The sequence below is a fragment of the Sturnira hondurensis genome, unplaced genomic scaffold (assembly GCF_014824575.4).
Source record: "Sturnira hondurensis isolate 20B ecotype Veracruz unplaced genomic scaffold, ASM1482457v3 Scaffold0014435, whole genome shotgun sequence".
NCBI lineage: Eukaryota > Metazoa > Chordata > Mammalia > Chiroptera > Phyllostomidae > Sturnira > Sturnira hondurensis.
The window spans coordinates 23806-167984 of record NW_028087066.1 but is presented as its reverse complement, the minus strand read 5'-3'; the positions used below and the strand labels follow the sequence as shown (position 1 = coordinate 167984).

Genomic DNA, 144179 nt, shown 5'->3' with positions numbered 1-144179 from the left:
TGTTCACTCAGCCCTCAGTTGCCTTGCAGGAGTAATTTCTCTCTATATACAGGTGTCCATTTGAGTGTGCTCATGGGCAGGGGTGAGTTCACCATCTTGCTATATGGTGACCATCTTGGACATCCCTCCATAATGATTTGATCTTTGTATTTGTTGTGAAGTGATCACCATAATAAGTCTAGTTAACATCTATACCACACATAGTTACAAAATTTGTTCTTGTGATGAGAACCTTTAAGATCTATTCTCTTGGGAGTTCAAGCCAAGATGGAGGCATAGGTAGAAACACTTTGCTTCACTTCACAACCAGAAGAAGTATAATAACCAATTTAAAAACAATTAACAACCAGAAGTGCCAGATAATCAAAGTGCATGGAGCTCTGACAACCAAGGAGTTAAAGAAACATTTGCCCAGACTGGTAGGAGGGGCAGAGATTGGAGACAGGCAGCTGAGCAGAAAGGATGTGTGGCAAGGCACTGGATCATGGGGATAAGATGGGGATGGCTGAACAAAAAATTAAACACTCAAACCTAGCTGTAAAATACTGCAGGCATTGTGAGTGCTGGAGAGACTCCTGCTCTCACAGGAGAGTTCATTGGAAAGTGGGGCTAAAGCAGAGCAAGCAAGCAGCATTGTTCCTTCTCTGATCCCTCCTAGACAGACAGTGCCACAACAAAGCAAAGAGGCTTGCATTGCCCTTGCTAATACCTAAGGCTCCGCCCCCTCACAATGTAACAGGTGTGCTGAAATAGAGAAATATGGCCCAAATGAAAGAACAGATCAAAACTCCAGAAAAAGAGTTAAGTGGCCAGGAGATAGAGAACCTATCTGATGCAGAGTTCAAAATATTAGTAATCAGGATACTCACAGAACTCATTGAGCTTGGTCACAAAATGAAGGAAGAAATTAAGGCTACCCAGAGTGAAATAAAGCAAAATATTCAGGGAACCAACAGTGATGGGAAGGAAACCAGGACTCAGATCAATGATTTGGAACAAAAGGAAGAAATAAACATCCAACCAGAACAGAATGACGTTACAAGAATTCAAAAAATAAGGGGAGGTTGAGAAACCTATGGGACAACTTTAAATGCTCTGTCATCCAAATCATAGGGGTGCCAAAAGGAGAATAACAAGAGCAAGAAATTGAAAACTTATTTGAACAAATAATAAAGGAAAACTTCCCCAATCTGGCAAGGGAAATAGACTTCCAGGAAGTCCAGGAAGCCCAGAGAGTCCCCAAAAAATTGGACCCAAGGAGGAACACACCCAAGGCACATCACTGTTAAGTTACCCAACATTAAAGATAAAGACAGAATCTTAAAAGCAGCAAGAGGGAAAGAGAGAGTTATCTACAGAGAAGTGCCTATAAGACTATCAGCTGATTTCTCAAAAGAAACCTTGCAGGCAAGAAGGGGCTAGAAGAAAGTATTCAAAGTCATGAAAGGCAAGGACCTACAACCAAGGTACTCTATCCAGCAAAGCTATCATTTAGAATGGAAGGGCAGATAAATTGCTTCCCAGATAAGGTAAAATTAAAGCAGTTCATCATTACCAAGCCTTTATTATATGAAATGTTAAAGAAACTTAAATGTTAAATGCTAAATGTTAAAGAAACTTCTCCTATCTAAAAAATATGAGAAGATCACAAGCTATGAACAGTAAATTGACAACAAGCTCATAACTATCAACAACTAAACCTAAAAAACAAAAACAAACTAAGCAAACAACTACAACAGGAACAGAACCAGAGAAATGGAGATCACATGGAGGGTTTTCAGTGTGGAGCAGGAGGGGAAGTATTGGGGGGAAAGGTACAGGGAATAAGAAGCATAATGGTAGTCCTGAAATAGACAGGGAGAGGTTAAGAATGGTACAGGAAACAGAGAAGCCAAAAAACTTATATGTACAACCCATGGACACAAACTAAGAGAGGAATGCTGGATGGCAGTGGGGTGCAGGGTAAAGGAGGGATAAAGGGGAGAAAAAAATGGGAAAACTGTGATGCGAGCACCAGCCTGCAGTGCCCACAGTGTCCTGGATGACATATGAGACAAATTTACACAGACTATTGAGTTCTGTGGGGGAAAAGGAACCACATTGCTACTCCCCCAAGGGGGGGAGCACCTCAGAGCAGCTTGGCCACTCTCTCAAGGGGAGAGTCTACTGACCCTTGCCTAGACAAGCTTTTATTGGGTTTAATTTGGGCAGGAATACTGGTACAGCTCATTAATCATTGTCAGGCAGTAAGGATCAAACAGTAGACACAAAGAACTATTTGAACTATTAGGGCTTCTTCTGAATCAGGGTCTATCAGCTAAAAGGCTACAAAACTTTGGGAAACAAACTCGTTTCCTGCTTGGACCTTTATCATTTAACTAAGAGCATTCTTAGCAAAGCAGGCTTCACAGGATCTTACATATCTTTTCTCAGGCCTGATCACCTAGAGAGCCCACCCTTTCCAGCACAGGGCTGCACCACCCTCTGTCATTGTTTCAGGCTTAAGTCAGGCAGAGGAGGCAGATAGTCAAGGAATTTTCAGAGACTTCTCATGGACTCAAGGGAGTCAGGCTTTGTCAAAGCCAAGGGGCAAGAGTCCATCACCCCCTTTCTCCATAGCCCCCCAAGTCCTTCTCTGGGGCCTCCATGTGATCATGCCTGTCTTAGGTCATTCCCCCCTTGGGGAATCTTACCCATTATTGGCTAACTGATCAAGCATTGGGGGCCAGTTACAAAAAAAGGAGCAGAAGCAACGCCCCTGCCAGGAAGATAGCTTTGTCTCCTTAAAGGCTTGTAGTCCAAAGGTCGCTCACTCAGCCTTAGCCAAGGGGGGGGGGGGGGTTACAGCTCCTAAAACCAGGCAGGGTGGTTCCCAACAAAACTGTAATAGCATAATAACTAAAATATAATTAAAAATAAAAGAAAAAGATCTACTCTTGGATATACGTTGCATCTTCAAGACATTTATTTTATAGCTGGAAGTTCGTACATTTTGGGCATCTTCATCCATTTCATGCACTAAATTGTAGTCATTTTACTGCAGCAAGGTAAATATTCTGTCACTACAAATATGAAGGCAAATGATGAAGAACCACATGTCAGTACTGTCATGGAGTGAGAATTAATGCTGACATTCAGATAGAGAATGATCCTTTAAAGTTCACTTATTATCACACATAATTTCAATATGAGAATTACACTCATATTGAAATTATATGTAATAGTCATATAGGTAGAATATAAGGTAATAGAATAATTATAAAAGTAATAATGTAAAGTAGAATTATACATTTAAAATTATATAATTACATCAAAGGATATAATTTCTAGTTTTTCCACAGCATTCCATTTCCTGAACATTGTATAACAATTTTATTAATAAAGTCTTTTTTAACTTTTCTTAGAAGGAAGCAAGAGTTTAACAAGCAAGGGGGCATGTCTTTAAGAAAATGAAAAATCATAATGGAGACTAAGAGTAAAGCATTGGACATTGTTTTCACATAAAATATTAATTGTTTTAAAGCAGAATTGTGTCATAGGCTGACTTTGAGTCCTTTATAAATCTCTCAACTGCCCCAATACTTTGATTTGGACAGTTGGCCTTATCACATTGTTGGGTTAATGTTATCCAAAGGTGCTATTGAAAGGTACTTCCCCTCCATTCCACATAGATCACTTCCTCTAAGCCCTCTCTCTATGTGTATTCTGAAGTTGCCGCCAAGCTCAGTGAGCACATCAGGAGATGAATCTGAAAAAACTTTTTAATCAGGTTAATTATTGAATAACTTTCAGTTTCTTTCAGTCAGAGACATCTTCCTTATAAAGAGGTACAGATTATATTGTCCAATCAGTGGTTGTAAGTCTGTTATGTCACCAGTTACTAGGAGAAGCTGCTCCTTGAAGTGTCCACAGAATCACAGCAATTTCCAGGATTAAAACACCTGAAAGATCACAGTGACCTTAATTGTGAGAGTTTAAGTAATTTCCCCAAATCTACAACACTAAGCTACAATGCAATGAGGGCAAAATTGAGGGTCTCCTAATTTGTGATCATCTTCTCCATCCCCTAAACTCCTAAAACACACTCATACACACATTTGTCAAAATGGCTCTGCCTGCAAGTCTGAGAAATGAATATAACTCCTAAAAGGCTCCAACTTGTTCACACAGCATTGACCAACACAGAATTGGCTCATAATAGGGGCCCAGTAAAATGTTTCAGAGACAACTGAATCAAACCTTTAAAGCACTAAATTAAAACAATCTTTTCAATGCAGGAAATTCTACCTTTCAGAAGAAGACCTTCATACTGAATCTCTGACCAGCATTTGATGACACTATTCATCTCTCATGCTGATTGGTTCTCAACACTGAAATTACCCAATCCAGGAATAAAGAAATGAGTTCCTTGGTTGGTATTATTTGAGACGTGGGTGGAGAAAGGTCACAGTGCTCACTGAGTGAGACTTGCCTGCTCTCTGCACCCGTCCTCTCCACTCTCCAGCATGGTGCGTCTGTGCTTTCCCGGAGGCTCCTGGATGGCAGCTCTGATGGTGATACTGTTGGTACTGAGCCCTCTCTTGGCTTGGGCCAGGGACACACCACGTAAGTGCACATCTTGGGTGTGGGGGGTGAGAAATTCTGGGGTGAAAGAAGGAAGAGATTCACTTTATCACTGTGTCTAGGCTGTGTCCCTTAGAAAATTGTGACGTTTTCTTCAGCGATGACCTGTCTTTATCGTATGGATCCCCAATTCTTCCCACAACAAAAGGAGCCTGGGTGCTCGCCCTCCACCAGAGCTGTGAAAGGGGCTCCATGTACACAGGTCGTTTCTTCTCAGCTCTCCTCCAGTAAAGCCTCTCCAGCAAAGCCTCTCCAGCCTTGTGTCCCATTCCTTTGGGTCTTGAGAGGATTTAGAAACAATGGTATCAAACTAATTCCCATCCAGTGGTTCCATTAGTTGTACTGAGTTATCTGAAGAAGAGGAAAAGTTTCTCTGAAATTTTATTGGGAGTCAAGACAAATTAGAAGGGTCTCTCCTAGAAAACCCCGTGTTATGTCCTCAACGGAATCTCTGATGTGGGTGCCTCTCTGATATGTGAGCCCCTCCACTCTATCCTTTCCTTTCTCCCTGAACCCCAGTGTTTATAAGGCCTGTGTCCCTGTAATGGAGGTTCTCTGACAGAACCTGGGGTTCTCTGACAGAAGTTGGGGTTGGTGCTCTTTATTCCTCCCATGGAAAGCCCCCTGGAGAAGAAGTAGAGATTCTTGTTGCTTGGAACACCTGGCCAGTTTTGTGTTCATTACGAATCTGTCTTGAACCTTTCTATATTGTTAGTTTCTCCTACATCTTCCTTTGTCTGATCTGAGACCATGGGAGGGATTAAACTAGAAGAGATAAATTGTATGAAGTTCTGTTCCTTAAGTTAAAAAGAGTCAAATATTAGCGATTTCATAGGTTCAAATTATACACCTTGAGCAGGAGTAAAGAGTATGAAGGCTGCTTTCATCCCAGGGGCTGAAAATCAAGAATCAGGTCAAGGAAAATCATTGGCCTCTTGGAGTCTTGGCCCCAAATGTCACAGGTCCATTCCTCAAGCCCTCTGTTTTCCTTGATTAGCCATATTTGGTTACCTCTACTTCCAGGTCTTCTCTACTCTTTTTTTTAAAGATTTTATTTATTTAGTTTTAGAGAAAGGCAGGGAGAAAGAGAAAGAGAGAAACATCCATGTGCTGTTGCCTCTTGCATGACCCCAGTTGAGGACCTGGCCCACAAACCAGGCATGTGCCCTGACTGGGAATTGAACCAGTGACCCTTGAGTTTGCAGGCTGGCACTCAGTCCATTGAGCCATACCAGCCAGGACTCAGTCTCTCCCTATTCTTTCCCCATATCATCAGCATTCCTGAGATCCCAAAGTTGGCACAGATCCTCAGCACTGGAACAGATCCACAGCAAGAGAAAATGTGTGATATTTTCTTTTTTTAAACAAGTCACCCTCTCCTTATTGGTGAAAGTTTCTTCTGAAAATAGAAAAAGGAAAAAAAACTTCATTTAAATTTCTCACAGAATGTAGAAGGGATAGAATGTGTCATCTGAAAAAAAGAGTGCAGAAGCTTGAGCCCCTCTGCTTTCCAGGATCCCTGCAATGATGAAGTCCCAGAACCTGGCTTCATTCACTGAGACCACAGGTATTATCTGATCAACTACTATTCACTGGGCTCTGTTCTAGGCCCAGAGAATCCTATTTGAATATGATAGAAAGTCCCCTATTATCATGTAACTAAGCTAATATCAGGGGAGAAAGACAATAGATAACCCCATAACAGTTAAGAAAAAGATTCAGGGAATAGTAATGGCTCTGAAAATGATATACCAGGGCTATGGGACAGAGAAAATTGAATTTACCTGACTTCAGTTCAGGTGGTTAGGGAGCTCTTCCTGAGAATGTGACATTTTTTCAAGACCTGAATGATGAGGGAAGCCATCATGTGAAGATTTAAGAGACAAGACTTCCAGGGAGAAGAACAGGAAAATGCCAAAGTGTGGGGATGTGTGAAGGCTAGTGTGGCTCAGGCACAGCCGGCAAGTTGTTGAGAGACACTGAGGGTGGAGAAGACAGGAGGTAAATCATACTGGGCCCTAATGGCCATGGTAAGAAATTTGAATTTTATTTGAAGAGACACTCAAACAAGAAGAGTCTACTTATATTTATGAAAAAAATAACACTAGCTACCATGTGGAGACTGGGTTGTAGGGGTTGATGGGTCGAGTTGGTGAGGCCATTAGGAGCATGGACAAGTTCTCCAGGGAAAATATGCTTGGGGCTCCATTTCATGTGGTAGTGACAAGGACAGTGGTAAAGACAAGGTGACCAGATTTGGAGGAGATATTTGCATGACTTTTAATGGATCAAATGAAAGAGGAGTACAAAATCAAGCTTATCCCTAAAAAGTTTGCCTTAAATAATTTGAATAAATTTAGTGGTGCTATTTATTGAGATAAGGAGGACTGTATGAAAATAATTTGAAGTGGGTGATTAGGAATAAATGTTGTGTTTAAGTTTGAAAGGATTTTTTGACATTTATGTGGATCTGTCAAGAGGTCAGTGGAATACAGGAGCCTGGAGTTCGGGGGGCTGGCCAGGGCTGGAGGTGCGTATGCTGGTGTCATTGACACATGTGCTGTGTTAAAGTCCAGGAAAGTGGAGGAGGTCACAAAGTGAGCAAACAAGTGTTTGTGACAGACAAGAAGATAGGAAAGGCTGAGCCCGGAGGACCAAGGGCTAGTGAGGTAGCCAAGGGGACTGAGAGGGGGTGCCAGTGGTCTTGAGGAAAACCAAGAGAGTGTGATGCATAAAGGTGGAGGGCAACCAATTTTCCCAGAGATTGGCCAGGTGTGGAAAGGAGGTGGGGAAGCAAGAACATGCAGAGAAGTAAGCACTGAGTTTGGCAGATGTAACGTGTGCAGTCTGAGAATTGTATGAGATGGAAACTGGAGTGGACTGTTTGAAGAAAGAATTGGAACCGAAGATGTGAACAATGGATTATAGGTGACTCTTTTGAGCAGCTGACCTCAGGGAGAGACTGAGCTCCAGTACCATGGAGTCAGCTGGACCTGAAGCACAAGAATAGTCTGAAAGGAAGCTGGGAGGATTTCAGTCAGGAGCAAGGAATCACGACAGTGATCTTGAATGCAGAAGTTATTGGTTATGCAAAAATCCACTGACTATGCAGCCAGTGTTTATTCATGACCTAAAATAGACCAGTTATCACCCTAGATAATGAGGATGGAGGCATCAGCAAAACAAACCTGGTCTCTATCAGCATGGAGCATCGCAACATTCTGCAGTTACTATGTACCAGGCCTATAAATTTGAGTATGTAATTCTCATAACTACCCTATCTTATCTGCAGTAATTAAAAATGTAATGCTCTATGGAATCTAAAATTCAAAGTTTAAGTAACTCACCCAGAGTCACACAGTCAGTTGTAGAACCCGGAGTACGTAGTTTAACTCTCAGTATCTAGAAGGGACCTCTCTTGTACATCAGTGCGCTCACATGAGGGTTGTGTATGTCCCGTTACTACACACAAACCAAAATTCTGTCCTCATGTGTTCAAAATGCTATTTAGTGATACGACTAATTAAAGACAACTGACAAATTATGATAAAGATATTATTTGCTTTAGAAGTTAAAAAACAAAAAGATCTTGTGAGCTTGCCTTCTTGAGGTTATAAGTATTAAAATAACAAATTATTTATGAAGTATTTTTATGTGAACATTATTTAATTTCACATTTAACATGTTCTATCATGTTAAGTGATATCATTAAATCACTATCACTATCATTAAATCTATTTTAGATATAAAGAAAAAGAGGGACATGGTTATTTGAATATTAGCACTTCTTCATGGGCAGAAGTGCTAATATTCAAAATTAAATTTTCTAATTCTAGAGTTTGGGCTTCTAACCACCACTAGTGAGTGAACAGTGACTTGGCTGAGACTGAGTTACTGATGAAATTTCTGACGTTCACATGTGCCAGTGTGTGTCTGAGGGTTGGGGGTGGACATATGAAAGGGCTGCTGGTTCTGATGTAGAGAAGAAATTAACATTCACTTTGCATTTATGATTTGAAAAGTTCCATATGGGCTCACACTATGTGCAGACTACTGTGAGAAAGAACACAGAAGTATTAAACACACTCCCTTTTCTGAGATTTTATTAGCAAGACAGGCTAGAGTTGACAAATAAAATACTAGATGTCCAATTAAATCTGAATTTCAGAGAACCAACAATTATTTATTTGAAATCCAAATTTAACCAGACACTCTGTATTTTTATTTGTTATATTTGGAAACTTTGAGTTGGGCAGTGAACAGGAACCAACAGTGCTAACCACACAGGCTACAGTGAACAGCAACTTCACAGTTTTATTTTTCAACTTTCTCATGTGCCAGGAAGTACTAGAGAATTTGTGAATAAATGTGGTGTGAGCAAAGCACCCTCCTCTCTGTCCTCATTTCTAAGTGAAGGTCTCTACTCAGAGTCTGGGACCTGCTCATTTTTGTAAACTGTCTCCATGAGAATGTCATCCTAGTTTTTCCCCTTCTGAGGAGAAACAACTGTAAAAAGGAAAGTTCCACGTCTGGCCATGGCTGGTAATTTGATGCCTCTGGTACTATCGGGAGCAGGAGACAGAAAATGAATTAGTTGGGACATTGAACAGGAATCAAATGGCTGTGGCTTTAGTTTTCTACTGTACATAAGTAGTGGACCAGTGGCAGAAAAATTAAGAAAGAAGATGATGTGAAGGATAAATTGTGTGACTTGGTGATTGGATGACAAGACAAGGAAACAGGCAAACTTTGGTCCTGAACAAATTTGTTTTGCTAAAAAAAGTACTCTGTACTGGGAGCAAACTGCTAGAAAACACAAATTTCATATAGGACCAATATTTTCAATAGATATAATATTGATAGAACTTTCTATGTAGGTCTCAGCTGCTCCATAATTAACAGTGGCTTTTTCACCACAGCTTTTTCAGATGGTTCACACCATTGGAGCGCAATTTGTGAAAGTTCACCACCTCTTCACCGCTCTGCCCACCCCTGGAACATCTGGCAACATCTGGAGCCAGTTTGGTCGTTACCCAGGGGTTTCTTCTGATGATGAGTAGGCAGAGAGGCCAGGGATGCTGTGTACAGCCTACCGTGCACGGAACAGCCCACCCACCCCCAACAACAAAGAATTATCTGATCCAAAATGTCAATAAGTGTTGAGGTTGAGAACACTGCTTTACATTGCCTTTTCTAAAAATTCTAGCCTTTATATACGCACCTTCCAATACAGTTCTTCATGGTTTATTTTAGCTCATCACAGAGAAAGAGAGAGAGACAGACAGACATAAATTCACCACTTTCTTACTGAATCCATTCAATCAATTGAAGTTCAAAATCTTCACTTTTACTTTTTGCCTTATGCAATGTTTTTCAAAATTTCATGAGTCATCACATCTTTCAACAACTTGTCTTTTTAAAAATATATATTGATTATGCTATTACAATTGTCCCATTTCTCCCCCTTCTCTCCCCTCCATTCCCCTCCACACTGCATACCACCTCCCACCCCCATTCTCCTCCACTTTAGTTCATATCCACGGGGCATACATATAAGTTCTTTGGCTTCTACATTTCCCATATTATTCTTACCCTCCCCCTGTCTATTTTCTACCTACAATGTATGCTACTTATTTTCTGTACCTTCCCCCTTCTCTGTTCCTCCCACTCCCCTGTTGATAACCCCCCGTGTGATCTCCATTTTTGTGGTTTTGTTCCTGTTCTAGTTGTTTGCTTAGTTTGTTTGTGTTTTAGGTGTGGTTGTTAATAATTGTGAGTTTGCTGTCATTTTACTGTACATATTTTTTCTTCTTTTTCTTAGATAAATCCCTTTAACATTTTATATAGTAAGAGCTTGGTGATGATGAACTCCTTTAACTTGACCTTATCAGAGAAGCACTTTATCTGCCCTTCCATTCTAAATGAAAGTTTTGCTGAATAGAGCAATCTTGGATGTAGGTCCTTACCTTTCATGACTTGGAATACTTCTTTCCAGCCCCTTCTTGCCTGTAAGGTTTCTTTTGAGAAATCAGCTGACAGTCTGATGGGAACTCCTTTGTAGATAACTGCCTCCTTATCTTTTGCTGCTTCTAGGATTCTCTCCTTCATTTTAATCTTGGGTAATGTAATTATGAAGTATCTTGGTGTGTTCCTCCTTGGGTCCAATTTCTTTGGGACTCTCTGAGCTTCCTGAACTTCCTGGAAGTCTATTTCCTTTGCCAGATTGGGGAAGTTCTCCTTTATTATTTGTTCAAATAACTTTCCACTTGTTGCTCTTCCTCTTCCCCTTCTGGTACCCCTGTAATCCAGATGTTGGAATGTTTAAAGATGTCCTGGAGGTTCCTAATCCTCTCCTCATTTTTTTTGAATTCTTGTTTCTTCATTCTTTTCTGATTGGATGTTTCTTTCTTCCGTCTGGTCCATACCATTGATTTGAGTCCCAGTTTCCTTCCCATCACTATTGGTTCCCTATACATTTTCCTTTATTTCACTTAGTGTAGCCTTCATCTTGTCATCTAATTTGTGACCAAATTCAACCAATTCTGTGAGCATCCTGATTACCAGTGTTTTGAACTTTGTATCTGATAGATGGTTACCTGTTCGTCACTTAATTAGGAGCTTTGATCTGTTCTTTCACTTGGGCCATTTTTTTTTCTTGTCGCACCTGTTACATGGTGAAGGATGGAGCCTTAGGTATTCACCCAGCTGGGGTAATCCAGGTCACTGGGTTGTGATGTTGTATTTGGGGCAGGGGTCTGAGAGGGAACAATGGTGCTGTCTTTGTTCTCTGCCAGCTTTCAGTAACTTCCCCCACTTCCCACAAGCAAATTGGGCCCTTCTGATGTTGATTCCCATGTGGGTGGGTTTGTATACATTCTAGGACCCTGTGGGTCTCTCAAACAAACTCTCATGTGTGGCTGGGAGTTTCTCCTGCTGCCACCTCAAGCCTCACAGGTGTTTTCAGTGGGTGGTTTGAGGCTTTATTTCCCTGCTCTGGGACCCTGGTTTGTGCAGTCAGTCCTGCTTCCCAGTTTAGCCTGGTTTATCTGTGCCGGCGAATTTGGGACCACCTGTCCACAGTGTGCGCTGTGCCCTACTTCACAATCTGCCACCTGGCTGGGTCCGCCAGCCACTGCTTTGCCAGGAGCCCTCTCTGCCCCAGCTGCCCAACTTAGGCCCTCCTACCTGTCTGGTTGAATGTTTCTTCTTTAACTCCTTGGTTGTCCGACTTCCATCCAGTTCGGTTTTCTGTCAGTTCTGGTTGTTTTTTGATTTTAAATTGTTATTGTCCTTCTTTTGGTTGTGTGAGGAGGCACGGTGTGCCTACCTATGCCCCCATCTTGGCCAGAAGACCTCAACAACTTGTCTTTTTACGTCAGCAATATTTCCAGTAAAGTGCCTCAAATTTCTGCAGTAATTCTACCTTCCACACTATTGATGAGATCGTAAGTTTCCATTTATTCCTGTCCCTTTTAACCACAGGTTTATTCTGGTTTTATGAGCTTTCTAGGTTGGGACATGCCGAAGAGATGTGGCCCTGCTGGGATTGTGCTTATTTCTCCCTGAAACTCGCCAGTGGTTTCCCGTCACATTCGGCGGAATGAGGAGGCCCCCATCCTCGCTGACCCGCAGGCCCTGGCACAGGCCCCACGACCGTCCAGTCCCACGTCCCCGCCTCCCTCTCCCCGGTCGCTGGCGGAGGTTCGAGGGTTCGGTCCGGCTCTTGCACGTGCTGCTGCCTTTCCCAGGAACGTGCCTCCCCTTCCCCAGACCTCCGCTCACACCGACTCAACCTCCTCGTCTCCTCGTCGGAGTCACTCGGAGGCCACTTCCCGTCACCCTAGTGTCGCTTAGAGCCTGTGACTTTGCCCTGGAACTGCACGCTTTTCTCCGGCCCGACCGGTGAAGCTCCGGGCGGCGGGCAGAGGCCCGTTTCCCTTCTGGATGCCCCGGGGCCGCGGGGCCGGGACGGGGTCCCCGCCGCTGAGGCCCAGGGGTCGCCCCCGCCGCCTCCCTCGGGCCCCGGATGCGGGGCGACCCCGGCGCTGGCAGTCGGGGTGCGGGCGGCCTCGCGTCCCCACCGGCCGGCGCCCGCACTGGGCGGCGTCGCCGTCTGTCTCTGACCCGAGTGACCGGCTCGTTCCTGTCCCCACAGGAGTTTTCTTGGAGGGGGTTAGGCACGAGTGTCATTTCACCAACGGGACGCAGCGGGTGCGGTTCCTGGACAGATACTTTTACAACGGGGAGGAGATCGTGCGCTTCGACAGCGACGTGGGCGAGTTCCGAGCGGTGAACGAGCTGGGGCGGCCGAGCGCCGAGAAGTTGAACCGGGACAAGGACATCCTGGAGGACGAGAGGGGCGCGGTGGACACGTACTGCAGACGCAACTACGGGGTGTTGGACCGATTCCTGCTGCACCGGAAAAGTGAGCGCGGCGGGGGCGGGGGTGTGTGTGCGCGCGTGTGTCTGCGTGTGTGTTCCGGCGTGTGCGTGTGTACGTGTGTGAGTGTGTACGTGTGTGTACGTGCGTGTGTGTCTGTGGGGCTGGGAGCGAGCGCGTGTGAGGCCCCCGCGGGGCCCGCGGTCGGTCGGGGACGCAGGGTGGCGGCGGCCGGTGTGAGGGACGCGGCGGTGCCGTCCGGTTGGGGTGCAGGTTCGGGGAGCAGGGGTCAGGGGTGAAAGGTCGGGGTGGGACGAGGGGAGTCGCCGTCTGTCGCGGCCGAACCCGTCTCCGCCCTGAACCCCTGGGTCCGGTCGTGTATTTGCTGCCCCAGCGTTTCATGCGTTTCATTGGGAAGGAGGATCAGGCCGAGTTTTGCGGGGGTCCCACCGTTTTTTGTCAGGGATTTTATGGGGTCTCCATGCAGTAAGGCGAACAGTTTGCTAATATTTGATTCAGCAGTTTCACCATTTCCTGGTTTGTGCTTTATCTCTGCTTTATTATTTTCCATATTAAGAATTTAAACACTTTCAATGTAATGAAATGGACTGCAAGGTTCTTAGCAATGATTTACTATCAATCTTAAATCTACCAGTTTGTGGTATTGTAAAATGTTTCTCCCCAGGTTTCCTCTCCTCTCCTCTCCTTCCTCTTCCTCTCACTCCCCCTTCTCCATTGTATTTATTGACCTTGGCCTCAGGCAAGAAGCACAGGTATTAATGAGTCCCAGATCCTGCCCTGAGCTCAGTGTCAGCTAAAAAGAGAAACAATTATAAAACGATAGTAATTCCAATAATAGATATGCTTCTTTTGAAAAGGAGAGGGATTGCTCAACTGAGTGTAATTATAAATATTTTTATTTATTTTTTAGAGAAAGGGGAAGGGAGAGAAACATCACTGTGTAGTTGCCCCTCATGCATCCCTAACTGGGGACCTGGCCCTGCAACCCAGGCATATGTCCTGACTGGGAATCAAACTGGTGACCCTTTGGTTCCCATGCTCAGTCCACTGACCTACACCAGCCAGGGCAAGTTATAAGTATTTTTAAATGAGTGATTCCTTGCTCCTTCCCCCCTTCTCCAGGACTCATGCTTTCCTGGGACTGAGCTCACAGAGTTAGAGAATCACCTGTGGCTTTCCCACTCCCGAGGTAGAACCAGTTCTGTGCTGTTCTCCAGTGTGAATGTCGCAGTCCCAGGATTTTATACCCTGTATGCCCATCTTCCCCAATGTTCCCCAATTCATCCTCACTGCTTTGAATTACCTTCTCTTTCCAAGTGAACAAGGATGATAAATAGCTAACATATATTGATGGCTAAGTTCCAGCCATTATTTTACATGTTTTAGGTCCATTGATCCTCATATATCCTTAAGAGCTAAGGTAGTATTATTATCCCCCTTTGTAGGCGAGAAAGTTCGGAATGGAGGAATGTGAAAATTATCTCAGGGTCAACCAGTAAAAGGGAGAGCCTAGATTTGAACTCAGGCAGCCCTGCTCCAGAAATCACACTTTCAATTAATGCACTATATACCTTGCAAAGATTTGTAAACACTTCAGTTTGACAGTGAATAGCTGTTTCAAGATATTAAAAAATACCACAAGTTTTCTCAACCTCTCACAACTGGTGGGCCGTGCTGTAGGGATAGATCCAAGGCTCATGGCACTAACTCCTGTTGGGCCACAGGGCCAGCTCTGAGGGAGGCCTGCCCGAGACTGGAGCCTGGGGTGAGACTGGAGGCTGAAAGACAGCTAGCCCAGGAGCTGCCTCTGCATTCCTCATGTCCCCCCACCTTTTCTCTCCTAGCTGTGCCTGCAGTGACTGTGTACCCTGCAAAGACGCAGCGCCTGCAGCACCACAACCTCCTGGTCTGCTCCGTGAATGGTTTCTACCCCGGCAACGTTGAAGTCCGGTGGCTGCGGAATGGCCAGGAAGAGGAGGCCGGGGTCGTGTCCACTGGCCTGATCAGGAATGGAGACTGGACCTTCCAGATCCTGGTGATGCTGGAAACCGTTCCCCAGAGTGGGGAGGTCTACACCTGCCAAGTGCAGCACCCAAGCCTGACGGACCCTGTCACCATGGAATGGAGTGAGAAGTGTTCCGTCCCCACTCAGGCCTCACCCACCACGGGGGGCTTTGCTCATCTCTGAGTGTCAGGGTTCTCCCCTCACCACACCACGTTCTCATTTGCTCATATTCTCTCCTTCTGCATAGGTCATGGGGGTGGAAGGGTGGTCCTGTGACAATTTCTATAAATACTTAGAGTCCTTGGGGAGGCTAGGGAGTTCCTGGCAGTCAGAAGAGCAGTTGTCTCTGTTACAAACTTTCCCATGATGTCACAAGTCATGTTCCTCCTTGGCCCTGGGCACCAGTCCCCTGCCTTGGCTGGGGCGGCACTTCTGCCCCGTTGCTCTGAGTTGTCCAGTGAGATCTGAGCAAAGCCACATCCTCTGCAGTGTAGGGACCTTCCTGACATGGGGAGAGTTCAGTCTCTGCTCTGCCATCCATTAGCTCTGTCACCCTGGACAAGGACTCCACCTTACTGATCCCCAGGCTCCGCATCCATCAGATACTGAAGTAGTGACCTTATGTCAGGGCTGTGATGTTTCAATGAGTTCAGTGCCTGAACCTTGTGTCTCCTCAGTGTGATTTTAAGCCTCTTTCCAGAAATGGCCGGTTGTTCTGGTTCTCCTAGGGAAGGCTTCTTCCACCCTCAAAGCTCTCAGTCCCAAAGTCTCAATCAGAGAAGTAGGGTTTGGGATAAAAATTGCTAAAACCAGCTTCTTCTCTTAGAGGTACAGTCTGAAGCTACACAGAGCAAGATGCTGAGTGGAGTTGGGGGCTTCGTTCTGGGTCTGCTCTTCCTTGCGGCGGGGCTGTTCGTCTACTTCAGGAATCAGAAAGGTAAGGAACCTGTGGGCAGCTGAAGGTCCCCACAGACTGTACGGGGTAAGAAATACGACTTTGTTCAAGTTAGTTCTCTGTATATCAGTGGCCTGTATAAGGCCTGTCTTTCCCAGGTCAATCTAAAATTTCCTGGAAACTCAGAAATAAATAGTTCATGGGTAGTTACAGTGGAAACATAAGGAAAAATGACCTGTAGAGGTAAGAGAAGGGTTAACATGCTTGGGGATAACATTCCTGGAGTAAATGAAGGAATGTGTGACTAAAGCAAAAATTACACCGGATTTGTGTGACTAAAGTTTTGTGGGTCACCGTTCTCAGTTTCTGCTCTCCTCTCTACTCTGGTGGGTTGTGGCGTTAGGGATATGTCAGGTGGTCTGGGGCTGGTGGCATTGTTTTGGGGGACAGATTTACCTTTATATCTTTTAAGTCTATATCTTCCTTCTCTTTCCCAGGGCACTCTGGAGTTCAGCCAACAGGTAATGATCTTTAATTGCATTTTAGAAACATAGTTGGTTTCCCTACAGAATGTAGAAGTGACAAGAGAGGAGACAGAAATAATGGGAAAGCCTTTGGCTCTCTGGTCAGCCAGTTTACACTAAACTTCTCACCACTTAATAAAAGGCCTGCTCTAAAGCAGCTTTGACTCAGGGTGACCTGGGAACTTTTTTTCTTCTTACTTCAGAGCTGTAACAGGAGGCCCTGAGAGGGAGGGGGAAAGGTTGTTTGTTGGCCAGGCCTGGGAACAGCACTCTCCTTTGTCTGCAGGACTCCTGAACTGAAGTGACAATGGTGACACTGGTGACACTCAGGAAGAAAGAATCTCCTGTTCCCTTCTTCACTTCTTTGCTGCGTGAAAAGGTTTCCTGCTTGCCTCTTATTCTACAAAGAGAGCGCCTCCTCAGGATCTGCTTTGGTCCTGGTTCAGTGACCTTAGGGAACTGATCTGCCTGGCAATGGCAATTGTAGCTCAGCCCTACTGAAAAGCCCAATAGGCTCTTTGTGGCACACAGGAGTCCAACCCACAGATTGGTTCTCCCATGGGAAATCAGGCCTGCATTATACCTAGGTTGCTTTGAGACTTGCTTTTGCTAAAACTCCCTCACCCTGAGTTCAGGCAGAAAATGTTTACTGTGTACCTTTAAAGTAATCTCAAGTCTGTGCTAATTCTCCCAAGGACTGAAGTGTAACCAGACCAGTTATTCTTATCCTTCCCTTGCATTTGCAACATTTTTTCCTAGTTAATCTGTAAGAAGTAATCAGTAACATCCCTCCCATTGCTATCTGTAAAAAGTAATTACCCAAAGCAAACCTAAGTATAATGAATGAAAACCTTTGATGTATGCTATTAGAAAGCCAATAAAAGCTTGTCAAGGCAAAGGTCGGGGTCCTTTCCTCTTGAGAAGGTTGGCTGTGCCATCCCCATTTCTCCACAGGACTCGGTAGTCCATGTGAATTTGTCTTGTATCTCATCCACAACACCTCAGACACTGCAGGCTGGTGTCACATCAAGTGACCTTACAGATCATGTGCTCCCTGCTGGCTTCCTCAGCCCGTACCCTTGACCTGGAAGTTCAAGTAGCGACCAACTGCGGTGCCTTACTTACCTTCCTTCCTTCCCTGGTCCCTCTGTATTCAACCCTTATTGTCTCCAGTGCACCTGACTCCACCTTCTGCCCATGTTTCTTTGTAAAAATTTCCTCAATTAAATATGGAGTGAAAATCATCTACTTCATGTGGCTTCAAGGATAAGAAGTAGAAAGAAAAGGGAAAGAGAGGATTTCATCATAATATAATAATACTTTTCATTTATAGTCCTGAATTTTAGTCACATGGGGATCTGGAAGATTTCCTTGCTCCCGTCCATGCTTTTTCATGAGTTTTTTGCATTCTGTGATTAGGCATGTTTTCCTGAGCTGGGACAAAACCTGCAATACATGGTGGTCTCCCACATCTTGATTCTCAAGGACAAACACTCAAGTCCCTTTGCAGTATGAGACACAAGAAAGGGACAATGAGTATAAGAAATGCAGGTCGCTTGTAAGGATGGGATGCCTTTACAATTTCTATAATCATGTTCTTTGGTCTCTTTTTCTTTGATTTTTTTAAAGAATGTAAATTTGAGTACTTATAATTTTTTTAAATTTATTGAATTGAAAGAGAAACACAGAGATTTGATGTTTCACTTATTTATGCATTCATTGGTTGCTTCTTGTGTGTGCCCTGGCCAGGGATCAAACTGGCAACCTTGGCGTATCAGGTCAACACTCCAGCCAACTCAGCTACATGGCCAAGACAAACCTGGGTACTCTTTTTTTAAAAAAAAAGATTTTACTTACTTATTTGCCTATTTATTTTAGAAATAGAGGAATGGAGGGAAAAAGAGCAATAGAAATGTTGATGTGTAAGAGAAATATTAATTGGTTGCCTGACATTGCCCTGACTGGGAATCGAACTGGTGACCTTTTAGTTTGCATGCCGATGCCCAACCTACTGAGCCACACCAGGGCAAACCTGGGTACTTCCTGAAGTCCCTGTTTGTTAGACTAATGGTGGGCTTCAATACTTCCATCTTTTTCTGTGTCTCAGATAAAAATCAGTGCTGTGCTGACTCTGCCTTGCTATGCACCCTCGCCCATACACAGGTCTTAGAGGCTTCAGGACAAAGCACAATCTAGTGTAAAAGATGCACTTCTGAGGGCCTCCAGGTTGTGTGACCAACTCAGTGTCTGTCACAGGAAACTCCTGTGTGGATCTTATCTTAGCATAGATCAGAGGCAATGCTGGAAAGCAAGGGGATGTATGAATCCACTGATGTACATCCAAACAATGAAATGCTCTGCACTGGAAGGAAAAAAGAGAATAGTCTGCAATGGAATAATTTCCGAATATGTTTGGAGCAAGAAACAGGAGTGTATGCATAGTACACCGCATACATGTTTAATAAAATAGAGGAGAATGGGAATCTATAGCTATAGCTGTTCTCTATCCTTATATTTGTAAACAGAAACAATGGAGAATTTTTAAAAAATGGTTTTCTGTGGAGCAAAATGAGGGTTGAGAGATAAAAGGCAGACTTTTAAAATACATGTCATTGCATAATTTTATCTTGAGGAACATTAGAATATTGTATATAATAGAAAGTTTAAACCACAAGTTTAGAAAGACAATCCATAAAAACTGAAAACAAACTAACAATTGAAATAATCCTGACAAAAATGTATAATGAAAAACAAGCTAGAAAAGTAAATCAAAATATTTTGATCCTAGCCTAAAACATTGTGAAACTGTAACTGTAAATCAGTACTTGGTTCTACACTCCACGGTAATATGAGGGAGCTGGGCAGGTTTCAGAGAAGGACAGCTACTGTGGTTAGAAGACGGTACATTCTGCTCTTGTGTTTCATCTGAACAGTTCAAGTGTGAATCTAAAATCTAAAGAGCAGATGATTGACTCGGAAGTTTATTTCAAATGAACAGTAATTTGAACACAATTTCTCTATTGTCAAAGATGACTGTTTTTTTCCAAGCAAATTTAAAGATTATTTCATGCATATTTTAATTCTCTTGTGCATTAGTTGTATGAAAGGTTATCATCCTGCCGGAATTTAACACACTGATGGTAACATCTGCAATATGCCTGCAGTTGAGATAAATTCTGTTTAAACCCAGTTTGCAACTTTACTCTCACTTTGTTCTCTGACATGAAGAAGTGAGTTGTGTCATTTTATCTGAGACCTATGGTGTGAAATTATAGGTAGAATTAAAGTATATGATATGAATATTTTAATGAAGATGCTTTCTGCTACTAGTAGAAAATACAACCTAATTTGCTCTATTTTTCTTGAACATATTAGCTTACAAAGAAGGTAGACCCTAGGTGGGGCATCTCCAGAGCTGACCAATTCATCAGGTCAGTAGCATCACCAGTGAGCCGGGGACTTTGTACCTCATATCCCTATTGTGCGTGTCGGTGCTCCTAACATGGTACAAGGATGCCCGCAGCAGCTTTAGGCTTCGTATTCTCTCACAACAACTTCTAAAGGTAGAAAAGGAGAACTGTTTTTCCTATAAGGAGTCTTCCCAGTGGACCCACTTTCTGCACATTAGGAGGATCCTCCGATTACAGCTGTTGACCCAGACAAACTGTGACTCACCCTTTGTGGGCTTGGGCCCGCCTCTCCTGGTGCACATGGGAGGAAGGAGCAAATTTATATTTTTTTTGGAAAGAAAGAAATGGTAGATGGGGTAGGGAAGAATGATTTTAGGGTACAGAAGCTATAGCTTCTGCACTATCGGGTTGTTTATATTTTTAAGAGTTTTCTCCTAAAGGATGACAGATTCTTCATGGACAGCAGCAATTCAAGATTATGACATTTGTTTTTTTTAACACTGCGTGTTAAATTAAATCATTTAATACTGAGTATTAAATGTCAGCCATACACCTAATTACAAAAAACAAACAAGTAAGCAAGAGGATTAATTTGTTTTTAAAACTTACTAGGGTGATACTTAATTTTATGAAAATATATGTTTTCAATGGGAAAATTTGAAAAAAGACACATGGAAGTGACTACCTTTTTAAGATGCTAAAACCTAATACACCTTTATTTTAATAAGCACTTTTTTACATTGATTAATTTTTGGTTAAATACACCAGTAAAACAGAGTCCTAAATTAGGTCCCTGAACAGTTGAGGTTTAGTTTAAGATCATTTGAAATTATTGGCAAGATGAATTCCAAACCCATTCCTTTTAACAAAATGGATCCTTGATGAATAAAAATCAAAACATAGAAAGAAAATAAAAATTAATAAAATAATGGTTATTATTTCCATTACTATCATCACCATTGCTATAATTATGTCTGAGGATAAAAAGCCTTTCTAAACCTTGATGCATTACTGATATAATGTTATTAACTACTTCAGAAAATACTTGGGAAGTCTCTTAAAAAGTTAAACATAAATTTCCCATGTGACTCAGCAGTTCTCCTCCTTGGAATCAACTCAAGAGAAATAAGAGCGTATGTCATTACAAATGTATATGTGCAAATGTTCATAGTAGCATTAGTTGTAATAGGCCAAAATGGGAAATGATCCAAATTCCATTAGTTAGTGAATGGATGAGCAAAATGTACAATGCCCATATAATGAAATACTATTTAGCAATACAAAGAAAGGAACAACTGAAAAACATATAAAGAAAATGATGATACATGCTACAACATGGATGAACTTCAGAAACATTATACTAAATGAAAGAAGCCAGACACAAAAGACGATGTGTCATATGATTCCATTTACATGAAATGTCTGCAAAAAGCAAATTCATAGACTCAGAAATCAGAGCAGTGGGAGCCTTGGAATGGGGGTGGGGATTAACTGTAAATAAGGAACCTCTGAGGGTAGTAGATGTTCTAAATCTGGATTGAGGTGATAGTTGTATACATCTATAAATTTACTAAAACCATTGGATTATTTTTAATCCTCACCCAAGGATATGTTTATTGATTTTAGAGAGAGAGAGAGAAGGAGAAACATCAATGTGAGAGGGAAACATTGAATGGTTGGTAGCCTCCCACCTGGACCAGGGACCAAGCCTGAAACCTAAGTATGTGCCCTGACCAGGGATCGAACCTACAACCTTTTGGTGAATGGGACACTGCTCCAACCAACTGAGCCACCCTGCCAGGGCATAAAATTATTGAATTTTACTCATATAGTGGGTTTTGTGTTCTGTAAATTATACCTTAATTAACCTGTTAAAAACAAACTTTTTAAAAAAAGTCTTTGTAAACAATTCAAAATCCAAAGACATACCTTAAAAATATATTTGAATAGAAAATTTCTTTGCATGTAAAAATAAAACTAAAAGAAATATGTAAAGTTCAGAAAAAAATGCAACACACAAGGTAGATAGTGGGTCTTTTTACTATATAAAATTCCCAACAAGTCAATAAAAATTAACAAAAATCCAGCAAAAATGGGCAATGCACATATACTATCTACAGAAGAGAATAAAGCAATGGCCAGTAAACATAAAAATTTATTGAAACTCATATAAAATAATATGAAAAATTCAAATTCAAATAACAATGAGATTAAATATTTTCCTCTAAATTGGCAAATATAGTTCTTTTTCACTTTAAGTCATGGATTGATAAGAGTCTATGGGGATGGATTCCCTCAGATAATGACTGCTGTGAGGGTCCTGAGTGGGTGGCAGCTTGGCAGTGACTATTATGATTGCAAATGCAAATGCTATTTGACTAACAACAATAAACATCCATTTTTAGATCTGTATTAAAGAAATAATATTATATGAGCCCAAGCAGCCATAAAATTGGATTTTTTTCTTGCATATGGGTTTGGAATAATAAAAACATTTTCTAATTCTAAAATAAAAACTGATAAGTTTGTCTTGACTTATACATCAACAGGCAGTAAAAATATGTGAAAGGACAACATGCTGTAAGATGGTGCATGGGCATCACACCTGGTAATATGAGCGTAGATTGGTACACCCCTCTTTATAGTTTGGATCATCTAATACCTCTATCCCAGGGGTTTACACTCTATAAATTCTCACATACATGCCCAAGGTAATGTATAAAGATGTAATAGAAGAGGTGAAACAGTCTGAATTTTCAGATAAATTATGGTATAGTCATGCATAAGAATAATATGCAGGACTTTAAATAAATTTACTAGCACTATCAACATGGTTAGGAAAATATAAATCATAGTGCCAGTTAGGGCCATCATTGCCAACATAAGAACAAGAAAAAATGTATAAACTAAACAGGTAAACTGGAAAATATTATTTTTAAAGACTTAAGAAAGGTACAGATGCAAAGAAGTCTAACAATGCCAAATTCTGGAGTTGGATACCTTCTGCTTGGGTGTCCAAGGGCCGATTCTCATCTCCTGGGTCACCTGCTGAATATCAGCATGGGTGGCCATTGGGGCTGGCACAGAAAGGGAGATGATGGGTAAGGAGAAACCAGTTAGTTTTAATAACTTTGTGGGCATGAGATGGATTGGAGTCTATGAGCTGTGAGGTATAATGTTATATACACTGCTTTCCCTGGCAGCTGAGTCTCCTCCCAGAACTGTTGCTGTGTCCACAGTAGTGATGTGGGAACTTGGGAGGTAGGTAGAAGGCACAAATTTTTTAATATAGTTTTCTGCAAATAAGCATCAGTAAGGAAACCAAAGACATGAACAATAATTTCAATCATCTGGACCTAATTAACAGTTAAAATTGACATGTGTATTGCCTATATCCAATAACTACAGGATAAATATTTCCTTAAATTTTACAAAGAATATCTATGATATAGACCATATATTATGGCCTTAAAACAAGTCTCAAGAAATTTCACAGGAACAACACTTTATGTATTATTTTAACACAATCTTATTAAATTACAAATCAATAAAACTGAGGCAACATCTAACTTTTTGGAATTAAAATAATATATATCTAAATAATCTATGGTTTATGAAAGAACAATCAGATGAGGAACTAAGTATTTTAAAATAAGGGACTATTACAATAGATTTTCAAAACTTGTGATATGAAATCCAAGCAGTTCCTAGAGAGAAACTTAAAGATTTAAATGCTTATAATATAAATGGAGAAATATATCAAAATCAGAGATCTAAACTTTAACTTCAGAATTTAGGAAAAGTGAATTTAACAAAAAAAAAAGAAAGTAAAAAGAAAGGAAGTACTAAGGGTAAGAAAGGAAATTAATGCAATTGAAAATAGACCTCCAAAATATATAAAGAACTTACATGACTCCACTCTAAGAAGACAAACAACCCAATTAAAAAATGGGCAAAAGACTTGAACAGACAGTTCTCCAAGGAGGACATACAGAGGACTTAGAGACACATGAAAAGATGCTCAGTATTGCTAGCCATCAGAGAGATGCAAATTAAAACCACAATGAGATACCACTTCACAGCAGTGAGAATGGCCATGATAAACAAAGCAACAAACAACAAGTGTTGGAGAGGCTGTGGGGAAAGGGGAACCCTAGTGGGAATGCAGACTGGTGCAGCCACTGTGGAAAACAGCATTGAATTTTCTCAAAAACTGAAAATGAAACTGCCTTTTGATCTGGCAATTTGACTGCTGGTACTATACCCTAAGAATCCTGAAACGCCAATTCAAAAGAACCTATGTACTCTTATGTTTATAACAGTGTTATTTACAATAGCCAAGTGCTGGAAACAGCCTAAGTGCCCATCAGTAAATGAGTGGATCAAAAAACTGTGGCACAATTACACAATGGAATACTACACAGTAGAAAGAAGGAAGGAGCTCCTATCCTTTATTACAGCATGGGTGGAACTGGAGAGTATTATGCTATGTAAAATAAGCCAGGTGGTGAAAGACAAATACCACATGATCTCACCTTTAAGTGGAATTTATTTTTCTTCATGATTTGAGTAGATAGTAAATTTTCTCAAGTGAATATTTAAATGACTTATTAGCATTCATTGAAAAGACCATCTTTCTCTTACTGCACTGCAGTGTCACCAGCAACCAGAGCATTGTATTTGGAGAAGACCTTCCAGAATTTCTATTTTGTTCTGTTGTCTAGTTTATCTACTTTTGAGCCTACTCTATGCTATGGTAATTAGTGCACCACAAGACGTGAACTAATATAATCAATACCAATAATGTTAACAGTATTTTGCTATCTTGTACTGAATTTCTTCCAGTTTTGTTCTTAGCTTTCAAATTTCCTTGACTAATTTGAATCAGTATTTATATGTGAATATGAATTTTAAATTTAGCTTCATAGCCCTTGCACACCAGTAACCAAAAACAAACCAGAAGAAACAAAATGAGACAAACAAAAAAGTATTGCTTGTTAGTTCATATTATTCATTAGAGTCCACATATGAGTGAAATCATATTATATTTGTATTTCTCTGACTAGCTTACTTCTCTTAGCATAATAGCTTCCAGGTCCATCCATGCTGTCCCAAAGAGTAAGATTCCCTTCTTTTCATGGCTGAGTAGTATTCCATTGTGTAAATATACCACTAATAAACACGATGAACTAACAAGCAAAATGAGAGACATACTCATAGATAGGAGCAGGCTAACAGCAGTCGAGGAGGAGCTGAGGGGTGGGGTGAGGGGATGAAGAGATTGAACAAAAAAGAAAAAAGAGAGAAAATGAAACATAAACACAGACAACAGTGTGGTGATTGGGGAAGGGGGTTGGGAGGAAATGGAGGAGGGTATAGGGAGATTATATGGTGATGGACAGTAATTTGACTTGGGATGGTGAACAGACAATACAGTGTACCAATGATGTATTATAGAATTGTACACCTGAAACCTGTATAGTTTTGTTAACTGGTGTCACCCTAATAAATTCAATAAAAAGGGAAAAATTCTTGCTATGATTATAAGTGATATTTCTACTAACTGTAGATCAATTTTGAGAAAACTTTAAAAATATTTACTCTTATAATCTCCAAATTGTGTATTCTTTTATTTGTTTGTTTGTTGGTTGGTTTTTTGACAGAAGGAAAGGGATGGAGAAAAAGAGGGAGAGAAACATCAATGTGTGATTGCCTCTTGCACACCCCCTGCTGAAAGACCTGGCCTGCAACCCAGGCATGAGCCCTGACTAGGGATCGAACTAGTGACACTTTGGTTTACAGGCCCGTGCTCACTGAGGCCTACTGAGCCACACCAGCCAGGGCCAAATTGTATATTCTTGTTATTTTTGTAAGCGCATTTGTGTCTCCCAGTGATGTCATCTAGTTTTGGGTATAGAAATATTGTTCATCTATAGTTAGACTTATTTTTAGACGTTTGATATTTCTGATGCTATTGTGAATAGTAACATTTTCTTGACTTTGGTTTTTATTTGTTTCTGGCAGAGCAGTATACAGGGAGAGCTCATTCAGTTGGCCTTCTGAACAGAGAATAACCCAGTTCTCCCCTACTGTGTCTTTTTTCCCTTTATGCCTTTGTTACTACTCACAGAGCACACTTTACTTCAGACACTTCTGATCATCCAATTTTTGAAGAATTCTCTGTGATACCAGCTGGGTATCCTACAATTTAATTCAATTTTAACGGTATCAACCTGGAGAGTGTCATATCTCATGGGTTAAGGGCTCAGTCCCACAAGACTCCCCCTCCCCAACACACACACTTCAGCTGCAAGTCCAACCAATTGTAGGTCAGAGGTTTCAATGATTTCCTCTTGATTGATTTGCTAGAGTGGCTCACAGAGCTCAGGGAAGCAGTTACTTAGTTCGTCGGTTTGTTAAAGGGCACGATGAGATACAGATGAAGTGATACAAGAGGCGAGGACTGGGCGAGTACTGAGTGTCAGAGTATCTGTCGCTAGAGTTGGGCTATGTCACTCCTCCAGTGTAGATGTGTTTACCAACCTGGAAGCTCTCTGATTCCTTACTATTGGGATTTGATGGAAGCTTTCTCACAGAGACATGATCAATTATTAAGTCCATTTTCAGGCCCTCTTCCCTCTCTGGAGTATGGTGGTAAGACTGAAAATTCCAAACTTTTCGCCATGGCTTGGTCTTTCAGGTGACCCACACCCACCTAGGAGCCAGCCATCCAGGACCCCCCAGAGTCACCTCATTAGAACAAAAGATGCTCCTAGTGCTCTTATCACTTAGGAATCTACAGGGCTTGGAGAGACCCATGTCAGGGTCAGGGTCAGATAAATATTAGCAATTGCAACAAAAAAATAAAATACATAGGTATAAATTTAACTAAATTGTTAAAAGATCTGTGCACTGAAAACTATAAGATTGATGGAAAAAATGAAGAAGGTACAAATAAATGAAAAAATATTCTATGCTCATGGATTGAAAGCATTAATATTGTTAAAAATGTTTCATATTACCCAAAGCAATCTACAGATTCAATGCAATCCCTAACAAAATTCCAATGGCTTTATCCACAGAAATAGAACAAACTAAAAATTTGTATGAAACCAGAAAAGATCTGAAATAGCTAAAACAATCCTGAGAAAGAAGAACAAAACTGGAGGCATATGCTCTTTTATTTCAAACTATATTACAAAGCTACAGTAGTCAATTTATGTAATATTGACGTAGAAGCAATAAATAGACCAATGGAACAGAACAAAGAGCCCAGAAATACACCTAAAAATATGGTCAATTTATGACAAAAAAGAAAGACTATACAGTGAATAAAGACAGTCTCTTCAATAAATGGGGTTGGGAAAACTAGACAGCTACAAGCAAAACAATGGAATTCAACCAATGTCTTAGAACATACACAAAAATTAACTCAAAATAAATTAAAAACTTGAATGTAAGATCTGAAACTATTAAGCTCCCAGAAGAAAATGTTACCAGACAGGGATAGGCCCATAGCAGGTCTGCCTCAGGCCAGCCTGTAGTGTGTGGGTTCTGGACTTCACAAAGGAAAGATTTCACAACACAAGTCCCGGTGATTTTGAGAGGACATTTATTATAGCGGGGGACAGTGAATCAAAGGAAGGACTTAGGGTAGAAGCAGTAACAGGAGAAAGTCTAGGCAGTGGTCTGCTTTGGCTCCCCAGAAACATTATAGGAAAGCAGTGAGTCAAGGTAGGGCTGCTGTTAATTCCCTGGGAAGTCAGAGAAAAAGGGGCCTTGGAGACAGGGTCAGGGGTAAGTCCAGGATGATCAGCCACTGACTACTTCTCCCCTGGCTGCAACTCTTATGGGGACCCTCAGAGTTTAGGAAAAAACGAAAAGGTCATGCTTAGGAAGGGACATGGGTGTACTCTAAAGCGATCCCACACCCAGTCTTTGTCTTGAGGATTTTATCTCTCTTCTGTGGGTAAGAATCTTAGGAGAGGGTTACAGCCAAATATTCATCAGCTTTCCAGGTATATTTTCAATATGCTGATGCATTAAAATGAGCATGTGGGGGTGTTGGGATTATTCTTTGTCTGCTTTACTGCTTTGGTTTTATCTTGGGTCTGTCTGGCTTTAATGGGTTTTATTATTTGTTCCTCTGACTTCATCTGTCCTTGGGTTTAGCTGGCTCAAATGGCATTAATTGGGCCTCTGATCTCTATTCTTTATTTCCCAGACCAGGGAGATTTAAGTCATGTATTCCCTGGTTAGGGAGGAGAGGTATAAACCAGTTGTTCTCAGGTGTCCTTGGTTAGGGGAGATAAGGTCTTGTGATTCACCAACTGGTTGTAAGTTGTTCAAATTGTTTGGCCTGTTTAATTTTCTTGTCTCAATTTCCCTATTCCACTTTCCCAGGAATTTTCTCACTTCTTACTATCCTGTCACAGAAACATAGGCAGTAAGCTCCTTGATGGCAATCTTGGAGATGATTTTTGAATCTGACAGCAAAAGCAAAGGCAACAAAAACAGAAATAAATGTAGGACTGCATTATACTAAAGAGCCTCTGTACAGCAAAGAAAACCATCAAGAAAATGAAAATGTAACCTACTGAATATGAGAAAATCTTTACAAATTATATACCTGATTAGGGGTTAATATAAAAAATATATAAAAACTGCCCTGGCTGGTGTAGCTCAGTGGATTGAGCACAGGCCTGTGAAGCAAAGGGTCACTGGTTCGATTCCCAGTCAGGGCACATGCCTGGGTTGCAGGCCAGGTCCGCAGCAGGGGACACAGGAGAAGCAACCACATGTTGATGTTTCTCTCCCTCTCTTTCTCCTTCCTGTCCCCTCTGTCTAAAAATAAACAAAATATATTTTAAAAAATATATAAAAACTCATATAAGTCAATAGCAAAAAAAAAATAAACCACTAAACAATCTTATTAAATGTAGGCAGAAAACCTGAGTAAACATTTTATGAAGTACACATATGGTGGTCAACAAATTAAAACCACAATGAGATACCACTTCACACCAGTATGAATGGCTACTATCAAAAAATCAACCAATAACAAGTGTTGGTGAAGATGTGGAGAGAAGGGAACCCTTGTGAACTGTTAGTAGGAATCCAAATTGGTGCCACCACTGTGCAAAACAGGATGGAGGTGCCTCAAAACAGTAAAGATAGAACTACCATATGATCTGGCAATTCCACTTCTGGGTATTTAGCTGAAGAAAACAGACATGCTAATGCGAACAAGCATGTGCGTCCCCTGTTCACTGCAGCACTACTCACAATAGCTACAAAATGGCTACAATACACATCGTAGGCTTACAATAGCTACATAATAGCTTCCATTATTTACAAAATGGAAACAACCTAGGTGCCCATAGACAGATAAATGGATCATGAAAATGGATAATGATAATGAAATATTACTCAGCCACAAAAATGGAAATGTCATCATTTCTGACAATATGGATGGAGGTATTATACCAAGTGAAATAAATCAAAGACAAATATCACATTATTTCACATATATGAAATCTAAAAAATAATAATAAGTAAACAAACAAAACAGAAAAAACTCATAGGTGAGTTTTTTATTTTTTGAGAACTGATGGTTGCCAGATGGGAGAGGGGTTGTGGGTATAGATGAAAAAGGTAAAAGGGCCCTGGCTGGTGTAGCGCAGTGGATTGAGCATGGACTGCAAATCAAAGGGTCGTCAGTTCGGTTCCCAGTCAGGGCACATGCCGGATTGCAGGCCAGGTCTCCAGTGAGGGCCACATGAGATGCAGCCACACATTGATGTTTCTCTCCCTCTCTTTAAAAAAAAAGGCAAAAGAAATTAAGAAGTACAAACTGCCAGTTAGATAATAAATAAGTCATAAGGATGTAAGTATAGCACAGGGAATATAGCAAAAAATATCATGATAAATTTCGTGACAGATGGTTTACTAGACATATTATGTTGATCACATTGTAAGGTATATAAATGTAGAATCACTGTGTTGAACACCTGAAACATATAATATTGTATGCCAACTGTAATTTGAAAAAGAAAAAGCTGTTCTTTGAAAAGGTTAAAGGATAGGAAGACAGACAAGGAAAAGAAAAGTAAGAACATGCAAATTGCCAGTTTCAAGAATAAAACAGAATATTATTTCAGACAATTCAAGCATTTCTAGGACATCAGGGACTACTAAAAACAACTTTACACATAAATTTGAGAACTTAGGTGAAAATACCTAATTTCTTAAAAATCAAAAACTAGTACAACCAACTCAATATAGATAGATTGAATACCTTTGTAACTCTAAAAGAAATTTAATTCATAATTGGAAGACTAATGAAAGAGAAATCTCAAGACCCAGATGGTTTCACTGGAGAAATCTGTCAAATATTTTAAATGGAATTAACAAGTCTCCAAAATTCCTCCAGAAAATAGAGAATGAGGGAATACATCCCATCATATTTTACAAAGCCAGTATCTTCTGATACCAAAAGCAGACAAAGACAGTACAACAAAAGAACATTAAAGGAGAATATACCTGAATAATTATAGATGCAAACGCCTTAAAAAATATTAGCAAAACAATTCAGCAGAATTTCAAAAGAATTATACACTATTTCAAAGTGGAGTTTATTCTAGTGATACAAGTCTGGTTTATTTTATCTTATTACTTTTTTGCAGGAGATGTATATTTTATCATATTTTATTTTTATTGCATTTTTCCATTATCATTTATTCCTTTTACACTTGCGCCCCACAATCACCACACTGTTGTTCATGTCCATGAGTCCTTTTTCCTTTTTGCTCAATCCTTCACCCTCTAACACCTCCCCCCCCGCCCCATAGTAGGATGACAGCTATGCAAGCCTGGTTTGATAGTTGAAAGCCAACCAATGTAATGCATCTTACTAAGAAGCTAGAGAAAAAGAACCACATGGTCAAATCAGTTAACACAGAAAAAGCATTTGACAAAATTTAACACTTATTCATGATTTTTAAAAACCCTAAAATAAGTAGGGCTAGAGGTCAACTTCTCAACTTTATAATTTCTACAAAAATTACTTGTGCCCTGGCTGGTGTAGCTCAGTGGATTGAGTGCGGGCCTGCGAACCACATGATCGCGGTTTGATTCCCAGTCAGGGCACATGCCTGGGTTGCAGGCCAGTCCCCAGCGGGGGACTCACGAGAGGCAACCATTCATTGATATTTCTCTCCTTCCCTTCCCCTCTAAAGATAAATAAATAAAATATTTTTAAAAAATCACTTGTAATGGTGAAAAACTAATGCTTGTCCTCTTATGTTGTCACTACTCTTTTTTAACCTAGTAACAGAAGTCCTGGCCAGCAAAATAAAACAAGAAAAAAAACAGTCATGCTACATTGTGAAATCTGAGTTTTCAAGTGCTGCTTTGACATCTTTGAGCCTCAGAGGGCCCCGAAGACCCAAAGAGCTCTCCTGCTTTCACCAGTTACAGTCCCCCACCCAGCTACTTCTTGTATCAGCCTGAGCAGCTGCTCTCCACTGATTCTCAGCACAAGGGCTTCATTCAGTCCCTGCCAGACCATGGAACTAAGCCAACAACATCCTCCTTCAGGAAACAGGGGACACCCCATGCTCTTGTTACTACAAAGCCCATCTCTCACACCCCCTGCTGGTTCAGTGGGTTCCTGACTGCAACCCCCAAGTGACCCCACCTGGAGTCCTGCTCCCTCAGGCTGTAAGAACATTTGATAAACTGCTATCAATTCATCTCTCTATCTTGGGTGTTGTGTGGCCATCTCATACTATTTAGGGTGAAAGACCCCTCCTTTTTCAACAGGATGAAGAGGAGGTGGTCAAAACACATAGAGATCAGAAAGGAAGAAATAAAACTGTTCCTATTCAGTCTATGTAAATGTCTACACAAAAAATCCCACAGACTGCTCCCTCCATCCCCAAAAAACTTTGTTAGAACTAAAGAGGCAGTTCATTAAGGTTGCAGAATCCAAGACCAACCAAAAATTTTAGTTTGCCTTTCTGTATATGGTAATGCAGACATAAAACAATAATTAAAAATACAGTACTATTTACAGTCACTAAAAAAAATAAATACAAATACAATTCTAGCAGGACACAGGAATTATATGCTTAAATGCTGATAAAAGTAATAAAAAATCTAAATAAATGGGAATGCCATATTTATCAGCTGAAAAATAGTAAAGATGTTACATATCCTCTGAAACTGATACCTTACTATAATGCATTTCAATTTAAATCCCCACAATAATTTAATAGTTGTAGATAAGGTTATTCTAAAATGTATATGAAAAAGCAAAGAAGTTAGAATAAAAAGGGAATTTAGTAAAGAAGAATAAAGTTGAGAGATCACTCTAACCAAATTTAAGAACTTAAGATAGCTACATTAATCAAGACTGGTGGGTATTGTGGAGGAATGGACATAGATTGGTAGACCCAGTAGAGAAAACCCAGAAACAGATCCACACCAAGTTGCTTGTGACAAAGGTGCAAAGTAATCGAATGGAAGATGGGTGGTCTCTCCAATGGTGCTGGAGAAAGTAAATGTCCATCCCCCCCAGCAGCTACCACCCCCAAAAAAGAAAAAAAAAGAAAGAGGCTACTCTGCCTATGGAGTAGTTTTCTCTCTGTTTCACTACTTCACTAATAAACTCTTTCACTTTAAACTAAAAAAATGAATGAAGGAGGGAAGGAAGGAGAGAAAGAGAAAGAAAGAAAGAAAGAAAGAAAGAAAGAAAGAAAGAAAGAAGACCAATTCTCACACTCCATTTAAAAGTTCACTCAGATTAGATCAACTTTTAAATGTAAAATATAAAACTTTTAGAAGAAAATTAGGAAGACATTTTTGGGACCTATGGCCTGGTGGAGACTTTTCAGACATGACACTAAAAGCATAATCCATAAAAAGAAAAGTGTCAACAAATGGGGCTTTGTCAAAATTACAAACTTTCTGCAAAAATCCTGTGAAGAGAATGCAAAGTTAACTTGCAGAGAAAATTATTTGCACTTCCCAAATATTACAAATGTCTGTACAATATCTAGAATATATAAAGAATTTTCACAACTCCACACTGAGAAAATCTAATTTCAAAATGGGCATAATACATAAAGAGACATTTCAGCAAGAGGATATCTAAACGGCAGATAAGCATGTTGAATGATGTTTCATATCAGTAGCTATTAGAGAAGCAAAATAAGAACTTGATGACGCCCCACTATAAAAACAACAAAAACATAAAATACTGGCAATAAAAAATGTTGGTGAGAACATCACACACTGAAGGTGGGAATGTGGGGCAGTACAGCCACTCTGGAAAAGAGTTTGGCGGTTTCATCTGCTTGATCTAATAAATGAATTTGGTAAAAAAGTGGGATACAAAGTCAATATCAAGAAATCAAAGGCATTTTGTACACCAACAATGAAACAGCAGAAGCAAAAATCAGGGAAAAAGATCCTATTTGATATGGCAACAAGAAAAATAAAATATCTAGGAATAAACCTAACCAAGGAACTAAAAGACCTGTATGCAGAAAACTATACAACACTGAAGAAAGAAATCAAGGAAGACATAAAGAAATGGAAACATATACCGTGTTCATGGATTGGAAGAATTAATATCATCAAAATGTCCATACTACACAAAGCAATTTACAGATTCAATGCAATACCTATTAAAGTACCAATAGCATATTTCACAGACATAGAACAAACACTTCAAAAATGTACATGGAACCATAAACAACCCTGAATAGCACCTGCAATGTTGAGAAAGAAGAGCAAAGTAGGAGGAATCACAATACCTGATATCAAACTGTATTACAAGGCCACTGTAATCAAAACAGCCTGGTACTGGCATCAAAACAGGCACATGGACCAATGGAAGAGAATAAAGAGCCCAGAAATAAACCCAACTCTCTACGGTCAATTAATATCTGACAAAGTGGGTAGCAACATAAAATGGGCTAAAAATAGTCTCTTCAACAAATGGGGTTGGGAGAACTGGACAGCTACATGCAAAAAAATGAAACTCAAGCACCGACTTACACCACACACAAAAATAAATTCAAGCTGGATAAAGGATTTAAATATAAGCTGTAACACCATTAAAGTCCTAGAGGAGAACATAGGCAGGAAAATCTTAGACATTTCACACAGCAACACTTTCACTGATATGTCCCCTAGAGCAAGGGATTTAAACGAAAGAAAAAACAATGGGATCTCATCAAAATAAAAAGCTTCTGCTCAGCTAAAGAAAAGAGTATTAAAATAAAAAGAGAACCAATTGTATGGGAAAACATATTTGCCAATTATGCCTCAGAAAAGGGCTTAATCTCCAAATTATATAAAGAACTCACATGACTCCACTCTAAGAAGACAAGCAACCCAATTTAAAAAATGGGCAAAGGACTTGAACAGACACTTCTCCAAGGAGGACACACAGAGGATCCAGAGACACATGAAAGGATGCTCAGTATTGCAAGCTATCAGAAAGATGCAAATGAAAACCACAATGAGATACCACTTTACCCCAGTCAGAATGGCCATCATAAACAAGGCAACCAACAACAAATATTGGGGAGGCTGTGGGGAAAAGGGGACCCTAGTTCACTGTTGGTGGGACTGCAACTGGTACAACCACTATGGAAAACAATATGGAATTTCCTCAGAAAACTGAAAATGGATCTGTTTTTTGATTCGACAATTTCACTGCAAGGATTATATCCTAAGAACCCTGAAGCACCAATCCAAAAGAACCTATGCACCCCAATGTTCATAGCAGCACAATTTATAATAGCCAAGTGCTGGAAGCAATTGGGGTGCCCATCAGTAAATGAATGAATAAAAAAACTGTGATACATTTACAGAATGGAATTCTTTTTTTAAATATATTTTATTGATTATGCCATTATAGTTGTTCTATTCCCACCCTTCATTCCCCTCCACCCTGCACACCCCCTCCCCCCATTCCCCTTCTTTCTTTCATGTCCATGTGTCATAAGTTCTTTAGCTTCTACATTTTCCACACTATTCTTGCCCTCCCCGTTTATTTTCTACCTACCATCTATGCTACTTTTTCTCTGTACCTTTTCCCCCACTCTTCTCCTCCCACTCCCCTGTTGCTAACCCTCCATGTGTTCTTCATTTCTATGGTTCCACTCCCGATCTAGTTGTCCTCTTAGTTTGCTTTTGTTTTAGGTGTGATTGTTAATAACTGTGAGTTTGCTGTCCCTTTACTGTTCATATTTTTATCTTCTTTTTCTTAGATAAGTCCCTTTAACATTTCATATAATAAGGGCTTGGTGATGATGAACTCCTTGAATTTGATTTATCTGAGAAGCACTTTACCTGCCCTTCCATTCTAAATCTAAGCTTTGCTGGATAGAGCAGTCTTGGATGTAGGTCGTTGCCTTTTATGACTTGGAATACTTCTTTCCAGCTCCTTCTTGCCTGTAAGTTTTCTTTCGAGAAATCCGCTGACAGTCTGATGGAAACTCCTTTGTAGGCGACTGTCCCCTTATCTCTTGATGCTTCTAGGATTCTCTCCTTCATTTTCATCTTGGCTAATGTAATTATGATGTGCCTTGGTGTGTTCCTTCTTGGGTCCAACTTCTTTGGGACTCTCTGAGCTTCACAATGGAAGAAAGAAGGAGCTACATAATTCTATGTAGCAGAAAGAAAGAAGGAGCTCCTACTCTTTGCAACAACATGGGTGGAACTGGAAAGTGTTATGCTAAGCAAAATAAGCCAGGCAGTGAGAGACAAATACCATATGATCTCATCTTCAACAGGAACCTAAACAACAAAACAAACAAGCAAGAAAAATATAACCAAAGACACTGAAATAGAGAACAGGCTGACAGTGATCGGGGGGAGAGGGGAGGGAATTTGAGGGGAAAGAGGGAAGGGTTTACAGGAACAAGTATAAAGGACACATGGACAAAAACAAGAAGGGTGTGGAAATGGGAGGGAGATGGGGAGGGCTAAGGTGGTGGGCTGCAATGGGAGTAAAAGGCAGAAAACTGTACTTGAACAACAATTAAAATAACAAAAAAAAAAGAGTTTGGCAGTTTCTTAAAAAACTGAACATACACTTACTACATGATCCAGTGATCACTTTTCTATATGTTTATGTCAGAGAAATTAACATGTTTACACAGTAACCTTCCATAAATGTCCATAGAAGCTTTATTTGTGATAGTCCCAAATGAGAACCAAAGTGCCCTTCAATAGGTGAACAGACAAGTGTGGTACACCCATGCTGTGGAATACTACTCAGCAATAGAAAAGAACCCACTGTTGATATATGCGGCAACTTGGATTGCTCACAAGGGCATTATGCTAAGTGAAATATGCCAACTTCAGAAAGTCACATATTGTGTGATTTCCATTAACTAACTGTCAAATTCACAAAATTATAGAGATGGAGAACAGATGGTTGTCAGATGATAGGCTGATGGTGTACGGAAGGAGGTGGTGGTAGCTATGAAGAGTAGCAAGAATGAGATCTCTGTGATAATGGAGTGGTTCTGTGCTTGATTTCAGTGGGGGTTACACAAATCTAAAATGCAATGGAAAATAGGAAAAGAACTATATTCACACAAGGCACCAATATCCATTTTCTGGTTTTGACACTGTACTATAGTCTCAAAATATAACCATTTGGGAAAATAGGTGAAAGGGTACACAGGATCTCTCTGTACTGTCTTTGCATTTTTTGAATCTGTAAATAGTTCACATAAAAAGTTTTGAAAAATTAGCTTTCTAGCTAGGATCTAGAACACTCAAACACCAAACATTGGCAAGGGTGTGGTACAACTGGGGCTCACTCATTTGTGGTGGGGATGCAAAAGGGCACGCTCACTGTGGAAGACACTCTAGTGGTTTCTTACAAAGCTACACACACTCTTACCATATGTTTCAGCTGTCATAGTCTCAGGGCTTTACACAAATGAGTTAAAAAGTTTGTCCACACAAAAACCTGCACATAAATGTTTATAGCAGCTTTATTTACAATTGCCAAAACTTGGAAGTAACATAAATGTCATTCAATAGGTGAATGAACAAACAAGCCCTGGTACATGCACACAATTATTGTTTAGTGATAAAAATAAAGAAGCTATTAAGGTGTGAAAAAACATGGAGAAATCTTAAATACATATTGCTAAGTGAGAGAATTATCTTAGGCTGAGAAAGCTTCTTACTATTTGAATCCAATTATATGACATTTTGGAAAAAGCAAAACTATGAACATGGTAAAAATATCGTTGATTTCCAGAGTCCAGGGAGAGGAGGACAGGGATGAACAGGGAGAGTACTGGGGATTTTCAGGTCGGTGGAATCAGTCTGTTTGAAAAGGCAATGGTGGATACATAACATCATGCATTTGCCAAAGGCCACTGAACTTTATAATATAAAGAGTGAACCCTAATGTCAACTATGGACATCAATTAATAATAATGTATCAGTATTGGTTCATCAGTTGTAACAGCTGTACCACACTAATGCAAGATATTAATACTAGGAGATACCTTAAGTGGAACAGGGGGGAGGATGAGGATTAAAGGACTCTGTACTTTCTGTATATTTTTGCTGTCAACTTAAAGCTTTTCTAAAAAGTAAAGCCTATTTTCAAATGCCTTTGTTGAACATGATAATATATAGATTTACTATTTTTCTTTTTATTCCATATTTGTCTGACTTTAGTATATTCTCTATTGTACATCTACTTATTTTAAAATTAAAAATGGATCTATGTAAAAGAAAAATCTGGGTCTATTGTATCTTCAATTTTCTTTTTTTTTAAAGATTTTATTTATCTTTAGAGGGGAAGGAGATGGAGAGAAACATCAATGTATGGTTGCCTTTCGTAGGTCCCCTGCTGGGAGTTGGCCTGCAGGGAACCGGCCTGCAACCCAGGCATGTGCCCTGACTGGGAATCGAACTGCGATCCTGCGGTTCGCAGGCTCACGCTTAACCCACTGAGCTACGCCAGCCAGGGCTTGTATCTTCAATTTTCTAAATCCTTCGCTTTAATACTAAAAATCTGGTACAGAGAATTGCTATTCACTAGTCATGCTTGTAAGGTTGTTAAAAGATAAATAAGGCACACTAAAATTTTCAAGAGTTTATGTTAGCAAACATTGATTTGAATCTGGCAGCATCAAATTGCAAGTGGTTAGGAATGCTTTGCCAACAGGAACTAGGGGAAAGGCTTTTATAGAAAACAGAAGGATGCAAAGCAAGGAAACTATTTGATCGGCTATAATTTAAGTGGCTGCCTTACTTGGGAAAGCTTAGTTGGCTGTTTGATTGTTCTTAAAGTTCATCTTCTGGGATACAAGTACATTTGTACAATTGATTCTGACTTAGGTTTGGGTTTGCTAATGTAGGCTACCAAGGCATAAGAACCTTCTCTGTTTAGTTACTTTAATAATTCCCTTCTTTTGGTAAGATACCAATGGGAAAAGGGGGCCAAGTATATGCTGACAGATGATGATTTGACTTTGGGTGATGGGCACACAGTGCGATATACAAATCATGTATCATAGAAATGTACACTTGAAACCTATCTAATCTTATTATCCAATTCACCCCAGTATATTTAATTTAAAAAGATACTAGTGGCTTAGCTAGTAGATGATAAGAATCAAGATGAAGCCCAAGACTAATTCATTTCAGATACACTTTCATGTCAGTCTACCACATTGTGATGAATAATCAGTCTTCATGGTTTAGGGGAGGTTCTGGTAACCATTTTAGAAATAAATATCAAGGAATAGTTTCAAAGATAAATGAGCAATTTATCTGTGTCACTGTGTCGCAAACATTCTCCTGTTTAATGCCATAATCCCCCAACACTTTACCCAGTTTTTCCACTCAGGGTTACATCTCCAAATAGAAGATGTTTCCAAGAGTAAGTCAGACCATTCACCTGGTAGTGAAAGAGGGATCCACATTTATGTAAATAAAATCCTCTGTCTTATCTCATTCCTCATTAAGTCTGGAATGGGTGATGCCGATATGTAAATGCTATAACACATGTGGATCTTCCTCTTTTCTGTGCTCCACTCCACTTCATCTTCTCACCACCTGTCTCACCTGTTATCAGAGGCCAAACCCGAGGCTTTCAGATTCATTCTACTTAAGATCCACATATTTCATTGACTTGGGGGTTCAAGAACCAAAACCAAATTCTGAACTGGTTGCCTGTAGAGACCCCCCCTGCAACAAATCTTACTCTAGAGGCATCCAGATAAAGATTGGGCCACAGCAACTGGGTGGCTTACAGATCCTCTGAGTGAGGCCACACCCTAATGAACCTGGATATTTTTTATTAATTACAAAGGATGAAAAGTTTACATATGTTCCCCAGCCCTTCGGACTATAGCTCAGACACCCCAAGTTTTCTGAAGAAATGGCTCAGACACCAAAACTTCACCTAAGACTTATCAGATGGTTTATTGTATTCAGAAAAGTCACAATCACTGAAGAAACCCCAAACAATGAGTTCCTATAGAACTTTTGCAAGTTTCCACAGCAAAGGCATGATCTTATGGGGCCTGTTGCTGAGGCATTGCATGCTGATAGTAAAAAGATAGTGGGAAATGGCAGGAAAACAGGTATGGGAAAGGGCAACAATCAGGGACACCCAACTAGATGCTAGAGTATGGAGAGGTTGAGAAGGTGTCACCTCTCCTAGTGTGACTAAGGCCGGGGGGAAGTGCTGAAGAAAGGTTGTCTTCACAGAGCTGAACAACCGGAGACTTGCCAGATTTGTAAAAATATTAAAGCAGAAATCTTTTCATTGATCTTCTCTCTAAGAAAGTCCATTACCTGTAGAAAGACACACGCAGTTTCTATAGAGCTTAAAATGAGTATTTGAGCTTCATTCCCCTTCTCTCTTAGTCCTTTGACTTTGGAAAAGTCTCTTAATATTCATCTGACCTCTAGTAAATGCAACCTTTCCAACATGAGCTGCTATATTCTACCAGCAGAGTGAGCACAAATGAGCAGACCATGGTTTACCTTCTATCAGCACCCCAGACACCACTTTTCAGAGGGAGGAGCAGAAACAAGCACTGGAATTCTTACAATGAATCTACACTGGCCCCTAAAGAGCCAAGCTCTGGAAGTGCTTTTGACCCAACGGATTGCCTGCCTCAGAAAATATAAACCAAGAATCGTCCAAATCTTGAAGCTAACTTTCCTAGGTCATTGGACCTAATTTTCTAATGTGAAACGGTTGAGTGTGAAATGTGAATTACTGGAAATAATGTCCAAGACTGAAGGTCTAGCTGCACACGTATGGGAAGGGATGACGCACTTTGAAGCTCTGGGATACTAGAAAGGGGCTATGTCTGATTCTGTCCTAGCAAACGTAAGTCAAGAGCCATGACTTTCTCCATGTTTCCCCTTAAAGACATCGCATGTTCTTTCCCCTACTGTGTTTCCTTCCTTTGATAACTTCATATGTGCGTTGCTCTGACCACACCAAACCTACCTGAAGTGCCTCACAGTGGACCTCGGCGGCCAGCAGCATTGCCTTTGCGCATGCCCTTGATGATGAAGATGGTCCCAACAATGATGCCCACCAGACCCACAGCCAGGCCCAGGCCACACACCACATTCTCTGTTGTCTCTGGGAGGGGAGTTCGTGCTTCAAACTCTGGAGAAATACAAAACAGAGTAATGAATGTGGTACTAAGTAAAAAAATAATAATTATTAGGAGAAAAAATGGCGGCAGAGTAGGACAGAGCGACTCCAGTTCTCGTACCCCTGGGAGAAAATCCTGGCAGATCTACCGAGGAACAGCGCAATCAATTCCCCAACCAACAATTCCCCAACATTTATGAAAATAAGAGACCAGAGATAGTGATGGACCAGACAGCTATAGGTCGGTGGGGTCTCAGGATCGCGAGTAAGGACAGAGGTGGCCGGGCCAGTGGCCTTCGGTCAGTGCATAATGGCCCTGGAGCCACGGCTGCCTCAGCGGTCGGGGCCCAGAGGCTTCTGTTTGTGCCCAGCGACAGGGGCGTCTGCCACGGAGGACTCATTGGGATCCAGGCACCCCAGAGTAAACACAAAAGCAGCAGCGGCAGGGCCGGTTGCCCTCAGCCAGCCCATAACACCTCGGACACGCCACTGCCGCTGTGTTAGGGGTGTAGAGGCTTCCGTCTGTGGCCAGTGCCACGGAGGACTCATCAGGAACCCGGCACCCAGTGGAGCCTTGGGCCGGCTGTGGGGTCCTTGGAAGAGAGCTGGCTCCATCCCTCCCCATCTAGGCGGGGCTGGGTGGCAGAGACCTGTCTGCCTAGGTTTGTAGGGAGGGTGGCAAGGACAGGGGTCCGTGTTCAGTTGCGATCTCTGTGGTCGCCAGCCCACCAGCCTGCCAGCCTGGGGAAATTTGAGAGGAGCATTGTCCTAACCAGTGGGGTTGGGGATTGGGCTGGGCTGAGAGGCAGGCTTTCTGGAGAAGTTTTTATTGGAAAGTGGACTGCAGTGTTCTCCTGTGAAGGCAGCTTGACTTGCTTCTCACCCAGCCACAGGACTAGGAAGGACCAGTACCAGACCCCGTGGGACCCAGGCAGCCTGTCAGGTGGGCGGGCGCCCACACCCCAGTCTGGTAGCCTGGCTGGCTCGTGCGGGTGTGCACCTGGGCCTACAACCCAGCCCACAGAGGGGTCCTGCTGAAACCAGAAAAACCGGATTGGACAGTTTGAAACCAACAAGGGAGGTTGTTGTTTTTTTTTACTTTTTTAAAAACTTTTTTTCAGTAATCATATATTTTTAAATTTTATTGTTGCTGTATCTTTCAGTACTTTTCCTCTCCTTTTTTTTCCTGTTTTACTCCTTCTTCTTTTCATCCCAAACTTATTGCTTTTCCTCATTTCTCCTGCCCTTTTTTGTGTGTGTTTGTTTGTTTGTTGCTTTCTATACCACTGTAAATACTTCACATCTCTCGGGTCTTAGCCCACTTTACAGGTTCCTGAATTCTATTCTTGTAGTGATTAACTCTACTTGCTCACATGCTATGCCTATTTACTATTCTTTACTCTCACCTTACCTCAAAATCTGACCTCCCACAACCTCACTGCTTTCTAGATACAACTCACAAGCCTTCCCTCCCCAACAAGACACTTATCTTTGGTCTATCCTTTTTAAAAGTGGCAAATTGGGTTGAAGATTACAGTTAACACTATATATAGCCTAAAGATCTTCTATCTCTTCTCTACTGGCTGTGACTGTAAATATCATAAAGTACTCTCCTGTTGTCATAAACCATTTTGCCTCTCCCTCCAACTGATCACACACACACAAAGAAAGGAGTAGGTGGAAGTGGAGGACATCAACATACCTGCAGGAGACTGCACCACTGAATTTCACAGGTTTTCTACCACAGAAGTTCACACCATAAACCCAGGGAGTCAGAACAGATCAATTTAGGAAGCTGAGGCTAACAAGAAGAGTCTCATAAACAATGGGAAGACAAAGAAACAAATGAAAGAAATGAAAGAAAAGGTGGAAGTCTCAGAAATAATGTCAGATGAAAGAGAGGCAAGTCAGCTATCAGATACTGAATTCAAAACACTAGTTATCAGGAAATTCAAAGAGCTCACAATGAACTACCAGAAACTAGAGGGGAGCTACCAGAAACTAGAGAGAAGCTACAATGAGCCCTCTGCAAACTATATCAACATGAAAAAGGAAATAGAAACTATCAGCAAAGGCCAAGAGGAAATGAGGAATACAATTTCGGAACTGAAGAACATAGTACAAGGAATGAAAAGCAGGATCGATGAGGCAGAAGATCAGATCAGCGAGTTGGAGGACACAGTAGAAAGAATCTCCCAGAAAGAGCAAGAAAGGGAAAAGAGACTCAAAAAGAATGAAGAGGTATTAAGAGAAGTGCAAGACAATATGAAATGTAATAATATCCGAATAATAGAAATACCAGAAGGAGAAGAAGAACAAGGGATAGAAAACCTATTTGAAAGAGTAATGATGGAAAATTTTCCTAATTTGATGAGAGAAAAAGTTACATGAATCCAGGAATCACAGAGAATCCCATTCAAGAGGAACCCAAAGAGGCCCACTTCAAGACACATCATCATTAAAATGGCAAAATTCCAAGACAAAGAGAGAATCTTAAAGGCAGCAAGGGAGAAAAAGGAAGTAACATACAAGGGAGCCCCAATAAGGTTAGCTACTGACTTCTCAATGGGAACACTCCAAGTAAGAAGAGAATGGCAAGAAATATTTCAAGTAATGAGAAGCAGAGGCCTACAACCAAGGCTACTCTACCCAGCAAAGCTCTCAATCAAGATAGAAGGCCAAATAAAGAGCTTCCAAGACAAAAGAAGTCTAAAAGAATATGCCTCCACCAAACCAGCTCTACAAGAAATACTAGAAGGACTGCTTTAATGAAATGAAGGAAAAGAGAGAGACAGAGAGGAACTCTGGTACAAAAATGGCAATGAATAAGTACCTATCAATAATAACCTTAAATGTAAATGGATTAGATGCTCCAATCAAAAGACATAGAATAGCTGAATGGATAAGAAAGCATGACCAACACATATGCTGCCTACAGGAGACCCACCTCAGGACAAAAGACCATCACAGAATAAAAGTGAAAGGCTGGAAACAAATTTTCCAAGCAAATGGTCAAGAAAAAAAAAGCCGGGGTAGCAATTCTAATATCAGACAAAATAGACTTCAAAAAAAGGGCCATAAAGAGAGACCCAGAAGGTCACTTCATAATACTCAAGGGAAGAATCCACCAACAAGACATTAACATCATAAATATATATGCACCCAACATAGGAGCACCCAAATATATAAGAAAAATCCTAGAAGACTTCAAGAAAGATATTGACAGCAACACAATTATAGTAGGGGATTTTAACACCCCACTGTCAAAAATGGACAGATCTTCCAAACAAAATATCAACAAAGATATAGCTGCACTAAACAACACTCTAGATGAAATGGACTTGACTGATATATATATAGAACCTTTCATCCCAAAGAAGCTAAATACACATTCTTTTCAAATGCACATGGAACATTTTCAAAGATAAACCACCTGATAGGACACAATACAAGCCTCAACAATTCAAGAAAATTGAAATCATACCAAGCATTTTCTCTGACCACAAGGGGCTGAAATTAGAAACCAACCCCAAAGAAAAAAACCCAAAACACCCAAAATCATGGAGACTGAATGGTATGCTATTAAACAATGAATGGGTCAAAACTGAAATTAGGGAAGAAATCAAAAAGTTCCTGGAAACATGAAAATGAACTCACAACAACCCAAAACTTATGAGACATGGCGAAGGCAGTCCTGAGAGGGAAGTTCATAGCAATACAGACTTACCTAAAGAAGATAGAAACATTTCAAACAAACAACCTAACCCTACACCTGCAAGAACTTGAAGAACAACAAAGACAGCCCAGAGCAAGTAGAAGGAAGGAAATAACCAAGATCAGAGCAGAATTAAATGACATAGAGACTAAAAGCACAATTCTAAGGATCAATGAATCCAAGAGTTGGTTTTTTGAAAAGATAAACAAAACAGACAAGCCTTTAAGTAGGTTCATTAAGAAAAGAAGAGAGAGGACCCAAATAAACACAATCGGAAATGAAAGAGGAGAGATTACAACTGATACCACAGAAATAGAAGGGATTGTAAGAAATTACTATGAAGAATTGTATGCCAAGAAATTTGAAAACCTAGGTGAAATGGACACATTTCTAGAAAAATATAATCTCCTGAAACTCAAGGAAGAAGAAGTAGAAAGCCTGAACAGACCAATAACGGCAGATGAAATTGAAGCAGTAATCAAAAAACTCCCATCACACAAAAGCCCTGGACCAGATGGTTTCACAGGAGAATTCTACAAAGCATTTAAGGAAGAGCTAAGCCCTATTCTTCACAGACTATTCCAAAATATCCAAAATGATGGAACACTCCCAAACTCTTTTTATGAAGCCAGCATCATCCTAATTCAAAAACCAGATAAGGACACAACAAAGAAAGAAAACTTCAGGCCAATATCGCTGATGAACATAGACGCTAAAATCCTCAATAAAATATTGGCAAATCGCATCCAACAATACAGCAAAAAGATCACTCACCATGACCAAGTAGGATTCATCCCAGGGATGCAAGGATGGTTCAATATTCTCAAATCAGTAAATGTAATACATCACATAAACAAAAGCAAAGACAAAAATCACAGGATCCTATCAATAGATGCCAAAAAAGCTTTTGATAAGGTACAACACCCATTTATGATAAAAACACTCAGCAAAGTGGGAATAGAGGGAGCATTCCTCAACATGATAAAGGCCATATATGAGACACCTACAGCCAACATCATACTCAATGGGCAAAAACTAAAATCTTTTCCACTAAGATCAGGAACAAGACAAGGCTGTCCGCTTTCACCACTTCTATTCAATATAGTATTGAAAGTTTTAGCCACAGCGATCAGAGAAGAAAAGGAAATAAAAGGCATCCAAATCAGAAAGGAGGAAACAAAACTGGCATTGTTTGCAGATGACATGATAGTGTACATAGAAAATCCTATAGACTCTACCCCAAAAGAGCTTGACATAATAAATGAATTTGGCAAATCAGCGGGATACAAAGTCAATATCCAGAAATCAAAGGCATTTTTGTATACTGACAATGAAACAGCAGAAGTAGAAATCAAGAAAAAATCCCATTCGATATAGCACAAAGAAAAAGTACCTAGGAATAAAACTAACCAAGGAGGCAAAAGACCTGTATGCAGAAAACTACACAACACTGAAGAAAGAAATCAAGGAAGAAACAAACAAATAAAAACATATATCGTGTTCATGGATTGGAAGAATTAATATCATCAAAATGTCCATACTACACAAAGCAATTTATAGATTCAATGCAATACCTATTTAAGTACCAATGGCATATTTCACAGACATAGAACAAACACTTCAAAAATTTATATGGAACCATAAAAGACCCCAAATAGCAGCTGCAATGTTGAGAAAGAAGAGCAAAGTAGGAGGAATCACAATACCTGATATCAAACTGTATTACAAGGCCACTGTAATCAAAACAGCCTGGTACTGGCATCAAAACAGGCACATGGACCAATGGAAGAGAATAAAGAGCCCAGAAATAAACCCAACTCTCTACGGTCAATTAATATTTGACAAAGGGGGCAGCAACATAAAACGGAATAAAAATAGCCTCTTCAACAAATTGTGTTGGGAGAACTGGACAGTTACATGCAAAAAAATGAAACTCAAGCACCAACTTACACCACACACAAAAAGTAATTCAAGGTGGATAAAAGACTTAAATATAAGCAGGGGCACCATTAAAGTCCTAGAGGAGAACATAGGCAGGAAAATCTTAGATATTTCACACAGCAACATTTTCACTGATATGTCCCCTAGAGCAAGGGACTTAAAGCAAAGAATAACCAATGGGATCTCGTCAAAATAAAAAGCTTCTGCTCAGGTAAAGAAAACAGCATTAAAATAAAAAGACAACCAACTGTACGGGAAAACATATTTGCCAATGATACCTCAGACAAAGGTTTAATCTCCGAAATATACAAACAACTCACACGACTTCACTCTAAGAAGACAACTAAACCAATTAAAAAATGGGGAAAAGATTTGAACAGACACTTCTCCAAGGAGGACATACAGAGGATCCAGAGACACATGAAGAGATGCTCAATATCGCTTGCTATCAGAGAGATGCAAATTAAAAGCACATTGAGATACCACTTTACATCGGTGAGAATGGCTATCATAAACAAAGCAATAAACAACAAATGTTGGAGAGGGTGTGGGGAAAAGGGGACTCTGGTCCACTGTTGGTGGGATTGCAGACTGGTACAACCATTATGGAAAACAGTATGGAATTTTCTCAGAAAACTAAAATTGGACCCGCCTTTTGACCCAGCAATTCCACTGCTAGAATTGTATCCTAAGAAACCTGAAAAACCAATCCCAAAGAACCTATGCACCCCAATGTTCATAGCAGCACAATTTACAATAGCCAAGAGTTGGAAGCAACCCAGGTGCCCGTCAGTAAATGAATGGATCAAAAAACTATGGTACATATACACAATGGAATTCTATGCCTCAGAAAGAAAGAAGGAGCTCCTACCTTTTGCAACAGCATGGATGGAACTGGAAAGCATTATGCTAAGTGAAATGAACCAGGTGTTGAAGGACAAATACCATATGATCTCACCTTTAACAAGAAGCTAAACAACAAAACAAACAAGCAAGCAAAATATAACCAAAGACACTGAAATAGAGAACAAGCTGACAGTGACCAGAGGGGAGGGAATTTCAGGGGAAATAAGGGAGGGATTCAGAGGAACATATATAAAGGATAGATGGTCAACAACTGAGAAGGGTGGAAATTGGAGGGAGGGGGGAGCACTGGTGGTGGGATGGGATGGGAGTAATAGAAAACTGTACTTGAAAAATAATTAAATAAATTTAAAAATAAAATAATAAAATAATAATTATTAATCCATTGAAGAAGAGGAAAATAGAATAATGTATTAAGGGAATTACAACTTAGAAAACAAGGAAAGCTGGATAACAGGAGAAACAAGAATAAGAATTGTAGCAGCTATTATGAAACAGGACTCTGTGCTGTGTCCCTAAGGCCCACACACATGCACCAAAGAAGGAAACCAGAAAATCAGGAAATTGGAGGATGGTCCGTACCCCAGTGCTTGAGAAGAGGTTCGTCCAAACCCCAGTGCTCCACCTTGCAGTCATAGATGTCCTCAGTTGAGGGCAGGAAGGGGAGATAGTAAAACTTGCGGAAAAATTGGTCCTCCCTGGGCAGGAAGACTGTCTCTGACACTCCAGTTGTGACAGGTTTTCCATTTTGAAGCCACGTGACATTGAGCACTGGTGGGGAGAACTTGTTGACGAAACAGATGAGGATGTTGGGCTCTCCCAGTTCCACAGGGTTGCTTGGGAACACAGTGACCTCTGGAGGTACTGGGGACACAGGACAGAAATTAGCTTTCTATGCTTAGGCATGGTCCCTCCCTCTCTCCCACTAAAGCTGAAACAGAAGTTGATACTGTGCCTTGAGAATCTATGCCACAGTCTCAGGTCCCTGTCTCTGACACCCTCACCCATAAACTGTAACCAACGTTGAGGTACAAGATATCCAAGGACCTCATTCCTGGCTCCCCCAACAAAGATTGAGGGCAATAACTTTGTGAATGACTATGAATGACAGAGAAAAGACGTGAGAACATCAAGAAATGAAAAAAAACATGAAGTTCTGGGGCCTATGGCTTGAGAATCTAGGACTTGCTTATGGCAAAGTTAGGCTCCAGGAAGGGAAAGTTATTCTCAGTAATGTAGCAGAAGGAGCTAAAGCATCTATTTTAAAGCTATGATTCCCACATGTAGAAGTGCAGCAGGGAGAGGTACCATTAGTGTTCGGGGTGTTGTTAGAGCGCTTCATCATGATGTCCAGGTTGGCTTTGTTCACAGCTCTATTGGCCAATGCGCCCTGAGCTTCAAAGCTGGCAAAATTACCAAATTCTTCAAGTCGCCAGACCGTTTCCTTCTTTTCCATATCCACATGGAAAATCTCTTCACCATCCAGGTCAAACATAAACTCGCTTGATGTGTGTGGGGTCATATAGAACTCAGCCTGGATGATCACATGATCCTCTGAAAAAGTGAAAAAGGGAGTTAGGGTTGGAACAAGCAGAGAGAAATGAAGAGCCAGGATGATGACACAAGTTATGGGCAGGAATTGAAACAGGTAGGCTCAGTGGAAGAAGAGCAGTAATGGGGAGTAGGGGTGAGTGGGAAGATGAGGCCGAGGTGCAGCATGTTAGTGCTGAACAGAGATGTGAGGGGAGAAATAGGGGTAGTGCCAGAGACGGTGGGCTGAAGGAAATGGGAGCTGAAAATCCAGTTTCCTGAAGCTGTGCTTTGTCTCCATGTCACTAGCTGAAGAGCAATTCCCACTTCAGAAATCCAGCAGCAGCTCCTAAAAGATTGAGTTCTGAATTCTGAAATCAAATTCAATTTTGAATTTTTATTCTGCTACTTACTTACCTCGTGAATTGAGCAAATTACTTCACCTACTTACATGTAGTTTTCTTATTATTTTCTTCTGTGGTTTTGCTTCTTCATGGATTTGTTTTTCAGATTAAATCAGACAAGGTAAGTAATTTCTTAGTATATCATCAGGCCTATAGCAATCCCTTTGGGGTCAGAAATTTGTTTATTTATATGTTTGTTTACTTATTTCTTTCTCTTTCTTTATCTTTATTACTTTTATGTTTTACAGTTGTTCCAATTATTTCTCCCTTTGTCCCCCTCTTCCCAGCCCTCCCCCCACTTCCATAGTCAATCCCTACCCCATTGTCCATGTCCATGTGTCGTCCTTCATATATGTTCCTTGACTAACCCTTCAACCCACTTCCAAACAGTCCCCCCACTTCTCCCCCTTACCACTGTCAGTCTACTCCATGATTCTGTGCCTCTGGTTCTATTTCGCTCATTAGTTTATTTTGTTCATTAGATTCCTCTTATAAGTGAGATCATATGGCTAAGCGAAATAAGCCAGTCAGTGAAAGACAAATACCAGAAACTGCTTTGTATTTAAGAGGGAGACCCATGGAAAATATAACTGGACTCTGAGGTACCCAGGAAATTAAGACTGAGACCTTGTAGTGCTGAAGTAACACACTTTCCTGGATCCACTCCTACACTGCGGATACCTCTTGGCAACGAGCCCTTATATCTGAAAGCTCCTTACATTATAGGATCTATTCTATTATGGTTGATACTGAGAATAAACTATAGCAAGGTAATAATCAATCTGAAATAAGAAAATTGCAGTTGGAGAGTATATATAGCCTCCGTGGTGTGTGTAGAAAAGAGGGGGGATTTTAAAAACTGTCTGTGTATTGGTAAAACCAGGATTGGTTTAGTATTTGCAGCTATGTGTGCGTACACAAGTGCACACACACAAATATTCTAGTTGTCCCTTTCCAAGCCAAGGGAAAAGCCTCCCTCCTTCCAGGTGTGCATCCCCATGTACGTCCCTTTCTGAGAAATGTAAAACCTGCTATTGCCATCATGAGTCTTGGAGTTGTATTATTGCCGTACTTATTACTCTGGTCTACCTGCCACCCTCTGTGGTGGTCATCTTGGGTGAGAGCTATTTTTTGATAATACATCTTCACCACAGCACAATGTTTGCCCAGCAGATGGCAGAGAACGTCAGACTCTTCACTTCCTTACACATGTTTCTTACTGTCTTGGAAAAATCACTAAATAACAGTGAGTGAAGATCATTGTAAGACCCAATACACAAGGACTATCATTGTTCCAAGGGGCAGTAAATTAAATGCAAGTCCTGTCAGCATACCGGCCCTTCCCTGTCTTTTGGGTAGATTATTGTTTTTTGGTGACTTTCCTTTCCATTGATCTTCAAAATAAAAGTCATTGTTTAAAATATTCTGACGAGATTCACATGTCAGAGAATAGCTACCATGAATTCAGCTAAGAATGTCTCATATTTTTCTCCTTTAATCCTCCCAAAATTTTATGAAGTTTTTAATTTACCAATTTTCTAGAAAAATAAATTAAAACCCAGAAATGCAGTTTGCTAATGCCTGTCAGAAAATATTTCTCCCTTAAGTTTGGCTTACCTCGAAGTCAATGGCATTGGCCAATATACAACTCAGTTTTGTTCCTGTGAAGTAAATTTAACTTACTTCAAATTGTGGTAGAAAGAAAACTCATCAATCTGCTACTTATTATACTTTAGATTTGGACTCACTGAATACCGATTAAACAGTTCCTTCACTCCAAATATTGTCCTGCAAATGTCCACTGCTCATTCCTCCAATGCTCTCAGAGCTTATTGTTTCTAGTTATGATTTTCTCAGCACTTACCTTTGATAGCCCACAGTTCCTGAAGGCTTGCTAGGAGGACTGTGATGAAAAATCCTGACGTTGAAACTCCAGTTATGGCCATTTTCTTCCTGAGTGCTTTAATGGGGATCTGTAGAGCTCCAGTGGGGCAGAATAGACAAGAATAAAAGAAAAGAGAATGTAGGGTGTGCTGTTGTCTGATTGACTAAAATTCAAATCAGTTGAACTACAGCCAATCAGCAAGTGTTTTGAGATGACTTATTTGTCGCTAAGGAAAAGACTCTTGTAAAGGGTCTAAGAAAGGAGACAGACAAAAATGTAAAATTCTTAATCAAACAAGTGCATAACAAAGGAAAGCAAAAAAAATCAAGTTTTTGAGAATGTTAGGCAATCACTCACACTCTCCCATCTCAATCCAAGTTCTAGAAAGGCATAAACCTGAAGCACATGAGTGAGAATATAAGCGGTGGAACAACTGAAGTTAGAGCTGATCAGGTATCATGCTTTGGTGCTGTGACATCTGGAGAGTTTCTTTCAAGGGATAACTAGTCCTTTTAAAAAAAGATAAATTACCAGGCTATGGAAAATACCTGAATCTTGGCAACATTGGGTGACAGAGCTTCACTTAAGGAGTTTCTCATTGCTTTAGGCTTCTCCTCCAGTGTCATGGGCTCCAAGATGGCCAGCTGTGTCCAAGAGTTCAGGACCCCAGGCACTGTCCTACCCTTAGTGAACACCAGAGGGGAAATTCTGAGGGTCAACACTCCCCAAATGGAGGGGGATGGAAAGCTACCACGTGGGAAATGGGTAGTGGGTACTGGAGACAGTGAACTGTTAAGGGGCTACCTTTTATTAATGCCTACCATCTTAAATACGATCGTAGGTTGGAGTAGACTTTTGGGGACACACCTCACTTGAGGGCTTAAGTGGATGAACAGCCTGAAGTAGACTGGGCAGAGCTATTTTACTGGGGATGCTAGAGACTGACCTGGAGGACGGCTTTACCATTTCTTCACCATGTCATAAGATTATGGAAGTTCTGATAAAAAGAATTAGTTTTGATGTTTACTATTGAGAGTACTGAAAGTTAAAACACTATAACCCTTTTATTTTTTATAGCATAGTTTTATATAAAGGAAAATTAAACCACATATGGAAAGGGCTTGAATCCAAATACTTTCCTCAAAGAAAGACCTGGCAATGAGGCAGCCCATCGGATGGTGAGTTCCCTGTTCAATGTCAGTCAGGACACAGACCCCCGGGTGGACTTCCACACTGCTGGGCTGAGGCCTTATCCTGTCCTGCAGCTGCCTCACAGATCGTGAGGGCCCACTCCCTGTGAGTTACTGGTTATCTGACTGAATCTGGGCTTTGAACATTCTCTGACACCAACTCCTAGGTCATTGGAGGAGGCCCACAGCACAGCTCTGTTCTGGAATTGCTCAGGGATGCGTTTCCTGGAGGCAGGGGCATGGGCCAGAGGAGAGCCCTGCAGTGTCAGTCTCTGCCTATGACTTAGGCTTTGCCACCTGCTTGTTCAGAGAAAAAAACATGTACGCTTTTCCTATGCTTGCCCTGTGCTGCCATAATGCCTCATTCTTACAAGGAGCTCAAAAATATATGGCAATCAGATATTTTTCAGAAAAATAGTTTACATGTTGTAATAGCACCTTCAACCCAAGGTGTTGCTTGGCAACTAATGACAGTGTTCAGTCCTAAAACACTGATTGGCTTTCCTCGTGAGATTACTAAATTTGGGAGATTTAAAAAAAAATTTTAGTTCCCTTTCTCTGATAGTAAAGAAGTTCCTATCTGAACAGTACTCATGGTTCCCTATTCCTTCCTGTGTGCTTGAGGAAGTTTCTGAGGGCTCCTGAATGAGATATTCCCGGTGACGCAGATAGTGAAGAGCCACTGTAAGGTCTAAGTTCAGTCAGGAAGTAGAAATCTCCATAGACACTCTCACATTATAGACGGGCTCTTTATTGCATTCTTCCCTGTTACAAGAGATTGTACCTTAACACTGTTGGAATGCTGGAGGACACAGGCCAGCGCAGACCACAACTTTGAGAGCTTGGAGACCAGTAGAGGCCACTGCTGACGTCACAGCTCCTCTAAAGCCCCAGGGAAAGGGACATTCCCAGAACCCGAGGTGATTTGCCAAGATCCTATCTGGGAAGCTTTTGTGTCCACCGTATGAGAGGGCTTCAGCCTACCCGCCCCTCCCAAATCTCACGATGCTGCTTCACTGGCAGACTGTTGGCCACATGTAGAAGCCTGGGGGAAGGAGAATCTAAGAAATGTAGTATTTTTAAATCTATTTACAGAAATACAGACAAGACCATAAAAAGTTAATGAAAACAATTTTTAAAGACTAAATGCAAATACTATATCTGAAAGTGGACTCGAGAGTTGGAAAATTTTAATTTAAGGTAAAAAGTTATGTCTAGCAAGCAACATGTATGTTAAAGCTTTTGTTCCAAAAATTACAGATAAGGTCCCTTCTGGCTCCTGGGAAAACTGCTAGAGATTACCACCTGGGGACAAGTGGGGGCATCTGGGCCTTTGTGTTCCAGGGAGAGCAGATGACCATCCTCCCCTGGGAGAAGCTAACTGCCCAGGACAGAAATGTTGCAGCTTCTTTCACGTAATTCCCCCTGAATCTCAAAGCCCTTGCTGCACCTTGTTTACTCCCCCAGTTATAAAAAGGTTGGCCTGGAAAGAGAAGACAAGATGGTCTGTTAGGGTATGAACCCGCCGTCTTCTCAGATCACCAGCCATCTGAATAAAGTGCTCTTAAAGATTCAACTGCTGTCATTGCTCATTGGGTTTGGCAGTGACAGGCAGCCCCAATGCCAGTGTCTTTTCCAGTTACATATCTATATATTTTGATCCAGATCTATATACCCACCATAGCTCACTGTGGTTTCCCCCACAGTACCAAACTTAGAACCTGAGAAAGTATTACTTGGATTAAAGGCTATACCTCAGAAATGAGAACTTTCTCACTGGACCCCAGTTGAGTCTGGTGCTGATTACTACATGTTCGTGTGGTTGGAATTCAGAGAGCCTCCAGCCCTTTTATACCCCTTCCCTGACTCTCCCCCCACCCCAGCAGTAAGAGTCATAACAATATTTTTGCTGCTGAGAACACCTGAGGAGCCAAAGGGATTTTGATCTAGGCATTTCTTTCCCATATTTCCAGCTAAGAAACTTGATTTGTTCTGTGTCATTTCTCCTCCTGATCCTGGGAGGAGGCAGAGAAGCTAGTCCACTGGAATTAGTCTCTATCAGATCGAAAACTGCCAGCTATTGAAATCAACAAATGTGCTAGGGTGGTGGGCTAATGGGCCTTCCTGACTAACACGTCTCATTTGAATGAAGGGCTCCCTGGTTTTTGGGTCATTTCCAACCTGGGGGGATGATAATTTGAGAGTTTAATTCATTCTCTCTCCACCTTTGGAAGCTGGCATTTCAAAGGCCTGCATTTTCTCTGCACAGAGATTAAAATCACCCTTCTTTGCTTGGGTAGATTTTTTACATATACATGTACTTACATATTTTTAATGTACAAACACAAACATGCACTGTTGTGTTTGCTGTGCACGTGAGCGTGTGTGAAACTGAATCTGCATCTCAGCATGTCTCTCCACCAGCCAACCACAGAGTCCACTGCTATACTTTGAGCATCTATAATCATGTTGCTCTATAATTCCCAATTTTATCTTTGTTCTAAGAGGCACAGCTTAACTCGGTAACTGAGAGAGTGTGAAGGAAAAGATTAATTTGCAAAATCACCAGAGGAGCCTAAGACCCGCTGCCTTCCGCAGGCGGCCCCACCTGGCCAGGCGGCAGTGTGAGTCCCTCACTCCGCACACCCGCCTATTCCTCAGACTTTCTGCCACTTCAGAGCTGCTTTCAACTTCCTCTGTTACCTTCGCCCAGTGGAAGGCAGTGCGAATCCCAGGAGCAGAGGCAGGCATTCCAGGGCAGAGTTGTTTTCATTTTTGTAAATGTGCCTGCCCTCACCTGTGATTGACTCTCCCTTTCCCCTCTTCTCCAAGGTCAGGGAGTGATTTCAGTCACTGTCCGTGGAAGACACAGCCCAGAAACTGCATCCTCAAACCTGACGCTCTATCACCTGAGGTCTAAACCGCGGCTCCCATCTGGGTCTGAATGATTTTGTAGAAAATAGAAGTGTTTCATGAATACATCTATGTGTGTGTGTTAGCTGGAAAAGGAGAATTGGAAAAGCCTATTTCCAACCAATCAAATTATATAATTTTTGCTTACTTATCAATTCTTTAATTAAATGCTACCTGATCTTACTCTATATTTAAGGTACTGCTTTTGTTGCCGTTGTATTTTAGAACACCTGAAGCAAATGGAAGTAGCTAGGAGGCTGGATAAACACCACTGAAGTTTTTGATTGAGCTGGAATTCACGTGTCTGCTGCTGGCCCTTTCCAGGCCATCGCTGGAGGGGCTGTTCCCCGTCACTGTACAGGAATTGCAACGTATACCACAGGGCATTCGCTCAGTTTTCATTAGCAGACCATCCTGTAATGACTTTAAGTTGCACAAGTATATCTTAATCTGACGATTAAATTATTTAGTACAATGTAACAATTAAAAGTCACAGTTTAATTTAGGATAAACACATTTCTCCCCCATGCTGGAGGGTTTTGCAGGCAGGAATGAGTTTGGTGCTCCTTCTTCCTCACGTTCCAGGGGGGGTGGGTTTAGAGAGAGGGAGGAAGAGGAAAGGGCAGGAAAGGTCAATGGAAATAAGATGTTTGTGTTTTCTGGACCTGGCTGATGCTCAAAGCAGAGCTTCCCTTTTGTGTGAGGTTTTGTAGGCTCTTCAGATCCCCTTAGGGCCTAAGTCCAGTGCATAGGAAACAATGAAACATCCTTTGTGCCCACAAGCTCTGGGAGTGCATAAATACAGTGGATACCACTCAGCCATAAGAAAAGACAAAATGTTGCCATTTATGACAACATAGATGGACCTTGAGAATGTTAGGCTAAATGAAGTAAGTCAGTCAGAAAAGTCAAGAACCGCCCTGCCTGTAGCTCAGTGGATTGAGCGCAGGACTGCGAACCACACAATCACGGTTCGATACTCAGTCAGGGCACATGCCTGCGTTGCAGGCCAGGTCCCAAAAGGGGACTCACGAGAGGCAACCATACATTGACATTTCTCTCCTTCTCTCCTTCTCTCCTTCACTTCATCTCTAAAGATAAATAAATAAAAACTAAAAAAAAAAAGTCAAGAACCATATCAAGATCAAGAACCATATGATTTGATCAAGAACCATATGATTTCACTGATTTCACTGGTGGGTATATAAAACTGAAAACTGAAAATGTGGGCATAGGTAGGCAGCAGTGCGGAAGGAAGGGGGTGGGGAAGGGGGTGGGGTGGGGGATGGAGAAGGCCTGATGTGTGGAGACAGGAGATGGTTTGAATTTGGGTGGTGGGCACACAGTGCAATTCACAAATCTTGTATCATATAAATGTACACTTGAAACTTATATGACCCCAGTAAGTAATTAAATTGGTAAGTCTAGTTAAAATGCTCTAGGGTAGGCCCTTCCCAACACGGGCGCCCTTTCCATCCACTAGTCCACCGCCCCACCCCCCGCCCTCTCGGCTTCCTGATGGGCACCAGGAACAGATTGTCATCAACCACCTGAGTAAAACACACTCTTAGGTCCCCTAGAAATAATTTCACTAGGTCCCAGACATAAATTAGTTTCTTTTCCACATGCTTTGGGGGTAGAAGTGGATAGTAAACAGCAGATGCATCCAAAGGTATTTACAAACCTGCTCCCTCGTGCTCTCTGAACACCTTTTAGTCAGTGAAGAGACAATAATAAGCACGTTTTCCCTTTTGCAAACTCTACGAAGGAGGTGAAGACAGCCTACAAGTCTGTAGATACAGCTGCAGTAATGGCCCCTCAGGTGAAACTGAGGAAAGAAGATACACATTAAGCAAACATTATGCAGTAAGGAGTATAAATCACAGCCATCGTGTGTCAGTTGTCACACAGACAGAACTATATCACAATGAAATAAATGAACATATGTCCAGCCATGTCAGCTGTTCCTTGGTCCAGTTTCTTCCAGGGAGATAGAGAAGGCAGAGCATGTCACTTGGCTTTTCTTCAAATAAACTACACAGGGGTGTGTCTGGTAAGGAATAAACCTGTGCTTCTTTCCACTCTTTTAAAGCTACCTGTTTTCTGTTCCAGGAGTAAACATGGTGTCTGGGGCATTGGTCTATTCTGTGTTCTCCCAAGGCATCGGCATTCCACTCTCAGTGTGCTTCTCAGAGACACCTGCTCTTGTGGGCTCGATGTCACGTAAAACCGCCTAGTGCTGACGGTTATGCTTTCAGAGGAAAGTAGTTGGCTTTGCAGGAGGCAGGTAGGGGCTGGAGTTTTAAGCACTGACCATGTCCAGAGCCCAGTGCGGTGGCTCCCGCCTCTGCTCTGAGGGCCTGTGCCGCATCATCTGAAATGTTCATACACTGAGCAAGATCTGTGCTCGTTTCTGAAGATGGTTAAACACGTGTGTATCCTGCAATCTTCTTTCACACTCTATTCTAACGGGTATAGGGGAGGGTGAGAAATTGGCAACTTGAAGATGGTTTATTTAATGTGTTTGGTTAGTGATCAGGGCCAAGGATCTGGGTTCTAAACATACAAACCACTCATAGTCAAGAAGATAAGAAGTTAAGACAAGAGTGTGCAAATTAAGAAAAAATGTGAACACTGAATCCCCAGACCCGCCAACTGTGTTAGGACGAAGAAAGTGGTAGAAAATAATAAAAAAGTAATGAAATAATTAAGATTTTAAGTCTGCATGTCCTGAACAAATAAAGGAGATTTTCACAAAGACTCAGAAGCCACGAGGAGAAGGAGGCGTTGAATTCAGCAGGGAGCCCGCGGGGGAGGGGGGTGTAGGAGGGAAACGTGTGGCGCGACTACAGCAGAAGCGGGAGAAATGGCACCTGAGAACAGGCAGGCCGATGGAGGAGTGGTCGAGGCAATACGGTGTTTCAGGCATAATAACATATTTTGGATTTGTGGGGTTGCTCTTGAACTTTGAAACTCAAGGTAGGAAAAGAAAGGTGAGAAATAAGCCAGAAGATTGTAATTAGTTTTACTAAAATTCTTTCTAGTACATTTTTCTCCCTCACTAATTAAATACTACTACTAACAGATATTATATTAAAATACTACTAATAACAGATATTATATTAAACCTTATTATTTCATTTGTTACATAATAACTATTTCCTTATTCTGAGGAACCTGAATTTTAAAGAAACTTAGTCTTTTGGTCAAGTTTTTAAAATGGAAACTGGCATTCTAAATCGAGTCTCAAACTCTGCAGCGGTGACTCTGTAACTCTGTCCAGTCCAAGAATGAGTCCATTCAAAACCTGAAGGCCCTTCAACCATAATGCAGCCTCGGGTGGGTCTGACAGTCGTCTTGTCAAATGTGTTCATAGGTAAATGTTTCAAAGCTTCTCAGGAAACATCTTTCCTGCTTTTTCTAACTCATAGTAAAAGTGGGACTAGGCTTCCCTCTTGTGGTCAGTGAATTTAATTCTTTTATTATTTATTTCTAGTTTACTTTTTATTACAGTTGACATACATTATCATACTAGTTTCAAGCACACAATACAGTTATTGGACATTTATGTAACTCATGAAGTGACCATCCCGACAGTTTAGTGCCCACCCGACACCACGTGTAGTTATTACGATATTACTGACTACCTCCCGATGGTGCGCTTTGCTTCCCCGCGACGGCTTTGTAACTGCCTGTCTGCACTTCTCAGTCCCTCCACCATTTTCGCCCAGACCTCTGACCCCCTCCCACGTGGTGGCCATCAGTTTGTTCTCTGTGTGGATGACTTTGTTTCTGTTTTCTCTGTTCATTTTGTTGTTTAGATTCCACGTATAAGTGAAATCATATGGTATTTTCCTCTGTCTGACTTATTCCACTTAGCACAATACCCTCCAGGTCCACGTTGCCAAAAATGGCAAGAGTTCATTGCTTTTATGGCTGAGTAATATTTCATTGCATCACATAATCTTCACCTACTCATCTGTAGGTGGACACTTCCATACCTTGGCAATTGTAAATAATGCTACAATGAACATAGGGGTGTATGTATCTTTTTAAATTAGTATCTCAAATTTTTTTTATATTTTATTTATTTATCTTTAGAGGGGAAGGGAAGGAGAGAGGAAGGAAACATCAGTGTATGGTTGTTTCTCGTGCATCCCCTGCAGGGAACTGGCCCCTGCCGGAAACTGGCCTGCAACCCAAGCATGTGCCCTGACTGGGAATTGAACCGCGATCGTCTGGTTCGCAGGCCCGTGCTCAATCCACTGAGCTACACCAGCCAGGGCTCAAATTTTTTTTTATAAATACCCAGAAGTGGAATTTCTTGGTCATATTGTGATTCTAATTTTAATTTTTGGAGGAACCTCTATGTTGCTTTTCATACTGGCTGTCCCAGTCTGAGTTCCCACCAACAGTGCCCAAGGGTCCCCTTTACCCCACATCCTCACCAACACTGTTTTGTTGATTTATTGATGACAGCCATTCTGTCAGGTGTGAGGTGGTGTCTCATTATGGTTTTGATTTTCGTTTCCCTGATGATTAATGACATTGATTATATTTTCACATACACATGTCTGGATATGTATGTCCTTTTTGGAGCAATGTCTGCTCAGCTCCTATGGGAATTTTTAAAATCAGATTGTTTATTTTTCTTTTGGTGTTAACTGGTATGAGTTTCTTATATAGCTTGAATGTTAACACCTTATGAGATGTATCACTAGGGAATATCTTCTCCCATTTGGTAAGTTGTCTTTTCCTTTTGAGGATGGTTTCATTTGCCGTGAAAAAATCTTTTTAGTTTGATGTAGTTCTATTTGGTCACTTTCTCTTTTCTCTCTCTTGCCTGGAGAGACATATTAAAAAATGTTGCTAAAAGCAATGTTAAAGAGTTTGCTGCTTATGTTTTCTTCTAGGGGTTTTATGATTTCAGTTCTTAAATTTAAGTCTTCAATTCCTTTTGAGTTTACTTTTGTATATGGTGTAAGAAGGTATTCTAGTTTCTTATGCCATAGAATGAATGGTGGTCTCTAGTTTCTTTTTTCTTTTTCATGGATCTATCCATTTTTTTCCAGCATCATTTGTTGAATAGGCTGTCTTTACTCCGTTGTGTGTTCTTGCCTCCACCATCACAGATTAATTAACCATATGGGTGTGAGTTTATTTCTGGGCTCTATCTGTTCCATTTTCCCCGTGTGTCTATTTTTATCCCAGTACCATTGCTGAATGAAGTAGGGTTCTTTCCTGGTACCACATGACACACATTTCAAGGATGCAGAGTAGGAGACGTTTGAAGTGTAGTGGCAAGGTGTATTGGAGCAAAAACAAAGGACTGAGGCCTCATCCACCTCCAGGCGGCGCAGCTCCATCTGGGGAAGACGTCCCGAGCCTGGTGGGCACAGGTGTCCGCCAGGTAGTTGAGGGCTCAGAAAGGCAATGTCATCCATCCTGGGCTCTGGTAGTCCAGCCCAGTCTCTTGTCCCGGCTGCTCTTGCCTGTGTCTCATTTCCCCTTCTGCACGTCAAGGCCTGATGGTGCCCAGGCCACGACAGGGCTGCCCTCGGGCCCACAGGGCTGCTGCAGAGGGAGCCTGCGAAACCCTCTCTTGGTAAGCTTCCCTGTATTTTCCTGGGCCGAGGAGAAAGTACTCTTTCTTTAAAACTAACCAATCTCCTTCCTCCGTTTTCACTGGACTGTGCTCCAAGCTCCCCCCATTCAATCCTTTCCTGGATCCTCCAGGTTTCGTGCCTTTATCCAGTCTGATCCTGTTCCCACATTTTCCCAGGCTAGACTCCTCCCCTGGGTGGTTGCTATTTAGGCTTCTACTGCTTGTGCGCCCAGCAAAGGACTCTCCCTACTGTTTTCTCTTTCCCCACCATGCCTCCCATAACACCAGTTGTTCCCCAGGGAGATTGGAAAGCTGGTCCTTTTTGCCTACTTGAGAATTGAGTCTGTTTGGCAGAGAATTTGGCTGTCCCTTGGGGTATCTGTGAAACTATATCCTTTTCTACTTTATCAAGCTTAATTAGATGTCTGGCTTCCTTCTCTTGTTAATAACTAATTATCTACTGCAACAGTAGCACACAGTTTTGATTAGTTTATTCTTGCAGGAAAGTTTAATATTGTGCTACTTCCAACTCTTTTCTTTCTCAAGAATGCTTTGGCTATTTGGAGTCTTTGGGGTTCCATATAAATTTGGGGGTTATCTGTAGTCCTGTACAAATTGTCACTGGTGTGTCGATAGGGATTGCATTGTATCTGTAGATTGTACAATATCTTCTTTGATATTTTTCTTCAATGTCCTGTAGTTTTCTGAATACCGGTGTTTTACTTCTTTAGTTAAATTTACTTCTTTTATTTTTGATGCAATTATGAGTAACATTATAATGTTACTCTCATATCCTAGAGTGGAAATATCTGGTTTATGTTAAGGTTATTCCAAATCCATTTACTGCCTGAAAATACACTTCTTTGTCAGTTTCCATGCACCATCCACTCCTAACAGAAGCTTTTCTTTTTCAGAGTTTGTAGACTGGGGCATTAAGAGACATTTACTGGGTGGTTCTCAGCTCCTGACACAGATGGCCTGTCAGGATATTAATATTGGCAGGAGCCACCCTCGGGGACTTGTGGCCTCCAGCCACTCGGCCCAGGAGCCTCGAGGGCCAGGCCAGTTGGGAGGACATGGCTCTGTTAGGACAGGGATCTAACCTTCGTTGCAGCTGTAAATCTTCATCTGCGACCCTCCAGCAAAATTTCAACTGAGGAAGGTGTGCCCCCTGCACGTACTACAGAGGCCAATACCCAAGGTCGGCGGCATAAGGCATAACAAAGTGCATCACTGCCCTTTAGCGGAGGGTCGTGCACGCCGCGACGTGCTGCCCTGAAGACACTCACCCCCGTGTCTCTGGCTGCCTCCCCTCCCTGCGCTCCCTCCATCGACCTCGGCTCAGCCCACGATGGCCAATGACCACTAGTCTTACCCTCCAGATCGTCAGTACTGTTAAAGGGCCCCCTAAAGCGTCTGCTTCTACATTTCCACAGGTAAAGGGGTTACAATGGCTCCTTCTTGCTTTGATTGCCCCTCACTCTCTTCCCTGCAGTAAGACCTTAGCCCAAACCAAGTCTCCTTATCACCACCGTTTTGTGACGCATCAAAGTGGCAGAAGTTTGGGGTGGGTGGTCCCCCCACATGTTTACAATTAAGTCCCAAAATCAAAGGGCTTAACTTCCAGGTGACATTAGATATTGGTATTTCGTTTACTTTGTCCTGACCCCATCACACACACACACACACACACACACACACACACTCCTCTATCGGTTCATGTTGTACTTAGGGATCTATGACTCTCCTTTACACTCTCTTATGCATTTACTTTCTGCATAAAGGTGCACCTGCTGGCTATCCATGCTGCTTTGGGAGTAAAAGAATTCTATCACTTCTCTGTGTGAATTACTTTGCTCCTGGCTGAGAGGATAAACAAGGTTGCTGATACACGTATGCGGCTTGCAGAAAACACAGTTATCTCTACTCTGACACACTTGTGGCTCCTGCTCCTTGGGGGCGTCCTGTCTGAGGTGGAGCTGATGCCCAGTGCCAGGGGTGTGCTGACACCGCCTGTCCCCCAGTGCAGAGCTGGGGGTTAGAGGACCCCTGGCCCCACCCAGCGAGGTTTGTGCAAATGTGCCCTATATCTCTTATATGGATTGACCCTCCCCTGCAGCTCTGCCCGGGATTCTGCGTGAAGAGGCAGGGAATGAGCGAGCAGGGAGTCTCCTATGGAAAAGTGAGATGAGTGATCATTGTGAACACTTGGGCTGCGTTGTCCATCGCCCGAGGATCTTGCCTTGGAGAGGAGCCCCCCAACCCCAGTGTGGGTCCCTGACAGCTCCCATGTGCGCGGTGGAGGTGTGTTCCATCCTTATCTGCTTGAACCACAGCACAGATAGTTCCTGCACCAGGGCGGGCACTCACTGTGCATCATCACACAGCCAGGCACTGGGCAGCACTGTCCCCATGTGTCCCCCCGGGGCTGGTGTCAGGGACATTCCTATTGCATATGGGTGGAGTTTCTACCAGGCTTCTGGGAAACCAGAGTCAGCGGTGGGTGTCTACCTACAGTGTGGGCTCTTTCCCAGTGTGAGATGGGAAAGCAAAGCAGCTGATGGTCGTGGTCACAGCAAGAGACGCATTGCTGCTTATGCAGAGCCGTGTAGGTATGTCTGCAGACTGACAGGGAGAGCCCACGGTGACAACATGGCCCTTAAACGGCACAGAATTGGAGCTTCTGCTTCATGCTGACTCCCGCCTGGAGAGGTGTGAGCACAGGACTTCAGGGAGGGACAGACGTGCAGTGCTGGGCGGTGTGGTAAGGGTGGGCAGGGAAGGTGACAGGGCTGCCTGTTCAGAACCCAAACCTGCAGTTACAAAGGTGGGTCTCAGCAGAAGTCCAGCACACAGTGCCACAGACACCAGAGAAGAGGTCAGAGTCCCAGGCACACGTTTTTTCGATCTCTCATGAGTTGCCTTGAGAGACAGACGTATTCTTGGGACTCTCCAAGTTCTGGAGGCACCTCTCGTTCCCAATACCTCAGGAAGAAGGTGGCACTACCCACTGCTCAGCAGACCTCATGGCTCTCACAAGTCTAAGCAATCCTGGTGCAGAAAGTCTGGGTGCACACAGCTCTGAAAGAATTGGGTCCGAGGCTGGCCCCCACACACCAGGAAGCCAGCTCGGCCTGTCCGAGTGCTCTGCCTCTCCTGTTCCCTGTTAGCGCTACGGCTCCCCAGTCCTGCCATCTGGAAGTTGCCCAAGGGCACGTGAGGCTATTTGCTACAAAATTATGCGCAACAGGAAAAGAGGGGAAACAGTGCGAATGTCCCTTAACGAGTGACTGATGGAACAGAGAGAGCACAGTCACACAGCACAGTGCAGGCAGCGGTAAAGGGGAGGGAGGAGAGGCAGCGGGGCCTAGAGCAAGGACTCTGGCCCCAGGCTGCGCAGCTTCTAAGAACTGAGGCAGCCGAGGCCCCACTGGAGGAGAAAGCTGGGACTGGTTCCAGAAAGAAATGACGTGACTTACCACGGAAAGCTGCCCCGATCTCACCAACCTTTCCTGGATTTCCCCCCACCCCAGTTGTCCCTGATAGATAAGATGTTACTTTGCGATGAAAACCTAGAATTGTCTTAAGTGGACAGGAGAAAATGTGTCCATCAGACCAGTCCTAGATGATGATGACCTCCCTGTGGGCCTGCGCTCCTCCTTGCGGTGCTGCGGTCCCTCTGCCTCCCAACTGCACTGACCACCCACCAGTCATCGCTGACCAGGAACTGAGTTCAAATGGGCTGATCCTGTCGGGGGAGGAGCAAGGGTCGTGGGACTGTTGAGTTCCCCCGAGGTGGGGCGTGGTCACCTCCAGGAGGTGACTGTGACGACTGTGCTGCTGGCATAGCACGCTCAGCACAGAACATTGTCAGAAAGTGGGTTCACTGTGCGAGTGTGTCTCCAACAGTCGGCACAGCAGCGGGCGGAGACGCGATTCAGGACCCTGCGCCGCTCAGGAAATCTGGGTGAGGGCCCTTTCAGCAGCCCTGAAACCTCATTCATGCTTGTGAATTTAGCTGTGATTTATAGGAAGATGTATAGAGTTACTTATCCATTCAATTGTTGTTGATATTTAAGGTGCTAATTTGTTTTCCATATTTTCCTATTATCAATTACATGGTTATGAACTTCCAACAGGTATTTTAAAGTATATATTGTATATTTTCAATGTTACTATGTTACGTTACTTGTTTTCCAAAGTGATTGCATCCATTTACACTTCCATCAGCAGTATATCGGTAGAAACATTCTACGTGCTCACCCGCAACTGATATGTTTTTGACTTTTCGATTATTTTCCCAGTGTTCTTGGTTTGCGCTCCTCGGATTAGTGATGAGGTGTGTGAGTGTCATTCATGGACACCTGCTGTGCGATGTTGCTTCCTGCCTTCTCCCTCCAGACAAACATGCTCTTTACGAAGTGATTTGTAGGAGATTTTTAAGTGAATCGGATACAAATTCTCTCTATGTTTTAATGCGTTGCGGCTGCCTCTGCGCTACACTGTTTCCTCCGCAGTGGATGCCTCCGATCAACGCGCACTGCAGCACTTCCTCCCCCAGTCCCAGCCGCACCGGTGGCCCTTCACTCCTGGCTCGCAGAGAAGTCCTGAAAATCCTTTCTGTTCTGCCCCGTTTTTCCTTGAACTTGCACAAATCAGGCCATGGCCCACGCCTTTCACCGAAGTCCCTCTTGTCATTGTCATCAGTTTGTTCAGTGTTGCCAGATCCAATGGTCATTTCTAAGGCATCAGGTTATTTATCACATTGGAGGTTTTTTAAATGGTTATTCACTGTTGCATAATCAACATACTCCTTGATTTGTCCCTAAGCACCACTCTCTTGGGGTTCTCATCACACCAGACCGACCGACCGCCACCTCTCAGTCTCCTTCGCTATGTGCCGCTCCTCTTCCTGACCTCCACCTGATCCAGGGCTCAGGGCTCAGGGCTCTGCGCTCCGGCTCCTACGTGTCTTCATTCCCTCGAGCTCCCCGGCATCCATGCCGTCACCAAGTCCAGCTTTTGTTAAGTCTCTGGCTCCCACTGGTGGGCCTGGCGCCTTGCCTGTAGCTCCACAGTGTGGCATGCAACCAGGTTTTAGGTGTTTCTTTTGCTCTTCTTCCAAATAGTCTTGGCTATTCTAGATCCTTTGCATTTTCATATAAATTTCATGATTGTCTATTTCTAAAAAAAAACCCATTGGAGATATCGATCCGGATTGTATTAAAGAGAATTGGTATTTGAACAATATCAGTTTTTCCAAAACTAAACATATGTCTTTCCAGGTACTGGGGATTTCATTAGTTTCCTTCATCAGTGCTCTGTGCTTTTCCCTGCAGATGCACCACACATATTTGGGTTAAATTCATCTCCAAGTGTTTTATTGCTGTTAGGATACAAATCACTTTTTTCTATGCAGTATTCTGCTGCTAGTATATAGAATTACAATTGTTTTTTATATACTGCAATTGTTAAATTCACACATTGTAGACATTTTTAGTAGCTTCCTTAAGGTTTTCTATGCAAACATAAAAGTGTTTTCTAGGCTGGAACGTTCATTTTTTGTCAAAAGGAGTCTAAACTGGTGTGAGATCTGCTTGGCTCCTTTCAGATAACATCATTTTTGCAATATAAGGACTGTTTACCTAAAAAAAATGAGGGTATTTTAAAGTTGTTCTTCATACCCAAGCTTGTGTTAAATCACGAGTCACAATAGTTGAATATCTTATGCGTGATCATGGAACTGAAGAGTCACCGGTTCCCATGATCCAGTTTAAACCATTTTAGCATCTGGGATAACCTCTGAGGGGTGGAGTTCCTCTCTCTGCCAATGTCTAAGACTCTTTGTTCTTGTATGTGTCCACAACCACACATTTTCCTGATACTGAAAGTGAAACCGAATGCAGGCCTGGCTGCCTGACGCTACAGAAGCCAATACTGGAGGAGCAGGTGCTGATGTAGAGGAAAGTAGTTTACATGTGGATGCGGGCCGTCTGTAAGATGGCGGACTCGTGTCTCAAAGCCCATCTGCCCCTCTCAGTGGACGCAGAGGTTTTTATAAGGAGAGAGAGTGGAACAGAAGAAAGAGGTCAAGGGAGGAGGTTGCAAAGTTCTCTACCTGCAGACGAGCGTAGTCCATTCTGCTAAGGCAAGTGATGGGCTGGTACATCATCCTGGGTTCACGTCGTCCTGTTTTCACACCATCCAGGCTTCATGGTTGAAAGTCAGCAAATCTCCTGGGCTGGGATGCCTGAAAGTCGGGGTCTGCGTTTTTTAAAGTTAATTCTTAGGATTCTTATACAAACATCTACAAGCTACACATTAGTCAGAATTAGCACTTAACGGAAACGATGTCAAATGATGGCGGAGCGGGTTATGATTTCCTACTGTTCCAATTTCCCACCATTACAAAAGCACTGTGTCCCTAACATAAAATGCGCAGCTTCTACCACCTGTGCCTCCAGGGCCCAATGGCTTTTGGACCCTCCCTGTGTTGCATCCCACGCACCAGCCACCCCGTGATCCTCTTGGCGGCTGCATTAATCATTGAATTATTACAATGTAGTGCCTGTGTTCTCTCCCTTTAAATCTGTAAATGCCCTTGAGAGCTGGATTTATTTTTTCAGCATAGCGTCTTTGAAAGTGCCTGGTAATGAACCCTGATGACAATGAATTTATATAATGAAGAAGGTCCCCCCCACCCCCAGCCTTTCTTTTTTCCTCTCACTTCCTCTGCATTCTCTCTTCCCGTCTCTGTCCCTCCGTCCTCTCCCATCTCCAGGGTGGTTCAGTCAGCAAATTTCCCCAGGCCCCGAAGCGATTGACTGAAGCATATTCCAAAGCAGCAATTTTGTATTATTTCTACTTCCATTCCGTTCAATTTCTGAAAGAGATTGGAAGTCAAGGTCTGGAACGGTTTAGGACCCAGCTCTCAGTCCTTCCCTTCTCACAGTGAAGTGGGTCCGCCTCCCTGAAACCTGGTGCTCGTTCTTGGACAAGCGTGCCATCTACTGGTCATAGAAGGAACTGCAACAGCCTCTAAGGAGAGGCATCAACAGGGCAGGATGCTGCCTGTGAAACACGCCAAGTGAGGTAATACCATATGATCTCACTTATGAGAGGAATCCAACCAACAAAATAAATAACGAGCAAAACACAACCACAGACATAGGAACATGGGACAGACTGACAGCTGCCAGAGGAAAGCAGGGACAGGGGAACGGGTGGAAAGAACAGAAAGGGATTGGTGGAAGAACATGCATGAGTAACACAGGGATCGACTGCGGGGGCGGGGGCCTTGGCGGAGGAGGGCAAAGGGGGAAAATTGGGACAACTGTAGTAGAATAAAAAAATAAAGATAAATAAATAAGGAAAAAGGAGGCGAGGCAGGGCGCGTGGACGAGGCGTGGTGGCCCCCTTTCTGCTCACCCTCGGGAGGTCCTCCTGCCTCCGGTGAGCGCTTTCTCCGAGGTCGTGGGGGCGGGGGCGGGGGCGGGGGCGGGGGTGGGGGGTGACGGCGTGGCCCCCTCTGCGGTCCTCCTCTCTCCGGGGGCGGGAGTCGGAGCTGGTTGGCCAGGGGGTTGCCGCCTGGCGCGAATTTCACGAGGTCCATGTCTCTTCCCAGGGACTTCACTCCTTCGGGCTAAAACCTGCAGGCCAGCCAATTGTATATATATAGTTTTATCATTTTCGAAAAACCGTGGATGATAGTCACTTTTACACTTTTGTGACTTTTTTGTAAACGTAAATTTTAAAGTATAGTTTCAAAAATCTAAACATTTCGGAGGAATTGGTTTACCAGACGCTTTTGGACTCGAACGCAGCGACCGACGTGACAGCACTGCGAGCCTCCAGCTCAGACTGCGGGTCCGTCCAAACCAGAACTACCTCAGTCCCCGCGCCCTGAACGCTCCTGCATTTCAAGGAACGCCACGAAAAAGTTCTACTGATTTTTTTAAACTGCATTCTGGTGGAAAGTCAGGAAGATTTTGTTAAGAAAGTGGGGCAACAGCAATATCACAGTTACCCTCTTCCGGTGGCATGAACTTTAGAAATTACATCATCTTCATTGTCCTTTAAATGGCTCCTCAGTCCACAGGATCTCACTTTGTCGCTGATTCTTTTTCTTCCTTGGGTTTTGGTCAGGTGACAATGCTGTGCTTCCCTCTGATTGCAAGGCACATTGTCACAGGCCTAACCCATGGAGGTCTCAGGTGGGGCAGCCCATGTGGCTGCCCTCCTCCCCCTACCCCATGTCCAGGGTGCCCACTGCTGAGGCGGAGGTAAGACTGGGTAAGGTGGGGCAGGGCAAGGAGGCTAACACACCAAGGAACCTCAAAGCTGTTTGCTGAGTGTTTATTCCCGTGTGACCTCCATCTTGGTGGCCCCTGAAGCATCACAGAGGGGCTTCCAATAGAGACACAGAGGAGCTTGTTTCTATCCCTTTGAGACCTAGTCTTCAGAGTGTTTATAGGTAGGAACACACTACCTTGTTGGGTGCAGCCGTCCCAGAGCTCAGGGCTGTTGGCTTGCCCTGTCCTGCACTCAAAGCCATTTCTAGGACCTACTAAAACCATCACTGACCCTGTAATGGGCGACCTGGACTCATAATACCTGATAGTGAGGAGTCCCCTCTCTCTAACCAGCTATCTTTTATTCTGAGTCAGAAGCATAAATTTGCAAGAGGAACAAATCTAAGAAACACTGTTTTAAATGATATTTCAGAGTTTCAGGCTTTTTCGAACAGCAGCAACAACAGAAAGTTGGGCTTTTTTTGTCTGTAGTTGTTCCAGAACACACAGAGTGATAGGGGTGGGAGGAACATGGGGCCCAGGACGCCCTTCCCCAGGTAGCCATACTGCTGAAGGAGCACCATCAACTGTTTTTTGAGCATCAAACCACCTCTCAGGAGCCCCAGGCCCCTGACCCAGCACTCGGGTGGCGTCTCCATCAGTGCCATCTCCCCTCCAGTCAGAAAACACACCAAGACGACTGTAGAGTGACACACTCTCAGGACACCAGCATATGAAGGTTGGTAACTGTCCCCCGACCCAGGGAACTCTACATTTATAAGACCCATTGCCAGGAAACTCCATGAAATAAATAATTACCTTTCTGGTGAGTTGACCTGACAACCGTCAAAGACGTTTTCCGCCAAGTCCCCAAGAATTGAGCCGATGGCTGTCACCTGAATTTCCCTGCATTCGTAGCAAGACTCAGGATGTCCTCTTACATTAATGTTCTTTTCTTATTTTCATCGATCATTTCTGTTGTTCTAGTTTACCACCTTTCCACAACATCCCACTCCCAATAACAAAATCTTATATTTAAGTTGGGATTTTCTGTCATAAATATACATATTTTAGCCTCACCTGAGGATTTTTTTATTGCTTCTACAGAGAGAGGAAGGGAGAGAAACAGGTAAAGAGAGAAACATTGATGTGAGAGAAACATTGATCAGTTGTCTCCCATGCACTATCAGATCAGGGAATTGTAGGCACCCAGACCAGGGATCAAACCTGCAACCTAGGTATGTGCTCTGACCGGGAATCGAACCCACAGGCTTTCGGTTAGGGGATGATGCTCCAACCAAGTGAGCCACATCAGCCAGGGTCTTTACAGAATATTTTAATGTGAGTTATGCACATATTATCACAATTTTATTTTTATTTTTTATTAAATTTATTAGGGTGACATTGGTTGATAAAATTACATAAGTTTCAGGTACATAATTCTACAATACATTATCTGTATATTCTATTGTGTGTTTACCAACCCAAGTCAAGTCTCCTTCCATCACCATTTACCCTGCTTTACCCTTGTCTTCCTCCCCTTGTCCCCTTTCCACTGTTGTCTGTGTCCATGAGTCTGTCTTCCTCCCTTCCTCCTCTCTGTCTCCCCTTCTTTCTTTCTCTTTCCTTTTTTGCATAATCCCTTCCCCATTCTCAGCCAACCCCTAACCCCCTCCCCACTGATCTCTGTATCCCCAAGTCTGTCTTCAGTTTATTTTGTTCATTAGATGCCACATATAAGTGAAATCATATGGTACTTGTCTTTCTCTGGTTGGCTAATTTAATTTAGCATAATACTCTCCAGATCCATGTTGTCACAAAAACTAAGATTTACAGCTGAATAGAATTTCCTTTTCACGGCTGAATAGAATTGCTATTTTGAAGCTAAGAAAATTGAAGCCCCAGAAATTAACAGATTTATCCAAAGTCAATCTTGTCCAATTTTATGGCAAAAGAAGAATTAAAATCTCAGGCATTCTAAGCTCAGGGCTCCTTTTTGTCATTTACTGGCTGAGGGAGTCTAAATGTGGGTCATACCTGACAGCATTTGGAGGAGGAAACTTCTGTGAATCAAGCCCTTGAAGTCCTTCAAGGGCTTCAAAGAGCCTTTGAAGTCCTGACAATGATGTGTCTCTGCTGCTCTCTGGTGACCATGTTGATTAGTGATTTTTTACTAGTGCTAATGACGGAGTGACGGTAACAAAATGCAAAGATGGGTACTAAGACTCCAGGGAGAGTTTCCACACTGTATATCATCTAGATGATATGGAATATGTACAGCAGGTAGAATATTTTCACAAATTTGGATGTGAAAAAATTCTGCACTTTCCTATTACTGACCCCAGTTTTTAGGTCAAACACAGCAGAGAAGTTAATTTAGCTATTTCCAGATACACTCAATAGCTTGCCCAACAATAAATAATTTAAAATAAGCCCTTTCCCAGGGTTATTTCTAAGTCCTGAGGTAGAAAGTTGTGCTTGGTCAGTGCGGAAATCTCTCATTCCCAGCATTGACTCCATGGTGTGTCATGGTCCCAAGTGCCCCCTGGTGGTCACTGTCCCTCCATAAATCCCTCTGCTCTTGCTGTATCATTCCCTGCCAGCATTTAAGCAGCAAACTTGCATCCCAGCATTTGCACCGTCCCAGGCCCACCTCTTCTTGTCCGGATGACTTTTCCCTTCGCTGCTGTCCTTCAGCACAGTTGTGGAACAGGAAGTCTGCAGGCACCGCTGCCATTTCGGAAACGGAAGTCAAGGAAGGTCTGTCCTCTCTACTCTGACTGAGAGAGAGACAGGGTAAAGAGACCCACCAACATTGTTGTCTTTCCTCTTTAAACCCCTCATCCTCCACAGTGGCGCAGGGGGGTTACCTACACTGAAAAATGGAGGGGAAACTCTTACATTAAGAATAAGTAGCAACTGGTACTCATGAATTCCATCAAGATGGAGGTGTAGGTGAACACAGCTGGCCTCCTTGCACAGCCACAGCAAAACTCAAGTACAACTAAACCACAAAAGAACTGCCACTCAGAACTGTCAGAAAATCGAACTGTATGGAAGTCCAGCAACCAAGGAATTAAATAAGTCACAATCTTTGAGAGCGGTAGGAGGGGTGGAGATGCGGACTGGGCAGTCCCACAGTAACATGTGGTGGAAAACGGGGAAGGATACCTGGGGGCGAGGTGCCCTAGGCCCACACCAGACCACTCAGTCCAGGGTTCTACTGCCAGGATGATAAATTCTCATAACTTCTGCCTGTAAAAACCAGTGAGGGCTTGGGTGGTGGGAGAAACTGTGGGATTCTCAGGTATCTCCTCTTAAAGGGTCTGAAATGGACTTGGGACTCTTACAGACTCACTCTCTGGGCTCCAGCACCGGGGCAGCAGCTAGAAGGGCACCAGTGGCATGTGGGGAGAAGCTGAAGTGTCTGGCGTCAGGGTGAGTGCAGGGGGCAACTTCCTCCCAGGCAAAACTCCAGAGGCCAGATTATGATCATTGTCCATTTTATGAGCCCTCTCCCACACAGAGCCACAGAATGGTGACACCCCCTGAGACTCCATCAACTTCGTTCACATAGGTTGTCCCACCCTGGCAATTACCTAAGGCTCTGTCCTGTCCAACTTATGGGTGCACTTTTTTATAATAGGCCATGCTACCAAGACGGAGAGTCAAAGCAGCTCTACCAATACACAGAAACAAACACAGGGAGGCTGTCAAAATTAAGAGAAAGAAATATGGCCTAAATGAAAGAACAAAAGAAAACTCCAGGGAAAGAACCAAACAAAATTAAGAAAAGCAATCTGTCTGATGCAGAGTTCAGTTGTTAGGATGTTCAAGGACCTCACTGGGTACTTCAACAGCATGAAAAAGACCCAGGCAGAAACAAAGGTTACACTAAGTGAAATAAAGAAAAATTTACAGGGGATCAATAGTGGAGTGAATGAAACTGCGAATCAAATCAACAATTTGTAACATGCGGAAGAAAAAACATTCAATCAGAAGAGCAAGTAGAAAAAAGAATCCAAGAAAATGAGGATAGGGTAAGGAGCCTCTGGGACAACTTCAGATGCACCAACATTTGAATCATATGGTTGCCAGAAGGAGACGATTAAGAGCTAGGAACTGAAAACTTATTTGAAAAAAATAATGAAAGAAAATTTCCCTAATTTGGTGAAGGAAATAGACATACAAGTCCAGAAAGCACAGAGTCCCAAACAAGATGCATGTAAAGAGGACCACACTGGGACCCATCATAAGTAAAATGCCAAAGGTTAAAGATAAAGAGAATCTTAAAAGCAGAAAGAGAGAAGCAGAAAGTTACCTACAAAGGAGTTCCCATAAGGGTGTCCGCTGATTTCTCAAAAGAAACTTTGCAGGCTAGGAGGGACTGGCAAGAAGTATTCAAAATGGTGAAAAACAAGGACCTACAACCTAGATTACTCTGTCCAGCAAAGCTCTCTTTTGGAATAGAAGGGTGGATAAAGTTCTTCCCAGAGAAGGTAAGGCTAAAGGAAATCACCATCACCAAGCCATTATCACATATGTTAAAGGACTTATGTAAGAAAAAGATCAAAACTGTGAATGTTAAAATGGCAATAAATTCACAACTATTAACAACTGAATCTAAAAAGCAAAAAAAACCCCAAAACCCCAAAACCTAAGCAAACAGAACAGAAACAGAATCATAGGTATGGCGATCATTTGAAGGATTATCAGCTGGGAAGGTGAAGGGAGAGAATGGGGGGAAAGGCACAGGGATTAGAAAGTACAAATTGGTAGGTACAGAATAGATATGTGGATGTTAAAAACAGTATAGGACATAGAGAAGCCAAACAACTTGTATGCATGACCCATGGACATGAACTAAGGGGGTATTGTAGGGGGGGGATGGGGGAGTACTGGGTGAAGGGACAAAATGGGAAAATTGGAACAACTGTAATAGCATAATCAGTAAAGTGCATTTAAAAAAATAGCAACTTCCTATATATATACTCTGATTTGATGTGGTTTCTGAGATTTGGCACTCGTCAAAATGTAATTTTTCTCTTTCCTTCTTATCTATTTTCTTATTTTGGTGCAGACGATCAAACAATGCCTTCCCTGTTTACTTGGTACAATGAAGTATAGCAGATAAAGTGGGAGAAAGGGAAATTATCGCCTTTAACAAGATTAATTTTTTAATTTTTAAATTGGTTTTGCTGGAACAGAATTTTACCCTTGAGATACTATTTGAATGCTGGTTTTAATAAAGGTCCTTCAAATTGTTAAAAAAGAAAAAAACAGCAACTTCTAAAAAAGAATGAAATAGTATTTCCTACAGCATGGAATGACCTAGAAGCTATCATTCTAAGGAAATAAGTCAGACAGAGAAAGATAAAGGCATATGATTTCACTTCTGTGTGAAATTTAAAGAACAAAACAAACAAACAAAAGAGAAACCGACTCAGATACAAAGAAGAAAATGCTGGGCATCAGAGGGGAAGAGAGTTGGGTCTGGATGAAAAAGGTGAAGGGATTGAGAAGTACAGGTTTGTAGTTACAGAATCTTCATGAGGATGTAAAGCACAGCACAGGAAATACAGTCAGTAATATTGTAATGACTGTGTAGTGCCAGGTGGGTACTGGAATTATCGGGGGAATCACTTTGTAAATTATATAAATGTCTAACCACTATGATTTACACCTGAAACTAACAGAAAATAATATCACATGTCAACTGTAATGTAAAAACAAGAGCAGAAACCTAAGTTAGGTGCCAAAATATGGGAGGGGAAGATAATGGGAGGGGAAGAAACTTCAGGGGGAAACTCTTAATTACATCATCATGTTACATATTCTTATAATTTACAGTGAAATGGACATCCAAAATTAAATTAGAAACTATTCTGGGAACTCTTGAATTCCTGCAGTACCACCTGCTAACCCCAGGGTCACCCGCACTTTGATTCAAGAAAAACCGACTTAAGGAGAATTTAAGGAAAAATCTAACCTAAACAAACGACATACATAAAATGTGCCTACAAACTCTAGTTACAATTTTGTGCCCAAACACTGTGTTGAGAAGCTTATTACATTTCTTTGTCAATATCTGAGGGTAATTAAACTCTTTATTATTCAGCAAAGGGAGATAAAGAATCCAGTAAAAAGCAATGAACTAGCAAACAAGGGACCTTGGCCTGGGTCTGTGATGCGGGAGAAGGTAATTCCTTTCCCTGGGCCTCTGGTCTCCCATCAGTAAAATGAGAGATGGGATCATCGCTATTCCATCTTGTTTCCAACTCTAAGCCCTGTGGGTGCTGTCTTCTGGGAACTTGGCCCCAGGTGGCACATCCTTGCCCTCTGGCAGGCACAGGGAAGGGGAAGGCAGACCACTGGAAGGGGGTGCGGTGTGAGGACCTGCGGGGGGGGGGGGAGCGGTGCAGAGCCTGTGTCACATGGGGCCCAACTGATGTCCTGGTTCTGGGGAAGGGTGAGGAGTGCTAAGTCACTGTAGGTTGCAAGAAGTCATAACTAAACTCAGTCAAAGTCCACTTGTCGTCTGAGTTTCACTTCTCAAAGGATGGCAGATGATGGGAAGAACCTGCTATTCTGATTAGAGTCTGATTTCCAGAACCGGCCTTGGGGCCTCACCTCTCCCTTCAGTGTGGACACGGCAGCACACACCCTCCCTCACCTGACTCCAAAGGCCAGAGCCGCCTCCACCCGCTCTGCTGTCCCAGAGCTCTCACTACAGCCTGTGGATGAAGGGTGCACCTGAACTCCGGTGAGGAGCACACCACCAGCCCAGTGTCCTCCTGAAGGAGAGAGGGAGACAGGTGAGTGGTTTGCAGAGTCCCAGTGGATGGCACCAGGGCAAGGCAGGCAAGTAGAGGAAGGTGAGGAAGTAGGAGGTGTAGAGCGCGGGCGCCCGGCTGGGAAACTGTCACGGTTGGAATGCCTCCCGCTCCTGTTCTATGCTGCTGCTCCCTTCACGTTTTTCAAAGCACTTATGTGAGTCTCACAATATTGCTGTGAAGCAAGTGAGTGAGGGAGGACACTAGACCAGCACTCAGAAAACCAGGATCACTCTGACCCTTTTCCTACATGACGTGTGTTTGTATCTCTGAGCTGCGGTTGCCTTGCCTGTTGCATGGTGATGATACAGCTGGAAAAACGTCAGAATAATCATCTCCATCAGAGAAGAGATTCTCAGGACGCAGAAGGAAACGCGTGGCCTCTGAGAACTCTTATTTGACTCTGCTTTCTCACTATCAAAATGTATTGTTTTAAGATGTGATGTGCTGTTTATATTTTAAGTTAATAGATATGTAAACTTCAGACTTTGAGAACTGATTTAATCCTCACCTGTTAATTACTGTGGTTACTTAGCAGTTTAAAAAATTAAGTTTTGAGGGTTTTTTTTTTTTACAAAAAACCCTCTAACAACACCTGACATGGTGGTCTGTAATTGGCTTTCACATGAATATGAGGAGACCTTGGGATTCAGAATCGAGACTCACCTAATGGCTAAGTACAAGCCAACACTTATCATGGCAGTTTAACACTTGTACTTCACCCAGAAAGTTAAACGAAACGTGGCTTTTCAGAATTTGGTGGCACATATACGTGTTAGATCATGTCTCCTGACGGTAGCAAAGTTGACACTGATCATTTAACATCAGTGGCAGTTTGGGAAGATTCATGGCCTACATTCAAATGATAAGATAGAGATGCCAAAAAGCTTACAATTAAACCATTATGATTTAAAGTTACAACTTAAGTCCAGTTATTTATGTATAAAAATGTGCCACAGATTTTCGGCACATGGGCGGGTGATCGAGTCCACTGTTCTTTCTCAGCACCGCGGACGTTTCAGGCTGTCCGGGCTGCTGTGCTTCGTGGGATGGTGAGCAACATTCCGCTACCACCTATTGATGTTTCCTCCCCCAGTGTGACAACAAAAAAAGTCTGCAGACATTGCCAAGTGTCCTCCAAGGTCACAACCGCCCCCTTCCCCATCGGGAACTCTCGGCCAGGCAGCGTTTCTCCTCCTTTATACTTGTGCACGAATCTGTCAGTACCAGTGACAGTTAAGATGTATTCTCACAACTTTCTTCAAAGCCTCATTGATTTGGAGAAATTTTTGTTAGAATGCATTTGTAGGTTTCCCTGCTGCTTTAATTTAAATGACCTAAAGGCACACAGACCCATAAACTGGTTTGTAGCAAGTGTGGGTCCTTAGTTCACATGACCAGCCATGGTTCTTGGCGTGGGCTTCGTGGCCTCTCTTTGCTTTTACTTGGTGGAACAGAACGTTTCTGCTTATCTCAAGGGTGTCAAAGAGGCGTCAGCAACTTCCTTCAGTCTCAGAGGAAGTGACGGATACGTGGTAAAGCCCTCAGTCTCATTTTCTTATAAATAGTTTTGCACTCTTTCAGATCTAGGCCTCGTGACTGGGCTAATATCATTTTCCTTAGAGATATTTTGATGACAGTATGTGTCATTAAAAAAGCAAACAGATTCATAACAGAGTAAAATAATCTCCTAAAACGTGAGATTCAGGTGACTGTTGATTTCCCTGCTCTGTAAAATGTCACTGGCATTAGTTTCTGGGGAAAGAGAATTAGCAAGTGACTTACTGAGGTGAAGCAAGTCTTTCTGTCAATTAGATACTTCGCAAACCAGATAGAGTAAGTCTTAGACTTTTTTCATTCTGAACTCTTTAGTTTCAAAACAAAAGCAGGTGTTCTGTTTTTGTCCTGGTAGCTTTAAAACATTTTAGCCGTGAACAAGTATTTCCGCAATGCAGGTACAGTGAGCCTGTTGGGTTCGCCAATCTCTCTGCCCGTTGGGCTATTTCTTCTATTTATTCCTATGTGTCTTCAAGACAATACTGAAAGGCCAGTTAGTGTTGCTTCCTTGGCCATTTCCTGGGCAGCACCATTTCCACTACTCTTTCCTTCCCTTTCCAAGGCGTCCCTTTGCCTCTGGCTTCTCCCCAGGCCCTGGGGAGGGCTTCCTGGCGGCAGCGTGGTGGTCAGAGCCTTCCTGCTCCTTCCTCTACACCTAGAAAGCTCTAGTGATGAAGGAATTTGCATGAGGTGCTGGTAGGAGGGTGAGAAAAAAATATTTGACCCCTGATTTATAATGTCTTCACATGCTCCGAATAGATGAAGCCAAGGAGACTTTTTTAAAAAACGTAAATATTATTGTCCTTGTAGCCCAAAAAAGCTTTGTTTTAATCAGAAACATTCCTTCAGGCCTAAACATAGCTTAAAGGGACACACATTGATGAAGGGGTCAGAAATGATCAATGACATGAGAAAAGGAGCCAAGCCCATTTTACTGTTTGCTTGTGGAGAGGTCGATGTGGATTGACCACGTTATGACCACATCATCACTGGAAGCCACGGAGTGTGCAGTCAGTATGTCAGTATCGCTGCCTCACTCATACGGCCATGTTTTCTCTTGTATTTGCTCCAGGGAGGATGGTGGACTTTCCAGGGTACAGCCTGTCTGGTGTGGTGGCCTCCTTCTTCTTCACCCTGCTCACCATGAAGCAGTCAGGTAGGGTGCCATCCCCTGCTCCACACTAAGCCCCAGTGTCCTGGAGACCTGGTCTGGGTGCGGAGGTTTAATTCGAAAGGGGTAGTATGGTATTAAGAGTGGGGACTAGGAGCTAAAACATCTGTGTTCCCAAAAGAGCCCCTCCATTTCCAGCAATATTTCCAACAATATTTCCAATATTGTTACCTTTGGGCAGTTGCTTGAGTAACTTCTGCCTTAGTTTCCTCATCTTCATAATAAGAATAACAACATACCTAGGTTTCATAGGTTAGCGTGAGCTTTAAGATTAAATGAGTCTGTGCAGGGAAACACTTGAATCCACCTGGAACGTGTTAGAGCATTTGTTAATTCTCTAGCTTCTTTGCAGGACAGCACTTTGGAGGCTACAAAAATGCTTTACACCATAAATTGAATAGCATTAAACACTTGGAAATAAAATCCTAGAAGGAGAGACTTCCAGTAAGTGGGTTTGGAAGTCTTAGTAGCTGAATTTTGTTGGTCAAAATAGTGTACTCTGAAAAAGGATTATGAAAATTCAGTGTCAGTGGGTAATATCTGAGCCCCCGAAAAACGCAGTGTGTCAAAGTGGGAAACTCACAGGACAGGACGTCAGAAGGCACGGGTTCACGACAGGGTGCACCAGGAAGTATGTGACGGGGTGTGGCTCCCTCCCCTCTGAGGAGTGCATTTCCTTCACCTGTGAAAACAGTCAGCCAGATGGTATGACCAGTTCTAGCTCCGTATTTAGGTTCCATCCGTGAAGAACGGAAGCAGACTCCACTTGAGTTCTATAGAAAACTTTTGAACAGCATCTCTTGATATTGAGCAACAACTAAGCAAGGTGAGATTCTTTCTGAGGAGGATTGGGTCTACACAATATCCTTACACCATTTTAGGCTGAAAAAGACATACTATACATGGCATATAAAATTATTAAACATAATAACAAACAGAATTATTAGATATCTTTTCAACTTGCAGATAACAATGAAGAAGTCAAACAAAACTCAAAATCTGACTGGAAGGCTCGAACTCCCTAGACAAATCACTTCCTTTATATGCCAGAAATTGTCCCTGTAAAACTGCCTTGTACAATGGCCCCAGTGACAGGAGTCCTTCCTGCTCCAGGCCAAAAAAGGGGGGGAGAGAAAGAGCAACCCTGAAAAGTTGAAAAACCTATTGAATAAATGTATTGCTTAAATTGTAAGAAAGCAATTGCAATGTCAGTCATTAACAATATGAAATCACCAAAATAAATCACTATAAAATATTAAAGAAATCATTAATGAAGTTCCCAATTAAAACATGGGTTTGCACATTAATTTGAGAATAAAAACAGCCCAGAAATGATAGTTTTAGTATCTTAAAGATGAAGAAATTGAGATTCCAAATCTCAAATCTCACTGAAAATAATGTGCCCCCAGATCACACAGCTGGTGACAGATTTGGCACAGGCCCTCACATTTTTTAGCTGTGTGCTATTTTCAGTACAGAAAATCGTCTCTGTAACAGCCAAATGTGCAAGTCCCCAGGCTGGGCCATCCAAAGCAAGCTTGTTAATCTTCCAGTTGGCCTTCCCTGGTTCCTCCTTTTCACTGTTTTGTAGATGACTTTAGAGTGGTTGGTCCTGCTCATCCCATCCTGGCCAGGGTAGGGGAAGACGCCCTACTAACATATTAGCTCCTCCCCAAGAGGACCGCAGTGCACATGGAGGTGAGGTGGTACCACTTGGAGCCCAGCATACAAATAGCACATTGGGTCGGAGTTGAAGTGACTGAGATGCAGACGGAGGACAACAGGGGCCAAGTGCAGTGGGTAGAGGATGACTTTGCTGAGGGAACTGTGGCTCTGAAGATTCACAATATCCAGCCCTCTGATGATGGGCAACACTGGTGCCATTTCCAAGAGGGGAACTATCGTGGAGAAACCAGCTTGCTGCTCAAAGTAGCAGGTGAATATCTGGAAAAAGACATGGGGTCTTGGAGGGAGAAGTCTGTTAATTTGTGGTAAGTTTACTGCCAGTTAAAGAACTGCCTTTAATCACCGAGGCAATTCCTAATGCCCAGCCATCCAGCCGGATTCATCTGAGAGCAAGTAGTTCTGAAATCTCTAAAGCTCACATAAACAATAGTCCTAAATTTAACTTACATGGTTTTGACTATTCTTGACAATTATTTTAAATCCATGACATGTCATTAGCAATTTTGCTGAGACAGGAATTTGTGCCACATGGGCTGATGTGGAAGGGCAAGTCCGTTACCGAGTGAGTCTAGCTGACTGTCCAACACCCGTATTGCGATGGAATTGGTTGTTCTCTACCCAGCATCAAATGTGCAGTAACTGAGATGTGAACACTTTGTTTCTTGTGTAATTCCTCCAGTTAGAAAGCTAGGGATGGGACTGAAGTGGTTACTAACTTTGTGCTTTTATGGAGGTTATCATATACCATGTTCAATGAGTTGGGGACTCACTGTGAATGGCAGGTACTGCATGTGGTTTTGTATTAGCAAAGTAGGAAGGAGTTAGGAAGAAAGGGATCCCTGAAGAAAGGATGTGTCTTAAGTAAGAACAAATATCTGAAAAGTATAAATGATCAGATGGTTCCCTGGCAGGAATAACTCCTCCACATGCTGAAGAGAAAATCAGGCGAATCCATTGACCTTATCAGGCAGGTAGTTCTATGGTAACAAAGCAGAATCTTGCTGCTACTGCTTCCTTTTTACTTCTCCATGAGGCTATTTCCTAATACTTAAAGAAACACTCACATTATTGTTATTATGTTCAAGATGATTTAAGGTGGAAGAAGGAATCCATGTGTTCCTGAGACGTGGAGTGAAGAGGGTGGGGCACACACTGTCAGGGACATTTGAAATAAGCCACGCGTTTTCCAAGGCTCTCACAGAAGGAGCAATAGAGACAGAATTACCAGTTAGGGAAAATATAGCTTCCTTTGTTTAGGTTTGAGAGTTGTGTTGATGAGAAAGAACATTATATAGAAACTAGAATTTCTCAAAAACACTTTTCCGTTGAGTGGAATATTTAGATACAGAAACTCCTCATGCAGGTTCTCATTTCACACACCTCAAATATCCAATAGCATCCCAAGATCACAACAGCCAACAAAAAGAATGGAAAGAATAGTCCCCATGGAGGTGATGTCTGACTTTATATTAAATATTCTATTTAAATTGGAGTCAAGATATCATTTAAAATGTCAGGCAAAGTGCCTGACACAATAATATTAAGATGAAAAAGGCAGAGTTTGTGGTATGCGTGGGTTCATGAGTAAATTATAACACATCTTTGTTTATAGTACCAGAGACATAAGCCACACGTCAGATGTCCTTTTTTCTTATTCTCTTGTCTAGATCCAAAGGAAAAATATTGCTCATATTCTTAAATTTAAAGATCCAGACTTAGGAACAATTACAGAGTATGGGAGCTCCAATTTGAATGGAAAGAAGACTTGGCATGGTCTTTGCTCCCCAGATCCCTCAACTTCTCCTCTCTCCCCAGAGAAATGGCACTGGGGTATCAGTCTCTATGATGTGTGTCTCCACAGGCTCTGAACCTCAGGGCTATGTCCTCCCTCCACAGGTCTGGGGTCTGCCCCTCATATCCACATGGAGGGCTCTGAGGAAGGTGAAATCCAGCTTGTCTGCACTGCAGAAGGCTGGTTCCCAGACCCTCAGGTTTATTGGGAAGACATGAAGGGAGAGAAGCTGCTGACTTCCTCTGAGTATCACATCCAAGATGAAGATGGCTTGTTCTATGTGGAAGCCATGCTCAGGGTCAGGAATGCCTCTGCAGAAACCGTGTCCTGCTTCATCTACAACCCTGTCCTCACTGAGGAGAAGGGCTCAGTCATCTCCATCCCAGGTCAGTGCTCTCCCTCTAGGACCAAGATGCTCAGATTAGCAGGAGAGGCCCAGGGACTGTTCCATAACACCTAATATTTTCTGAACCAAGAAAAGTATCTAAGACTTAGTAATATGTATTAAAAACTATAAAACATTTATGACTGAAAATGTGTACACTGTATTTTGCTTGAATAGCTATTGATAATAGCTTATAATTATTTCCAAGTTCAAGATTTTCTTTATTCACAAATATGCGTGACATTGTAAAAGAAATAAAACTACATTATTTTAAACAACCCAATTAAAACATGGGCAAAAGACCTGAACAGACACTTCTTCAAGGAGGACATACAGAGGGCTGAGAAACATGAAAAAAATGCTCAACATCACTAGCCATCAGGGAGATAAAAGTTAAAACCACAATGAGATACCACTTCACACTGGTCAGAATGGCCATTGTAAACGAATAAACAAACAAGTGTTGGAGAAGATGTGGAGAAAAGGGAATCCTAGTGCACTGTTGGTGGAATTGCAGACTGGTGCAACCACTATGGAAAAAAGAGTATGGAATTTCCTCAGAAGACTAAAAATGGATCTGCCTTTTGACCCAGCGATTGCACTGCTAGAACTATATCCTAAGAACCCTGAAACACCAATTCAAAGGAACCTATGCACCCCAATGTTTATAGCAGCACAATTTATAATAGCCAAGTGCTGGAAGCAACCTAAGTGCTCCTCAGTAAATGACTGGATCAAAAAACTATGGTACATTTACACAATGGAATACTGCACAGCAGAAAAAAAGGAAGAGGTCCTATCCTTCATGACAGCATGGATAGAACTGTAGAGCATTATTTTAACAAACTATAGAAATGATCCCTGAAAGAATAGTCTTTGTAGAGCATTATTTTAAGTGAAATAAGGCATGTAGTGACAGGCAAATGCCATATGATCTCATCTATAAGTAGAATCTAATCAACAAACCAAATAAGCAAGCAAAATACAACCAGAGACATTGAAATAAAGAACAATCTGACAGCAACCAGAGAGGATGGGGGAGGGGGAAAAGGGAAAGGGCCATCAATAAACATGTATAAAGAACCCATGGACAAAGCCAAAGGGGGTTGGGATTGAGGGTGGAAAGTTGGGGGGAGTGGGGTGGAGGCAAGTGGCGGGGGAAAAGTGGCTACAACTGTACTTGAATATCAATAAAAAATGAAAAAAGTTTTTACAAAAAAAAATGATATAATTTACTATATTTAAAAAAACCAAGCCTTTTGCTCAATCTATTGAGCTATGTATGCTTTCATACAGAGAAACATGTTGTACTGAAGCCATGCAAGTACAGCTTATTACATGACTACTATTGTCCCAGTTCCACAAATCTTTTTATTTACATTTTATTGTTTTTGTTTAAATTATTTTATTGTTGTTCAATTACAGTTGTCTGTATTTTCTTTCCCCCTCCCCCCACAAACCCTCCTCCTTCACTTGCTTCCACCCTCCCCCTTGGTTTTGTCCACATGTCCTTTTATAGTAGTTCCTGTTCCACAAATCTATGAGGAGAATAGCTCTTGAGGAATTAAGCAGGAGTCCTCAATCTGCCTTTCATTTGAGGACACTGAAAAAACATGTTTGAACAGACTTAAGTTTAATTCATCCCAAGGCAGATCTGGGAAACTTTACAGCTGGGGATATAATTCCTAAATAATAATTGTTCTCATCATGTAAATAACATCTGTGACTTCAGAAGTAATAAACCTTGTTATTTCAAAGTACATAAATAAATAAATAAATAAACTACATTCTTTCAACTGAAATGCTTCCTTATGTGGTATTGTGCTGATTACTTCTGGGAAGCTATCATATAAAGAAAATCAGCCCTGGCTGGTGAAGCTCAGTGGATTGAGCACAGGCCTGTGAACCAGAGGATCGAGGTTCGATTCCCAGTCAGGGCACATGCCTGGGTTGCAGGCCAGTTCCCAGCAGGGGGTACACAAAAGGCAACCATACACTGATGTTTCTCTCCCTCTCTCCTTCCCCTCTAAAAATAAATAAATAAATAAAATCTTAAAAAAAAGAAAATCAAAGATGGAAACAACTATTTACAGAATAGGATCCTAATTATGGCTTCATTGATAAATAGCAACAAAAACAACAGTCAAAATGATCCAATACAACAGTGGAGTGTTAAGTGTTTTATGTTACTATTTATTATAGCATTGATGAAAAATGTATTTTCAAAAAAATTTAATAGTTGAAAAATCCTCATGGTGAAGTATTTAATGATAAAGATTATAATTATCTATCTATGTACAGACATTTCCAATCATGTAAACATTCTTTTGTTGGACTTCCGCCAAGATGGAGGCATAGGTGGAAACACTGTGCCTTCTCCCACAACCAAGTTTGAATACAACGAAGGTTTGGAGAACAAAGACACAGCCAAAGAACAGAAAATTGAATTATACGGAAGTCCGACAACAACTAACCATTCAACCGGGAAGGTTAGAGGGGCGGAGCCAGCAGCGGAGCTGGGTCGGGCAGGAAAGATCCCCCAACTTTGTGGCTCAAAGTCATGCTGTCTTCAGGCTGTCGTAGGCTTTGCCATCAAGACTTAGAAACAGTGTCAGGGGATCTGACAGTGGGTATCATATGGGTGTGGTCTGTGATGGGAAGGACTGTGGTCCATCACGTATGCCCAGTGTCCAGTGGATGGCCAGAAGGAGCTGCCTAAAAGAGTCCACATTTACTTAAAGAATTTTAGTAGTTCTTACATTTCCTGGAGACCTTAAATGATTTCTGGATGGACTTTTACCTCCAAATAGGATAAAAAGGGGTAAACGCAGAGTAGAAATGACCAGGACCAAGGGAAAGCCTGGGCCTGGGGAGTCACCCGAAGGTGCAGGCCTGGGGGTGTGGTAGTCAAGCCCCACGTTTGGCCTCAATGTTCCTGTCTGACAGACTGTGAGAGTCATCTTTGCTATGTAATTCTGTCACGGGGAAGCAAGAGAAATACCTGTTTCTCAAGTGAAAGAGCTTTCTCTAGTACTAAATTCTAAAAGAAAACTTCACATTGGCTAACCTGTTCTGGTCCCCTTCCTGTACCCCTCCTCTCTGAGATCTGTCAGTCTGTTCCATGTCTCCATGTCTCTGGTTTTATTTTGTTCATCAGTTTATTTTGTTCTTTAGGTTCCACATTTGCATGAAATCATATGATAGTTGTGTTTCTCCGACTGGCTTATTTCCCTTAGCATAATGCTCTCCAGGTCCACCCATGCATGTATGCACAGCCCATGGGCACAGGCAAGAATGTGGAGGCGGGGGGTGGGGAGGGGAAGAGGGAGTTGGGTGAATGGGGCAAAGGTGGCAGGAACTGGGGACATCTGGAATAGCATCAACAATAAAAAATTTTAAAAACAGTATTCACATCTAACTGTACATGGTGGACTCCAGTGATTTAGAAAACAGTGTAGTAAGTAGTAGTTTTTACAGCAGATAAATTTCATCCTGGTGGCCTAGCATTGTCTGATAAACCCTGAGACCAAGGCGCCGAGCACCTGTGCTGGGGGCCAGGATGGTGTGGGCTGTGGGGTCCGCCCGATCCAGAGATAAAGCTTCATTTATTTAAAAGAGTTGCCAGGGGCCATAGTTTTCAGAGAACACCCACAAACACTAGTCTCACTTCTCACAACCAAACTTTTTAAATGGAGATTCTGTATTTTTTAAATCTGTTTCTAAAACTTCCTAATCTACTGAAAAGCTGCAAGAAGTGTACCAAAAAACTGCATGTTCTTCATCCAGTTTCACCAACTATTAAAATTTGGTTTATCATTCCCTGTATATCTATGTGTATTATTATTTTCTGAACTGTGCTTCAATGTATACTTTCTGAGAATAAGGAACTTGCATTACCACAGACCAATGAAACAGTCAACATTGTACGATAGTGTTACAGGCAGCCCCAGTTCCCATGCACGGCCCTGCGTATGCCTTGTGGACTGTCCTCCCCTGTCCTCTAGCGGCACACCTGCTGTTTGGTCATCATCTTGTCCTCTCCGTCTCACGTAACTGGACCAGTTCCTTAGCCATTTTCTGTCTCTCAAGACATTGACATTTTTGGCAGCCAGTCCTTAGGGCATCCCATCAGAAGGCATTCTCTCCCCTCAGTTTCATTGACCTGTAATTGACATCTCACACTGTGTAAGTTGAAGGTGTAGAACATGTTGATTTGATGATAACATTTGTATACTTGCAAAATGGCTATCACCACAGTGATAGCTGACACCCCATCAGGAAGCATAATCACCATTTGAGTTCCGTGGTGCGAGCACTGAAGACCTGCTCTCTCAGCCACCGCCGAGGGTCTAAGACAGTGTAGTTAACTGTGATCATGGTGCTGTCCCTGGGATCCCAGGACCTCGTTCATCTCATCACAAGGCTGAAGATCGTGCTTTGCCTTGTTCCCAGTAAGGTTCACTTGGATCGTTTGGACTTGGCAATGCCCACCAGATTTCTTCTCTGTCTGGTTCCCATTTCCCTTTAGTTAGTACTGTCATTTGTGGAGAGAGACCCTGTTGTTCCTTAAACTTTCACCCACTAGTTTTAGTATACATTGGTGATTCTTGCCTTTGGTGGTTATTACAGTGAGGGTTGTAAAACAGTGATTTAAAAAAACAGCTCTAGAATTATCTACATTTATTAATTAACATTTTACTATCAGGAAGCAGTTTCTCATAGCCTCCATTTATTTATCATTTGCCTAGGTTATTATTTTTACTTAAAGGGTTAAAATCCATTATGTCATTACTATATTCAGTGGATTATCATCTGTTATGGTCCTTATCTGTTTTGATGCTTAAATTGTTTCAGATTTGGTCAACTGAAGCCCAGTCAGCCTGTTTCTGGTGCTCATTAGATGTATTCCCACAGTTTTTTGAGCATTTTGCTATTATCAAAAGGCTGCAATGATAGCTACCTTTTTAAAAATATTTTTTATTTATTTATTTTTAGAGAGAGAGGAGAAAGGAAAAGTGGGAGAGAAACATCAATGTGTGGTTGCTCTTGGGCATCCCCTACCGGGAACCTGGCCCACAACCCAGGCATGTGTCCCGACTGGGAATCGAACCAGTGACCTTTTGCTTTGCAGGCCAGCACTCAATCCACTGAGTCACACCAGCCAGGGCCATACATCTTGCTATATTTTTTTAAAGAAGTCTCTTTTTTTAAAGATTATTTATTTATTTATCTTTAGAGGGGAAGAGGAGAGATGGAGAGAAATATTAATGTATGGTTGCCCCTCGTGGGTCCCCTGCTGGGAACTGGCCTACAACCCTGGCGTGTGCCCTAATTGAGAATAGAACTTGTGACTCTTTGGTTCACAGGCCTGCACTCAATTCACTGAGCTACACCAGCCAGGGCCATCTTGCTATATTTTTTCCTGGAGTATCTCTGTGTTACATTTCTAGAAGTGGAATTTCTGGGTCAAAGAGTAAATGCGTAATGTGATTTTTCCAGTGTTGAATCCCACTCAGTGGTGTGTGTCTGCAGCAATGTATGAGAGCGCCTGTCTTCTTGCAGCTTCAGTGATGGTATATCACTAGTTTTTATTGTTTTTACTAAACAATCCAGAAGGGCAGAAATGACACATCTTCCTGTAGTTTGAGTCTGACTCTCCTATATTGTTATGTGGGCAAGTGAGCATCATTTTATGGTTATGAGGCATTTGCATTTCTGTTTTTTGTCTTCATTTCACTAGCGCATTTTTCTGTGGGATTTTGGTCTTCAACTTCTTTATTTTCAGAAGTCCTTCATATATTAGGTATGTTCAGAGCCCCACCCTTGGGTTCAGGGATTTGTTGGGAACAATCACAGCACTATACTGAAAAGGTACAAAGCAAAATTAGCGGAGGGGAAAAGGCACTCCAGGCAGGTCTGGAGGAGACCAGGAGCTGGCTCCCAGGGCACTCAGAGCAGCACCCCTGCGCCAGCAAGACCGACCAAACGGGAAGCTCACTGTGGCTCTGCCCAGGTGTCTGCTGTTTGAGGCTGCTGGAGGCACCTTCCACTAGCACAGGCTGACATCCTAGCGTCCCAGGAGAGCAGGTGTGCAGTGAACTATTGCTTGCGTGGGTCAAGCACATGCGAACCACTCGTACTGTTCAGGGGATGGAGAGCCCCTCCTGAAACCTGAGTGCCCAGACGCCAGCCACGGCGGGGCTCACACGCAAGCCTATTAACGCTCTTCTGCACACAGCGGTGCTCACCCTTCATTATGTAAGTTGCAATTACATCTTCCCTGTGTATCATTTGTCCTTCTCCAGGCAAAACAATTTTAAAGCAATCAGATTTATTATTTTCCTTATGTTTCTGGATTTTGAGTCATAGTTAAGGAAGTTTTCCCCCCATTCCCAGGTGCATGTATGTATGTATGTGTTTAACTTTTTTATTTATTGATTTTAGAGAGAGAGAGAAACAGACATCAACCTGTTGTTTTCTCCTCCACTCATCTATACGTGAGCCCACAACCTTGGCGCATGGGATGATGCTCCAAGCAACTGAGCCACCCAGCCAGGGTGTGAGGCCTTGTTGTTTGATGTGTAGGTGGATTCTGGTCAGTATTTTATTTAGATTTTTGCATCAGTGGACGTGTGCACATGCCTGTGTGTGCACATGCCTGTGTGTGCACATGCCCATTCCCTTTCTGCAACTTCTGTTATTTATGTGTTGAATTTGGGGGGCTGTTTCTTAACCTTTCTCTCTGTTTTTCATTCTTCTGTCTATTTTCTTTGTTTCTAGGATATTCCTCTTCTATCCCTTCTCTTTTTTCCATGTTTGCTCTAATTTCCACAAGTTCTTTGTGTTTTTCTAAATGTTCTTTTAAAAAATAGCATCTTATCTATAACTTAGGTTACTCATTTAGATTGGAAGGACAGATAAAGCTAAGGGGGTTCATCATCTCCAAGCCAATATTATATGAAATGTTAAAGGGACTTATTTAAGGAACAGAGGATCAAAACTGAATGTTAAAAAAACAACAAATTCACAACTATCAACAACTGAATCTAAAAAAAGCAAAACAAAATGAACACAAAACCAAACTAAGCAAACAACTACAACAGGAACAGAATCATAGATACGGAGATCATTTGGAGGGTTTTTAGCTGGGAGAGGGAAGGGGGAGAGTGGGGGGAAAGGTGCCGGGGTTAAAAAGCATAATTGGTAGGAACAAAATAGACAGAAGTTGTTAAGAACAGTATAGGAAATAGAGAAGGCAAAGAACTTATTATATTCATGACCCATGGACATGAACTAAGGGGGTGAGTTGCTGGAGAGAAGGGGGATACTGGGCAGATGGGGGCAAAGGAGGAAAAATTGGGACAACTGTAATAACATAATAAAACACTTAAAATAAATACAAAAATAGCATCTTGTTTCTTGGATATAATGTCTTCTCCTAGGATATTGATGATAGTGGGTTTGTTTGTTTGTTTGTTTGTTTATGCTGTTAGTGGGGTTTCTCTCTCTAGTTTCTGTGTCCTCCAAATTGTTTTTTTAAAATTTGCCTGTTTTTATCTCTGTATTTCATAGTAAAGGCTCTTCTCATGTGTTGGTAATTTCTGGTTGCTGACTCATGATTAAAAATCAGAAAATTGAAGAGCTACCAGAGCCTGTGCATGTGTGGGTTTGGCTTCCTAATTCTGAGCTTCACCCAGGGTGATTGATGGGGGCAGGTGGTTTGTTGGGGGCTTATTAGAGTCTCCAGATTTTGGAGAGTGCTGGGGTCAGGAGGAGCAGGGACCCAGCAGCATGGGACAGGAGTGGGAGTCCCCCCCGGCCCCGGGTCTTGGGCCCTCGAACCCCAGTTCCCTAGGTCCCATGCAGCTACCACTTCCGGAGCCTTTCAGAACCCAGGTGTGTGGGGCAGGCTCTCAGCTGTTGCTTTTGTGGGGTTTCTTATCTCTCCAAAGCCAGCTACCACTGGTACCACTGGGTCTCTGCTACCCAGAGGCAGGATTTTGCTATTACTTCTTTTTTCTCCATACAGCTTTTAAAAAGTCATTTTGCCTTGGTTTTAGTGGGGCTTTGGGACAGAGAGCGATTAGATGTTTAGTCTACCATCTCTACCAGGGAGTCAGAGTTCACCTGATGATGCTCAAAATCCCCAGAGAGGCCGTAGCTCCTGATCTGCGTTCACCAAGCATAGAGCAAAAAACGTGTTGCCTGCAGGAGAAATGGACAAGTACAGGGTCTGGCACAAATAATGCCACTTTTTATTGTAAAATCTTTTATTACGAAACCATAAGCATGCGCTTCTGTAACTTAAAATATTCTACTCATGCACACCATAGAACCTTTCATGTGAAATGCTCAAATTAAAACTATAAATCATTACACCCATATTACTACCCAACCAACCACTCTCAAGCAGGCATTACTTCTGCCAGACCCCATATATTAAGCCATGTAAAACTTACAGATCAGATAGCCAAAGAAGTGATAGGGGACTCAAGACTTGGAAAATTTTAGCGTAAGGTAAAAAGTTGTAAGTCTAGTGTGTAAGTTAAAACTTTTGTTTCAGAAACTACAGATAAGGCCCATCCTGGCTCTTTGGGAAACAGCCACCCTCCTGGGGGACTGCTAGAGATTACGGCCTGGGGACAAGTGGGGGCATCCAGGCCGTTGTGTTTCAGGGGGAGGCAGACAACCACCCACCCCTGGGAACAGCTAACTGCCCAGGACAGGAACGTTGTTGCAGTTTCTTTCACCTAATCCTCCCTGAATCTCAAAGCCCTCACAGCACCTTGTTTACTCCCTGCTATAAAAACCTTGGCCTAGAAAGAGAAGACAAGATGGTCTTTTAGAGTATGAACCCGCCATCTTCTCCGATTGCCAGCCATCTGAATAAAGTGCCCATAAAGATTCAATTGCTGTCATTGCTTATTGGGTTTGGTAGTGACAGGCAGCCCGAACGCCAGTGTCTTTTCTGGTTACAGAATGATATTGGATTTAGGTAAAATAATAAATTTGAATGTGACACAGAACACCCTGTTTTGTTCAGCAACCTAAGGAACATTCGAAGAACCTGGTCACATGCTAATTTACAGAGTACAATGTGGGAAGTGTGTATAATTTAGAAATATGTCATTAGGGCTTGGGAATGATTTTAGTTTTATTAAAACCGTATTCTCAGGCACTGTAGTCACACTTTTTTTTTATACTGAGAAAGTTTTGGGAGTAGAGCTGTTTTGGGTGAGGTTGGGGTTTGTGACTGGACTTCACGCAGGTCTCATTCAAAAGAGCCTCCCAGCAGTAACACAGTTTGGAAAACACTGTTCTCAGGTGGGACATCTCCACTTTCAAACGTGAACTAATTGAGCTTAAGCGTGTCACCTTCTGCTCTAGACACAGGATTGTAGGAGGCATTTCAACCACATACATGTGGGTGGAGGCGACTGTTGTCAGATTAATCCCTCTGGCTGCCCAAAGAGGCTGCTGAGGGAGGGAGCCGAACAAGGGCGACGGAGCTCTGTATGAGGTGGTTTGGAAGGTGTGGGGCAGAGGAGGATCTGTCGTATTTGCAGAAAGAGGCATTGGAAGATACACAAGGTGGGTAGAAGGCAGAAATGAGGTAGGTGAGTGTAGGAGTGGGAGAGAGACATCTTAACAGGTACCTCTCTCAAGCACTTTGAGTCGGAGCTATGAGAACGTATTCGTTGAAGAGGCAGAGTTGTAACTGCTGGTGTTGCTCTGTGCAGCTCTTGGCCCTGTCTGTCCTGATTCCATGAGAGGACAGGTCTCAGGTCAAGGCTGCAGGGAAGGCAGCGCTGTGTTGACAGTGTGGCTGCATCTGGAAGCACAGTGAATGTGTTTTGGAGAAGGACGCATGCCTTCATCAGGCGGGCCACCTTTGTGGGAGATAGTGTTCAAATAAACACAACCCAAGGGAGCTGTTAACGTAAAATTATTGGTCTTGATTCCTCATATACACTGAGAACTGGAAGAGAAGTAATATGACATCTTAGTATTGCCAGGGGTTTCTACAAGCAGAAACCATGAAGGGAACTGCTCAGGAAAAGAATTGCTATATTTGATCACTTAAAACAGGGGTGTCAAACTCATTTTCACAGGGACCACATCAGCCAGTTGTCTTCAAAGAGCCGAATGTAATTTTAGGACTGTATAAGTGTAACTACTCCTTGACTAGGGGCAAGGAGCTCTACATTTGCCTCTTTGAAGGCAACTGAAAGGCTGATGTGCTCTGCCCCGTGAAAATGAGTTTGACACACCTATTGTACGTGATCAGTGGCAGGGAGAAGGCGAAATGGATTAAGACAGTGGGAGAGTATTTTATGAGATTTAAAGTACCAACAAGTAGAGAACAGAAGATCCTTTGGAGAAGCACATCGGTAACCGTGATATTTCACCCAACTAGTCACTTTTTATTAAAGGTGAAAAGAGATAAGACTCTTGTTAGAGGAGGGAAAGCTTGTGAGCTGAATCCAGGAAACAGAGCACTTGTGGGAGGTGAGGTTATGAGAGATGGTGAGAGTAAAGGATAGAACATAGGCACAGTATGCGAGAGAATAGAGCTAACCACAACAGTAATAAAGCTCCGGAAGACAGGGAAATGGGCTAAGCTCCAGGAGGGGTGCTGTACAGTTTGTACAGTTGTATGGAACAGTTATTTACAATGGTACCGGAACAACAATCATATGACAAGCACTATGACTTGAAGAACAAGAATAGAAAGTACACAATCAAGAGTAGCATGTTATTGGAATACAAGTGAAAGAAAGAAAAAATGAAAATGCAATATGAAAGAGAGAACAAGGAAAACCAGTCAAATAATGCAATTAAATAAAACAAATTAAACAGAAGATAAATAAAAATTATGATCAAATAGAAGAAATAAAACTATTTCAAAAAATAATAAAACTAGACAATAAAATGCAAGCTCTGTAGGCTAGCAAAGTGAAATTTGTCTCATTTCTCAGTTGTTGGCTTAGCCTTGTGCTCCCTCTCTAGATCTGTCTTTGGGCCTTTCACACCTCCAGGTCTTACTGTCTCACACTTGGAGGGGGAAAAAAGCCTCCTGCTGACCTTAAACCCACTAAGTGAGTTCTGCTGGCCTTCCTGGATGCTGTAGGCAGAGGAGGGCCCGGCTTTGCTTTTTTCCTTTCCTGTGGTTTTGCGAGGATGGGGGCCAGGTCTGGGCTGCAAGCTGCCCAGCCTCCATCCCAGGCCGTCAGAGCACTGCCAGACCCCCACTGTCCGTCTGGGCCAGGCCGGTACCTTTAATCCACCAGCTGGAGGTGCACTGATTAGCAACTCACACCCCACCTCTTTCCCCTCTGTTGGCCTAGGTGCTACTTGCTCTCAAAGTCCCTTCAGGGCAGTTTAGTTCCCCTATTAAATTAAGTCTCTCTGGGGGCCATTACCCCTCTGGGCCCACTTTGGTCAGTCCCTGAGGCACCATGATTAGGAGCAAACTGCATCCCTCCTCCTCCCTGTTTGTTGTTCCAGCCGCTGTACGAGGGTCCCTTAAATAGCTGCTGAGAGCCTTTCTTTCTTCTGAGTAAATTCCTATTGTTTGTGCCTGTCATTCTCAACAAGTGCCCAGCTTTTCACACAGCCCAACTCTGACCAGTCTGGAGACTATCTGGGTCAGGGTCCTCCATGGCCCAACTCTTCTCCTGTCTGCAAGTGTCACCCAGCTCCCCAGTTTCTCTGGCAATGTCCCAGATGGTGACCACAGTCCCACTGGGGAAACGCCACCTCTGTGTGTCTTTCACTTCGTCTTTGTTCCCCCTTGGTGACTTCAAGCATCCAGGTCACTCCTGGTGCAACGCTGCCTTCCCTGCTCTGGGAGGGGAGGGAGCTGCCGACCCAGCTCTTCTTCAAACCCCCTGCAGCAGCCGCCCACCCCAGCACCAGGCGCCAGTCCATGGACTGCAGCAGCCTTGGTCCCTGCACCCATCCCAGGGGCCTTACCGTCCCAACACAACCCACATACCCTCCTCTGTTTTTCAACGTCCCCTACAGCTTTGGCTTCCAAACTTCATGTAAGCTGGGAAACGCTGGCTGTCCACTCTGTTCTTCAGAAGATCATCTAGGTGTTCCAGTGGGGTGTACCAGCAAGCAGGTTCAGCTCCCACCTACCCTGCCACCACCATCGTTCCCTCAGTGCAAATAAGTTTTGAATTTCTTGCTCTTTCTCATCTCCTTCCAGCACCCCTATGATTTGAATTTTGGTATGTTTGAAGTTGTCCCAGAGGCTCCTTACCCTATCCTTATTTTCTTGGATTCTTTTTTCTTCTTACTGTTCTGATTGAGTGGGGTTTTTTTCTTCCGTTTTTTCCAAATCATTCATTTGATTCATGGCTTCATCAACTCCACTATTGATTCTCTGGAAATTTTTCTTTATTTTCCTTAGTGTAAACTTCATTTCTGCCTGGGTTTTTTTAAATGCTTTTGAAGTACCCAATGAGTTCCCTGAGCATCCTAATAACTAGTGTTTTGAACTCTGCATCTGATAGATTGCTTATCTCCATTTTTTTTTTAGTTCTTTTTCTGAAGTTTTGTTCTGTTCTTCATTTGGGCCATATTTCTTTGTCTGCTCATTTGGCAGCCTCCCTGTGTGTGTTTATGTGTATTAGGCAGAGCTGCTTTGACCCCTGTCTTAGTAGCATGGCTTATTGTAGAAATGCACACCATAAGTTGGACAAGGCAGAGCTTTAAGCAATCACCAGGGCAGGGCAACCCATGTGAACTAGGTTGATGGAGTCTCAGGTATGATGTTGCTGCTCTGTGGCTCTGTGTGGAGGAGGGCTCAGAAGGCACAGTGTCTGCTGCCCAGCCTCTGGAGATTTGTCCAGGAAGAAGTTGCCCCTCAGCTCTTGCCCTTATACCAGACACTTCAGCTTCTTCCCATGTGTCACTGGTCCCCTTCCAGCTGCTGCCCTGGTGCTGGAGCCCAGACGAGTGAGTTCCTAAGTTCATTGCAGGCCCTTTAAGAGGAGATACCTGAAAATCCCACAGTTTCTTCCACCACACCAACCCCCACTGATTTTTACAGCTAGAAGTTGTGGTGACTTACCTTCCTGGCACTGGAACCCTGGGCTGGGTGGTCTGATGTGGGGCTGAGGCCCCTCGCTCATGAAGTATCCTTCCCAATTTGTATCCACCACACCTGGGTGTGGGACTGCCCATTCCACGTCTCCATGTCTCTGCATCTCTGCCCCTCCTACCCATCTGGATGAATGCACCTTCTTTCATTCCTTGGTTGTCAGACTTCCACACAGTTCAAATTTCTGATGATTATGGGTGATAGTTGTTTTGTAATTTAGTTGTAATTTTTGCTGTGGTTGTGTGAGGAGGCTAGCAGTGTTTACGTAGGCCTCCATCTTGACTGGAAACTCAAGAACCCTAAGCTCTTCTGAAGTGAGAATGAGGAGTACCTGCAAACGACACTCTGCAGCTTTCTAACTGACAATCATTAGAGTTCTCATTGTTCTTTGAAGACCATTCATCTGCAGCATTTGGGGTTCCTTTTCAGTCGTAATAGTCTTTCTCTTTTTAAACACTTAACTTTAAGTTTGAAGCTATGTATTATTCTTCCACAAGTATGCACACATTTATTTTATTAAGTTTTAAAATTTTTTCAATTGTGGTAAAATAGATCATTTTACCACAAAAATTCATCATTTAACCATTTTAAAGTGTGTAGTTAAGTGGTATTTATACTTTCACAATATTGTGCAACCACCATCATTTTCCAGTTTCAGAATATTTTCATCGCTCCAAGGTAAACTATATCCCCATTAAGCAGTCACAATCCATTTTTCCTTCTCCACAGCCCCCGGCAACTGCTAGGGGCTTTGTGTCCTATGAATTTGCTTCTTCTCAATATTTCATATGAATGGAATCATAAAGTATATGGATTATTTTTGTGTCTGGCTTTTTTAAAACTCAGTATAATATTTTCAAAGTTTATCCGTGTTGTAACATGTACCAGTACTTTGTTACTTCTTTTTAATTGAAAGGCTATTTCTTAAGAGCTGTTTTCATTTCATAGCACAATTTAGTGGGAAATCCAGAGTGTTCTCCCTCCCATATCCCTCCCACCTCCCTCCATGGTTTTCCATTTTATTAATACCGGTCCTCCGCGTGGTCACAACAGATGGACCAGCGCTGACACATTATTTTCAACTGCAGTCCACACTTTACACTGAGATTCACTTTTTGTCTTGTATATTCTGTGGAGCTTTATACATTGTTTACACATTTTTGATAAATTAATATTCCCTTATATATCTTCAATTTTATTTATTTATATATTTTTGTTATTTATTTATTTATTTTTAAACATGCTCATAGTGAAAATTTATTTACATATTTAAAATAGCACATTAAAATTCTTAGTTACAGCGCAGGTACAATGGTGAACGTTGTGACTCTCCATTATATTGCACAGCCTGACTCTGTCCGCACGGATTTCTTTAAATAGTGCAAAATACTTTACACAGGAATGTGTTCGGAAGGGTCTTTGCAACCAAAATAAGGAAAAGAAATATCTTACACATTACCGTGAACACATATTAAAAGAACAGGGGAGGGGAAATTAAAAAACAAAAAAAGGTACAATCTGTACAGAGGTCTTGCCACAGACAACCAAAAAGTTCCCTCTCTCCTGGGAGAAGCAGCGGGCCTCCGACCTGCACAGGTCTGTCTGGCATTTGTGCTAAGGTAATTTTTTGGTATCAATCAAAAAAAAAATATATATATATATATCGGTAACATAGTACAATATAAATAGCAGTCCAGTCCAGTGCGTCCTGTGGTGGGTCAAGTGGAGCAACGGAAGGCATGCTTTTGTCACCTGGGGTCTCAGTAGGGTCGTTTTCTTAACCAGGAGGGGAAAGAGAGGGAAAAAATGAACACAAAATTATAAACAAAAAGGAGAGGAAAACCACCGCCATTACCATCAACGCACACAAAACAATCCAGCGCGATCCAGCCCGGGCGCCCTGCAGCGTGTGTCTCCAGCACTCGGACGCGTATCCCGGGGGCGCTGTCCGGATTAAGCAGCAGTGATTCCCTACCATGGGTTTGCGCGTTTGGGTTCTTTGTTTTGGAATTTTTTTTGATCCACACACTCCTCTCCCGGGGAAACCAACGAGGCACTTACTTGATGCTCCCGTCACTACTTTCCGCCGCCGCCGTGGCTTTGGTGAGGGGCGCCAGGACGCCGCCTGGCACCCAGCCCTCGGCCGCGGGCGAGTGGTCGCTGGCAGGCTGGTACACCAGGCACATGTTCTTCTGGTTGACGGCGAGGACCTGACCACCTCACCTTGGCTCACACAGATTTCGTTCTCCTTCAGTGCATAGTAATCTTTGATCACGGCCATGGACGAAGTCCCATTGCAGCCTCCCAGGTCACTCTGCTTGCTGGCCTCAAACTTGTCCCCAGGCTGGTGGTGGTCGAACCCTGGATTGCCATTGGAGGTAGATATCTTCAGGGGTGGCAGAGGTGGGTTATAGCTGGGGCCCTTTGGGGGCTTCTCAGAGCCCACGGGGACAGAGGAGTAGGGCCTGGGGCTGGCTTGGGGAACCCTAGCAGGCTGGGACCTCATCACAGCTGTGCTCCTCTCCTTCCGCTGATACTCAATGGGCGACTGTAGTGCATTTAAGAAGTCTCTCTGTGTTTCTAAGACTTGATTGATGTCCTGCACCCAGGCCTGCTGGATGTCAGCGTTGGCGGCCTGCAGAATGACCCTCTGAAGTTTCCCTGTTCATGAGCGCAAACTTGCAGGGGTCATTGTCCACGTTCTCCTCGAGGACCAAGTAATTCATCTTGATGTTCCTTTTGAACATGTAGCCTGGGGTAAGAGATCCCTTCCTGAGCAGTTCACTGAAGATGACAATTTGCTCAAAGAGGAACACACGCCTCTCCTTGGTCCGGGATTGCATGCCTGCATCCAGCTCAATCACATAGAACGTGTCCTGCTGCAGCAGCTTCCCCTGAGCGGTCAGGGTGCCCTCAAAGCCCTGCAGGCGTCCCAGATTCATCATATCATTGAAGCGTTTTGGAACAAGGCACATTAACTCCATGGCTTTCTCGATATCTGAGCACTCCAAACCCGCCTTCTGGCTGTATCGCAGGAAGTCCTTGAGGAGCAACTGATATTTTGTTATTCTCTGAATGGGCTTGATGAGGAAGTCACTAAGCATCAGCCTTTGATTTATCTCCTGTTTTGCCTCTTCAAAGTAGGCATCGTACTCAGCGACGATGTACTCCGAGCGCGGCTTGTTCTGGCAGTACCACACGTAGATGTGCAGCTTCCGCTCATGTTTAATGAAGAGCTGTGCCAACTTGTCCTGCTCCTGGATACATTTTTCCAGTTCAGCCAGGAAAAAATCCTCATGCCAATCATAGATCTGGTGAATATTTCCAAACACAATTTTGTCCTTTCCTCGCATGTCCTCAGGGATGCCTTTTTCTTCTATTCTCTTCATGAAGCCCTCCACCACAATGCCCAGATCCTTGACGTAGTCTTTCTCAGTCTGCACCAGCTCATTCAGGACAAACATCCTGCCTCGAAGGGCCTTGGCTTTCTGTTCTTCTTCCAGGTTTCTTGTAGGTGTGGGTGGGGCCATTCCCTCATTCAGGCAGCCTGCTGGGTCTTTCAAGCTCCCCCGGTATGAGCCTCCTTCCAGGCTCAGCTTGCTTTTGACCAACTGCTCTATTGCACTGACAAGGTCTGCAGCAGTAGGCACTTCGGTGGAAGCCTGCCGGGCTGCGAGCAAAGAGGAGGACATCTCATCCTGTGCAGGGTCATTGTCAAAGATCTTCATAGGCAGAGGGAGTGGGGTATGTGATTCTTCATCTGGCTCATCTTCACCCCAACCTTTCCTGCTCTTCTCATCAGCACTGTCTCCCTGAGGGGTTGTCTCATCACCAGGCTTGGGGGATCCCAGGTCAAAGCTCTTCTGACCATCACGCACTTTCTTCTGCTTCTTGATGTTTCCGTCTGCTTTCCCACTGTTCAGCCGACGCACAGGACTCGTCAACCACTTCTTAAGGGTGTTGATGGAGCGTTTGGGGCCGGGGGAGCTATGGATGGAGTTCAGGGAGGCCTAAGACTGCAGGTTGGCCACCGACTCGGACTTGCCTCCATTTTCACTTAAGGAGTGAGAGTATGCATCTCTGCACGGGAAGCAACAGCAGCACCTCGCAAAGAGCCACCCCAGAGAGGGACCTCGGGAGTAAACGCTCTCGCTGCCCTTCATGCTGCTGCGCGGCCCCAGCGCTCCAGCATGGCCCCGGACGCCAGCAGCGCGGGGGAGCTCGGCGGGCAGGAAACTTCAGCGCCTCGGCCCGGGAGCCAGCTCTCGCCCTCTCCTATTTATATATTTTTAATATAAATTTAGTAGTAGACAAAATTTGTAGTAAGTATGTTACCATTGCTTTAAAATATTTTTGACATTGCTTTACCTTGATTTAATGTAACTGAAAATGTTTTATTTAATGTTTGAAGATTAACTGTCTTTTTTATTTTTATGTTTTTTAGCTGTTCTTCCTCATCAAACTAACTCTTGTCAATCTTGCATGCTTGTTCAAGACCTACATGTAAGTATACATATTCCCTAAGAAAGTCTCATGAAACTATTTTTTTTCAGTAAAAACTCTTATTATGTGTTAAGAAATATATTTTTATTTAGCTTCCCAAATTGGGGATTAATTTACAATTTCCCTTATTTTTTAAAATTTTTTATTTTAATTGTTGTTCAAGTACAGTTTTCTGTCTTTTACTCCCATCCCAGCCATCCCACTCAGCCCTTCCCTCTTCCCTCCCATTTCTTCCCCCCCTTGCTTTTGTCCATATGTCTTTTGTACTTGTTCCTGTAAACCCTTCCCCTTTTCGCCTGAAATTCCCTTCCCTCTCCCCTCTGGACACTGTCAGACTGTTCTCTATTTCATGTCTTCGGTTATACTTTGCTTGTTTGTTTGTTTTGTTGATTAGGTTCCTGTTAAAGGTGAGATTATATGGTATGTGTCTTTCACCACCTGGATTATTTTGCTTAGCATAATGCTATTCAGTTCCATCCATGCTGTGGCAAAGGGTAGGAGCTCCTTCCTTCTTTCTGCTGCATAGAAATCCATTTTGTAAATGTACTATAGTTTTTGTATCCATTCATTTACTGATGGGCACCTAGGTTGCTTCCAGCTCTTGGCTATTGTAAATTGTGCTGCTGTGAACATTGGGGTGCATAGGTTATTTTGGATTGGTGAATTGTTGGGTCAAAAGGCAGATCCATTTTTAGTTTTCTAAGGAAATTCCATACTGTTTTCCATAGTGGTTGTACCAGTCTGCAATCCCACCCACAGTGCACTAGGGTCCCCTTTCTCCATAACCTCTCCAACACTTGTTGTTTGTTGTTTTGTTTGTGATGGCCATTCTGACCAATGTGAAGCGGTATCTCATTGTGGTTTTAGTTTGCATCTCTCTGATAGCTATATTCCCATTCTTTTCATGTGTTTCTGGATCCTCTGTATGTCCTCCTTGAAGAAGTGTCTGTTCAAGTCCTTTGCCCATTTTAATTAGGTTTCTTGTCTTCTTAGAGTGGAGTCGTGTGAGTTCTTTGTATATTTTAGAGATTAAACCTTTGTCTGAGTTATCGTTGGCAAGTATGTTTTCCCATACAGTTGATTCTCTTTTTATTTTAATGCTGTTTTCTTTAGCCATGCAGAAGCTTTTTATTTTTTTTTGTTTTTTTTTTGTTTTTAAGTATATTTTACTGATTGTGCTATAACAGTTGTCCTATTTTTTTTCTTCCCTTTATTCCCTAATAGCCCGTACCCCACCTCCCATCAGCATTCCCCTCTTTAGTTCATGTCCATGGGTTGTACATATAAGTTCTTTGGCTTCTCCATTTCCTATACTATTCTTAACCTATCCCTGTCTACCATTTACGTTTCTTTTTTTTAAATATATTTTATTGATTATACCATTACAGTTGTTCTATTCCCCACCTTCAATCCCTTCCACCCGCACCCTCCCTCCCCCACCATTCTGCCCCCCTTAGTTTATAACCACGTGTCTCAAGTTCTTTGGATTCTATATTTCCCCCACTATTCTCGCCCTCCCCCCTATCTATTTTCTACCTACCATCTATGCTATTTTCTGTGCCTTCTCCCCCCTTCTCCCCCTCCCACCCCCCTGTTTCTAACCCTCCATGTGTTCTTCATTTCTATGGTTCCACTCCTGATCTAGCTGTCCTCTTGGTTTGCTTTTGTTTTAGGTGTGGTTGTTAATAGCTGTGTGTTTGCTGCCCTTTCACTGTTAATATTTTTCATCATCTTTTTCTTATATAAGTCCCTTTAGCATTTCATATAATAAGGGCTTGGTGATGATGAACTCCTTGAACTTGACCTTATCTGAGAAGCACTTTATCTGTCCTTCCATTCTAAATGAAAGTTTTGCTGGATAAAGCAATCTTGGCTGTAGGTCTTTGGATTTCATGACTTGGAATACTTCTTTCCAGCCCCTTCTTGCCTGTAAGGTCTCTTTTGAGAAATCCGCTGACAGTCTGATGGGTACTCCTTTGTAGGTGACTGTCCCCTTATCCCTTGATGCTTCTAGGATTCTCTCCTTCATTTTGGTCTTGGCTAATGTAATTATGATGTGCCTTGGTGTGTTCCTTCTTGGGTCCAACTTCTTTGGCACTCTCTGAGCTTCCTGGATTTCCTGGAAGTCTATTTCCTTTGCCAGACTGGGGAAGTTCTCCTTTATTATTTGTTCAAATATGTTTTCCACTCGTGGCTGTTTCTTTCCCCCTTCTGGTACCCCTATAATTCGGATGTTGGAACGTTTAAAGATGTCCTGGAGGTTCCTAAGCCTCTCCTCATTTTTTTGAATTCTCATTTCTTCATTCCTTTCTGGTGGGATGTTTTGTTCTTCCTTCTGGTCCATTCCATTGATTTGAGTCCCCGTTTCCTTTCCATCACTATTGGTTTCCTGTGCATCTCCCTTCATTTCAATTAGTTTAGCCTTCATATATTCCTCTAATTTGTGACTTTGTTCCTCTAATTTGTGACTATAATCTACCAGTTCTGTGAGCATCCTGATAAATAGTGTCCTGAATTGTGCTTCTGAGAGGCTGGCAATTTCTTGGTCGCTGAGAGTTATTGGCTCTTGGACTTTGAGTTCTTCTTGTGCCATCTTTCGGGTTGTTCGTGCCTGTTCCATAGCAGGATCAGAGCCCTAAAATGTTCACTAGAACAGGGCAACTAAGTCGCTGGGTTGTGACGTTGTATGTGGGGGCGGGGTCAAAGAGGGACTATGGCGTCCTGTCCGCCACCTGCCGCCACGGCCCTCACCGGTGCCGCAGTTGCTGCCGTCACCTGGCCCACGCGTTTCGTCCCACTGCTCGCGAGTGTGCCACCGCCATCAGCCCTCGCCCCCCTGGGGCCTGCGTGGTCTGTCTCACTGTGCTCGAATATGCGCCCGCGGTCTGCCCCGCACCCCAACTGGTTCTCGTCTGCCTGTGCACCTGGGTCGGGGGCCCTGTCCTGCCCGACCCTGCTCGCTGCTGGCTCCGCCCCTCTTACCGTCCCCGTTGAACGGTTAGATGTAGTCGGACTTCCGTATAATTCAATTTTCTGTCCTTTGGTTGTGTCTTTGTTTCTCCAAACCTTTGTTTTATTCAAACTTGGTTGTGGGAGAAGGCACAGTGTTTCCACCTATGCCTCCATCTTGGCGGAAGTCCAGAAGCTTTTTATTTTGATGAGATTCGATTTGTTTATTTTTTTTATGTTCCTTGTTCTAGAGGACATACCAGTAAAAATGTTGCAGCATAAAATATCTGAGATTTTCCTGCTTATGTTCTCCTCTAGGACTTTAATAGTGTCATGGCTTATATTTAAGTCTTTTATCCACCTTAAATTTCTTTTGGTGTATGTTGTAAGTTGGTGCTTGAGTTTCATTTTTTTTGCACATAGCTGTCCAGTTCTCCCAACACCATTTGTTGAAGAGGCTATTTTTACTTCATTTTATGTTGCTGCCCCCTTTGTTGCCCCCTTTATTAATTGATCGTAGAGACTTGGATTTATATCTTGGCTCTCTGTTCTATTCCATTGGTCCATGTGTCTGTTTCTATGCCAGTACCAGGCTGTTTTGATTACATTGGCCTTATAATACAATTTGGTATCAGGTATTGTGATCCCTCCTACTTTGCTCTTCTTTCTCCAAATTGCAGCAGTTATTCGGAGTCATTTATGGTTCCATATAAATTTTTGAAGTGTTTGTTCTATGTCTGTGAAATATGCCATTAGTACTTTAATAGGCATTGCATTGAATCTCTAAATTGCTTTGGGTAATATGGACATTTTGATGATGTTAATTCTTCCAATCCATGAACATGCTATATGTTTTCATTTGTTTATGTCTTCCTTGATTTCTTTCTTCAGTGTTGTGTAGTTTTCTGCTACAGGTGTTTTACATCCTTGGTTAGGTTTATTCCTAGGTATTTGCTTTTTCTTTTTGCTATATCGAATGGAATTTTTTTCTTGATTTCTGCTTCTGCTGTTTCATTGTTGGTGTACAAAAATGCCTTTGATTTCTGGATATTGACTTTGTACCTCACTGTTTTGCCAAATTAATTTATTAGGTCGAGCAGTTTTTGGGTAGAGTCTATAGTATTTTCTATGTACACTGTCATGTCATCTGCAAACAGTGACAGTTTTGTTTCCTCCTTTCCAATTTGAATGCCTTTTATTTCCTTTTCTTGTCTGATTGCTGTGGCTAGAACTTCCAATATTGAATAGAAGTGGTGAAAGTGGACAACCTTGTCTTGTTCCTGATCTTAGTGGAAAAGCTTTTAGTTTTTGTCCATTGAGTATGATGTTGGCTGTAGGTGTCTCATATATGGCCTTTATCATGTTGAGGAATGTTCCCTCTATTCCCACTTTGCTGAGTGTTTTTATCATAAATGGTGCTGTACCTCATCAAATGCTTTTTCTGCACCTACTGATATGATCATGTGATTTTTGTCTTTGCTTTTGTTTATGTGGTGTATTACATTTACTGACTTGTGAATGTTGAATCATCCTTGCATCTTAGGGTGAATCCCACTTCATCATGGTGTATGATGTTTTTAATTTACAATCTAACTTCTAATTGCAAGTAGAAGCACCATAGGGAAGGAGAATGATTTCTGGCTTGAGTAAGATGCCTGGGTCGCTGAAGCAGTCACCGTGGCTGATGGACAAGTGACTGGGTTGGCCCATCAGGGATCCAGTTCTGATGCATAAATAGTTGGTTGGACTCATGGAAAGAGTGGCAACACTCAGAATAAATGCATAGACCTGATGAATCTGAGTTGCAAGGGGATGACTGGAGGGTAAAGAGAAACTAAATCTGTTAAACTCCCTGCAGGGCTTTTTCTCACTTGTCAGTAGACTGTAAGTTCAATTAGGGTAGAAACACTTTTCTTTTTATGTATCCTCACAATCTAGAAAAGTAGCATAAATTCGTTGATCAATAAACATTTATGGGATGCATAAATAAAAGTAGGGTATTTATTGAATCAATATTTATAGAATGCACTGTGCTAGGCCTTAGAGATGAAATGCTTAATAATACATAATTTTCATTTTTACTTTTTAATTTTAACTTTTTAATGCTGTTACAGTTATTCCCACTTTTTCTCCTTTCCCCCACCTCCACCCAGCTCTACCTTCACCCCTTCCAAGCCAATCTCCATACTGTCATCTGTGTCCATCTGTTGTGCATAAAAATGTCCTTTGGTTAAACCCTTCACCATCTTTCAACCTATTCTGTCCTACCCCCCTTCTTTCCAGCAGCTGTCAGTCTGTTTTATGTATCTAAGCTTCTGTTACTATTTTGTTCATTGGCATAATTTCTGTCCTAAAATATTTTTATTCTATAAGCCTTTTTTGTGTGAATGTCTTATCATACCTTCATAGACTCTACTCAAAATAGGATTGCCAGAGTAGTTTAGCAATAAAGAATTGATGGACTTAGATGGTAAATTCAAGGTCATTACTTTGCCAGAAGGTCATTACTTTTGACCTCCAAGGCTTCTTGGAGACCCTTCACTTCTTGTTGGTTTACCCATAGCTAGATATGAGGATGCTATGGATCAGGCCATCCCTCACATTTCTACAACTGATTCCAATACAGCATCAACCTTCACATTTTCTTTCATTGTCCACCTCTAGCCAATGATCCCCAGTCACTAAGCTTAGGACAAAAACTCATTAAAATGTGTGGGTATCAGGTGAAAAAATCCTACTGTAGAACAAAATATGCATTTAGTTCCTGCAGGAGAGATACTAAAAACTCATTTAGGAACCTTATGCTGAATGTCCTGACTTGAGAACAAAAGAAAAATTTCCCAAACTAAACCCATTATCCTTCCTGCTCTATATCATAGTTTCAGTTCTATTTTTTTCTGTCTCACTGTTGCCCACATACAGGGTTTTCATGTCTAGAAATGCCTTCTGATCCACCACATTCATTCGATTATACCAATTAATATTTTCCACTGTCCATTTACCTCTCCTGCCTTTATTATTTCTTGCTGGTTGTGTTAGCCCTTCCTTTACTGTCAGTGAGGTCAATATTCTGGGCTCTGGGTTTATTCTTCCTGGGTTCAAATACTGGCTTTGCCACTTGATGTGCCAGGGAAGTGTTTTTTAAGGAGATGCATCTTCCAAGAAAGATTCTTATGGGGCTTGTGGTTGAAAGGTCTGTCAATAGTGTAGAAAAAGCTAAACGGCTCCCTTCTGTTACCAGGAGGAGAAGGCTCACTTAACAGGAGAAGATCCTATATTATATCCTTGAAGACATAAGCTCAGTGGTACAGTTAGGGAAGGCTTAGTTGCATTAAAGGCAAAGGAAACCAGGCTCTGGTCTGGATCCAGAGTGGGAAGAACATGATCAGAGAGAGGGGAAAAGCAGTGTTGTCAGTGACTCTTTCTCCATGAAGGCTTCAGATGTTTCTTCATTCCTATTTGACTAGGGTTTTTTACTTCTCTGAAAACATGAACTTTAACATCAATTCCTTTCTCATTCACATACTCACAGAGTAAAAAGTTCTGGACTTGCTGACCAGTGAGAACTTATTTTAAAAAAGGAGAGAGGCTCTTGCCTTCAAGAAGGCTTGGTCTCCTGCCCGAATGTTTTATAGTCTTATATCAGTCCTGTTCACCTCATGGAAAACTCCAGGTTTACAAGTCAACGTACAATGAGGCAAGGATCAGCTGAATTGTTAATTTTCAGAAGATTTGAATGAATTTCTGTGTATTTCCAAAAACAGTAACATGTATAGAAAATTCACTCAACTTCTGAGCCTTCCCTTCAAATACCACCCCCTCCTCCACATTCGATAACACAAACAGTAAGAGGAGAGATTTTCTTTTTAAATGTAGTGTTTAAAATATTTATTTCAACACACACTGAGCACAAGAATAGAAGAGATGCTATACATTTGTTTGGAGTTTTCTTGTGACAAATTGTTGCTGTTCATTAACAGAGTGTGCTTCCCCAAAGGTAACATTAGAGGAAATTCCCCTAAACATTTTCCAGTTGTCCCATTCCTCTTTCTGTCTCTCCCTCTTTAAAGGGGCTAAAATGATGCCTAATGAAACTGATCTACTCTCACCCTGGCTGGTGTGGCTCAGTGGATTGAGTGTGGGCCTGTGAACTAGGTCATTGGTTCAATTCCCAGTCAGGGCACATGCCTGGGTTATGGGCCAGGTTCCCAGGAGAAGGTGCTCAAGAGGCAACCACACATTAATGTTTCTCTCCCTCCCTTTCCTCCCCTCTCTCTTTCTCCTTCTCTTTCCCTCTCTAAGCAGATGGCCACAGATGTGCCAGGACCCTGAAGGCTAAAATAAGGACAGAGGATCCCACAGAAGGTGATTCTAGGAAAGAAATAGATGTGAGACCCATCAGCCATGTTGTAAAAGGACACACCCCCCAGCCTCCCAACCCCCACCCTCCCAGTCCAGGAAAACTCCTATCCTATGAGGAGGGCACTTGCCTCAGCGACACAGATCCTGGCAGGGAAGTGAGGACCCTGAGCTCTCCTTCCTCGTATGCTACCACCCAGAAATTCTTCTCTGGACATTCTACAAACCACCCCTATCTTTTCACTGTATCTGAGCCGACCCAGAACCCATCCGGTTCCAGGTCCACCTTCTGTTTTCAAATTTACTTCTGCCTCCCAGTAACGTCTCCCTGTGGTAAAGCAGTTCTGGCCCAGAACACTGAAGATGGTTTCAGACTTCTCTTGCCCTTGGTGTGTGGGGGCAGCATCATTCTGAGAAACATTTCCTATTGAAGAAACATGTTTCTTACTCTCACATAAAATGACTTTGGAACAAGCTGTGTCTGGATCCAGAATAATAGCCACTACAAGTATGGGGGGGAAATTAAGGTCACTCCACAGTAAAGACTGGTTGGCCTTAGGAAAGATGCAAATACAGGGGAAGGACTAAGGAGGGAAAGAAGAGGGAGAGAAATGGAAGAGTGGATAAAATGATGTATGTTCTGTCCCATGTCTATTCACAGGAGACACAGGATGTGTAGATCCTAGAAAGACGGAGTTGACAGGACCTTGCGTGACCATCTATTCCTGATGGGTGGAAACCATGTAGCCAGGAGGGCTGCCTTACCTGACATCCTCAGGATTAGGTATTTCAGGATGGGGTCTCCACTTTACTTTAAATGCTAGTACTTCACTGCTTGCTTTCGATGGTTAAACCCTGTCGTATTTCCAGTCACACTGTACCTATATTCATGTAAGCTTCTTTGGTATCATTTTTATGTGGGCTTATTTGATAACTAAGTCATCCACTTCTCACACACCCTTCTACAGTATTTCCCAGGGGTTGAAATCCCAGGCTCTAGTGAGAAAGATCTGAATTTTGACAACCACTCAGTTGTCAAAGATCAGCTGAGATCTTGGTGAAACTACTTTTGTTTCTCTCAGCCTCACTTTGCTTTTGTGGTGATGAACATAATTATAGTCTCTCAGCATAGAACTAGTGTGAGAGGAAACTGATAAAATGTGTGGAGAGTTTAATACTATGTCTTGCCCTTGCTGAACACTCGGTAAACTTCAGCTTCCAGTAGTTCCAGTAACACTAATACCAGTAGTAAGAGTAGCAATAGTGCTAGTACCACTAGTAAATAATCTGATTCTGGTCAAAGCAAACACTTTCAATACTGAAAGTTTTTCTAAAAATTTGTATGTGACATATGAGATGTATTTTAATTTTTGAAGGGTTATGTTAACTAGAAAAATGTGTGTAGACACAGGGATATTCAGAGTAGAGCAGCATGCACTAGAAATTGATAATCAGTTCATAACCCCGGAGAGACCCTAAGGTGGCTGGGGCCATTGTCCACTTGCACTGAGATGCAACAAGCTCCGCTCTGTCTCAGGATGGTTACAAGACAGACTTCTTTCGGACCAAACTACTCTGTCAATGTTATGCACATGAATAAATCTATCGGATCGCTGAAGCCTCAGACTAAACATCAGTTCTTCAGGGAATTTCCTTAATTCATAATTTTTCTTTCTCACAGCAATTGTTTATTCCTTATAACGTTCATTATACTTTGTATGTGCATGTTCTCATGAAGTCAGACATCGGCTTTATTTATTTGACTCTGAATAAATACTTGTATAAAGTTATACTGAATGAATGGTATCAGATCAGTAAAAAAATCCCTTAATGTTTCAGCATAAGGTTGAAGGTGAAGTGAAAGTCATAAAATGCATAACCAAGTTGGTATTGCTGGAAGTTTACACAAATGCAAGAGTTTCTCATTTGTATAAAAGAGATTATGTGAAACAAAAGAATATGATCACTCGTCTGCTTTGAAAGGCTCCTTTCTCCAGTCTATAAAGAAAAAAATCATGTGGTAAAATATGGCAAGAATGTGTCCTCTGAACTAGTGGAATGCTTATTCCCTTAGCCCCTGCATTTTTCTGGACTCCCAGCTTCAAAATAGAGTCTCCAGGAAAAGGCCCCTATCTGAAAATGCCCTGGAATCGCCTCATGAGATCCTGGTGCACCTAAAGCCCCAAGACAAACAGATACTCACCAGCACATAACCCAGCTTTTCTCTAGTCCGACATAAAGTGAGAGAATTAGATTCTCCCATTCATTGGACATTCACTTCAGAATATGAAATTGCAAGCACATGAAATCAGGACGTCTGTGATACAGCTGTGTTTCTGTGATCATTATCTCAATGACAATTCTGGGATATTTGTCTTTTTTTATACCTCCTGTTTTATTTCCTCAGTTTCCCACATCCACCAACATATCTGCGATAAAATATGAGGGTCTGGTTCTTTTGGGAGAAGAAGAGAATAGGCTATGAATTGTGAAACTGTATTGTAAATCCTGAAATTTTATTTGCTGACTCACAGGCCAAATTGCCAAATGCCAAATTGTGCATTTCCCTGTTCTCACCAGAAATGCTTCCACCCAGCTAATTCTCTCATCAGCCTAACCAGCTGCACCCCACCTGGTTGTCAGCCTGATAATAATGGACTGTACCTTACTCCATTGAGTAATTGGCAAGATTACTCAAACAAGCCAATTGCATATTTCCATAGAAAACCAGAGCTCCTCATCCTCTTGTTACCACAAACCTTCCTCCCACAGCCCCTGCTGGTTCGCTCTACTCCCAAGTGCAACCCCCGTGTGGTCCTGCACCGTGTGTGGTGCCCTCCCCAGGATGTGAGTGTATGTGATTAATATGCTGCTGTCAGTTTCATCTGTCCAGTGTCAGGTGTCATGTGTCCGACCATCTTATTCTATTTAGGGTGAGGAATGCCCCTTCACCAACAAGATCAATAGGAGGTGGTCAGAGCAGAGGGGCAGGTGAGATGGTTGGCCCAACCACAATCTCGATATAACTCACCTTGATGATACAATTCCTTCCTTCTGTCTGAAAAGGAGTAACAGCTCGTGAGGTGCCAAGCATACAACATAAAGTAATGTCTATTTAGCAAAGAAAATGGAGAACTTACCAAGCTCTTTTTTGAGTGACTCTGAAAAGGAAAGGAGATAACAAAACAGATTTTACAGAATCGAAGTTCAAGTTTACTTTCTGGACCACAGGTGGCAAACACAAGGCCTGTGGGCCTAATCCAACCCTCCACCTTGTTTCTACACAGCAGTAGTGCCCAGCTCCTTGCCCCTAGTTAAGCCGTAGTTACATTTACACAGTCCTGAAATTATTATGGCCCTTTGAAGGCACACTTCAGGCTGATGTGGTCCCCGGTGAAAATGAGTTTGACACCCCTGTTCTAGACTGTTACTAAGCTCAGATCCTAAATGCTACTTTCATATACCTAGATCAAGAAATTTACCTTAATCAAGAATTACTATGATCCTTTTTTATTATTCAGTTACAATTGTCCTGCCACTTTCCCCATTGCTCTCCCCTACCCCACCCCTTCCCACAGTCAACCCCCACCACTATCCCTGCCCATGAGCCCTCTAGTCGTGTTCCTTTGTTTGCCCCTTCCCCTTTGTACCCCATTATTCCTGTCCCCCTCCCATCTGGAAACTGTCAGTTTATTCTTTATTTATAAGCCTCTGCTTCTATTTTGCTCATTTGTTTGTTTTGTTGATTAGGTTCTACTTATAGATGAGATTATGTGGTATCTGTCTTTTACCACCTGGGGAATGGGCATCATAAACAAATCAACAAACAAATGCTAGTGAGGTTGTAGAGGAAAGGGAACCCTAGTGCACTGTTGGTGGGAATGCAGACTGGTGCAGCCACTCTGGAAAATAGTATGGCATTTCCTCAGAAAACTAAAGATGAAACTGCCTTTCAATCTAGCAATCTCATTGCTGGGACTATACCCTAAGAACCCTGAAACACCAATCCAAAAGAACCTATGCACCCCAGTGTTCATAGCAGCACAATCTACAATATCCAAGTGCTGGAAACAGCCTAAGTGTCCATCAGTAAGTGAGTAGATCAAAAAACTATGGTACACATACACAATGGAATTCTATGCAGCAGAAAGAAAGAAGGAGCTCCTACCCTTCACTACAACATGGATGGAACTGGAGAACATTATGCCAAGTGAAATAAGCCAGGTGGTGAAAGACAAATACCATATGATCACCTATAAGAGGAACCTAATCAACAAAACAAATAGGCAAGCAAAATATAACCAAAGACATTGAAATAAAAAACAAATAGACAGTAACCAGAGGGGAGCGGGGAGAGGATAATGGGGGAGGAAAGGGAAAGGTCATCAAGGAACATATACAAAGGTCACATGGACAAATCCAAAAGGGGTAGGATTGAGGGTGGGTGGTGGGGGTGGGAGGGGTAGGGGGCAAGGTATGGGGAAATGGAGACAACTGTACTTGAACAACAAAGAAGAAAGAAAAAAAGAACCTTTCTAAAAAACATGCCATTTAAAAGTGACATAGAACATTAAAACTGATTTAAACTTAAAAAATACATAAAAGGACTGACACACATGGTGTGGTTGAATCTCAAAAAGCATTCTGTTTAACTGAGGAGGCCAACACAAAGACATATATCCCGTGTGATTCTTTTTGGTAGTTTTGAAATTTTAGAATAAGCAAGACTAAGGTGCACTGTTTGCTTTTCCTGGATTGTGCTAACAATGGACATGAAGAAAATTTCAAGAGATGGAAATGCTCCACATTTTGATCAAGGTGGTGGTTACCTGAGTGTAAGCATTTGTGAAACTTCACTGAAATGTGATTGAAAACCCATACTTCCCTTGTATCTAAATTATATCTCAAAACATTGAATTTCTTAAAAGCTGATTGCACCTCACTGTCTCTAGAGACTTTAGGAGCTTGGTGTCCCTTTGGCCAGACTCTTAGTGGCTCCCATGCCAATATTTATGCAATTGCTGTTTGTGTCCCTGATTATCTGTAAACCTTGTGTGACACGAAGAATCACAAATTGAACTTGGATAGTATGTGAAATGGAAAGAGCGTGCCTTTCGAGTCCATTCTATGTCTGGCACCGTACAGTTGTGTTGTTTCTATTCCACTTTGGGGAGCCCTTTGGTTCTTGACAATACAGCCCTTGGGTTCTCAGAGCAGAGAGCCTTCCACTCCCGACGCATTTCCCCTGCACAACCCTGCATGTGCCCAGTAGTGCCCAGCATGTGCCCAGTAGTGCCCAGCTCCTTGCCCCTAGTTAAGCCGTAGTTACATTTACACAGTCCTGAAATTATTATGGCCCTTTGAAGGCACACTTCAGGCTGATGTGGTCCCCGGTGAAAATGAGTTTGACACCCCTGTTCTAGACTGTTACTAAGCTCAGATCCTAAATGCTACTTTCATATACCTAGATCAAGAAATTTACCTTAATCAAGAATTACTATGATCCTTTTTTATTATTCAGTTACAATTGGCAAGACATGGCACATGTGTAAATGTAACTACGGCTTAACTGTGTAAATGTAACTACGGCTTAACTGTGGCTTCTAATGTCATTTAGGGTGCGGTGTGAGGAAGCATGCTCATGTTGGTTTCAGTCTCCAAATCGGTTACGTTTGTGAATGGAATATTGGGATGACCAACACTCCTGAATATCATACAGGAAGAAGAGTTCCTCTCTCTGAATGCTGTGATTTCAGCCCTTTGTGGGCCAGAGGAGGAAGCTACTCTGGGCGTTTTCCACCAAGGCCGTTTGAGAGTTCCTATCGTTCTATAGCTCAGCTCAGTCCAAAGACCACTGGGATGGCCTTTATTACCTCCACTTTCAAAGTAACTAGACCTAGAGGCAGCCTCTGCCTTTCTCATCAGGCACATTCTAGGAGAGACATTAAAATGCCATTTCTTCTTAGAAGTCCTCTCTGTTCCTGCTTCTAAGAATCCTTTCCCGATGCAGGCGTGGGTTAAAAACCTGCTGCTCCCAGCCCCCGGAGCCACACCCTCGGACGCTGGCCGCAAGAATAGCCAAGGGCAAACTGTCTCTGGAGCCGAGCATGTCTCTGACCTTCCCCCACAGAGCACCTGGGTCAGAGTGAAGGCATTGTGCTCCCAGTGAGCTCCGCCTCCTGACCTGAAGCAGACGGCGGTTTTTCCTGCCTGTTCCGCTGGCTTTCTCCTCCCCCTCCTCCTTCTCCAAGTGCCCACGCGGTGCTCGGCAGGTCAGTGCTCTCCCTCATGCTTTTTATTTACTGGTTTATTTTCAGTGGCTTTTCTTACATAATGACAAAACGGCTGCCCAGCTGTCAGAGCTCTACCCGCTCTCAGAGGCAGTCACGTCCTGGGGACACTGTGGCTGCGTCTGCTGCCAGCTGGAGGCTTATGGCTGGGCCAGGATGGGAGCCATCTCCTTCGGATCCATGGCCCTTACTCCTTTGAGTAGACCTCGTAAAACGCACAGCTCTAGTATTTATCGATGAAATAAACTTTTACTGAGTATGTGGGATTTTTGTCTAATATTGATGTTAATGTTTGTAAAATGTGCTTTGTAATGTTCATACTGCCAAGAAAACCCAAGTCTGTGTACAAAGAATTTGGATTTAAGATCCCTGAGCTCTACTGGGTTATAACCTTGGAAAAACTATTATTTCTGGGACACGAGTTCTTCCATTTTAAAATAAATGGGCCTTCACAATAAAGTTTTTAGACACCAGCTTTAACGATAGGCCAGCTATGAGATTATAATAGTGATATTTTTATCTCTTTAATGTAAGGTCAATTAGGCAGTGAGTATCAAATGTTTAATTTCCATATATGTTGACTCAGCTTTTCTATGAGAATCTATCCTAGAGAAACTCTCTCCCGCGTGTACACTTATTATATATGTAAAATGTGGGGCTGTTTGCAGTAATAATCAACTGGAAGCAATGTAAATACCCACCAATGTGGGAAAGTTTAAACATGTCGACGTTTAGTGCTCTGTGTACTATTAATAAAATGGCTGCATGTTCCTTATTGCAGAATCGATATATAATGGTCCCATTTGGGTGAGACAGAGTGATATTTTCCACTTCATTGTGATTAGTAATAGTATCAAATACCTTTTTCTAATTTCAATGTCTCATATAACATGTATGACCAACAGCCTAGTATCACTTGGTAAAGAACGTAGATCCTTATACCAGTACGCTGGGTTGTCCACAGAAACAGGAAGGAGGGGGGACCATGGCCTCAGTCCAGCCCAGTAGCCAGTGTCATGCTCCCTGCACAGGACTGCCTGAACCTACTCTCTGGGTCAGACTGCCACAAACTTCTTCCTCTACGCTCATGTGCCTTCACCATTTTGCTCAGCCCTCCCAACCACCCACAGAGCTTGCCTTTCTGAACCCTTCCCACAGCAAAGCTCTGCCTTTGCAGGCCCTTTAAGTCCTAACCATTCACTGGATCCACGGTATCTGGGCTTCTGAATGCAAATTTTGTCCAGGGGCGCCAGTCACTTTTTAGTCATCATGGATTTCTGTGGCAAAATAATTTTCGAGCAAATGGCTGTAAGTGGCTGACAAGAAAGTGTATTTTATAATTCAGATGAAGTTTCCGGTTTAGCCTCAGGCATCCTCTTCTCCTTCCCCAGGGAGTCCAGCCCTTCTCACTGGTAAGGACTTCCTGCCTCTTCACAGCTGGAACCACTGGCCTCCAAGTTTTGTACTGCTCTCAAGCTCAAAAAAAATTCTTTTACATTATTTTTTATTTAAAATATTTTTAATTTTTCAATTACAGTTAACATTCAACATTATATTAGTTTAAAATGTACTACATAGTGGTTGGACAATTATATAATTTATAAAATGTTTTCCCTGATAAGTCTAGTACCCATCTGACATCACACGTAGTTACTACAGTATTATTGACTGTGTTTCCCTGATTGTACATTACATCCCTGTGACTATTGTGTAACTGCCAATCTGTACTTCTTAATCTCCTCACCTTTGTCTCCCAGTCCCCCAGTCCCCCTCCCCTCTGGCACCACCAGTTTGTTCTCTGGGTCTAGGAGTCTTTTTCTATTTTGTATTGTTATTTACTTTGATTTTGAGATTCCGCATAGAGGTGAAATCATGGCATCTGTCTTTTGTTTGTCCAACTTAGATCACATATATATATATATATGATATACATATATCATATGTGTATGTGTGTGTATATATATATATACATATAAATATATATATACCACATCTTTATCTGTTCAGGAAAATAATTTCTCTTGTGATTTCAAGCCTTCATGGCTATTTGAAAAAAAAACCCAGTCTACCTCACCTTATAAATTCCACTTTTCACCTTGGGAAAGCCATATACTATAACCCTCCCTCCACTGCACCCGGTACATGGTAACCTAAAATTCAAGGACCCAAAGATCTACTTATCCTCCTTGGACCAGAGCGCTGAGAGCCAAAGGGATGAATGGAGGGAGAAGTACCTTCCAATACCCCCTTCACCACAAAAAAAGATAAATGCTTAATATGCTACTTTGCCACATTTAATTCTCAATAAATCTCTTTTACATAGGTTTTACATAGCTTACATATAAATGCATAGAAAAAATGTCTTGTTACTAGGGAGACCCTAGTCAGGGGCTCCCCCTCCTCGATTCTTGTCTTGCTCACAAGAGAAGAATTCAGAGCAGAGATAAACATGTACAGTGGAAATGAGAGAGCAAATGTATTTGTGAAATACACTGGAGCATGAAAATACAGGCAAGCACTCAGCTAGCCTGAATGCCCCACGTATAGACGAAATAAAGTTATTGATCAGTTTTGTAGTAACTTTATTCCGCACACTTGAGTGGAGACTACAAGTGGGCACTCAGCTAAGCTGGTTCCAGGGTCAGATACTTGAACCATCTTCTAGGTTCCTCTCTTCCTCCCGCTTCCAGACCTTGAGATTAATACATAGTTACAAAGACTTCCTTTCCCAGCTAGGGAAAGCCTCACAAAGGGTTTCTGTTCCATGGACACACGTAATTTCAAGCACTCTCCTCCTCCTGTGCTGTCACCGTTCCACTTGTAATTCTTGGAATGCCTGGCGGTCTTACCACACCAGGCTCAAGCCTGCTGAGTCAGCAGGTGAGACGTGTCTCCCAGTTTGTTCCTGGCCTCTTGTTCTGAGTTCTTCATTAGACTGCACTGGGCAGGGTCCCTGCTCTGTTTCCCATCTGGCCGGTCATTTCTGGCTGCTACCTAACATTACCCCATGGCAAACAATCCGCAGTTGTTACTTCGGGGGAATACAATGGAAAAGGTAAAATTTCTATATATAAATAACTTTTAAATATATATTAATTTTTGGAAAATAATACAAATAAGAAACAAATATGTATGGGTCTCTAAATAAATAAATGTTGATGGGTCTTTCATCTCATCTCCTCTCCCTCTAATATGTCTCTGATTCTTATGCAGCACCTGGATTTTCTGTAAAGGGACCAGCTGAACCCGTTGTGGCCCTTCTAGGGGCAGATGCCACTCAGCCCTGCCAGCTGTCCCCTGAGCAGAGTACAGCCCACATGCACATCCAGTGGTACCGAGCCCAGCTCTCCCCCACTGTGCTTGTGTACCAGGACGAACATGAGCACAATGGAGAGCAAATGCTGGAGTAACGTGGCGGGGCGGAGCTGGTGGTGGACTCCATCGGCAAGGGGGCCGTGGCCCTGCTGATCCGCCACATCCGTGACACTGACAATGGCCAGCACCGTTGTTATTTTAAAGACGGTCACATCTCTCAAGAGGCCACTGTGGAGCTGCATGTGATAGGTGTCTTAACATGGCACAGAGAATGCATGTTCTTCTATAAAGCAAAGAGAAAGGTAAGGACATCCTGATCTCCAACCTGACATTTCTGTGGTCTTCCATATGGTGACATGTTACATTTTCTCACAGAATGTCAGTTTTCTAAGCTGGACTGTGAGGACAAGACTATATACTCTATTCACTTCTAAACACCAACAAAGGCAGTATTTCTGCTATCTGGTATCCTGAAAGACCTCAGAGAATTAATTGACTAGTATTCGTTCAGATAGGTACTGATACCCTCAAACATTAGTTTTACCCAATCAGGAGTGAAAGACAAGTAATAGAATTAAACTCCTTTTTCTAACTTTAATTTTCTCGTTCATTTCTCTTCTCGGAATGACCTAGAAGCTCTCTTACTCCAAGTGCAGGGCACAGGCCTTCATTCAGTTTCGAAAGTGCGTCACAGGTCAGCATAATGCTGGCTTTGAATGGCTCCTTGACCCCTGAGCTTCAGTTCATTCTCCGTCTAGTGAAGGGCAGCCTGGCCTTCATCCTCAGAGACTCCTGGGCACCAAACACTACATGCCTCGGGCACATACCTTCTCTCTTCAGGCCTGGGCTCTGTCCCTCACATCCACATGACGGGGCCTAAGGATGGCGGGATTTGAGTGCTGTGTTCCTCAGGCGACTGGTTCCCAAAACCCAGGCTGCAGTGGAGTGACATGGCGGGAGTGAAGCTCCCATCCCTCTCTGAGTCTCACACCCAAGATGGAGATGGGCTCTTCTACATGGAAGCATCACTTGTGGTCACAGACAGGTCTCTAGGCCATGTGACCTGCTCCATCCAGAATCCCCTCTCTGGGCAGGGGAAAGTGGCCACCATCTTCCTCCCAGGTCAGTGAGGCACAAACCCCAAAGCAGGGTCGGGGTGTGGTAAGGGCAGGGAGGAAGGCAGGGGGCTGCAGGGAGCCTTAGGGAGAGGGAAGGGCTTCCCCAGGTCGGTCCTCACTGCGTCTGTGCCCGGCTGTGTCAGAGCCCTTCTTCCCCAAGGTGTGTCCATGGAANTTCTGTGGTCTTCCATATGGTGACATGTTACATTTTCTCACAGAATGTCAGTTTTCTAAGCTGGACTATGAGGACAAGACTATATACTCTATTCACTTCTAAACACCAACAAAGGCAATATTTCTGCTATCTGGTATCCCGAAAGACCTCAGAGAATTAATTGACTAGTATTCGTTCAGATAGGTACTGATACCCTCAAACATTAGTTTTACCCAATCAGGAGTGAAAGACAAGTAATAGAATTAAACTCCTTTTTCTAACTTTAATTTTCTTGTTCATTTCTCTTCTCGGAATGACCTCGAAGCTCTCTTACTCCAAGTGCAGTGCACAGGCCTTCATTCAGTTTCGAAAGTGTGTCACAGGTCAGCATAATGCTGGCTTTGAATGGCTCCTTGACCCTGAGCTTCAGTTCATTCTCCGTCTAGTGAAGGGCAGCCTGGCCTTCATCCTCAGAGACTCCTGGGCACCAAACACTACATGCCTCAGGCACATACCTTCTCTCTTCAGGCCTGGGCTCTGTCCCTCACATCCACATGACGGGGCCTAAGGATGGCAGGATTTGAGTGCTGTGTTCCTCAGGCGACTGGTTCCCAAAACCCAGGCTGCAGTGGAGTGACATGGCGGGAGTGAAGCTCCCATCCCTCTCTGAGTCTCACACCCAAGATGGAGATGGGCTCTTCTACATGGAGGAATCACTTGTGGTCACAGACAGGTCTCTAGGCCATGTGACCTGCTCCATCCAGAATCCCCTCTCTGGGCAGGGGAAAGTGGCCACCATCTTCCTCCCAGGTCAGTGAGGCAAAAGCAGGGTCGGGGTGTGGTAAGGGCAGGGAGGGAGGCAGGGTGCTGCAGGGAGCCTTAGGGAGAGGGAAGGGCTTCCCCAGGTCGGTCCTCACTGCGTCTGTGCCCGGCTGTGTCAGAGCCCTTCTTCCCCAAGATGTGTCCGTGGAAGGCAGCCCTGGCTGGAACACTCCCTGTGCTGGCACTCCCCCTCGTTGGGATCAGCTGCACTGGCTGGAGAGAACATCAAGCCAAAGAGAGAGAAGTGGAGAAGAGGAGGAAAGAATCTCATGAGAGAGATCAGATGAAGAGTGAAAAAGAAATGGCACTTAATGCAAAAGGTAATTTGGGGCAGCAGGGCAGATCAGAGGTTTGTGAAAAGGCTGGGCATACACTGTATAGAGCGGGCAAGGAAATAAAAGGTTGCCCAAGGACTCAAGGAAAACACAGGGCCCCGAGAATTCCAAAGAGCTAGGAGCCCTAGGGAAGGAGAAAACCATGAGGGAGGAAAACCCAGAGGTCTGCGAGCAGTCAGGGAGCTGCCTCCGTGTGGCTTGGACCACGCCAAGTCCCTGCACACCCCAGCCTCAGCTGCTGTTCCTCCTGTGCAAACAGCTCCCACTGCCTTCTCTTCCTATTGGTCCTTCAAGGACAAGCTTCGGAAACAGCTATGAAACCTTAAATTGCTACAAAGGGTGGGTACGCCTTTCTCTGTGACCCCATGACACTGTCCAGGCAACTTTTCTTAGCTCTTGTCATTTTAGGTTTGACTTGTAAGTCTGCTAATCTTTCTCATCCGCTTAATCATGGTCCTTAGGGAAGGCCAAACTGAACTCATTTAGCTACACCCTGAACTCAGGAGCAGCCAAAACCCACTTTCATGGAGTTCATATTTTCTCCTCTTTCAGAAAATCTCACAACAGAGCTTGGTGAGTCTTGCTTCTTCTCATGCCTATGCAAAACTCGTTCTCCTTTCACAACTGTTCTCGGTCTCTCACTGAATGTCCTTTCTTCCAGAAAGGAGAAAGAAGCTGTACGCTGCAGGTAAGAGACTCTGGGTTTCCCAGGCGACCTGAGGCCCTGACGCCAAACACTTTCTCAGCTCCCTCTCCTCAGAGGAAAACACTACAAGATCTAGTAATAACTAGAGGAAGAAAAATAAGGGGGAGGGAGTGGAATTTGAGGCCCCAGATTCATGTCTCACAGTGTTTTACCCGGATTTGTTCTGTTTAGATTGGAAAAAGGCCCTGCTATATCCTGGTAAGTCAGTAACTCTGACTTTCGATCTTGCCAAGTGCTTCTGTTACTCTGAGCCTCACAGGCTGAGACAAACACACACAGACCCACCACAAACACACATCCACTTGCAAGTTGTGAAAATTCATTCACTTTCAACCTGTAGTATTTTGTATTTCAAGGCTTAAGTAATCAATTGTTTTCTGGAGCCAAGAATAAAGGAGAAATAACTGCTAACCTGGACATTTTACAGCACGGGCAGGGTATGGCTTGGCATGGATTGTTAGCCCATCCACTGTGGAGCCGGAAGGGGCAGAACTCGGAGCAGTTTTGATGAGATTTGGAAAGAATGGAGAATATGCTATTATGTCAGCATCTCTGTATTACAAATAAAGTTTAAAAGAGCAGATAATATATTTTGAAAAATATAAACTATGAGTTTGCTTATTTTACCTTTTTGAAATAAAGAAAGTAAAGTTCAATATACAGGGATGGATTTATGTTTGAAAAGCCTGAAAATATCTCAGTATCATTTATAAAAATATGTTTATCTGGCGGTAGAAGGAATTGACTATTTTTATGCCTTCTGTGTATTGTGTGGGTTTATAAGCATGTGTGTGTGCATCTGTAACAGATCCAGACCTCAGAAGCACACTAGGTCATTTTTGAACACGTGTGTGCAGTTGTGTATGCCAGACATTGTGCTGGGTGTTGGCAGCGTAAACCATTATCTCGGACCCCGTGGATCTCAAAGTCCCCTGGGAGAGGAAGCTATGAACTACACGCAGGCTGGTAAGTCTTTGATAAAAAGAAAGTCCCTCCCAAGAACTGAAGTTGATTAAGCAGTTTCTATTAAGAGTTTTCTTTCACAAGATGCTTAAAAATGTCCCCGTGGCTTTAGAGGACACGTCAAGTTCTAAGGAGCTTTAGCTCTAACTCCACCAGTCACAGCCGAGGAAGAGGGTCAGTCTTGGTTTTGACCCCAGTGTCCTTATTCTGAGATGAAGAGTTTGGAGCACATGATCTCAGAGGTTCTTCTGGACTCCCGTACTCGTAGACTCTGCGTATTAGCATCTTGGACTCTGCGTATTAGCATATTACACTTGTCACAGGAGGGATGTTCAGTGAGAGGCCATAATGCTGCTCCTGTCACAAATCACGGATCTGTCTTTATTAACCTTTGTCCCAACACTCTTATGAGAATAGCTAATCTTTAAATAAAATCACAGGTCCCGTAGGGAGAAGCAAATACAGTAATCTGTCTCTGGAAAAATATTAACATTCTGATTAAAGGGGTCAAAATAACAGAGTCAATTTAAAAGTCTTAGTCATAAGCTTAAGCTTTCCTCTGAGGAGGTCATAAGCTGGGAGAAAAACAAAATTAAATGAAAGGACATTTTTGTAGGTCTCATCCTCGATGAGGAGGGCCATAGAGGTCTTAAGAGCATAGGCATCTAGGACACTGGACCCTTCTACAGGTGCCCAAACCTGGCTCAGGCCGGAGAAACTTATTCTCCCAGCATTGGGATGAACTACGTGATAGTTCCCAACCTGAGACAGGGCACGGGAAGCACACTGTAGTTTCTGGGCACTCCCAGGATTTGAGGGGCTCAGAGGAGGAAGTGGGGGGAGTTGTGAGGGGAGAGCAGTGAGCCAGGGAAGGAAGCAGCTCACCTTCCTTTCATTCCCTGGTGTGTTTTCATCTTGATCTCATCTTGTATTGCTCTTTTTCAGACTGGAGGAAGGAGCAGTTCAAGTTTGGTGAGCAGCTTTCTTTGGCTCCCAACTATCGGCCCCTCTTTTCCTTCCTAACATCATTTCCTAGTTGAAGATGGAGGTACCATTATTCTGGTAAAGATAGGGAAGAACATGAAGGTCAGGAAACATGAGCCTGAACTGAAAATTGCTGCTGGGATTGGCTACTATGGTTGTGCTTCCAGCTTTGTATGCAGGCCTCACTTTCTCCTCTGTGGAGTCCACTTGGTTCTAACATAGAAGGTAATGTAGCCCTTCCACTGAGGAGACCACAGCAAGTAAAAATTGCCTGAAATGGCAAGAGTAACTTAACTGCTCTTTTTAAAGAGGTCAGACTAATTAAGGAATGTAGGTCTGATTTGTAGAAAACGAGGGAAGAACATCATTCTCAAGTAAACACTGCAAGTCATTGGCTCACATTGACATTCTGCCAAGGCGATGATAGTAGCCTAGACGAGATTAGACTAGAGAAGAGGCACAGCACCCTGGTGAGGGCACAGCTCACCCCCGGCTCCACCTCCCCCAACTCGCCCACTCAGAGAAGCACTCCTTCACCACTCCAACCACATTTGCTACTTTATGCCCCCCGCCAACAACAGGTATCTGAAATTTACAATGTTGTCCTTTCTTTTTCTTCCAGCCCCTGTGACTCTAAATCATAAACATTTTTGCCAGAACAATTCTGACCCAGAGAGAAAAGAGAACTTGGGAGAGGAAACACAGGATCTCTGTGGTAATAAAAAGCAAGGAGACCGAAACCTTATCACACTTGATGAGGAAGGCTTCACTTCAGGGAGATACTATTGGGAGGTGGACATTGAGAATACCTATGGGTGGACTCTAGGCATTTACGAGGAGCCGAAAGACAGCAGTGGATTACTCCAAGATCCACTAAAGAAGACATTCAGAGTCTTAGAGAAGAAGGGATGTGAATACAGGGCTCTCACCTGTTGTCCCCAAGACATTTCTCTAGAAGAGCTTCTCTGCATAGAAATGTGTCCAAAAAAGATTGTGACTTTCTTGGATTATGAAGATAGCGNAGATACTATTGGGAGGTGGACATTGAGGATACCTATGAGTGGACTCTAGGCATTTACGAGGAGCCGAAAGACAGCAGTGGATTACTCCAAGATCCACTAAAGAAGACATTCAGAGTCTTAGAGAAGAAGGGATGTGAATACAGGGCTCTCACCTGTTGTCCCCAAGACATTTCTCTAGAAGAGCTTCTCTGCATAGAAATGTGTCCAAAAAAGATTGTGACTTTCTTGGATTATGAAGATAGCGACATTTCTTTCTACAAATGACCGATGGTGCCCATATTTTTTCCTTCACCCAGGCCAGATTCTCTGGGTCACTGTATCCTTACTTCAAACTAAAGTCCGTGGAGCTTTCTCCATCTACTCAACAGGGAAGGACTTAGAGAAAAAACCTGGACCATGGAGGCAGGAGCCCGTGAATGCTCCGAGAGCGCTGCTGGGACTCCATTCCTGGTGGCTGGCCTCAAGCCCACCTATTGTGAGGCCTCTTTGCCTAAGGCCTTGTAAGTCTGCATGACCGGAGTTTCTGACCCCAACAAGCAGTGTTTCTTAAACAATCTGCAGAGAAGAATCACTTTTGGTTATTGTTATAAAGATTGTTTCTTGATTTATATATAACATATCACAGACTGATCATTTTCTAAAGTAAATTACTGGAAAGTGAAGGGAATAAAAAACAAGGACACAAACATATAAGTGGTAATTATTAGTAGATTCAATGTACCTAAATTTAATCTGTCAGTTTGCTCTAAAAGTTTTACAATGTGTCTGTGTCTGTATTTGTCTCTAACCGTTTCTCTGGTAAGAAACAGTTAATACAGAGGCACTTGTTCGTGGGCCCCACCTGGGTAGCTGTGCTACTGCAGTGTTCAAAGAATAAAATTTTAGATAAACCTCCTCACATTTCTCCTCTTCAACACTGAATAAAAATGACAAAGAGTGCACTTGCAAATGTTGAAGGGGAAAAGTTAAAGTATAATTTTATAACAAGCTAATCTATATCTGAAATGCAAGAATAATTTGAGGAAAGAAAAATATCAGTTACAATCTAATTCCAACAAATGTAATGATGTCGACATGCTGGAGGTGGGGAAGGCAGGATGAAGTCAGAGCATCGTGAGCACTAAGGTGCTTACCTTGTTGATGGAGGAGAGAGATTGCCTTGTCTGAGGTATTAACAAGGAAAGTGGCTACTTTGCACTCTTAGGAATTCTCAGTGTGACCACCCGCAGAGGTCAATAAAGGCCTTTCTCCTTCCAATCACATTACCTACTACATTCCAACGAAATGAAATGGTTAGAGGAAACAGTACCCAGTGTTCAAACCGATGAGAAGAGAGAGTGCTGCTACCTGCCGGACTGGGAAACTTACAAATTCTGCGGGCACGGGGTAGAGGACCCAGAGAAGTCTTGTCCCAGAAACGGGGAATAATTATTAGCACTGGACTAAAAACTGATCTGACACCAATAAACAAATCTTAAAACCAAGACTCAGAAGGGTCAAATTGCTTGCAAGAATCTTTACCTTCATCCCAGAAAAAGCTCAAATTCACAGTGTCTGACATCCAATAAAAAATTACCAAGAGTGGAAAGAAGCAGGAAAATACAACTCATTCTTAACAGAAAATGAATAAATTAAAATTAACACAGAACTGGTATAGGTTTAGTTCTGTGAACTGAATGTAAGGACATTGCAATAGAAGCTGTGACTGTGTTTCAGATGTTCAAAAGGTTCACTAGAGCTATGCATTTAGAAGAAAGATCCAAACTGAGCTTCTGGAGAGAGAAACAGCAGCGTGTAAGATAAAAACTACATTGGATGGGGTTGACGGCAGACGAGCCATTGTAAAAATAAGTTATTCGTGCACTTGAAGACATACAAATAAAACACAGAAAAGAAAGAATTTGTTAAAATTTTAAACAAACCTCGTAGATGCAGACAACAGCAGGGTGATGACCGGAGGGAAATGGTGGGGGAGGCAGAAGAGGGTAAGGCGGGTAATGGTGATGGAAGGAGACTGGACTGGGGGTGGTGAAGACACAGTACAATATATTCAGATGACATTACAGAATTGTACACCTGAAACCCATCATAATTTTATTAACCGATGTTGCCCAGTAAATTTAATAAAAACTTTGTTAAAAAAGAAGAGTATAAATGAGCCATGGGAAAAATTTAAAGGACCTAACAAAGGTAATTAGAGTCCTTAAAGAAAGGAGAAGGTGATTAGAAAAAAAAGATTTGAGAAAATATATGCTAAAATACATTCTAAGTTTGATCATTATAAATATCAAATCCAAAGTGATGTCTTAGTTTATTTGTGTTGCTATAATAAAAATACCATATACTTGGTGGCCTATATACAACAGAAATTTATTCACGGGTTTGGAGGCTGAGAATTCCAAGGTCAAGGACCCAGCAGATTTGGTGTCGTGTGAGAACCAGGTTGCTGGTTCACGGGTGGCTATCTTCTCTCTGTCTTCACATGGCTGAGGGAGTGAGGGGGCTCTCTGCGGTGTCTTTTATAAGGACATTAATCTCATTTATGAGGGTTCTATTGTTATGACCTAATCACTCCCCAGTTTAGAGGTCCCATCTCTAAATTCCAGCACACTGGGGATTAGGTTTTGGCATATTTGGGGGCACAAACATTCAGTCTATAGCAAAGTCCAGTGAACACGAAGCACAGAAATAAAGACAACCATGACACATAAAGATCACGTTTCTCAAAACCAATGAATTAAGGTGGTCAGAGTAAAAAAAACACACATGTACAGAAGAACAAAGGTAAGGCTGATAGCATATTTGTTACAAACAATGCATGTGAGAAAACAGTGGAGAAACATTTTCAACTACTGAAAAACATATTGTTAGTATGGGATTTGTACCCACTAAAATCTCAAAAATAAAGGTAAGGATATTTTTAGTTTAAGCACAGAAAATAACCACCACTGAGACCCACAATAAAAGAAAGAAACGCTGAACACAGTTGTTTCTGCAGAAGGAGAAAGGTAACTTCGGAGATTTGGATCTACACAAAGTCACGGAGTGCCTTGGAAATGAATCTGCAGAGGTAACTGTAGAATTACTAAAATTTAAAAAACTGATTCCATAAAAATAATAGCAATGAAGTATGAGCTTCATCACAGAGGAAACATTCAATACTTTATTTCTTTTTTTATTTTTAGAGAGAGGGGAAGGGAAGGAGAAAGAGAGGGGGAGAAACGTCAATGTATGGTTGCCTCTCACATGGCCCCCACTGGGGGCCTGGCCCAGGCATGTGCCCTGACTGGGAAGCAAACCGCAACCCTTTGGTTCACAGACCCAACCTCAATCCACTGAGCTACACCAGCCAGGGCTAGAGGAAACATTTAAATGCATGAGAGACAGCACAAAGGCCAGGAGGGAAGACCTGAAAATATACTGCTATAAGTCTCTCATACTGGACATGGAATAATAGAATGTCACTTAAAATTAGAATACTGTAAGTTAAATATGAATACTATAAACCTCAAACAACCACTAGAATAACAGAAAAGAATCCCAAGAGATAAAATAGAAACAAACAAATATTCAATTAGTCAAAACAAAGACAATGAAGGAAAAGGTAAAGTACAGTGGGGACAATCAGAATAAGTAGATGAACCATATCAACAATAACAGTAAATGCAAAGGCAGAGAGTTTTGAGTTAGTTAAGAAATGAAATACCTAACCCTGGCTGGTGTGGTTCAGTGGATTGAGTGCCAGCCTGAGAGCCAAAGGTTGGCCCATTCAATGCCCAGTTAGGGCATGTGCCTGGGTTGCCGGCCAGGTCCCCAGTAGGTGGCGCTCAAGAGGGAACAACATATTGATGTTTCTCTCCCTCTCTTTCTCTCGCCCTTCTCCTTTCTAAAAATAAATAAAATCTTTAAAAATGAAATAAAATACCTAAATATATGCTGCCTACAAGAAATATACTTTAAATATAAAAGCACAATAGGTTAAAAGTAGAAGGATATATCATACAAACATTAATCAAAGGATAGCTGCTGGAGCGGCTCTTGTAATATCAGACAAAGTAAATTACAGAATGAAGAACATTACTCAGGATAAAGGTCATCCTATAATGATAAAGAGATCTATTCAAGAGAATATAGTACTGTGACCTTGGGTTAAGCAAATATTTCTCAATTATAACACGGAAAGCACAGTCCATAAAATTTTTTAAATTAATAAATTGGATCAAAGAACTAGATTCCTAGATAACCCTGGTCCCTATCCACACCCTTATTTCTATCCTGGTACAATTTTGGATTATATTGTAGCAACAGTGGGGAATTGTAATCCACCCACCATTCTTTTGACATTGTTTCTGTAAATACTGACTCTGACAGATGTGTAGCTTGTAAACAAACAGCACGTTTGTATAAGAATCCTAGGAACTAACTTAAAATGCCACAGACTTTCAGTCATCCCAGGTATGGGAGATTTGCCGACCTTCAGCCCTAAAAGCAGGATGATGGAAGTCAAAGATGAGGCACGCCAGACCACCTCCTGACCAGTCTTGAGATCCTCGTCTCAACGGTGTGTGCTGAGCTCCGCATACAGAAGGACTTTTCAAACCCCGCCCTTTGAGCCCTTGTTCTTCTTTCCCATCTCCACCTATAAAAAATCTCTGCCTGCACTGAAATGCGAGATGGGCTTTGAGACAAGAGTCCCCATCTGGTAGGTGACCAGAATGTGAATAAGCCTCTTTCCTTCCCATCAGCACCTGTCTCACGAGCGTGGCTTTCCTTGCAGCAAGCAGCCAGACCTGCGTTCAGTGACACTGTCTGTAGAGGAGAAACTGATCATTTGGTCAGAGAGAAAACTGATGATAGGTTAGCTAGAAATATAGTTTAATAAAATACCAGTATATTAAAGAATTTCATAGTCTAGATTTGTGACCTCCAAGTACCAATTTAGAAAGCTCTTTTCTGGGGAATTTGATTTGCCTAAGAGGAAAAACTTGTGAAGATAACCAGCAGCAGGAAGGTTCTGGTCAAGATGGCACCATCGGTACATGGGGTACTCATACCCGCTCAACACCACATCAGAGTTACTACTGAACTACAGAACAACCACTATTCAGAACCACCTGAAATCTAGCTCAACAGAAGTCCTGCGCTTAAGAATATACAGAACCCATATCAAGACTGATAGAAGGGGTGGAGACTCAGAATGGGCTGGCCCACACCTATGTGTGGCAGATAAAAATAAGGGGAAATATCTTGTCTGGGAAGGTCCTCCCTGAGGAGCGAGAGGTCCCAGCTCCACCCCCCAGGCCCTCCAGCCCAGAGTTCCAATGCCAGAAAGAGAAGGCCCCATAATTTCTGGCCGTAAAAACCAGCATGGATTGTAGTTGAGCGAGACAGGGAGTGGCTGAGTCTCAGGTACTCCTCTTAAAGGGTTCTCCCATGGACTTACTTGGACTTACTTGCTCTGAGTTCCAGTGCTGGGGCAGTAGCACAAAAGATACCAGGGACAAACAAGGAAAAACTGAATTGGTTCCTATTGGGGTGAGAGCTGGAGGAGCAGCTTTCCCTCTGACAGAAGTACTGGCAGAGGCCATTGTCCCTTTCATAAGCCCTCCCCTGACAGAGCTTGCAGGCAGGCACCATATCTGGGCTTCATCAACCTGGCTCACACAGTTTGCCCAACCTGGTGATTCCCTGACACCGTGCACCATGCAACTTGCAGGTCCATCCTCAGCTGTTTGCAGTGGCTTTTCCATAAAAATAGCCTGTCTTGGCTCATGCTTTAGACTTTCCTAAAATCTCTCAAACCAGCAGCATCTGGCCTTTGCCTGCTGCATACCTCTCACTAAGTGGCCCCAGGCCGCTCCTGGGCACCTCCAAGCCCAGCACAAGTAGTGACCATCTGCAGATCACTTTGTAGCTCATACCAGGTGGGGCACAGTTGGCAGTTGACCTTGGCCTGCACCTCCTGGGAGACTCCAGAGCCAGTCCACCTGGCAAACAGCTTCAGAGCATGTCAAAGCATCAAAGCACCACGCAACCTCCTCCAACAGGTACACACTCAAGGGGTGGACTCAGCAGGCACCAGAGCCTCACTGAAGGAAGTCCCACTCTGTGGGGTCTGCCCCTGAATAGCTGATCCTCCATAGCAGCCAATCGTCCTGGGGGAAAATATCTCTCTCATTGAGATGACAATAGCAATCAAGGCTCAACTACAATAGGAGGGTGTAAACAGCATATATGGGGGTACATTTGGAGTTCCCAGCTTTATTAATTGGGGAGGCTATGCCACTGGACACTACTGGACTCCTTCTACATGAAGCCATCCTACCAAGTCCAGGAGGTATACAATAGTAACTGTACCTCATACATAGAAACAAAAATTGGGATGCAGCCAAAATGAGGAGACAAAAACAGCAGCAACAACAAAATGTGTTCTGAATGAAGGAACAGAACAAAACTCCAGAAAAAAATGGGGATAAATAATCTACTAGATGCAGAGTTCAGAACACTGATTATGGGATGTTCAATGAACCCAGGGGAACCTAAGTAGATGAACTTAGTGAGAACTTCAAGAAAAAGATAGGAAATATAGAAATGGGGATAGAAAAAAATCAGAATGAAGAATACATTAACTGAAATAAAGAATACCTTACAGGGAATAACAGTGGAATAGCTGCAGCAGAGGATCAAGTCAGAGATTTGGCAGATGAGGAAGCAAAAAACATCCAATTGGAACAGAAAAAAAATCCAGAACAGGAGAATAGTACAAGAAGCTTCTGAGACAACTTCAGGTGTACCCACACTCACATCATGGGGGGGCCAGGAAGAGAAGAGAGAGCGAGAAATTGAAAACCTATGTAAAAAAAGTAATGATGGAAAACTTCCCTAACCTGGTGAAAGAACTAGACACACAAATCCAGGAAGCACAGAGTCCCAGACAAAATGAACCCAAAGAGGCCCACACCAAGACACATCATAATTAATATGCCAAAGGTTAAAGACAAAGAGAGAACCTTAAAAGCAGCAAGAGGAAATCGGTTAGTTATTTACAAGGGAACTCCCATAGAATGTCAGCTGATTTCTCAACAGAAACTTTGCAGGCCAGAAGGGATTAGCAAGAAATACTCAAAGTGATGAAAAGCAGGGGCTTACATCTACGATTACTTACCCAGCAAAGCTATCATTTAGAATTGAGGGACAGACAAAAAGTTTTCCAGATAAAAACAAAACAAAAAAACTGAGAATGTTTATCATCACTAAACCAATGTTACAAGAAACGTTAAAGGGTATTCTTTAATAATGATAAGAAAAGATAAAAAATATAAATAATAAAATGGCAATAATTACACTAAAAGCAAATGGACACATAGGCTGAATAGATAACAAAACAAGACCCTTACAATGTTCTGTCTACAAGAGACTCACCTCCGATTGAAAGACACACACACAGACTGAAAGTAAAAGGATGAAGAACGATATTTCATGAAAATACAAACAAAAACCAACCAAACAAAAAAGCTGAGGTAGCAATATTTACACTAGACAAGAAAGATTAAAATAACAAAATAAATGAACAAGCAGAACAGAAATAGACTTTTAGGTACAGAGAACATTTGATGTTTATCAGATGGAAGGGGTGTTGGAGGGATGAGTGAAAAAGATGAAGGGAGTAAGAAGCACAAATTGGTTTTACAGAATAGTCACGGGGATATGAAGTACAGCAGAGGGAATATAGCCAATAATACTGCAATAGCCATGTATGGTACAGATGAGTTCTAGATTTATTGGGGTGATCATGTAATAAGTCATATAATGTCTAATTGCTGGGTGTACACATTGAAACCAATATAATATTTTGTCAATTGTAATTAAAAATAAAATTTTATAAAAAATGAAAAGATACAAAGTGACCAAAAATGACATCCAACAAATAGATATCCATCAGTGAAGGGTGACTGATCAAATAACCCTTCATTGAAGGTCAATGTCAACAAAATACACCTATGCACTCTGACTATCTGTTTAGCAGGAGGTCCATGCTTTTAATCATAGTCAAGAACTCAAAAGATTTATAGACATCAGAGGAAAATTTCTAACAAGGAATTCACAGACATCAACACAACAAAAAAATTGAAGAAAATAGACTATTTGTGGAGAGGACAATTTCAAAGGGAACTATTAATAATGTCACAATGATCTAAAAGTTATTGCCTCTACTAAGCAAGAACAAACATGAAAATAGGCCAGTCATGTAAGTGTACATTTTTAAAAATAACAGTAGATATAAATAACCCATCAGAATACATAGAATATAAGTTGAGTTACTCCCCAAAAGCAGAGAATTAAAAAAGTAGAAGTAAGAAAAAAGATAAGAAAATGGAGTTTTAGCATGTGAATAATAGGTGTGGCAAAAAATAATCGAAAAAGTGGAAAAGAGAAATAACAAATTAAATAATTAGAGAAATAAATTTCAGTTCAGAAAACCATGAATGTTCCACATAAAATAACACACCAAATTATTGATACAATGGCTGAAAACACATTTATATGGAGACACATCAGTGAAGATTTGGACCTCACAAGAAGACTACTAGAAAGAAAATAACAGTGAAGGAAAGTAATTTTTCACCTTAACATTTATAGACAGCCAAACAGTTCATTGGATATTAGGGTAGAATAGAAACATTTTCAGGCCAGCCAGATGCCTACCCTGATGTTTCCTTTATCCTATTAATTATCTTGCTCACTGACTTCTCTAGAAGTTGCTTTTGTAAACTATCAGAGAAGATTTTGCTGGACTATGATCAAGCAATTATCTTCATCTTATTCTATCTTTAGGGTTTTCATATAACGGTTTCAGTATTACCCTTTCTTTGCACAAGTAAGTTTAAGGCTGCTACTTGGTGTTTCCAACTAAATTAGACTATTTAGAGATAAATAGGGTAAAGAGCTCATCCTAGTTTGCCTGGTATTTTCTCAGATTTATCACTGAAAGTCCCACATCTAAAAAAGCCTTTAGTCCTGGGAAACTTGGGATGGTTGGTCACCCCTAGAAGAGGTGACAAATCTATATTTTAAAAAGTGAGGTAACAATTAACTCACAGATGAAGAAAGTAGGTACCTTTGGAAAGAAGGAAGGGGATGCATTCAGAAAGGGAAACAGAGGAGGCTTCTCAGATGATTCTGGTTTTTAATTTGGGGGATTTATAATTAGTATTTTAAAAATATATAGGTAGGCTTATATTTTCATCACAAATATGTAAGGAGCTTGGAAATCATCATTACCACCCTTCCAACATTAAAAGACAAATTGAAATCAATGACTTTTCTTGGACCCAGTGGAAAACTGAGTTCTCAAGGACAACCACAACCTTGACACCTGGAGGGACATGTGCACCCAGAGCATCTGGGATCTGCTTACCTGGAGGAAAAGCCACTGGAGTCATAAACTGATAGGGACACTTAAATTGAAACTGTGATTTCAATTTTTTGGAGGATGAGTGTGGGCTAGATTGGGAATTAGAAACCCCCATGGATCTCAGTCCCTTTGGAGCTTCCACTCTTTTGTGGGTCCTCCCTCTAGTAACTTTGCCTGGTTCTCCTGATGCTGACGGGAGAAGGACCCCCTCATGTTCACGGAGGGCAGAGGGCAAGAGTAATATGTGAAACCCACTGAGCCCCTACCTTCCAGGGAAAAGGACTCCATCAGAGTACAGTTCTCAAACCTTATCCCAGCTGGTAGAAGAAAATTCCTTCCCAAGCCAGATGCCTCTGTCCTTCCTATCTTAGCAAAGGGTGTGGGGCGGGGAGTGAAACAAAGGCAGAAGAAGGCAGCGTTTCAAGGAAATAGATTGGGAACATGGCAGCAAGGAAAGGGGGAGGGAATGAGTGGCAACGAACATTCCTGTTAAGGAGAAAACACTTTTGAATGCCACAGCCTCAAGATGCAGGTCCACTAAGAGACTGAGACTAAATGAAAGATCGCAGAATTCTGTACCATCCCCAGGTGCTGCTACGTATCACTAATTTCCAACAGTGGGCCACATCTGGAAGAGCTCAGTGTGAAGAACAGCACACAGGGAGACAAAAACAAGGGCAGTCAAAAGGAAGTTAAAGCCTCTAGTGCCTATGTCACAGCAAACATGAAATACAGCCCAACTCTTAATGCGATTAACCTGAATTTTCCACTAAAGGCCTAACTGCTTTAGTTCTTATTACCTGATCCTAGAGTCTTGCTTTCAGCAAGAGATTATAAGGCATGCCGAAAGGCAAACAAACAAAGAAAAACAAAATACAGCCTGAAAAGACAAAGTCAGCATCAGAGTGAGACTCAGAGATGACACAGACATTGCGATTATCAAGCAAGAAGTTTAACTAACTCTGATAACATGGTAAGGGCATCATTGGAAAAGAAAATAGACAACATGCAAGACCAGATGGGTAATACAAGCAGAGATACGGAAGTTCTAAGAAAAAAACTAATGGAAATGCTAAAACTAAAAAAAAGTTTTTTAGTTTTAACAAAACTAAAATAACAAAAATGAAGAATGCCTTTGATGGACTTGTCAATAAACTCAAAGTGACCAAGGAAAGAATCAGTGAACCTGAAGGCAGGTGAATACAGACTTCTCAAACTAAAATGCAAGAGAAAAAAGAATGACAAAACCAGAACAGAACATCCAATAACTGCAGGAAAATATGTAAAGATGTAACACATGTGAAGTTGGAACACAAGAGAAGTAAGAGAGGAAGCAGAAGAAATACTTAAAGTAATAAAGGCTGAGGACTTCCCCAACTATTTGACAGGCACCAAAGCCCAGATTCAGGAAGCTCAGAGAACATCAAAATACAACAAACAGAAGCATACAATAGCCAAACTGGATACAACCAAAGACAAATGAAATATGTTATAGAAAGCCAGAGCAGAAAAACATATTAACTACAGAGGAACAAGAATAAGAATAAAAACTGACTTCTTGTCAGAAATCATGCAAGCAAAATGAGAAGGGATTGAATTTTTTGAGTGGAGGAGAGTGATTTATACATCCAGGAGAAACAATGTGCCCCATGAAAGAAGTCAGACACAAGACACCACATATAGCACAAAGCCACTTACATGAATGTCTGAAATAGGCAGGTGAACCCACAGAGACAGGAAGCAGATTACTGGCTGCCAGGAGCTGAGGACCTGGAGTGATGAAGAGAACTTCACGGGTGTGCAGTGTCCTCTGGGAGTGATGAAAATGTTTTGGATCTGGACAGAATCATGGATATAAGATGTGAATGTACTAGACGCCACTGAATTGTACACTTAAAAATAGTAAATTTTATGTTATGTGGATTTCACCTTAATAAAAAATAATGTGAAGAAAAAATAAAGACTTTCACAGACAAACAGAAACCATAGGAGCTCATTGCTAATCTGTACCTGCTTTCCAGTGTAAGGAATGTGAAAAGCAGTTCTTCAGGCAGAAGGAAAATAATCAGGACATTAGTGTGGGAAACCGTTTCACATGCCATGGAAATGTAGCTGAGCCCTCATATGGAAAACCAGTTGGGTGCAGGTCGGCACACAGGACCACACACGTGGATAGGTTTTCCTGTGGGGAATCAGGCCTGCATTGTACCTAGGCTGCTGTGAGACTTGCTTTTGCTAGAACTCCCTCACCCTGAATTGAGGCAGAGAGTGCTTACTATAACTTCCTAAAGTCTGTGCTAAACCTCCCCAGTATGGAGTGTTGACAGTCCAACCACTTTTCCCTTTACATTAGCAAATATTCTTCTTTTTTTTCATTCTCAATGTTCTTATTTATTTGTTCACAGTGTATGGAGTAGTAGGTATTAAGGAGCACTTGGGAGTCAGAGGCAGGTACACATGGCATTAACTTTAAGGAATCTGGATGATAATTGAGGATAAGATACATATGCAAGTGCATATAATAATACAGTCACTATAATAAGTGTAATTACACAAGTATAAATGCATATAGAAGACAGATGTGGCATGATTAAAATAATAGAGAGTGTTTGAGTATGAAGCTTCATTTGAGCTAAGTTTTAAAGCATGTTTATGATTTATGAGTAGGCAAGAGAGTTAATGCAAAAAAAACCAGGCAACTGAAAATTATTGGATGATTTCATTTGTGTTATCCTGGCCCCATCTGTCCCCTGTGAAATCTTTTTTTTAAATCTATTTAATTATTTTTCAAGTACAATTTTCTGTCTATTACTCCCATCCCATTCCACACCCCCCATGCTCCCCCCTCCCTCCCATTTCCACCCTTCTTACTTGTTGTCCATGTATCCTTTATATTTGTTCCTCTAAATCACTTAGCAACATCCTCTCCTTTGTTGTCTGTAAAAAGTAACCACCTAATGCGAACCTGTGCATAGTAAATGAGAACCATCCTCGATGTAATGTGCCCAGAAAAACAATAAAAGCCTGTCCAGGCCAAGGTTGGGCCCTCTCTCTCACTTAGAGAGGGGCTGTGCCGTCCCTTTTTCTCCACAGGATTCCTGTTGTCCGTGTATATCTGTTCGCGAGCAGCCACAATATACACGGGTCCTGCCAGTCAGGATCCACCACACATTAGTTCTTTATAAAGAAAGAAGGTCAGAGAGCAAACAAACAAAAGTAAATTTAAACTGTTTTTTTAAAAATTTATTTATTTACTTTTAGAGGGGAAGGGGAGAGTGAGAGAAACATCAATGTATGGTTGCCTTTTGTGTGTCCCCTGCTGGGAGTTGGCCTGCAGGGAACCTGCCTGCAACCCAGGCATGTGCCCTGACTGGGAATTGAACCGCGATCCTCCAGTTCGCAGGCCTGTGCTCAATCCACTGAGCTACACCAGCCAGGGCCCTAAACTGTTTTTAATATAAGCTGTTTGTAACTAATGTAACAGATAACCATTTAAAGCAATAATAGATTTTGTGTTGGGTGGTTATAGTCTATGAAGAAGTGAAATGAATGAGGCAACATCACGAGGTACAGGGAGAGGATTGAGGAGCACTCTGTGACGAGACATCTGCATTATCCACCAAGTCACATAGTGTTATTTGAACCTGAACTTAGATTATTTAAAAACATACATTGTAAACTGCAAGTAAATCATCAGAAGTTTTCAAAGGGTCAGTGCTGGTGTGGCTTAGTGGGTTGAGCGTTGGCCTGCAAACAAAAAGTCACTCACTCAGTAGCCTGTCAGGGCACACGCCCAAGCTTGCGGCAAAGTCACAGGTTGGGGGCCTGCAAAAAGCAACTGACCAATGTTCTCTCACACATCAGTGTTTCTCTCCCTGTCTTTCTCCCTCCCTTCTCTTCTCTCTAAAAGCATGTAAATAAATAAATAAAATATTTTTTAAAAGTTTTTTTCCTAGGTTACTAAAGGCTTTAATTTCATACAAAGAAACTCTATGTATAATTTAAAAAGGAAACCAAAACAAGGAAAAACCGTAAAGGATAAAGAGGAACAGTTCTGCTAAAACACAGATAAAGTGCTGCTCCCTACAAAACAAAACAAAGAATTAGAACCAGAAGTCACTCAACGCAAAGAAAATCACCTCACAGATAATGTGGCCAAAGCTGCCAGCAAACCTGGTAGTGGCTCAGTCAGGCCCAGTGTAGGCGGCTTACTTGTTTTCCTTTCCTTAGCATAAACCAACACTACCAGGCCAGAGCAGCCGGAGGGAGGGAAACCTGGGACCGGCCGTGTGTACGACCACATGCGATCCCACTCTGCATCCTCGTGCTTGAAAGACCAGTTCAGTTGCTTGCTTGTCTTTGTTTTGGCACGTGATCTAACAAACTTGGGTCCCGATCCAGACCCTCCATCCACTCTATTCTTACACCAGTGTACATGTCTATTCTTCAGACCTCTGTACTTTAAGAAAAGTCCAATGTTACCAAAATCGATTGCTTATATTCATACTGGCACACTTTCTAATTAAAACCACAACACCTCAGACACATAGCACATATGGANGAAACCTGGGACCGGCCGTGTGTACGACCACATGCGATCCCACTCTGCATCCTCGTGCTTGAAAGACCAGTTCAGTTGCTTGCTTGTCTTTGTTTTGGCACGTGATCTAATGAACTTGGGTCCCGATCCAGACCCTCCATCCACTCTATTCTTACACCAGTGTACATGTCTATTCTTCAGACCTCTGTACTTTAAGAAAAGTCCAATGTTACCAAAATCGATTGCTTATATTCATACTGGCACACTTTCTAATTAAAACCACAACACCTCAGACACATAGCACATATGGAAAAGAAAATTTGCTCATTTTAAAATATGATACAACCAAAGAGACTGCCTGAAGTCTAGCAATCAAAGCATGCCGTGAAGGGGTCAATGACTGCAGTGAGACACGGCCAAAGGATTCTGTCACAAAACTCTCAAGGCTTAACAAACTATAGTTTCCCAACTAAAAAAATTTTTTTCAGATGCTAATAAGACCTATCAATAAAGACATTAGCATTTTGAAGTCATATATTAGATGTTAGAGGGCAAGAATCTGGTTTTTGTACACGTTTAAAGAGAGCATTACTCAGTGTAAAGCAAGATGGGAGGAGGAAAAGGACATCTGCTTTGGGGGACATCTGTTCTATGTGACCTGCAACTGGTGTTGGCTTGTTGTGGACTTTTCTAAAAATCTCCACATATATGCAAGATGTACATGTAGTCGGGAATCTAGCTGTTTCCCCAATTTAACACAAAACATTACCTCAGAGGTTGGTATCAAATAGGGTGCCCCCCCAAAAAAGTTTGGATGACTAAGAGCATCCACAGTGTCACCTCACCAGACAGAGAAGAGTGAGCGAGAAGGGTAATGTTTTTAACGTAATTTCTCTTCAGATCACAAATGAGTTTATGAACTACCGTCTTTCTGTAAGTTTCTTCCCCATGCTCTCTACACTCACAATGCTCAACTATTGAGACACTACAAAGGATTTCTTCAATTTAGGTGTATTCGAATAACCTCCATCAACAACTCCACCCGTAGCTGTGGCTGTCTAGTTAACGTAATAAAAGTTTTTAAAGGAAATGTAAATTATGTACTAAAGGAAACTACAGAATAGAATCACACAAAAAGTTCTATTAAAATGAGAAAATATAGAAAAGGGGAGAAGAGAAACGAAAAAAACAATCCAGTGAATAGAAAACAGTTACAAAGATGGTAGATATTAATATGAGTAAATAAAACATTCACTTTAAATGTTAATAGTCTAAATGAACCGATCAAAAAGCAGTGGTTGTCAACATGGATAAAAAAGGCGAGACTCAACTATAAATTGTCAACAAGAAACCTACTATAAAATATAAAGAGTCATAAAGTTAAAAGTAAAGGAATGGAAAGAGACATACCATACTAACATTAATTGAAAGAAAGCTGAAATATTAAGTTCAGATAAAAGGCAATATATAATGGTGAAGGAGTTAATTCCCCAACAAGAAGTAACAAAGTCATAAACACATATGTAAGTAACAATGGAGTATCAGGATACATGAGGCAAAAGCTGAAATAAGTAAAAGGAAAAACAGACACATTAACTATTAGAGCTGGGGACTTAAACATCCCTTGTATTAGCCTTATAATCTGTTGTAACAAATCACCACAGACTTGGTGGCTTAAATCACACAAATCATTATCTTACAGTTCTGTTGGTTAGAAGTAAGAAATAGCAGGATTTTTAAAGAAAATTAATTATGTTTGGGAAAATTGTGATTTTATCAAATTTGTAAATTAGAAACTAAAGGATCTGTTTTGGGCAAGTTTCAGCTGAAAACATTTGTAGTCAAGGACATTGCATGGCACACAAACTGTTTGGCAAGCAGAAAGCTGGACTCTGAGGGACGGGGACAGTGATGATACTTCTGACCATGATGTGAGTTGGGGAAACACTCCAGAACCACCACTGTCTTCCTTCCGCCCGGAGGAGAGCTGCTGGTGGGGAAAATAACAGTAAGAGAGAGGGTGTTAAGGGGGTAGAAGATTCAGAGAAATACCCTGGATCAAATATATGGAGAAGGAGGGAGTTTGGCAGAAAAGATAGTATGAGAAAAGCTGATGTATTTTGAAGAAGCATAAGACGTGATGTTAAACAATTGCTGAAGTGTAAGAACAGAAACAGCATTTCGACTGATACTAGGAACACTGTCCTTCAGATGATCCAGTAATTAGGTTGAACCCAGAAATAAGAGCAACTTTAATATAAGCACAAAGTAAATGTTTTTTTCAGTATTCAATTTTAAAGATTTTGTTTATTTATTTTTAGAGAGGGGAGGAGAGGCAGAAAGAGAGTGAGGGAAACATCAATGTGTGGTTGCCTCTTGTGCACCCCTCACTGGGGTCCTGGCCCACAACCCAGGCATGTGCTCTGACTGGGAATTGACCCAGAGACCTCCTGGTTCCGAGGCCGGCACTCAACCCATTGAGCCACACCAGCCAGGGCTCAGTATTCAATTTTCAGGAGAACCAATGAGCAAAAGGGGCAATGACCCTTGGGTACACAGGAAAGAAGATCAATATTAATGTCTTAAGAATATAGAAATAAAAGTGTAACTGGAGTTAACTGAGAGAAAACTAGACAAATCATTTTGAGTGCATGAGGGAGAAATGAGGAAGAAAGGCAAGAGTTTATATGCCTACAATGTTTACTTCTAAGTAATATGTACTGTTAAAACTTGGTATGATTTTATTTAATTAATTAGTTCATATTTAATTGTATTTTTTCATTATCATTTATCCTCTTTAAGCTGTTATGATTTCTATTGTTTGCTGCCCTCTTGTGTGCATAGACTGTATTGCAAGTAAGTTAACCTAAGACCTGGGGAAGTATGACCCAGTCATTTCACTTTCGGGAATATATCACAAGGATCCCAGACACCAACACACACAAAAATGGAGAGCATTAAGCTAGATGAAATAAGCCAGGTGGTAAAAGACAAATACCATGTGATCTCTCTTTTAAGTGGAACCTAATCAACAAAACAAACAAGCAAGTAAAATATAACCAGAGACATTGAAGTTAAGAACAATCTGACAGTAACCAGAGGGGAGGTGGGAGGGGATAATGGGGGAGGAAGGGTTTTCAGAAACAACTATATAGGACACATGGACAAAACCAAGGGGGCCTAGAATTAGGGGAAGGAGGTGAGGATGGCTGGGGTGGGAAGGGAGTGGTGGTGGGTAAATACAGACAACTATACTTGAACAACAATAAAATAATTTTAAAAATAAAAATTAAAAAATATATATGCACCACTATATTTATACCAGCACTATTTACAATAGCCAAAATTGGAAACAGCCTAAGTGCCCATCAGTGGATGAGTGGATAAAATAGTAGCGGTACATTTACACAATGGAATACTATTCAGCAGTAAAAAAGAAGAATACTTACATTTTGCAACAGCCTGGATGGATCTGGAAAAATTATGCTAAATGAATTGCTAGTCAGTGAAAGAAAAATATCACATGACCTCACTTGTATGTGGAATTGAATGAACACAATAAACTAATGAACAAAATAGTAACAGAAGCTTAGATCCATGAAACAGACTGATATATGCTGGAAAGGAGGGGGAAAGATGGTGAAGGAATTAACCAAAGAACATTTATGCACAAACCATGGATGCAGACAACAATATGGAGATTAGTTGAGGGTGGGGAAAGGGAGAAAAAGTGGGAACAACTATAACAGCATAAACAATAAAAAAATTAAGTTTCTGAAAATAAAGTCTAAATCAAGAAACAATAAAGGTATTGTTTCCAGTGTATTTTAACCTGTTTAGAGATTCTAGTACAGAACTAACTATTATAGTCATGTGTGGATATATTATAGGATAATTTTAAACAAATGTGTGTTTAAAATGTAATAAATTGTGTGTTGCCATGAAGAAGGAAGTCTACTTCTATGAAGAGGGATGAGGGGAGGGGAAAGCCAGGAAGCCAGAGTACAAGAGAAGGGAATAGTTCATAGGAGGGGCTGATTGGCGTCTCTTCGGGGAAATGACAGGATAGAGAAGGATAAGGGTGAAGAACTCCTCCATGGAGGGAATTGGGAGCAGACAGAGAATCCCCCTTAGGAATTAGGAGAAAAGGAGAAACCTGGGTAGGCAAGAAATACCCCCAGATGGGGAACAAAATGAAAGTTGTACGGTCTCACAAGCGCATGCTGAAGCACTGTTATTTTCAGAAATTTGAAAAATATCTGTGGTCACCAATTATGACCAACCTTACAAAAACTGCAGAGTCTAGGTGATTCATGTATTATTTTCTTTTTAGGGAACATAATCAAATAAATACATCAAAGATAATGGTGGTCAAGTTTTTCAGTATAAGAAAAGGGAATTATAAACGCAGAATGGGAGAAAACCAGAAATAAACTCCGCAGGGTTGAATCAAAATTGGTGGCATCATTGTGAGCTCGTGGTCTTCAACAGCTAGGTAACTAGCTAGCTAGAGACTTAGTAGAAAATATAAATGTGCGTGTGCGTGTGTGTGTGTGTGTGTATCCCCTGAGAGGGCCTGAGACCAGTAAGATCCCCACAGCAATGAACACATCTAATACATAGTTCTTGGTTTCTAAAAACTATTTTTCAGTAAAACAAAACAAAGCAGAAACAGGTATCTGTGGGAAAATCACTGGTAACAGGGATGGGGCAAGGAAAAGACGAACGTAGAACATTTTACCCAGAAAGCAAGGAAGTGCCCAGAGGGTGATGGGAGCAGCAAATGACACAGAAGCCACTGGAAAATATGCAAATATTTTAGCATCAAAATAAATAATGCTGGTAATAGAATAAAACCCATAATCTGTTAGATAGAATGGAAAACTATGAGTTTATAGAAGTAAATAAATAAATGAAAAGTTTTTTGAAAGTTTAATGACTTAAGTGGGATATTTACATAGTTTTCAAAGTATTTATCCACATACTGCATGTTAATTATAAAAGTGAGGGAAAGTAACTTTAATGGGGAAAAGCTTGACAAACATTATCTTAATGAAGTGATAAAAATAAACAAAACTGCCCACCACCTCACGGGTATATAGAACACTTGCCCCCTCTGGGATATCCTTGCTAGAGATGCATCACCAGAATTCGATAATAACAAAACATCTTAGAATCCCAAAGTGAGTGGCATTCTATAAAATAACTGCTCTATAATCCACAAAATAGATTTGTGAGTGACAAATGACACATGTCAAACAGACATGACAACTGAATGTAATATGTGATTCTTAACTGGGTTCTTTTTTTAAAATAAAGAACATCATTAGCAATTTTGGCAAAACATGAACAGGGACTGAGCATTAGCTAGTAATACCAATCTTAACTTCTTGAATTTTGTTCCGTCCCGCGGAACAGTCAACGGGGGTCCCGAGTCTACCTGAAACGGATGAATAGGGATGGGAGCAAGAGGCGCGTAGAAAGGCAGCAAGACAAAGGATTCTGATCAAGCTGCAAATTTTATTTTGGGCAGGGCTGTTATATAGGGGGCAGGGGAAAAGGGGAGGTGGTTCTGATAGGTTGTCCTGTGCATGCTCACTGCATGCTCCTGGCAACGATTGGTAGGTGGGCGCGTGATCAGCATCTTGATTGGTAGCTAGTACTCGTGATCAAGGGATGCCCACAAGGGTGGGGGCTACCTGGCTCGGCTGCAGCATCCTGTTTGGGGCTGCCTCAGCCAAGCCCTCCTGGTGCGATTTTCTTAATGGATTGCATTCACCGTCTTTAGGCCCCGACAGAATTTGATCATTGTAGTTATGTGGAAAAATGTCTTGTTTATAGGAAATATATACCAAATTATATGGGGGTACATTGCTGTATGCTAGAAATGAGGGGAATATAGCTTCAATCCTGTTGTTATTAAATCTTAAATTTCACTTTACTACATTTCTCCTTTATACTGAATTTTCTTTTTTCCCTTTATTTTTATGTTGACACTAATGCAGAGGCCCCACTGCCCCCTCTCTGCCCACCTGTACTCCCCCCACCTCCCCTTTCTCCTGACCATCACCACACTGTCGTCTGTGTCCACATGAGGGGACTCAAGAGCTGGAAAATTTTAGTAAATAGTTAATAAGCCTAGTAGGTAATGAGTATGTTAAAGTTATTATTTCAGGAACTGCAGGTATGGCTCACCACACCAGGAGAGACAGCCAACCTCCTGGGGCACAGCTAAAGACCACGGCCTGGGACACAGCTGGGGACATCCAGCCATTGCTCCCGGACAGCCAGACAACTGCCTGAGGCAGGGTGAGGGGGTGGGGGTGGGGGTGGGCCAAGGCACAGCCAACTGCCCAGGGAGAGAATGCTGCAGTTTTTTAAATCGGATTTTTCTGAATTTCAAAACTTCTCATCACCCTTTGCTTTCTGCCATATAAAAAGCTGGCTTGAAAGGAAGTAAGAGGGTCCGTTAGGGTACAAACCCTCCATCTTCTCAGAGGCCGGCCAACTGATCAAAGTGCGAGTAGAGATTCAATCCCTGTCTCTACTTGGGTTCGGTATGTGACAGGCAGCACGAATGCTGGTATTTCTGGTTTCATATGAATTATGTATATATGTCCTTTGGCTAATTCCTTCAACTGCTTTTATCTAGTCTTACCTCAACCCTTCTCTCTGATGGCTGTCAGTCTGTTCCCTGTATCCAGGCCTCTGTTTCTATTTTTTTTTATCTCCACCTGAGGATATGTTGATTCAACAGAGTGAAAGGGAGAGAGAGAGAGAGAAACATCAATGTGAGAGAAACATAGATCAGTTACCTCCTGTACTCACCCAACCACGGATCAAACCCACAACCTAGTTTTTTGTCCTGACAAGGAGTCGAACCTGCAGCCTTCAGGTATATGGGACTCCATTCCAATTAACTGAGCCACCTGGCCAGGGCACAAGCTTTTATCCTTATGATCTTTTTCAAAGATCACTTTATATAATCTTTAAAGTCAGAGAATTTAGAAACTGAGGAAAACAGAGTAGTTTCTTCAGATGGAATCACAAGACTGTGCCACAGCTCTCCTCTAAGAGCAATCACACTGTAACTGATTTTTAGCGGCATGCAACAAACTTTATGGGTGAGGCTCCCCAGTATCTTTACGCCCGTGAAGATAGTGATATGGATCATGAACAGTCAGTTAACTGTGGGTGAAACTCTTAGTGAGAAGAACAGAATTCAGGCTATTTCCTGTCTCTTCCCTTTGAGGCTGGTGTGATAAGAGAGTCCTTGACCAGTGCACTCCTGACCTGCAA

The 144179-nt window shown here is 42.2% G+C and overlaps 4 protein-coding genes and 1 long non-coding RNA gene across 6 annotated transcripts; 2 read left to right on the top strand and 3 right to left on the bottom strand.

The window, feature by feature from the left end:
* Positions 1–4422: 4422 nt before the first annotated feature.
* Positions 4423–16971, top strand: LOC118999033 (DLA class II histocompatibility antigen, DR-1 beta chain-like). 2 transcript variants are annotated; one of them, XM_037063364.1, is made up of 6 exons: positions 4423–4605; positions 12782–13048; positions 14869–15150; positions 15856–15966; positions 16422–16445; positions 16735–16971. In XM_037063364.1, exons 1-6 carry the CDS (start codon positions 4506–4508, stop codon positions 16746–16748), a joined length of 798 nt encoding a protein of 265 aa, XP_036919259.1. In that variant the 5' UTR covers positions 4423–4505; the 3' UTR covers positions 16749–16971. The 2 variants fall into 2 exon arrangements, with proteins under 2 accessions (XP_036919259.1, XP_036919258.1); XM_037063363.1 differs by having other exon boundaries at positions 12779–13048.
* A 22344-nt stretch (positions 16972–39315) lies between these two features.
* On the bottom strand, positions 39316–51022 carry LOC118999034 (HLA class II histocompatibility antigen, DR alpha chain). Its single transcript, XM_037063365.1, has 5 exons — positions 50851–51022; positions 48361–48606; positions 47635–47916; positions 40380–40544; positions 39316–39712 (listed from the first exon to the last, which is right to left on the bottom strand). Exons 1-4 carry the CDS (start codon positions 50930–50932, stop codon positions 40390–40392), a joined length of 765 nt encoding a protein of 254 aa, XP_036919260.1. The 5' UTR covers positions 50933–51022; the 3' UTR covers positions 39316–39712; positions 40380–40389.
* Positions 51023–78337: 27315 nt separating this feature from the next.
* Positions 78338–125141, top strand: BTNL2 (butyrophilin like 2). The gene is given in 14 exon segments (XM_037063361.1): positions 78338–78416; positions 80023–80367; positions 82014–82299; positions 89287–89300; positions 104618–104637; positions 116740–117070; positions 118622–118903; positions 119035–119235; positions 119803–119823; positions 119912–119938; positions 120128–120154; positions 121865–121891; positions 122526–122695; positions 122941–125141. Coding segments are annotated over 14 exon segments (2079 nt in total). The 3' UTR covers positions 123190–125141.
* LOC118999031 (kalirin-like) lies at positions 97463–99571 on the bottom strand. Its single transcript, XM_037063360.1, is given in 3 exon segments — positions 97463–97620; positions 97623–98056; positions 98058–99571. Coding segments are annotated over 3 exon segments (2103 nt in total). The 5' UTR covers positions 99569–99571.
* Positions 125142–136273: 11132 nt separating the features above from the next.
* Positions 136274–137656, bottom strand: LOC118999030 (uncharacterized). Its single transcript, XR_005069021.1, has 2 exons — positions 137169–137656; positions 136274–136877 (listed from the first exon to the last, which is right to left on the bottom strand). It is a non-coding gene; the product is annotated as an uncharacterized LOC118999030 (long non-coding RNA).
* Between the last annotated feature and the right edge of the window lie 6523 nt (positions 137657–144179).

Bases quoted from the DNA above. Each gene is read 5' to 3' on its own strand.
- LOC118999034 (XM_037063365.1), bottom strand. From the start codon at position 50,932: ATGGCCATAACTGGAGTTTCAACGTCAGGATTTTTCATCACAGTCCTC. The intron at 47,917-48,360 runs GTACCTCTCCCT...CTGTGTCCCCAG, and splicing joins CAACACCCCGAACACTAATG to TACCTCCAGAGGTCACTGTG. The intron at 40,545-47,634 runs GTACGGACCATC...GTATTTCTCCAG, and splicing joins ACCTCTTCTCAAGCACTGGG to AGTTTGAAGCACGAACTCCC.
- LOC118999033 (XM_037063363.1), top strand. From the start codon at position 4,506: ATGGTGCGTCTGTGCTTTCCCGGAGGCTCCTGGATGGCAGCTCTGATG. The intron at 4,606-12,778 runs GTAAGTGCACAT...CTGTCCCCACAG, and splicing joins TTGGGCCAGGGACACACCAC to GAGTTTTCTTGGAGGGGGTT. The intron at 15,967-16,421 runs GTAAGGAACCTG...TCTCTTTCCCAG, and splicing joins CTACTTCAGGAATCAGAAAG to GGCACTCTGGAGTTCAGCCA.